This window comes from Sus scrofa, chromosome 3, assembly GCF_000003025.6.
Source record: "Sus scrofa isolate TJ Tabasco breed Duroc chromosome 3, Sscrofa11.1, whole genome shotgun sequence".
NCBI classification, from domain to species: domain Eukaryota; kingdom Metazoa; phylum Chordata; class Mammalia; order Artiodactyla; family Suidae; genus Sus; species Sus scrofa.
Window position 1 is genome coordinate 17604314 of NC_010445.4, and position 121896 is coordinate 17726209.

Consider the following 121896-nt stretch of genomic DNA (forward strand, 5'->3'; position numbering starts at 1 on the left):
CCCAGCTTTGGCTTATTTGCAGCCACAACGACTTTCGGTTCAAAGGCTGGTTATAAGGATTTAATGAATGAATACCCGTAAGCACGAAAGAGTGTTTGACACAATACGTGCGCAATAAATGCGCATTAACATCGTTATTACGTTTACTGCTACCAGTTAAAGGCCTGTTGGAAGGACCTGTGATGGTTCAGTGTGCCATGAACCCAACTAGAATCTGTGAGGTTGCGAGTTTGGTCCCAGACTTCACTCAGTAGGTTAAGGATCTGGCTTGTTGGTGTGAGCTGTGGTGTAGAGTATGGTAGTGGCTGTGGTGTAAAACAGCAGCTACAGTTCAGATTAGACCCGTAGCTTGGGTACTTCCATACACCACAGGTGTGGCCCTAAAAAGATGAAATAAATAAGGGCTGTTGATAGCATGTTGGTGTTGTGACATAAACATATGGTAGAGATGATGGAGAGGATTCTTGCTCTGGTCCTTACAGACCTTATCTCTGTCTGCGAAGGGAGATTTATTCCTATCCTATAGATAACTGAGCATATGTCAGCCTCTAATTTGAATGCAAGGCTCTGTGATTCCACAGTATAAGCCTCTTCTCTGCGTTGCCTTTCTTTTAAAAAGTTTTCTGGGTCTTCCAAACTTTTAAAGCATTAAACCGCACAGTGATGGGTGTGCTTGCTGTGGCTCAGTGGTTAATGAATCTGGCTAAGAACCATGAGGTTGTGGGTTTGATCCCTGGCCTTGCTCAGTGGGTTAAGGATCTAGTGTTATGATGAGCTGTGGTGTAGGTTGCAGCTGTGGCTTGGATCTGCTGTGGCATAGGCTGGTGGCTACAGCTCTGATTTGACCTCTAGCCTGGGAACCTCCATATGCCCCAGGTGTGGCTCTAAAAAAGGGAGAAAAAGGGTGTTAGTCAAATGATGTATGTTTGGTAACTTCTTGGGCTAAAGTTTGCCATGCTTGTTTTTGTTTGCCTTCTGAGGTTTGTTTTCTAACCAACACATGGGCAAGAGAGAAAGAAACCTGACTTTGCAGGTGCGAAATTTTGAAACACTGTAATGCTTTGACCTAAGTTCACATCATGTGATCTGACTTGGAAAAGGACAAAATTTGCCAGTGAGGTCCAAACCTCCTGACTCCATGGAAGGGAAGGACAAAAACTGGGGGACAGGAAGTTACAATTAAAAAAAGGGGGGATATTAAGAACACAAACCAGGAGTTCCTGTTGTGTGGTTAATGAGTTGGACTAGGAACTATGTGGTTGTGGGTTTGATCCCTGGCCTTTGTTTAGTGGTTTAAGGCTCTGGTGTTGCTGTGAGCTGTGGTGGTAGGTTGTTGCTGTGGCTCTGGTGTAGGCTGGTGGCTTACAGCTATGTGCCATGGGAGTGGCCCTAGGAAAGGCAAAGATGACCAAAAAAACAACAAAGGCCTGGAATCCTCAGGTTTTGACTCAGCTGAATTTTAAATCAGGCTATCAAATTGGTGACTTGTGAGTATGATGACATGGTGTAAGAAATACTGAGGATGGTGGGATCTACCAGACTGCATTAAATCGCAGCTCTTACCTAACAGGGTGACCTTGAGTAAGGTACTTCATGTATTTGAGTTTATGCTTCAGTGTAAAGAAGGCAGTGTGATAGCTATATGTGCCAGGGTTATAGGAAAAACTGAAGGAACTCATGGAAGATGCTTGGCACAAAAGATGTTAAAAATGAAGCGTTCTCACTGTGGTTACAGGGGTTAAGGATCTGGTGTTGCTGAGGCACTGGCTTGGATTTGCTCTCTTGCCTGGGAGTGTCCACATGCCTCTGTAGGGCTGTAGGCCCCAGACTTATGAGAAAGGAGGAGATGCTGTGTACCTACCCATCTCATCAAAATGTCATGAGGAGATTGGACAGGACTTTCTCCCAAGCCTCACATGAACGATGTAGTCAATGTTTGCTTGGACCTCTAGAAAGCTCAGCAAATGTATAACCTGTGTTTAGCGGCTATGAGTCTCTTACTAGATGCCAAGCACCTGTTGGGTATGGCTCAAGTCCTGTTTGAAACCAAGAAAGACATCTAATCATAGGAGTTCCTGCTGTGGCCAGGGGGTTAAGGATCTGGTGTTGCTGTTTTGGCAGCTCTGATTGGGGCACATCCATGTTCTATGGCTGCAGGAGAGAGAAAGGAATGAAGAAAAGTGTTAATACCTGTAGCCATGAATTTTAGGAAAAGGCTGTATAGTTTTGCTTTTTCTTATGAACTATTTCTTGTATGAGGAAATAAGCAAATCCTCAAAACAAGAGGCTTTTTAGCAGTTAGAAGTCATTACTAGTCAAGTGATTAATAACCCTTATAAAGGTCAAGTTCTAAGCCCTCCTAGAGAGAAAGTTGTAATTACTAGGAGATCAGAAGGAACTTTGTAGTACCTGACAACTCTGGTGTCGTTTAAACAGTAAAAATGGAGTTCCCATCATGGCTCAGGGGAAAGGAATATGACTAGGAATCATGAGGTTTTGGGTTGAATCCCTGGCCTTGCTCAGTGGATTAGGGATCTTGCATTGCCATGAGCTGTGGTGTAGGTTGCAGATGCCGCTTGGATCTGGTGTGGCTGGGGAATAGGCGGGGCAGCTGTGTAACTTTCAATAGAAGACCCCTACCCTGGGAACCTCCGTAGGCTGTGGGTGTAGCCCTAAAAAGCTTAAATGAAAAGTAGTGGTATTATAAAGCTTTTAAAAGTAAAATCAAGTGTATTTTTCACCTAGCCCTTTGTTCAGCTTTTTTTGTTTGTTTTTAGGCTGTCTCTATGGCATATGGAGGTTCCTGAGGGTTGAAGTGGAGCTGGATGCAGGCTTCCATATACCACAGCTGCTTGGGATCCAAGCTGCATCTTCAACCTGCACAACAGCTCCTGGCAATGCTGGATCCTCTACCCCCCACTGAGTGAGGCCAGGGATCATACATAACCTGTATCCTCCAGGGATCTTAGATTTGCTTTCTCTGTGGCCCAGTGGGAAATCCTTAGTTCAGCCGTGTTTGCATTTTATTGTATTTCCTTTCTGTATTTTTCCCAAGCTTAAACAGAAAAATTGTTTTTTTATTGTTGTTGCTTCATTGTCTTCCCAGTGCTCCAAACAGTTACCATTTTAAAAGTTTCTCCTTTGTAAATTAGAAATCATGTAGCAGGACAAGTGGTTACCAAAGTCAAGTCTCCAGATTCTCAGTTCTGCTCCTCAGAAGTAACTACTGTTTCCAGACACCTATGTGAGTGCCCCACAATAGTTGAGATGTACACAGAAGTTATGCATGGAGTCTACCTCTTGTGGGTGGAGAACACTGGGTTGACCCTGTCATTTTGCAGATGAAGGAACTGAGGCCCTGAAAGGTTAGTGGCTAGAGTTATTTCACACTATACCTTAATACAGATTTTGTTTTATTTTTGTATGTATTTATATGTGTGTATATATATACATTCACTTAAGTATGTTAATTTTATGCACTCCTAAATGTCATGTGGTCTTCAGTAACTTTGTTTTTACACAAGGAAAATAAGTTCCAAATGAGATGGGGGGGGAGGCACAGATGGTTCAGGCAGGAAATGCTATAAAATTTGGTTGTGATGACTGTTGTACACCTATGAAAATGTAATAGCATTGAGCTGCTCTTTAGGAATGAGGTCCTCAAATGTGAGATGAGAGCTGGCTCGGGGGACCTGGGAGGTCCTTTCCATCTTCGGAAGTCTGAGCTTTCAGACACAGGAACTCCTAGGTTGACTGGTTCCCTGAGGATTCCATCAAGTTCTTCCTTTATAGTCTCTTCCTCAAAAAATAACCCACACCCTGTGGTCAGGGGGGTCAGTTCCAAATCCTCAGCTGTCCTTGTGACAAGGAGTGAGGAGAGTGCCTTCTTCTGGCTTCACCTCCTCTGTCCTTGCATCCTGCCCTCAGTGCACTCCCCTCCATAGAACAGGGGAGTAGAAGGTCTCCCAGGTACTCAGGACAAGGTTTCCTGGCTCTCTTGCCCATTGGGTCTTTGCCACAACTTTGGATTTTCCACGATTTGTATTTTTATTAGGAAATGTACTGTTTTTTGTTTTTTTTTTTTTGGTCTTTTCTACAGCCATATGGGTAGCATATGGAGGTTCCCACGCCAAAGGTTGAATTGGAGCCATGGCTGCCAGGCCACAGCAGCACCAGATCTGAGCTGTGTCTGTGACCCACACCACAGCTCATGGCAATGCTGGATCCTCAACCCACTTAGCAAGGCCAGAGATTGAACCTGTGTTCTCATGGACACTTGTCGGGTTTGTTAGCCACTGAGCCACGACTGGGACTCCTTGTACTGATTTTTAAATGTGGCAAATTAACTCAGTTTAAAGAAGCCCCCCAAGCCTTGTAGGCCAAATTCACCTTTCACTGTTCCTTGACCCAGGTCCAGATCAGCTTTCTGTAGCCCTGGGAGAGCAAGAGAGGGTTTCAGGATGTGCCCATAAGCCTCTCTGATCCCCAGTTGGCCTCGTCCTCACCTGTGTCTTGGGTGGGGTGGGGTCTGTGGGCAAATGTGATTGTGTAGTTGGAGCCCAGCAGTGGTGCCTTTGCCCAACTTTGTCCCATCTCCTGGGGCCTCAGGGCTTAATCTAGAAACACCTGAGGCAGGACAGCTTTGTTCCACACACTGAGCACCTGCTCCCTTCCAGTCCCTGTTCTAGGCACGGCCAAGCCCCTGCCCTGGTGGAGCTGACCTGCATGCCTGTGTGTGCAGGAGAGTCAAATTGTGTCCAGGTAATGCAGGTGGCTGCTTCTAGAACAAGGGGGGGAGGAGAACAAGGGGAAGCCAGAGGCCCTAAGGTGAGAGGGAGTTGTCAACAGTGATGGGAGCCAGGGATTAGATGGTGATAGGCCTCAAGAAGGAGACAGTGCTGATAAGGGAGCAGAGGCCAAGCCCACAGCTCCAAAGCCCAGATGCAGGCCCAGAGGAGCTGTGTCCCCTTTACCTTTCCCTCAGGGTTTGTTCCTTCTCTTGCTCCCTCATATCTCTGGACATTTAGCCCTTTTGACGCTTTCCTATAATTCCTTTGTGTTTCTCTCACACACACACCAAACCTCTTGAGTTCTTGAGGGCAGAAAGTCTGATGTTTCACTTTGAGGTGTCCCCACATTGCCGTATAATAAAAGGCTTTCCATACACCAATGTGTTACATTTAAGTAAGGATGGCAGGGCCTGAAGCCACTGCCTCACTTCTCACACCTTTTTTTCCCTCTTCTGTGAAATGGGGACAATCACGGCTTGTGTAGAGGAAGGAAAGACATAACGGCTGTAAAAATCCGAAGCCCAGATAACCTGGACCTTGGGAGGTTCCTACATTTCCCCCAGGTTTTCAAGAGGTTTCTTCTGCTCTGAGCAGGGTGCCTTCAGAGCTACGGGGAGAAGGTCTGGCTCTCCTCCCTCCTGCCACCCCTAGGGCCTTGGTTTCCCCCTCTCAGGGGACCTGTTTGAGGATGAGGGGCCGCCAACACCCTCCGTGAGGCTGGGGCCAGAGGCACAGGCTGCCACAAATGTCTCATTGGTTGTGCTGGTCCCTTCAGCCCAAATTCTTGTTGCTGTCACTTCTCACTTCATCGAAGCCATTTTTCAGTCTGTAGGATGCTCCTGCTCTGGGTGTGTCGTGCCAGCCCCTGCTCCCACCCCACAACCCCGGGGGCTTCCAAGCCCCAACCCTGGGTCTGAGTCCCAACAAAGGCAGGCCCCGGGGGAACAGCAGCCACCAAATCAGAGATAGGGCTTTCCGGGAGCGGCAGGCGGAGCCCCTGTGAGATGGTAGTAGGTGGCCAGAAATCTGGAGCCCCTCACTGGCGTCTGGGTTTCCCCCAGAACCAGCTCCCACTGGAGACGGAGAGAGGGGCGTCGTCTCGGCTACCTCCCCGCTTCCCCGTACTCTTTTTTTTCCCAAGCTGTGGGAGCCAAAGGGTTAAATCCCATAGAGCTGATGCTCTGACTCCAGGCTAGAGGGGCCCGGGAAGCTGGGGTCACTTCCTGCTCCGTCCCAGTCACCCTGAACTGGTCCCCGGGTCCTCAGCCTGGGATCACCCCTTGAGAAGGACCCCAGAGTCCTCGGCATCTAGCCCGCCCCCCAAGGCAGGGCATTCAAGGGGTTAAGTCCCCTGGGGCTGGATTTTGCCTTGCGGCCTCTCCCAGACCCCAGAGCCGTGAGTTGGGGACGCCAGGGTTCCCGGGGGGTGGCCCGCAGGGCCCGGGACGGCCGCCGGGGAACAATGGGGCGCGGGAGGCGGGGCGGGCCCGGGCCTGAGCCCCCTCCCCCGCCCCCGGGCCGCCCGAGGCAGGGGTGGGGGCCGGGCAGGGGCCGCGAGGGCCGAGGATTCTGGGAAGAGCGCGAGGGTCTGGCTGTGGGGGAGGGGAGGGCGTGAGGATTCTGGGAAGAGGGAATTCGGCCGCCCGGGCCGGGGGCTGGGGCGCCGCGGGCGAGCCGGGAATCCTGGGTGCCCTGGGCGGGGGAGGGGAGGGGAGGATGCCGGGCGGGGGCTGGGGCTTGGGCGCCGGAAGGAGGGTCGCGGGCACCGGCTGGAGCAGAAGTCCAGGGTCCCGGCCGGTGCGGGCGCGGGGGGGCCGAGGCCAGGGCGGCTGCATTCCCGCAGCTGCCTCCATGTCAGGGTCACCCTGGGCCGCTCTCCACACCTCTCTGGAAAGCAGCCTTCCTCCTCTCCTTTTTTCTCGCTCGCCCTCCCTCCGCCGTGGGACTGGCCTGAGGTCCGAGGAGAGGCCGGTGCAGGCCCCAGCACTTCTTGCCTCGCTCCTTCTCCCCACTTTCATACTCCATGTCGGCCCTGTCATTAACCCGTTCCCTTCTACACTGGACCGCTGAGTTTGAATTTTCCAGACGATCAAGGTACACAAGCTCTTACCTGTCCTCAGCAAACATAGCGGGGGCAGCCGCCCAGCTTGGCAGAGGTCCCTGCTTCCATGTCCCCAAAGACGTTTAGGGCTGGGAGTGGGGGTTCTCACAACGTAAGGAGCTGCAGAGATGAAGCAATTCATTTACTTCCTAAAATCTTAACTCCCATCTCCTCCTGTTATGTGGCAGGGTTCTGCTGGCTCCTGCCTCACTCTGGTTACCACCCAGCTGCCTCCTCCTGAGTCCTTGCACCACTGCCCCCAGACACACAGTGCCTACCCCACATGGCCATGTGGAGCCCAGGGACTCTCTTAAGGGTTTAGACGTTGTGGGAGGGTCCCCTCCTAGTGCTTAGCTCCTTTGGCCCCTTCCCGTATTCTGGTATCAGATCATCCTTTTTTGGAGTGACAGCTGGCTGTGTTTTCCCTCTAAACTCCTGCTCCCTTGCTGCCATCCCCTCTAAAGGGATTGGACCAAACAGGTTTTGTGGGAGCAAGAGGCATCTCATTCATCTTTTGTTCATTCTACATTTATTGAGCAGCTGTTCTGTGTTAGTAATAAAATAGGGCAGCGAGAAGAGGAGAAAATGTGTCAGAAGATGGGGTGCAGGATGGGAGTGAGAGCGGAAGGCTTCAGTGGGGAGTGCTGTTTTGAGTTCATAGATGCAGATCGTCAGGATCCAACCCTTCCTTTTGCCACTGCCGCCCGGGAAAGCCTCCTGGTCCCAGGAATTTCTCCTTTTGTGTTCCCGTGGCTAGCAGGCTCTGTGTTCTCCCCAGCTGCCCACTTTCTGGAGTCTCACATGACTCTCAAGGTCATCTCCCTCTCTTGGAGGCTGGGACCAGCTAGACACAGAATCTTGCGTTTCTGGTCTTAGCTCTGCAACTTTGTAGCCCTGTGACCTTGGAGAAATCTCCCTGGGTGTCAGTTTCTTAATCTGTAAAATGGACAGTCTGATACCTGGGGTGTATCACAGGCTGGGGGAGGGTTGGGGGAGAATATGAGCCCAGGCAGGCTTGGGTCAGGTGGTCTCCAGGAGTTATCTTTTCCTTTGCATTTCCCTTTCAGTTAGTTCTATAGAAGCAGCCCCCACCCGGGGCTTTAAACTGCCTCCTCCCCCTACTTCTGGCCTAACCTTCAACCTTTCTGTGGTTGGATAACGGAAAAGTGCCCCAGTCTTTTGAAGGGCCCTGTCCCCTCAGGGAAATTGGTGTGGTTTTTTTTTTTTTTTTTTTTTAAACTAAGTGTTCCAGGCAGTCTTGGTGCTCTGTGAGGCTCGCAAAGAAAGTTTATTGGTCCCAATTAGCAGCCGCATTAAGGAGGGAAATTAGAGTCTTAATGAGCATCCTCTGATTAGCAAAATAAGTTTTCCAGCCTCTGGGCATCGGAGGGGTGGGGTGGAGAGCCTTCTTTCACTGTCGTGTCAGATACCTCTCAGCCCCCAGACTGGGTTCAAAGGGTTATTATGACTGATGAGCTTTTAATTACACTCTTAAATTCAACCTCCTTGCTTAGTCGTGATCTTAAGATCTGAAGCAGGAAATCAGGTCTGTGGGGGGGAGGCCGCGGTGAGAGCCAGTGCCCACGAAAATGGAGAGGTAGGAGCCTGAAGTTGACATCTCGAGGAATAAGGGCTGGGGGGGGTGGGCAGATGGGGAGGGGGGGTGGGGGAGTGAAGGAAGGCGGGGTCGCCTCCCATGGTGTCCTCTCTCTCCTCCGCCAGGGTCCCGGGAGCCCTGGGCAGTCCTGAGCTCTGGGATGGAGCCTGAGACAGTGCTGTGGGGCCCAGATCTACAGGGCCCTGAACAGAGCCCCAGCGATGCTCAGCGAGGTGAGGCGTGCAGATGGGACTGTGGGCCTGACAAGACTGTGGCTCCAGTTCAAAGAGGGGCCCGGACTCTGGGGGGAGGGCTGGGGGAAGGAATGGAGGAGGCCCAATCCTGTGTCTGAAAAGGACATGGGGGCTGGAGACTCCCATTCTCTCTGTAGGTGCCGAGAGTGGGAACGAAGAGGAGAGCCCTCAGCAGGAAAGTTCTGGGGAGGAGATCATCTTGGGAGATCCAGCTCAGAGTCCAGAATTCAAGGACCCACCAGAGATGCCCCTGGAGACACCCTCCCAGGATCCCTCAGCTCCCCGGGACTCTCCATCCCCACTGAGTCACTCCAGCCCTTTGGACCGACAGACCCCTGTGGACCCTCCAGCCCCCGAGGTAGTGCCGGCCCCATCGGACTGGACCAAGGCCTGTGAGGCCAGTTGGCAGTGGGGGACACTGACCCCCTGGAACAGCCCCCCGGTGGTCCCAGCCAGTGAGCCGAGCCTGCGGGAGTTGGTGCAGGGCCGCCCATCTGGGGCGGAGAAGCCCTACATCTGCAACGAGTGTGGCAAGAGCTTCAGCCAGTGGTCCAAGCTGCTGCGGCACCAGCGCATCCACACGGGCGAGCGGCCCAACACCTGCTCCGAGTGCGGCAAGAGCTTCACGCAGAGCTCGCACCTGGTGCAGCACCAGCGCACGCACACGGGCGAGAAGCCCTACAAGTGCCCCGACTGCGGCAAGTGCTTTAGCTGGAGCTCCAACCTGGTGCAGCACCAGCGCACGCACACGGGTGAGAAGCCCTACAAGTGCACCGAGTGCGAGAAGGCCTTCACCCAGAGCACCAACCTCATCAAGCACCAGCGCTCGCACACGGGCGAGAAGCCGTACAAGTGCGGCGAGTGCCGGCGGGCGTTCTACCGCAGCTCGGACCTCATCCAGCACCAGGCCACCCACACGGGCGAGAAACCCTACAAGTGCCCCGAGTGCGGCAAGCGCTTCGGCCAGAACCACAACCTCCTCAAGCACCAGAAGATCCACGCCGGCGAGAAGCCGTACCGCTGCACCGAGTGCGGCAAGAGCTTCATCCAGAGCTCCGAGCTGACCCAGCACCAGCGCACGCACACCGGCGAGAAGCCCTACGAGTGCCTCGAGTGCGGCAAGAGCTTCGGCCACAGCTCCACCCTCATCAAGCACCAGCGGACTCACCTACGCGAGGACCCCTTCAAGTGCCCGGTGTGCGGCAAGACCTTCACGCTGAGCGCCACGCTGCTGCGGCACCAGCGCACGCACACGGGCGAGCGGCCCTACAAGTGCCCCGAGTGCGGCAAGAGCTTCAGCGTCAGCTCCAACCTCATCAACCACCAGCGCATCCACCGCGGCGAGCGGCCCTACATCTGCGCCGACTGCGGCAAGAGCTTCATCATGAGCTCCACCCTCATCCGCCACCAGCGCATCCACACGGGTGAGAAGCCCTACAAGTGCTCCGACTGCGGCAAGAGCTTCATCCGCAGCTCCCACCTCATCCAGCACCGCCGCACGCACACGGGCGAGAAGCCCTACAAGTGCCCCGAGTGCGGCAAGAGCTTCAGCCAGAGCTCCAACCTCATCACGCACGTGCGCACCCACATGGACGAGAACCTCTTCGTGTGCTCCGACTGCGGCAAGGCCTTCTTGGAGGCGCACGAGCTGGAGCAGCATCGGGTGATCCACGAAAGGGGCAAGACCCCGGCCCGAAGAGCTCAGGGTGACAGTCTGCTGGGGCTCGGGGACCCTGCCCTGCTGACCCCACCCCCCGGAGCCAAGCCACACAAGTGTCTCGTCTGTGGAAAGGGGTTCAACGACGAGGGCATCTTCATGCAGCATCAGAGGATCCATATTGGAGAAAACCCCTATAAAAATTCCGACGGCCTCCCCGCCCACCCAGCCCCTAAGCCGCCTCAGTTCCGGTCTCCCAGGCTCCCTTTTGGAGGGAATTCCTATCCAGGTGCTGCAGAGGGCAGAGCTGAGCCCCCTGGACAGGCCTTCAAAATGCCTGAAGGGCAGGAGAGCTTCAGCCAAAGGCTGGGGCTCCTCTCCTCCAAGTCCTACATCTGTTCCCACTGCGGAGAGAGCTTTCTGGATCGGGCGGTGCTGCTCCAACATCAGCTCACCCACGGCAGCGAAAAGCCCTTTCTCTTTCCTGATTATAGGATTGGTGTAGGGGAAGGGGCAGGGCCCAGCCCCTTCCTAAGTGGAAAGCCCTTTAAATGCCCTGAATGCAAAAAAAGCTTTGCCCTCAGCTCCGAGCTGCTGCTACACCAGAAAGTCCACGCAGGCGGGAAACCCCAGAAGAATCCGGAGCTGGGGAAGAGCTCGTCTGTCCTCCTGGAGCACCTCAGGAGCCCACTGGGGGCCAGACCCTACAGCTGCTCAGATTGTGGGGCCTCCTTCCAGGATCGCCTTGCCCTCATCCGGCACCAGGAGACCCACACCCAAGAAAAGTCCCCCGGACCCGAGGACCCCCTCCCAGCGCCAGCCCCCTTGTCCACAAGCCAGGAAGGGGAGGGAGAGGCCCCTGCCCCTGCCCCCACAGGGAGCAGCAGCAGCCAGGAGGATGGGGAAGGCCCCAAAACGCTCTTGGGAGAAAAGCCCTATTTGTGCCCCGAGTGTGGAGACGGCTTCACAGAAGTCGCAGCCCTCCTTCTGCATAGGAGCTGCCACCCAGGGGTTACCCTGTGAAATGGGTCTGGAGACCAGGGGGCCTCTCTCTCCTGAGAGGAACTCTGGATCGCCCCAAAAATTATGTGGGGAAAGGAGGAAAACCCTATCAGATTGTAGAGAAGCAGAGGAGGGAGAACCATGGGTAAAAAATAGTGCTTTTACATCAGTGATGAGAAACCCTTTTAAATTGTTGGTGGGAACCACTTATAAGGCAGTAGAGAAAAACTGTTGGGTTAGAAACCCTATAAATATGTAGGAAAAAAAAAAAAGCCCTTTTAAGTCTGTAGCAGAAAAACCCTATAAACCATAGTGGATAAAAGCCCTATTAATTGTAGGAAGAGGCCCCAATATGTCTCTAGACAACCTTCTAAAACTGTATCGAAACCCTTGTGAAACTCTAGGGTCGCCGAAGTGCAGGGGAATCCCACAGTGGCCTTGACCTGGGAGGAGTGACCCTTAGAAGGTAGAGAAGAATCTCCCATGAACTTGCTCCGCACGTTCCCTCCCCCTGGAGGGTGGGTGGGTGCCTCTCTCCCAGAGCCTGGGATATTATTGCCTGGGGTAATTACACTGCTCAGCCGGGGAGGAAGGAGTGTGGGCATCGCGTGGAACCAGAAAAGGAAAGGCAGAGGGAGGAGAAATGATCCGGGAACTAGGAAGAGGAAAGTCAAGCTCGTGGCCCCGGGTTACCAGGGCACTCTCAGATGCCATTGTGTGTGAGGGGAGAGGCCCTCCGTGTGAGTTCCTGATGAGAAAGAACCCGAACACGGGGGCGGAAGAAAATGTCAGGTCTTTTTGAAGGCTGGAGTTCATAAAGGAGCATAAAGGCATGGCGTGTGTGAGAACACGAGGGAACCGCCACCAAAATCAGGACGAGTAGTGCGCTGAGGAAGGTGGAGGTGGGGAGACGTTGCAACGGAACCCAGCAAACCCAGGCTGCCTGGTCCTCCAGGAGCTTGTTAAACTGCAAATACAAGCAGATCCCAGCTCAGGCCACCAGGGTTCCCCCCTGCCCGGCCTCCCAGCCAGGCAGGACCCCCCTTCCCCCAGCCAAGCTGGGGACATCTCCTCTGACAAGCCCCCAGGGATGGAGGGCCCCTCCTGCCTCGTTCTCAGGTCTCACTGTCAGGAGGCGTCTCCTGCCACCTGCCACCAGTCCTGCTGCAGTGGCAGCCCGTTTCTTCGATTTCTGTCCACAGTCGGAGAGGGAGAAGCGCTGCTGGTCGACCTCCAAAGAATAAAGCCTTGCAGAGACTCAGCCTGTGTGTGGTGTAATCCTCCCCAGACATCTCACGTCAAGACAGCCCAGTGTGGCTTCTCTGTGGCAATGAGGGCCAGCGAGTCGACAGGACAGAGCTTTGGTTGGCCAGCAGCAAGCCGATTTGAAACCTTTCACCTCAGCTGTTAGCAAGGCTGCCAGCAGGCCAGGCCAGCCTGCATGTTGTGTGGGGTGTCGGGAACACCCCACAGACTGGACTGTGGTTCCCCAAAGAGTACACGGAGGCCTCTGCGGTTGTAACAAGCCAGCCCACTGGCCGATTGGGAAAGGAACATACCCCACCCACTTGGCTCCTCCTTGGCCAGAAACCTCCCGAGGGAAACAGAAGGATGAGAAATACCCTCGTTGGCCAGGCTGCTCTCCTGGCCTCACACAGCACACACGGTGACATACTTTCATTATCCCAGCCAGACCCACTCACGTGGCTGGGAGTGTGTGGCAGGGAGAGACTGCTGTCCTCTAAAATGGCTGAAGAGAGGGAACTCTTGAAATGTTCATAACAGGAACCCCACCCCCTAACCCTGGAGAAGGCGAAGGCTCTGTCCAGCGCTGGGTCCAGTGGAAGCGCCCACAGCCTGCCCAGCAATGCACTGTGGTCCTGGAGTAAGAATTGGACACCAGATGAGGTGGCCTTTCAGGTGTCACGTCCCTGGAGAGGGTGACCCAGCTTCTGACAAACCTGTGGAAGAGACCTGATTCCACTACCTGAGTGTTCAAAAGGTGAAATGCCTTCACCCTTCATCTGTCCTGTCCCCAGAGGGATGACTCTCACATATCAGAGCTGGAAATCCAGAACACGGTGGGAGGAAGAAGGTCGGCCTGCTGGGGAGAAGGCAACGGCAGGCCTGGGATGACTGTGGGGAGACCCTTCTTGACATCTGCATAAAGTCCCCACCCCACCCAAGTGCCAGGTCGGAAAGCACTGCTGAGAGGGGCGAAGCAGGCCTGCCCGCCTCTGCTGACAGAGTCACCCAATGGGGTGTTCTGCTGAGCCTGAGGAAGAGGAGATGAGTCCCCAGGCAGGTTTCTTCCTTCTACGATGGTAGCAGAAACTTCAGTTGCGGAGACACCACCTTGTGATGAAGCCAGAAGCAGATCCCCTTGGAAACAGGTCTGGGAATCTGTCTCTAGGAAAGTCCTGGGGAGCAGCCTTTGGGGCTCTGGAGCCAGTGCTGGGGGGAGATGGGTCTGTAAGTTCAAAGGCTCATGGGAGGCCTATTGAGGACTAGGGTGTAGCATACATAGTAGGATGCTCGCATGTTGTAGGGATGGGCGAGGGCCAGGGGTCTTGGCTCCGGTACAGAGTGGATGATGTGGACACAATTAGTTGGGGTCTGGGGTTTCATAGCATGAAAGGGGGCAGGGTCGGAGACTCCTGGGTGTGACCTGTTCGCTGTTGGCCAACTCCGCAAACTCCTTTAGCCTGGTGCTTCCCTCCCAGAGCAACCTCTCTGCTGGGAGGATCTAAGCAGGGAGCAGGCTGGGGAGGTGGCGGTGTCCAGAGTCCCCAGCTCAGGCCAAGGCCCAGGGGTTGTGGCACTTTCCCACCAGAACTGAATCTGGAAAGCAGAGTGTAGGCAAGCCCTCTTGTCCGACTCCACGCAGGCCTGACTCTTCACAAGTGCCTGGTGGGGGAACCCAAGGCAGGGTCACAGTGTCATTGGTGAAAGCTGAGGGGAGAATAGAAACTGATCTGAGCTTTAGGGTGAAACTTGAAACTGCTATGGATATGGAGGTCAGATGGGAGCTTGAGAGAATGGGGCCTGAATCCTGAAGGGTGGGGAAACTTGAAACCATCACAACCAAAAGATGGGGTTCCATGGCACCCCGCCCCTGAGGGGAGCGGCCCCAGACTCCTTTGTCTCCATTAGGGAAGCCCCACTCCCCTGACTTGTCCCCCTGGAGTGAAGAGAGACCCCCACTTTGAGTGTTGTGTGTCAATAACAGTGTTGTGTCACCGGTGGTCATGTTGATTAGTTGAAGAGAATAAAGGGAATCAGACGTCTCAGGTGGTTTCTGTCTTCTCGTGAGCCTGGAGCAAGCCCAGAGAGCCCTTTCTTTCCTGGGCAGGGTCCACGTGCAACCTCGAGAGCTCAGCCCAGCTGCAGGCCGCTCTTGCACCCGTTTTCCTGGAGGCCCTAAAATTCCCATCCAGGGCTTGCTGGTGGGAGCCTGGAGGTTTATGGAGTTTTAAAGTCTGTCCTCTTGGGGGACAGGGGGAGACATGTGCTGAGAAGGTGGCAGAGCCAAGCAGCACAACATGCTGGCCTCTCGGTGCCTGGTGGGTGACTCTGGCACTGGCTGGCTCAGGTCCAGCCCCATGAGGCCTCTCTGGCCAACAGCGCCCACAGTGCCACAAGGGAACACGCCTAAGATCTAGTTGCAAAAACTGGTGCCCACCTCCTCTGGTTTGCCTGGGTCCTAGACCTTGGGGAGAGGTGGAGGGAAGACCTGGTTTGTCATCTTGCTCTCCTGATATGACCCCTGAACCCCCACCATGGGCAGAGGCAGGGGCTAAGAGAAGGGGAGCCATGTGCCTGAGGGAAACCACAAGAGCCAGGAGCAAACTCTGCACCCGACCAAGCCTCTCCTCCCCCGTTGCCGGGCCTGCCTGGGCCTGGCCTGGGCTCCGTGCTGTCTGGGCCATGCAGAAGTTGCTCTGCTGAATCCTCATTGTGGGCTTCCCCCAGTGCCATCTCCCATGCCCAGGCCTGGCCATGGCCTCTGAGTGGCTGCTTGAGGTCAACACATGCACTAACCCATTGCCTGCCTCCCTTGTGTCACTCTGACCCAGACTCCCAGGAGGGGCCGAAGTGTCTCTCCTCCTCCATCTGGAAAGAAGGGGGTGGGGAGAGGAGGGGAAGTGCCTTTCCTGTAGAGGTGAGCAGAGAGGGCTAGCTGAAATTCCCTGTGTTCCCAGCCCTGGGACACTGAGCTGCCTCAGCACAGGAGTCCTCAGCAAAGTGAGGAGGCTACAGAGGAAGAAGAGGCACTGGAGCATGTTGGCTCATACTTGGCAGAAGGGGCGGTGGACCTGGACATGGTACCTTCCAAAGCAGAGGGTCAGGAAATTGGCTGGAGGAAGTGACCTTAGGGGTGAGGGCTGCAGGGACAGGCAACCGGATGTGTAGGGGCCAGAGGTGGCGTGGGGGCATAGAGGGTGCATGACAGTTAGGCAGGGACTTATAGAGGGGTAGGAAGTGAGAAAAGGTAGTGAGCAGAGACCAGAGTGTGGAAATATCTTGAGTAACTTGGGGATAAGAGCACCTTTTTTTTTGGCGTTTTTAGGCCACACATGTGACATACAGAAGTTCCCAGGCTAGGAGTCCAATCTGAGCTGCAGCTGCCAGCAATGCAGGATCCGAGCTGCATCTGACTCTACACCACAGCTCACCAGAAGATCCCTAACCTCCTCAGCAAGGCGACAAATCGAACCGGTATCCTAGGTACTAGTTGGATTCCTTACAGCTGAGCCACAATGGGAACTCCCCCACTGGGCTTTTTTAAGGAGAGTGATGTGATCTTACCCCCTACTCCCACCCAACCCCGGCCATGAATGATGATTTACCAGGTTTGGAGCCCAGGAAAGAGAAAGGGGCTGGAGGTGTGGGGCCTTAGCAGCTAGGCTGTAGCTAAACACACCCAGGGAGGGTGGCAGAGAAGAAAGAGCAGTTAGCTTGGGGGCGGGTAGAGGAAGAGGATCAGCAGAAGATGGAAAACCAGGAGCGTGTAGCATCACAGGGCCCAAGGCAAGTTTTCAGAGGGTGGTCAATGTCAAATGCTCCACTGGGCCCTGTGACCAATCAGACAGCCTTAACTTTGCCACTGAGGCCAACATGTGCTTGGTCCCAGAGGAGATTTGGCCTGCCCATCTCAAGGCTCCAGGAAGCTACAGCCACAGAAGCTACTAGGGGTTGTAACCTCCTGGGTAGAAGGCCCCTACGACCAACCGATCCTCCCAGCACTGGGCAGGCGCATTGCAATTTGCGGAGTGTTTTACCCTAAGGCGCCAGTGCTCCTCCCCCTGAAATTCTGGGATCTCTATTACACTCTCTTGGGCTCCAGCTTGAGGAAGCGGTTTGACGCCTACTTTATTAATCATGAGGGTTCAGACTTTTTAGGCTCTCTGGACTAGCCTAGGAAAGATATTTACGGGGGTGTGCAGTTATTTGCATCTGCTAAGGCGTCTTTGCGGCGGTGACAACAGAGAGAGAGGGTAGTGCTCACAGAGGATGGCTGACCCAGAGCCGGTCCGCATCTCTATGATGCAATATGCTGCGTTTTCCCCACCCTGGCAACCATAACCGGGCCATTACAACCGGGGGCCGCGGACACTTCCTCTGCGGCCCCATGCCATCCCCCGCAGCGGCCCGTGCCTCAGCGAGCGTGCCCGCCGCCGCCAGCCTTGCGCCGGAAGTCACAGTGGCCCGCGTCTCCGTCTCCAGTCCGACCTGGTCCAGCCGCTGCAGCCCCGCGGAAACCTTGGACACCAGGTGGGGCCCGAAAGTAGATAAGGCTGCGAGTGCTGGCGAAGAAGCGACCGCTAAGACTGCGGGGTCACACAAGGCCGTGACTGTTAACAAGCCGGTGGCCGCTCCTGTGGCCATGGCTCCGATTCCTGCTCCGGCACCAAGCCCGGCCATCACCTGCCAGAGCGCGAGCCCCAGTTCAGTCTCGGTGAAGGCTCCGTCTGCTGACCCGACAGCGCGCTGAAGTTGCAAGCGCCACTCCACACACATGTACCGCAGGACATAGCCAGCGGCTAGCGCAAATGGCAATGAAAGATGTCACCCATTAAGGTGTCCTGTCTGTCCATCCGAGGGGGAGGGAGCGGGCGAAGCTGCTCGGGGGAGACAGCCTAAAGACTGGGGTCCAGCTCTCTCCTCCCAGGATCTTGTCGTCAGGTGTCAATAGCGGACTACATTTCCCAGGATGCAACTCGAGTTTCCCAGCAGCCCCGCCACCAATGACTGAGGGGGGGGGCGTGGCGAGCGCCCCCTACGGCCCCCCGACCCCCAGGACAGGGCCTCCCGAGCTGCAGGAGATCCAGGGACTGTCCGCTTTTAGCCTGAGGAAAACGAAGGGCCAGCTGGCAAAGGATTGACGACAATGCTTTCTCCCCCAAAACACGCCCCTCTCATGGGCCCGGTCTGGGATATGAGACAGCCCTTAGGTCTAAGCAGAGCTAGGTGTTGGGTTTCATCTGTGCAGGCCCTCCAGGTTCAAAGGCCAGACAGGGTAGCGCTGGGAACAAGTTTTAACAGCCAAAATCCGGGACCACATGTAGGGCAGGTTAGCCTGGCTACTCCGACTATAGGCTGAGGTTTGGACGTTTATTCATAACAATTAACAGCCTATACAAGTCACCTCCAGAACAAGGGCTGTGGGTCTGAGTGGACCCTCGCACCTGTCAGCAGCTCCACCTTCCAGGCGCCTGTAAAATGCCTTCAGAGCCCATGGAGTTTGCTGGGGCCGGCAGCACAGGAAGCATTGTGGGTACAGGCTCAGTCACAGGGTGTTAGATGAAGCTCTTCTATCTGGAATGATTGGAAGTTGGCCCAGCAGCTAGTGTGTCCCTCCTCCCTCCTGGAAAGTTCTGCCTCCACTGCAGTTAAGGCCACCAGAATGAAAGCAGAGACAAGGGTAAGGACCAGAGGAGCCTAAGGAAGCATGAGGTGGGTTTTAAGTGGGCTGGGGAGTGAGGGGACCAGGAGGGGTCTGATTAGAATAGAAACTGATGATCTTGGTTCAGCACTCCTGAGAGGAGAGCAAGGTGACTGCAGCAGCCTTAGAGCTTCCCAGAGGAAAATGATGGTGCCCCGTCGCCTACCCAGGGGGTGCTCTGTGCACAAGACCAGGACCAAAGAGCACAAGGAACTCCACAGGAGGAAAGCTCTGCCCAGGAGCAGCATGTGAAGAGTTACCCGACCAGTCAGAGCAAGGAGCTAGGGGTCCAGCCCACCCCTGATCCTCATTTGTGGGTGTATAAGCAGGTAGTGAGCCTCTCTTGTGTGAGAGGTCACAGCCCGGGGAATTCACCCTTTAGGGCAGGGATGGGCAGTGGAGATGGTGGAAGAAGGGTTAGGACCAGCTTCCAGGAAGTTCCATTGAGTGCTCCGGGCCCCTCACAGCAGGCCCTTCCTGCAGGGAGAGTGCCCCCTAAGCTGTGGCTCTGACCTTGGGGAAAAGGTGGAACTGAGCTTGGCTGATCCCACACCCACTAGCATGCACCGGGGCCCCCGAACCAACTACGTGGGGAGGGGCTGGGCCCATAGGGTCCAGAATGGAGGGTGGGGGCCACTGGATGTGGGGTGAGGAGGGACTGGAGGCACAGCCCCCATAGTCCGTGGGTGTTCCAAAGTCCCCTGAGTTACGAGTTCAGCTGATGTAGACACGGTGGAAGTCGTGGGCACCAAAGGCCGCGTTGCACTTGGGGCACTTCCTCTGTCGGGCCTCATAGCGGCCCCGCACGCACTCGAAGCAGAAAACGTGGAAGCACTTGGTAAGGACTGCATCCTTCTTGCGGGTGTTACAGCAGGGGCAGGTCAACCGCGCCTGGGCCAGGCAAAGGCATCAGCTCGGGAACAATCCTGACAGTGCCCAGACCCCAAGCTGACAGCAAGAGGTGCTCCAGACTAAGCCCACCACACAGCAGCTGTATCTAACTCCCCTGCTAGCTCTGGGAGGGGGGATGAGTACTCTCTGCATGAGGAAACAGGTTCAGACGCAGAGGTCTCAAAACTGGAAAGCAGCATAGTGTGGACTCTAACCTGGTAAGTCATGGCCACAGGCCCCCTCCTAAGGTCAATGACCCCTAAGCTCCAGCCTGAGCTCCTGTGCCCCATCTCTTCTCCCCTGGCCTTTGCTGGCCAAAGCCCAATCCTGGCTTAAGCTACCTACTTTCTTTCCACCTGGACCTGCTAAGTGATAGCTGGGCATGGCACTGTCTCTAGAAACTCTGTTCTCAACCCTCAACTGGCTCAGTCCCTGGTGTTGTTCAGAGATCCTACTGTGCGTCCCTGGATTCATTTCTCTTTATGGAGAATTTACAAATCTCTTCTAGCCTGAAATTTCCCACCTCCCACCAGGTCTCACCACCTCCACTCCAGACAGGAAATTCCCTCAACTCAGCACTCTCCCCAGCATTCCTCCTCTGCCCTTGAAATCCCAGCCCAGCCGGCCACCTGATTATCTCACTGGACACATCACCTCTTCCCCAGCTCTCAGACCCTGCCCATCAGATGGTGACAGGTGTCGCCAGACCCCTCCCTTCTCCCCACTGACTGCCTCTGCCCCTTCAAGGCCAAACCTGTTGAAGCAGGTTGTCTATTTACTGACTCACCCTCCACCCTCTCACTCCAGGAGGTGAGAGTACAGGTGGTCTGACCTCCACCTCCACCCAGGAACCATCCCCACCAAGACTGCCAAGTCCTAAAGGCATCTCTCATCACTTGCTTCATTCGCCCTCTTGGCAGCTCTGACTCAGCTCCCCCTGCCTCCTTGAAACCCTTCCCCAGTCAACTCCCTCTAGATTGCTCTCCTTCTCCCAAACCACAGGCTTCTCTTCCTCTGCCCATCCTTGAAGCTTTGAGGGAAAATGCGGGAGAACGACCCCTGTTCTGTCTCATGGCACAGACCCTCCCGGGGTGACCACGGTTCTATGTGGCACTGCCACCTCTGCTGCCCACTCTGCAAACCCCTGTCCTCTGGACCAGCCCTTTTGCTGTGTGTGCCTTCCCAGACAGCTTCCCAAGAAGGCCCACAGCCGCCTCATTCTGAACATCCTTAAGACACTGCTCTCTGGTTTAAAACCCTTTGATGTCGCTTTCAGCAACTGTGAAGCTGGGGAGATCCTGGTGGGAGAAGGACATCGGATCTTGTTGATGTCCCAGCCCTTCGAACACCTCCCCCAAAGCCTCTCAATAAAAAGGGCTTGATTCCACCCACCCCACCCAGTGAATACATGAATACGTAAATAAGACCATCTGATGCCTCCACACTGCACAGAGGTTAAGCCCAGCGTCTCTACCTAGTTAACCAAACCCTTCAGGATCTAATGCTGCCCAGCTGCCTTCAGGCTTGTCGCTCACCACAAGGCCCACATTCTGTCTTCCAACTACAGCCGTCCAGCCTCTCTGGAGCACACCTCTCTCAACCAGGGCCTCCACTGCTCTTCCCTTTGCTGGAATTCTGCTATTGCCATTTCCATGGCCTCATGGCCAACCCTGCCTCATCCTTGTTTTCCTTTGTAGGATATTCCTTCCAGGAAGCCTGCTGAGCCTCAGGGCTGCTAAGGGTTCCCACAGCTCCTCCAGCCTCTGCTATCACCCTGCTTATCCTCCAACAGACTGTCAGCTTTAAGAGCTCTGAGACCAAATCTAGTGCCTGGCCCTCCCACACCTAACCAGGCATTCTGCCTGGCATGTAACATATTACCTGACGCTCCTGACGCTCCACGATGGGTTCGGCCACATCTTGCTATCCTGCCTAATTCTGGGGTCCCCATGAGAGCTCTCACCAACCCTCACCTGAGCTCCTAGGTCAGCAGAGCACAACCCAGCCCCACAACCCCACCTTGTACTCCTTGATCTCCTCCTGGAGGATTTCATCAGCATCTGCGTAAACCTCCACCTTCCTCTGCTTCTCCAGCTTGCGCCGCAGCCGGGAGATGTCCTCCTGGGGCAGGAGAGGGGCTGGGCTGAGCACAAGGGTCCTCGACCCAAACCGCCTGCCCCCACTGCCAGCCCTCACCCCCCACACACCTGAGCCCTCTTGAGGTTGAAGCTTTCCTTCTCACGAGCAGCCCGGCTCTCCGCCAGGCAAGGCTGGATCTCGCGCAGCCGTGTCTGCACATGTTCCAGCTGCACCTTCAGGTCTTCGGCCAGCTGGGCTGCTTCCACAGCCTACGGGGGTAGGGGGGGACCAGGCGCCTGAGCCTGGGGAGTCCGGCCCCATGGAGCCAGGGCCCCCAGATGAGGGGGTTGAACATCCAGGGATTCCTGCTCTTGGGATCAAGTCCAGTATATCCACTGGAGCTGGTGCTGCCTCCGGACCTCTCCACCCTCACCTCCTCCTGTTCTCCCTCATCCCCAACACTGTCAGTTTCTCAGCTGCATGATGCTCTCCTGAAGAGCACAGGGCTCCTCTCTGTTCCCCTCAACTCCCCCTGCACACACACTTCTTTCCTGCCACTCCTCCTAAGCCTCAGCTCAGTGTCCCTTCCCAAGAAAGGCTATATACTATTTTTTTTTTTTTATGCACTTCAGTTTCCTTCATAAAACTTACTGCCATCTGTAATAATGCTATTTCATCTGTAGGATTCCTATCCATCCCTCACAACTGGAATTCCCGGGAGTTCCTGTGGTGGCTCAGGGGTTAAGGAATCCAACTAGGAACTATGAGATTGCGTGTTCGATCCCTGGCCTCACTCAGTGAGTTAAGGATCTGGTGTTGCCGTGAGCTGTGGTGTAGGGCTGGAGGGCACAGACGAGGCTCGGTTCCCACGTTGCTGTGGCTCTGACGTAGGCCGGCGGCTACAGCTCTGATTAGACCCCTAGCCTGGGAACATCCATATACTGCAGGGGTAGCCCAAGAAATGGGAAAAAGACAACCCCCCCCCCCAAAATCTGGAAGTCCCCACTTCCAGCAGGGCTGTCCTGCTCCCATGAGCCCCCAGCACTGAGTGTAGGTCCTGATATCTCCCGAGGGCATGACTAATACTGTGTAAATGAATGAGCTCAGTGGAGGAGAAAAAGTCCAGCTGGGAAAAGAAGATGAAAATCAACATTCATCTTTTTTTTTTTTTTTTTTTTTTTTCTTTTTGGCCACACCTGTGGCACACAGAAGTTCCCAGGCTAGGGATCGAACCTGCGCCACAGCAGTAACAATGCTGGATCCTTAACCCACTGAGCCACAAAGGAACACCTCAGTGTTAACTGTAAGCCTTTACTATGAACTAGAAGAGTGAAACCAAGATGGTGACACAGGCCCTTCCTAAGTCTGCTCCCCTCAGAAACACCCACCGTGAGTTTGACATTCTAGGTTTCATCCATCCACATGACAGGGCCACCAGCCCCATCGCATGGCTGGCCAACGCCGCCGTCAGGGAGACCCAGGCCCACATTCCGGTTCTTCTCTTTCTTAAGCAAGTCAACTACCTGCCTGAGCCGTATCCTCACTTATGAAAGGAGGATGACAACAAACACCACTGTGGGGTTATGGTGACACCTAAACGTGACCACTCATGGGATGTTCTGGGCGCAGGGCCTGGAATTCAATGAGTGTTTTGACACATGAGCCAGGCTGAGAGAGGAAGCAGAGCGGGGCTTCAGCCCAGGTGGTCTGCTTGGAGTTCTCTAGACAGAATCACAAAGTGAGAGTGTGAGCCAGCATCCCAGGTCGCTGTACCTTCACGTACAGCCTCACCTTCCTCTTGTTGAGCTCCAGGGCCTGGCTGCGCAGCGTCAGCTCCTTCTCTACACCCCCAAGGCTGCCCTGCAAGGCCCGCTCTTTCTCCTCCAGCTTCTGCACGGTCAGCAGCTGGGCATCCACCTGAGGGCAGGGGTGGGGACTCAGTGCTGGGACATCCCTGCCTCTCCAGCTCCACTCTCCCAGCCCATGGCAAGCTTACCTGAGACTTGAGGCCAAGAACCTGCTCGCCCAGCTCATCTTTCTCCTCCCGCAGCAGCTTATGAATCTGGTTGGCCTTGATCCGCTCAGACATCAGCTTGAAGTTGGCATCGTCCTTTTCCCGCAGCTGCTGCAACAGCCGCCCATTCTGCTCCTGCATGTCCTCAAAAGCCTGGCCTGTCACATCCATCTCGGACAGCAGAGCCTCCTCCTCCTGCAGCAAGTGGGCAGGGGCAAGAGGGAATGTGGCAGAGGGACAGGACAGCGGGGAAACCAGAGGAACACACGGCTGACCGAGGAACCACTGAGCAAATGCAGGCTGTGTACTACTACAAGAAGTTTGGAGAATTCCAACATTCAGAGGCAAGGGGACCAGAAGGGGGTCACACCTGCTTGGTGGCACCCAACTTGCGCTGCAGATGTTCTATCTGCTCCTCTGCCTGACGAATGCGCCGCAAGGCATCCTCATCGGCGATCTTCTTGCTCTCTCTCCGATCCCTCTCCTCCAGTTCCCGGATCCGGCTCCGCAATTCGTCGACCTATCAGCACCAGAGGAGGGAGCTCTTCTATCCCAGTACTGCACCCCTAGGGCTCCACTCTGGTCTGAACCCCCTGAGGCAGCTTCTCTGCGCGTCCCACAGGCCCTACCTGCCCTCACCTCAGCCTTGGCCTTGCGTTCGGCTGCCATGAGCTGCACCTTATCCCGCTGCTCCTTGGGCGCGGACTTATACATGTCCAGCAGCAGCTTCATCTCCTTCTGACTTTCCTGGGCCTTCCTGGGGGGGTACAGGAGGAAGCCTTGGTGACTAGGGTTGGAGGCCACTGGGCAGCGGTTGGAAGGAGAAAGGAGGAGGGCCTCACTTGAGCTCTGCGCGGAGACCTTTGAGGAGTTCTGATTCCTTCCTCTTGGCCTCCTCCACCTTGGCCTTCTCCCGATCAGCCCGGGAGAGTGCCGAGGCCACAGATGGGGGTCCCAGGCCCGGCCCTTCGCGTTCCCGAAGCTCCCGCTTGGGCCTGGCCTCGGGTTCTCGGCCCCGGGAGGAGGGGCCCTGGGCCCCGGGGTTCAGGGCCTGGGCTTCTTCCTCTGGGGGGCCCAAGTCTTCCTTTTTTGCCGAGGAGGTAGTAATAGTGGTGCCAGGCATTGAAGCCACCTCCTTTCTGGTGTCAGGGGCAACAACAGGGCTTGGGCCACCTTCTTCTTTCCCTGGGGCTGGGGTGCTGAGGCCGGAGTCCTCTGGGTGGCCCAGGGTGGGGATGGAGTGGGTAGAGCCACTGGCCTGGGCCCGGAGCTGCAAAGCAGAGAGAGAACAGGGATGGGGGGGTGACATGCTTACTGGCATGTAGCCACAGCTTTTCCCAGGCAGCCCTCTCCTCACCTTGGCGATCTCAGCCTGCACTTCCCGCAGCTTCCGCTTGTATCGCTGGGCGTCCCCCTTTAACTGGTGGTTGTGGTTTTGGAGGCTGCTGATCAGGTGGCGCATCTCCCTGTTGATGGGCCCTGGAAGAGAACAGGCACCAAGGGACTGGCTAGGGGCCCAACCAGTGGCAGAGGTGGCAGGGCCAGAGCCATCATGCCCATTACAAAGGAGAGGAAAACCAAAGCCTTAGGAAGAATGTGATCTCGAAGTTGCTGTTGTGACTCAGTGGTAATGAACCCAACTAGGATCCATGAGGACATGGGTTCAGTCCCTGGCCTTGCTCAGTGGGTTAAGGATCCAGCGTTGCCGTGAGCTGTGGTGTAGGTCGCAGACACAGCTTGGATCTGGCGTGGCTGTGGCTGTGGTGTATGCTGGAGGCTACAGCTCCAATTGGACTCCTAGCCTGGGAAGCTCCATATGCCGCGGGTATGGCCCTAAAAGCCAAAAAAATAAAAAAAAAGACGACAAAGAATGGGATCTCATCAAATAACTGAAGGAAATTCACTGAAAGGTAACCCAACGCTGCCTATGTGTTATTTCTGCTACTGCAGGCTTTCAAAATATTTCCAAATTTCCTTTAAAGGAACACATAACTAACTGTAAATTCACAAAAGTAAATTAATCCACTTCTTTTAGCTTTTCTAACAAATGTCATCTTCTTAGTTACATTTCCCTGACCTTTCTCCCAACACTTCCTATCTTCCCACCCTGTTTTATTCTTCTTGGCGTATCTGTCGTCACCTCACACACACGTGCAAGTACTCGCCTCTGCTGTCTCTTCCCCACTACGACATGCTCCACAACAGTGGGGATTCCTTGTGTTTTGTGCCCTGGCATAACCCCAAATCCTCGAACTGGGCCTGGCTCCTAGGTGGTCTTCGTTAATCTCTAAGTTTCTAGAGCGGTGCCAGAGGACCATGGAAGGGGCTGAGCACGCCTGTTCTGGCTGCGTCTGCTCCACCAGCCATCTCAGCTGGCTGTAAGCCGGGGGGGGGGTGTGGTCCCTGTTTTCCACAGGAAGGTGAGGCTCTGTCAAATGATGGGGCTTAACCTCTTGCATCTGGATGAGCATCTGGCCACACACCAGGGCCCAGCAATCCCAGATAAGGCCCCACCTCGACCCGCCCCCACCACATCCCCGCCTGCTCGTTGGCCGCCAGGTTCTGTTCAAACTCGATGCGCAGCATCTCGTACTCCTTGCGTACCTGGGCCAGCGTGTCCTCCAGCTGGATGACCTCTGTGCGTAGCTTCTTCTGTAGCCCCAGCTCATCGCTCTGTGGGTGGAGGCATCAAGGACCCCCACAGTCCCTTAGCTCCTGGCAAGCCTGCCCCATCCCAGCTCAGGCCTCAGTGGCAAGGAAGGATGGATTCCCAAGGGACCCCTAACAGGCACACAGGGCTCCTGACAACCTTGACCCAGGAACAACTTGACCCTAAGAGTCCGGCCCTTACCCTCGTCCCCTGGCCCCGTTCCAAGGGCATACCTCCATGTGCTCAATGTGCCTCAGGTGGGAATTCTTGGTGGCCAGCAGCAGCCCCCGGGCCTCATCAAGCTGGGTCTTCACTTGCAGAGACTCGTTGTAGAGCAGTGAGAACTGGGCCTGCAGCATTCGGTACTCTCCTGTCTCCCGCACCACCTCCTCAGGAAGGCTCCGCAGGGCCACCTACAGGCAGGGATGGCCAAAGGCCATCAGTGAGGGGACTCAGAGCTCAGCCCCCAACACAGCTCAGAGGGCTCAGGCCCTCCCAGCCCCCAACACAGCTCACCTTGAGACGCTCATTGGTCCGCACAGCCCCTTGAAGTTCGGCCTGCAGCTTCTCTAGCTCTGCCATGCGGCTATTGGCCAATTCCTGGTTTTCCTCCAACTCCGCATTCAGCATCTCAAACTGTGGAGTGGGAAGGACCGTAAGAGGCAGGCCAGGCCAGGTTGATGCTTTGCTCATATCCCCCACCACGTCCCCCACCCAGGCTCCCCTCTGTAGCGCGGTGATGTATTCTGAAGCGCCAGGAACAAGCCAGATCAGGAGCTTTCCCAAGGGCTCCCAGGCAAATGGGAGAAAATGTAATAGTGCGTGGTCAGTGCTGGGCTCACGGAACTTGCAGGGCTCACGGAAGCCGTCCTTGAAGACCCAAAGAGGAAGCCGGGTCGAGGGAAACAGGACACAGTGACCCCCCGAAGCAACAAGAGAAGGTGGCAATGACCAAGAGGTAAGAGCAAAAGCAAGACAAGGAATGAGACAGTGACAGCAAGGCCCTTTCTGGGCCACACAGCTGAGAATACCAGGTGACTCCAACATTCCCCACGTCTCTTTGCTAAGAGGTACTTTTTCTCTGCAGTACTTTAAACCAACTGATGTACTAGTTTACCTACTTCTTATCAGTACCCCCAATTAGGACCCTAGTTCCACAAAAGACTTTTGTCTATTTTGTTCTCCAGTGTGCCTGCTTTGAAGCACAGTACCCAGTGCTTCACTGGGTTCGGCAATTATTTACTGAATACACATGTGAGAGCAGGAAACGAAGCAGCGTGAGTGACAGGAAAAGTCCTCAGGGACCACAGCTGGACGTCTGTCCTTAACCTTGAGGAGAATCTCAATGATGCAGTAGAGAGGGGGTGGGGGGGTGGGGGGGTAGGGGGGTGGGGGGTGGGGGGAGGGAGAAAGCTGCTGCTCACCTTCTGCATGCTGAGTGTGATCTGGCCCCCCTGGAAGCCCGAGGAGCTCCCAGACACGTAGTAGCCAGAGTTGAGCTGTGGAGAGAAGAGAGACAGATGGGGGTGGAAGAGAGGAGCCCAGGCCCCAAGTACCTTGCACTGGCTCCAAATGACCCTGTGCCCGAGCCTCACCTGCTCCAAGGCCTCCGCCAGGTGCTTATTAAGCTTTTGCTCACGCTTCCGCAACTTCTCAATGTCCCACTGCAGGTCTTCTACCGTCGTCTCCATCTCCAGCACTTTGGTCTCTGCAGATGTCACTTTATCCTGGAGCTCAGAGTACTAGGGACAATGACGGGGACAGATGCTCAGATGAGAGACTTGGCTGAGATCCTTGGGTGGCTATCTAATCCAAACCCTGTCCTGGTTCTAATCCCACCCCCAAAGGCCCAACTCCTACCTCCAACGAGATGCGGTGGTGCTTCTCCTGCAGCTGGGTGGCCAAGTCCTGCAGCCGCCGGTTCTCACGGCCCAGCTCCCGGGTGCGCGCCCGAGCCGCCTCACCGGGGGGCTCACTGTCCCCTGAGAAGGCAGAGCTCAGGTAAGAGCCAAGTCCAGTGCAATGGGGCAAAGTACTAACTCATTCTGGAGTCTGCTATGTGCCCAGTGTCATCCACCAGCTGTCTTGCCTTTTCTCATAACAAAGCCAGGGGTCTTTATCCCCATTGTACAAAGGAGGAAACCGGCTCAGAGAGGAGCGCCATCTGCCCAGAACACCCCAGAACACCCAGGCTGGACTGACAGGACTGAGGCTGGGAGAAGTCAGTCTGCCTGAAAAGCCTGGGCACTTGCTGCCACGTCTTGCGGATCAGCACTGGACACTAAGGCTTGTGCGAAGCGCTCCCATGAGGTCTCTAGCCACGAGGTGGGAAGCCCCTCCAGCCATCAACAACTCCTCCCACCATCTCTCCAGAGCTCACCTCCAGGAAGCCAAGCCAGAGGCCCCATCTACCTACCACCTGAGCCTTCCTCTGAGAACATGGCTCATTTACTTCTTGGGGAACTGTGGCTGCCTCGGGGCCAGGGGTATTGAGGGGATACCATGAAGGTGCAAATGGGGATGGACATCTCTGGGATGGGGTCACCAAGAACTAACCTCGGCTGTAAACTCGCTGACAGAGTTCCTCCACCCGGCGCTGCAGGCGGTCTGAGGCCTCCACAACGCGGGACACAGCTGCCTTGGAGAACTCCATGCGACCCTGAAGCTGCAGCTCCACCTCCTCACTACTGCTGGCACCCAGGGCCACCACGAAAGCCAGGGCTGGCTCACTGAGCGGGGGCCGCAGCTGCACTGGCAGGGGCTCTACAAGGGATGGACAGACCCCCATCAGGATAACAGCAATAGTTACCATCACTCTGTACCAAGCTCCAGATGGAGCCCTTCGGCTCTCTATGGCTCACTGAATCAGCACAACCAATGCCTGCAGCACTACATTATCCCATCTTAAAAAGGCAACAACTGGAGTTCCCATCATGGCGCAGCGGAAATGAATCCAACTAGGAACCATATAGGAACCATAAGGTTGAGGGTTTGATACCTGGCCTCGCTCAGTGGGCTAAGGATCCGGCATTGCCGTGAGCTGTGGTGTAGGTCGCAGATGCCGCGTGGATCTGGCGTTGCTATAGCTCCAATTGGACCCCTAGCCTGGAAACCTCCATGTGCCGTGGGTGTGGCCCTAAAAATAAAAAAATAAAAAAAAAAAAAAAAAAAAAAGGCAACGACTGAGGTTCCAGGAGGTAATTTCCTCAAGGACGGAGAGCTTCCAAACATTTCCTCAGAAATGCCTTCTCTGCCTTCCCAAACTAAATTAGTGCACACATACACACACACAAAAAAAGGAGTTCCCGTCGTGGCACAGTGGTTAACGAATCCGACTAGGAACCATGAGGTTGCGGGTTCGGTCCCTGCCCTTGCTCAGTGGGTTAATGATCCGGCATTGCCGTGAGCTGTGGTGTAGGTTGCAGACACGGCTCGGATCCCGCGTTGCTGTGGCTCTGGCATAGGCTGGTGGCTACAGCTCCGATTCAACCCCTAGCCTGGGAACCTCCATATGCCGTGGGAGCGGCCCAAGAAATAGCAACAATAACAACAACAACAAAAAAGACAAAAGACAAAAATAAATAAATAAATAAATAAATTAGTGCACACATACCAATTCCCATTCAGGAGCCCTTCTGCTTTTATGTGTGTGTGTGGTTTACAGTCACTTTCACCCTAATAGCTAAGACAGTGTTTCTTTTCCTTTTTTTTTTTTTCCCAGCCACACCCACGGCATGCAAAAGTTCCCAGGCCAGGATTCGAACTCATCCACACAGTGACAGTGCCAATCCTTAACCCACTGAGCCACCAGGGAACTCCCAGTAATTTTTTTTTTTTTAACTATCTTTGTCTCCTCCAAATCTACACCAGTGCCAAGTACACAGTCATAATACAAATACATGTAATACTTTTAAAACCTGAATTGGGAGTTCCCGTCGTGGCGCAGTGGTTAACGAATCCGACTAGGAACCATGAGGTTGCGGGTTCGGTCCCTGCCCTTGCTCAGTGGGTTAACGATCCGGCGTTGCCGTGAGCTGTGGTGGAGGTTGCAGATGCGGCTCGGATCCCGCGTTGCTGTGGCTCTGGCGTAGGCCGGTGGCTACAGCTCCGATTCAACCCCTAGCCTGGGAACCTCCATATGCCGCGGGAGTGGCCCAAGAAATAGCAACAACAACAACAAAAAGACAAAAAGACAAAAAAAATAAATAAATAAAACCTGAATTGTACTCTTAACCAAGTCATTCAGATTCCAAAGTCTCTGTTCTTATCCACTGTGATTTGCTGCCCAAATATAAAATCAATTGTGTGTGTGTGTGTTTGTATAGGCAGGGAATTCAGCAGCCTGATTATCAAGATCCTTTCCTCTCCAGGACCTTTCCCAGAACTTAATTAAGCTTCCTAGATCCTAGGGTTCTGGCCCTACCCCTCAGCTCCGATGTTCCTGGCTCTGTGAGAGGGGTCTCATCACGCGTTGGCCCTTCCTGGGTCCCAGGCGCCTCTGGCCCTGAAGACAGCTCCCCCTGGCTCTCATGGTGTCGGAGAAGGGCTTCCACAGTTTCATCCAGCTGAAAGGAGAAAGCACCAAAAATGTTAGGAATCCCTCAGGTGCTTCCTAGCATGATACTCCCTTTCTAACAGAGAAGTCTGAGAACTGGCAGCTGGATCAAAGCCCAGTCTTGTAAAGGAGAGGGGCATTCACCTGGGCCCAGTAGCGATTGACAATGAGGAGTGTGGCATCATCTGTAGCCTGCCTCTTCTCCAGTTTCTCAATTCGTTCTCGGAGTTCATCTTCACAAGCCTGTCTCTGTTCCAATCGCTCTGCTAGTTTCTTGTTCTTGAACTGCAGAACCTTCAGGTCCATCTCCTCCTACCAAGGAAACAGAGGGGCCGAGGAGAGAGAGGGTCAAGAAGGGCCCAAGAAACCAATCAGAGAAAGAGACAAAGGAAAGCAGATAGAACGGATGTGAGAGGGGAGCAGACTGCTAACAGGACATACAAAGCTCAGACACCCACGGAGGAAGCGTCTTGTTTGTAAGGAGCGTCACGTTCTGCTCCTGCCTCTTTCTACCTGAAGTCTGACATGTCTGTCACACGCTCTCTGGGAACCTGTTTGCCTATCTGCGAGGGGAAGGCAGACGTCATGTCCTAGGTTTCCTTCAACAGAATGCTCTGTAAAGTGGATCTGGTTAAACTTGGGGAACTGGGAAAACGGTTCTGGGAAGTTGGGCGGGCTGGGGCAGGAGCCCACGAACCGTGGAAGAGATGCCCCCAAGACGAATGGGCTCTATAAGCGTTGTTGTTGTCTTCTCCTCGCGGTTCAGCTTCTTCTCTGGGGGCCCCGAGCCCCCATCGCCGGCGGCGCGTTTGTTGCCGGGCCCAGACATGGCCGCGGCGGCGAGGAGCGGCCCCCGGTCTCTCGAGGACGTCAGGCAGGCGGACTCGGCACTTCCGTCACCTGCAGAAGACAGAGAGTAGAGCTGGGGAAGGGGACGGAGGTCCGCAGCCACGAGCCTACCCCCGCACACAGCTGCCGGACCCCGCCCCGCCGGCCCCGGGCCCCTCACCAGCAGCAGGATCAGCCTAGCGCCGCCATCTTGGACTTCACCGGACGTCACTGGGCACCCCCGCCCCCCAGCACAGAGCGCAGGCGCCAGAGGCAGCGCCGGATGTGGCGAAATCTTCTCCAGTTCCTGTTTCTATTGGTTGTGCTTTGTTCCTCCTCTTGCGTCCGTTTGGTTTCTTTCTGAACACCTCCTCTTTCTCTCAGTGATTGGCCGGTAGGCAGTTGCCATGGTAACTGACAACACACTTCCACTCCGCAGTCCTAATAACGCCGCCTGCCTCAGATTAACAACTTCGAAGAGAGGGCACCGGGGCGGGGTTTGCATCTTATTATGCATGCGCATTCTCTTCTCACAGTTTGGCGAGCACGGTACACTTTCTCCCTTCCTACTGGATCCTCCTTAGCAACCGTCACCGTTGAGACGGAGGGACGCCCCCAGCCGATTGGCTGTACCCGGCCTCTCTGCAGCGTAGATTGGCTGAAGCGTCGATAAGGGCCAGGCCTTGGCAGTCGCCGCCCGAGATCGGCTGTCCCAGAACCGAGGCAGGATAAAGACGGTGGGGACCCGCGACACAGAGGAGCGACCAGATGATCCGCCGGAAATCCAGCCAATTCCGGCGACTGAAAAGGCGGTCGGAGCTGGACCAGCACTCCGAACTGCGGCGAGAACATGAGAAAGACCATGAGAAGGACCTCAGCTCGTTGGATGAATCGGCCAAGAGGATGGGAACAGGAGTGCGGACCGAGTCAGGGACCGTGGCCTCAGTGGATGCGAATGAAGATCCTGCAGCCAACTTGTTCCCGGTGAGGACAGGTCAGAGTGGTCTGCTCATGAATGTTTATAAAAGGGCTCCCAGGCAGGGGGCCGTTTGTTTCCCGGGCTGCCTTGGTGAAGAGGCAGGCTTGAACTGCTTGTCAATACGCTCATGAATAGTACTTAGGGATCGCCGAAGCCCAGCCCGCCGGTATTGCTAGTACACAGTTTTTAAGATGAGAAGGCAAGGTATCGCGTTGTTAGACCACCAGAGATTCACCAAGGGCAAAGAACCACGGGCCAGGACTAACAACGCAGCTCTGCCTTTCCCAATCCGCTTTCTCTCCCGCAGCCGCCGCTACCCCAGCCCCGGATCTGCATATGGTGAGTGTGAAGAGCTTTGAGGGAAAGTTACCCTTCACACTTGTATTATTCCTTTAGCGCTTCCTTACGAGCCTGTCAAACAGGACGGAATTCCCATTTTACAGACAAGGAGACTGAGGCCCAGAGATACAATTACCCAAGATGACTATAAGCCAGGTCTCCCGCTGCCTCAGTGACTTTGTTATAAAGTTACACAGCGAGTTAGTGGAAGAGCCAAACCTCTTAACTCAGGTCTCTTGCTTCCCAGTCCTACGCTCTAGCCATCATAGCCTTGTCCTAAGACTAATGCATAATGGCCAACACCTTTTCCCCTCTTTTCCTATGATAGGAAGTACCTCGACATCCATTCCATGCAGAGGCTGGAGAAGACAACCAACGTGGAGGAGATGAGGGAGTATGGCGGGGAGTAGGGACAGGAAGAACTGGCTCTTGGAGAAGGCTGAGGCAGTGGGCTGGGAAGGCATGAGGAATGCCTGGCTCCAAAGCACCTTGTGACTTAGTGTAGGGTGGTGAAGGGAGATGAAGGGAGACTCTAGTTGCCACTCATTCCTTCCTCTCTCCTTCCCAAGGGTGCTGGCTGAGTTGTTGGGGCTCAGCTGTCCTGAGCAGAACCTGCGAGATGCCATCACCCTGGACCTCTTCTCCCACATACTCATCTTCTGCCGCCATCAGGGCTTCTCACTGGAGCAGACATCAACAGCTTGTGCCCTGCTCCAAGATCTTCACAAGGCCTGTATCGGTAAGAGGAGAGGCTACCCGAGAGTTGAGTCCAGGGCAGAGGAGGAGGATGGCACAAGTGACCAGGGGAGTCAAAGCAGGATTACCACCTGAAACCATGGTTCTGACATTACTAGGAGTATCATCACACACAACTTATCTCACCTCACCTTTCAAATCCTCCATTTCCTATTTTTTTTTTTCTTTTAAGCGCTACTCCCATGGCATTCGGAAGTTCCCAGGTTAGGGGTCAAATCGGAGCTACAGCTGCCAGCCTACATACACCTCAGCCACAGCAATGCCAGATCCTTAACCCAGAGTGGGGCCAGGGATCGAATGTGCATCCTCCTGGATACTAGTCGAGTTCATTACTGCTGAGCCACACGGTAACTCTCTATTTCCTTCTTTCTTTCTTTTCTTATTTTTTGTGCTTCTTAGGGCCGCACCCGCGGCATATGGAGGTTCCCAGGCTAGGGGATCTAATTAAAGCTACAGCTGCCAGCCTACACCACAGCCACAGCAATGCCAGATCCGAGCCGTGTCTGCAACCTACACTGCAGCTCATGGCAGTGCTACATCCTTAACCCACTGAGCAAGGCCAGGGATTGAACCCACAACCTCATGGTTCCTAGTCAGATTCATTTCTGCTGTGCCACGACAGGAACTCCTATTTCCTTATTTATTTATTTATTTTTCATTTGTTTTTGTCTTTGTGCCTTTTCTAGGGCCACTCCCATGGCATATGGAGGTTCCCAGGCTTGGGGTCAAATCGGAGCTGTTGCCACCGGCCTACGCCAGAGCCACAGCAACATGGGATTCAAGTTGTATCTGTGAGCTACACCACAGCTCACCGCAACGCCGGGTCCTTAACCCACTGAGCGAGGCCAGGGATCGAACCCTCAACCTTGTGGTTCCTAGTTGGATTCGTTAACCACTGCGCCACGACAGGAATTCCTATTTCCTTATTTCTAATAAGGATATAGCAATAACATTATGAAACTGTTCTGAGAAATAGTATATGTGATATATGTAAATATATGTGCATGGTGTTCCGTGAAATAACTCCTGCTTTATTCCTGGAACTGATTTCCTACAGAATGTTTAACAAGACTTAAAATTATGTATTTCTTGGCTTGTTGTAGGTCACTCTGACCAGAATATAAGTGTATTAAGGGCAGGACCTCCTCTGTCTTGATCGGGGCCTAGAGCAGTACACAGTGGGTACTCAATATTTGCTGCCTAGATCTGGCTACTTCTAAAGCTTCTGCTCAGGAGTTCCCTGGTGGCTCAGCAGGCTCAGGATCCGGTGTCACCACTGTGGCTCAGGTCGCAGCTATGGTGCGGGTTCACTCCCTGGCCCTGGAACTTCTGCATGCCGCAGGCACAGCCAACAATGTAAACACTAGAAAAAAATTAAGCTCATGCTCGATAGGTGGCTTTCGGGTGAGTAAAATGAACGAATGGTTATCAGGGAGGGAGCCTCACTGTCACCTCTTGCTTTCCCTCCCAGCAACTCCGTTGGGCAATGTGGAGGAATGTTACCGCTACTTCACCAGCGTTCTATTTTGCCACGGAGTCAGGGTCAGTTGCCCTGGAACAGGAGGGTCACTTTCCCCCAGACAAGGGCTAGCCTAGTCCCCCACCCTCTCTCACACCCGGCTCTTTCCTGCCCCAGATGGCTGGGCACTTGCAGAAAAGGTGAGGGCTTCCGGGGGTGGTCAGTCCCCTAACCTCCCGGGCATCCCCACAGCGGCCCCCCTTCAGTATCAACCTCTTTAAGGAGGAACAGCTGTTGGCCCTGGCCGATTATGTGGTCAACACCTACTTCCGCCACTTCAAGCTCTACAAGTATGTCTTCACACCCCAGGTACGGGGCCGTGGGCTCCAAGAGGCTCCTCCTTGCCCCCTTTCCCGCACTGCGGTATCCTACCCTCAGACACCGTCTTCCTCCCTCTTCCCAGGTGCGGCTGGATCTCTCTTTGACTTACATGGGGCTACAGCCACCCAGGCTCTGGCCAGAGGATGAGACGGGTAAGAGAGGAGGCCGAGGGCCAGGGCCGGACTGCGCTGCGGCTGTCGCCACAGCCGCAGCCGCAGCCTCTTCCTGCTTCCGACTTACAGAGAAAGAGGAGGGCGAAGAGGTGGAGGAGCCAGCAGCCAGCCCACAGGAGGAGGAACCGGAAGCGGGAGTCCAGCCAGAGCAAGAGCCAAGTGAGGACCCAGAGGGCTTAGGGTCCCGTGTGACTTTGGGCAGGTGTAAAAGGAAGGGTTTAGACCACATCAGGACTTCAGACTTTTTTACTCGTGGTGCCCTTTTCTCCGCGTTTCCCCAGGCAGTAAGTCCAAGGTGGCTGCTGGGGGTGAGGCAGGAGCTCCAGAAAAGGATTCTAAAACCAATGATAGTAATGGGGCCAGCTCACATTTGGCAATGCTATATGCAGGCAGGTCCTTTTTAAGCATTTTACATATATTAGCCCATTTAATCCTCTCAAGAGCTGCTGTCACAATCCACATTTGACACAGGAGGAAACCCAGGCAAGCAAAGGCTAAATCACCTGCCTGAGGCCACACGGCTACTAAGAAGCAATCAGAAAGCGCAGCAGAGCCGCTCTGCCCGTCTTTCCCTCACAGAAGGCCTAGCTGACATTTCCTGAGCTGAAGCCACACTGCCACCTGTGTAGCCCCCAGGGGCACCCTGGAAGTTGTGTTTGCCTGGCTGGGAGCAATCCCACAGCCCCAGGCAGCATCTCTCCTGACCTGCCCCTTTTGCCCTGCCCCTGCAGGCCAGCTTTCCATCCTCCGAACCTACATCAAGACCCAGGTGAACAAGGAGCTGGAGCAGCTCCAAAAACTCGTGGAGGAGCGGCTCAAGGCCAGTGAGGAAAGGCTCAGCAGCAAGCTGACCGCACTCGAGCGCCCCCTCCAGCCCCCTCCAGGGAAAGGCAAGAACAAGACCAAGTGACCCTCAGTGTTTTCCCCAATAAAGGCCTGGGCCAGAGTGGGCCCCCACCCCCACCCATCCCCTCCTGAGCACCTGCTGGGCTTCCGCGCCGAAGCCAGACACCAGACACGGGGCGCTGGCTCTCCCTGGCGTATAGCGAGTTTTATTGCATATGTGGCACAGGCAGCACTGTCAAGGCCAGGCGTGGCGCACTGGGTGGCTCTCTTCCACCTCAGCTCTGTTCTCAAAGCCCTGGCCAGCGGGGGTGGGTGTACAGGGCTGGTCCCTATGACAGTATGATCAGTGGTGGGCCTGGCCGGGCACGGGGGCCTGAGGCCAGAGCCCAGAGGGGCTGGAATGATAAAGCTCGTCCTGGAGAGTCCTGCTTCCCGGGATTCCTCAGGGCTGAAGTGCTAGCCCAGCACCAGCATGGCCTCGTCCTCTGGGATAGTCACTGAGTCCCCCTCCTCTTCAGGGGCCATCATGGGGAAAGGCCCAGGGGGCCGGTGCTGGAAGAGGGCTGCCCGGTTCTGCTGCTCACCCTTCTTCACCCAGTGTCCATAGAGCCGGAAGGCACAGCTGTCGATGAGGCGCCGCACCGGTCGCAGCGCGTAGGGGTCCCTCAACAGAGCACTCTTGGTCAGTGGCCGGACACGGTGGGCACTCAAGGCCACCCGCCCAGCGGCCAGCACTGTCCACACTGCCACCTGGGAAGGGTAAGGGGGACATGAGCTCCACTGGCCCCCTCCTCATCCAAGAAAAATCATGGGACAGACGAGCAGGCCCAGACCCAGAGGCTGATACTCTCAGGCTTACCCGGAACCGCTGGCGGGGGGTGAGGTTCCAGGGCTGGCTGCCCTGGCAGCGCTCAAAGAACGGGTGCTGGAGGGCTTGCTCAGCTGTCAGGCGCTCCTCCGGATCCACCTGCAGCAGCTTCGAGATCTAGGGGGGAGCCGGGGGCGTGAGGGCCAGCTCCGGGGCCGCCCTCCCTGCCCGCTCACAGCCCCAGCTCACCAGGTCTTTGACGGTGTCGGAACGGTCGTCCCATTCGGGTGAACTAAACTGGTACTGGCCCTCCATGATCATGCGCAACATCAGGATCTGGCGCCGGTGCCAGAATGGTGGCGAGCCAGCCAGGAGCGTGAACAAGATCACCCCACAGGCCCAGCTGGGAAAGAGATCCGAGTCAGCAGGGAGGGACCAGGGGGTGAGCAACTGCGCCGAAGGAGGGTACACAGAGGAGGAGGGGAGGCGGAGACCAGACACTCACAGGTCGACCTCCCTGCCGTAGCCTGGGTGGGTTTCATCCATGGAGCACTTGAGGATCTCCGGTGCTAGATAGCCTGGAGTCCCGCACAGCTCTGGGGAGAGAGGCCTGAGACTGATGGGATGTCACCAGCCCCCTCATGGATCCTCAACACCGCCAGGGCCACAGGTGTTCCCCTTCCACCCCTGCCTGTCTCCTGCCAAGACTCAGCATGAGACCCTAGCTCTGCTGAATAATTCAAGTACCCGCCAGGGCTCCTGGTGGCCGCCTTGGGAAAACCTGATTTTTAGAGTGACCTCAAGGTCCCATCCCAACTGTATCCTTTGCCTCCTCCAGCCCTCCAGCCAGGCCAACCCACTCCTCACACAACTTACTGCCATGTTTTACATGCAAACACACACGGAAAACAAAACTTCAATCTTTGCTGCATTCCTTTCCACTCAGATCTATTCCTTCTCTTATAATCTCTACTGCAATTAGTGGAACCACCATTCAACCCAGGGGAATGAGTATGAATATGGGATTTTTTTTTTTTTTTGTCTTTTTGCCATTTCTTTGGGCCGCTCCCGCGGCATATGAAGGTTCCCAGGCTAGGGGTCGAATCAGAGCTGTAGCCACCCGCCTACGCCAGAGCCACAGCAACGAGGGATCCGAGCCGCGTCTGCGACCTACACCACAGCTCACGGCAACGCCGGATCATTAACCCACTGAGCAAGGGCAGGGACCGAACCCGCAACCTCATGGTTCCTAGTCGGATTCGTTAACCACTGCGCCACGACGGGAACTCCGGATTTTTTTTTTTTTAAATGCTTTTTAGGCCCGCACCTGCAGCAGGCAGAGGTTCCCAGGCTAGGGGTCCAATCAGAGCTACAGCTGCTGGCCTACGCCACAGCCACAGCAACACCAGATCCAAGCCACATCTGTGTCCTACACCACAGCTCATGGCAACGCCGGATCCTTAATGCACTGAGTGAGGCCAGGGATTGAACCCGCAACCTCAGGGCTCCTAGTCGGGTTTGTTTCCGCTGCGCCACAACGGGACTCCTGAATATGGGATTTTTTAAGGCATAATGCAGGTAAGCCCTTTGTTTAAAACCTTTCCCTAGCTTCCCATCATGACCTCAGGATCAAGTTTTGACTCCTACAGCACACAGCCTGCCATGACTCCACCTATGCCTATATTTTTAGTTTCTTCTACCACTGCAGGCACCAATTCTTCCATCCTGGCAATTTCCAAACTATGACCCAGTGGGTCCAAACTCTGACCCACTTCCAGATCTTAATAGGCCTGAATTGAAAAATAACTCCTTTGGGAAATTCATTCCTATACTAAGTATTTACTGAACACCTACCATATATGCCAAACACCATATCAGACACAGTGGTGAATTCCATGTGTCCTAACCAAGCTCACTGCCTACAAGAAAGCAAACAAATGATAGAGCAGGATACGTACCGTGAAGAAGAGAGAGAGAAGAGCAAAAAGCAGGAGATCTAACCTGACCTGCAGCTTTAAACGCTGAATTACCCAAGCCCATGGAGAGAGAGCATGGAGTGGGCAGGGGAAAAGATGGGGAGTGTTATGTGGAAGCCCAAAGGGAAACGAGGCACAGCATCTGCACGACGGGTTAAGTTCAGAGACTAAGAGCATGAACTCTGGAGTCCACATTCCAGCTTCGCGACCTTGGGCAAGTCACCTCACCTCATCAAGCCCATTTATAAAACAGACCCACATACTATCTATTTCAAAGACTGTCGAGAGGATCCAGAGAAGTCAACCATGTAAAGACTCAGGGTGGGGCCTCGCTCACACCAAGTGCCCAGTCAATGGCAGCTACTGGCAAGTCCAATGCAGAGCCACCGAAGAAGGGGAGGAAGTAGTGCAGCAAAGGCTCTGAGGAGTCCCACAGCTGAACTTTGTTTCCCACTTGCGCTAGAACTGTGTGTCACAACAAATGCGTTGACATTAAGTGAACCTGAGTAAGAAGTGCTGTCTGGCCGCAGCAGGCTCCTCATAGCACCTACGCAGCAGTGTGGTCCTGTCTCCACCAGGCCCCAAAGGGGCAGCTGAGCCCTGCTCTCCCCCTCGCGCCTTCTTTTTCCTCCTGCAACAAGCCCAGCCCGGGAGCCCCCATCCTCCGTGGGTCCCCACAGCTCAATCAGGTGCTCCTTCCTCCTTGCTTCCCCGGCCTGGCCCCTTGCCTGTTGTGTGCCACCATCTGTTCCCTTGTGTGTCCCCATCCCCCCCGGGTCAGGAAGGCCACTGTGATGTGCACACCAGGCCTTGCAACCAGAGGGCAAGCGCTCGCTGACTTTCCGCCTTTCCTCGGGACTCAGTTCTCAGACGCGGCCCACCAGCCCCAGGCCTGGGTCTCCTGAGCCTCTGAGGGAGGGAGGTCCCCTTACCTCGCAGCTTCTCGCCAGGTTCCAAGTGGCAGGAGAACCCAAAATCTGAAAGTCGGATCTGCATGTTGTCATCTAGGAGAATATTCTCGGGCTTCAGGTCTCGGTGCACAATGTTGTTGGCATGGAGAAAGCTCACTGCCTCCAGCAGAGACCGCATGATGGACCTGGGGGAGGTGCAGTCTCCTCTGCTTCTCCCCTCTCCAGCCCCCGCTCCCTGCTCACCCCTGGGGGCTGCAGGCTCAGCCGTTACCTGGTTTCCTTTTCTGACAGGGCCACCTTCTCTGTGAGATAGTCAAACAGCTCCCCCTTCCGCATCCTAAGGGACAGATAGGATGGTGGGGAGATAGGCACACCTCACAGTGGCAGCTGAGCAAATAAGCCAGTGCTTACAGAATATACCGTGGAAGAGAGATCCCACTGCAGACAAATGGAAGGGTCTCGAGACAGACCACTCCAGGGGGGAACTGGATGGCAGGGGCTGTTTGGCCCAAAGGGTCGGCGGTTGAAATACCAGCATTGTGCCACAAGGGGGGGCAGTTTTAGCAAGAATAAGGGCCTTGTGATGATCACTTCCAGGAGGTCCTTGTCACCTGAGAATAGCTATACTCAAAAAAGGCCTTGTGAAGTGAATCTACTTAGACCACAGACCAAACTTTCAGTGAGGAGTAGCAAGAATGTTAAATAGGATTTTATTCTGAATTTGGCTTATTTTCTCCTGTCTTTAAAACTTCGTGATAACTGCAACTCTGCCTCAATCCTTGCAATAAAGAACACATCAGGTTCTGCAAAGTTGCATGGGGGTGTGACAGACACTTCCCACCTCCCCTCTGGTTTTCACAAAGAGACATTTCAATATGAAGACTTTGTAAATTTCCCCCAAAGGTCCCCCTCTCTCTTTTTATGGGGGGGGTGTGTGCTCTTTTTAGGGCCACACCTACAGCATATGGAAGTTCCCGGGTTAGGGGTCGAAATGGAGCTGCAGCTGCCAGCCCACACCACAGCCACAGGAACTCCAGAGCTGAGCCACATCTGCAACCTACACCACAGCTCAAGGCAACACTGGATCCTTAACCCACTGGGCAGGGCCAGGGATCGAACCTGCATCCTCATAGACACTAGTAAGGTTCATTTCCATTGAGCCACAACGGTAACCCTCCAAGGAGTTCTTAAATATTTGCTACACAATCCGCTCTCTTTTGAAGTATTTTTGCAACTGGTCTGCATTAGAGCATCGTATAACATTGGACTGGCAGATTCGGACTGATCGGAAAGAGACCTGATGGGCAGAGACAGACTCCAGCGGAGGGTGTTAAACCACAGGAGACTGGTGAACCAGAGCCTGTTTGTACGTGGCCAGCTCAGGGATGAACACCCTCCCCTTCAAACGGAGTTTCACGAAGACCTATTGTATTTAGCTGGTCACCGTGACTCCAGAAGAACCTGCCTCCATCAGGACGCCTGCAGAGCAGGGCCAGGGCCATGGCAGGCGGGCCTGAGCTGGAGCGGAGGAAGGTGTGAGCCGGGTGGTCCTGGGCCCACTGCGTCATGAGGCTGGGGCTGTGCATGGAGGGGAGGAGGAGGCTTCTCCACGGGGGCCGGGAGATACTCACAGGTCAAACACCAGGAACATGAAGCTAGAAGACTCGTAGGAATCGATGAGAGTGACTGGGGAAAGAGGCAGAGAGGCAGAGAGACAGAGATGGGAAAAGGAGCAAGGGCACTTTAAAGGGCCTTTTCCACCCTGAGGCAGCAGCGGGCTGTTACTGGGAAGGAAGGAGAACCGGAGGAGGCAGCGGGGACCCAAAGGCCGGCCGCGCTCTGACGTCTGGCGGAGCCGGGAGGAAGGGAGCAGAAGCGAGGCGTGGAGGCGGCGCTGGGGGAAAGGGGCTGGGGAGGCGCAGGGCCCGCAGGAGGTGGCTGTGGGCTGGCAGGAGCAGGGAATGCGGCCTCACTGATGTGGGGGTGGCCGGCGACCTGGCGAAGGATGTGCGTCTCTCGCCGCGTGGCTTCTCGCACCTCCTCCAGCTGCTCGGGACTCAGGCGCTCGGCTGTCACCTCCATGATCTTCACCGCAAACTCACAGCCAGTAGCTCGATGCACGCAACGGCGGACCACAGAGCTCACTCCTCTGCCAAAGTCAGACAAGGCGAGGCTCAGGGCCTCCCACTCGCTCGGCTGTCTCCACTCGGGCCTCGCGCCCACGGCGCCAGACTCTGCAGACCCAGCCAGACCGCAAGGCCACCTCCTCAGGCGCTCACCCTGGCCTGCGGGAGCTCCTGGGAGCCTCAGCCAGCCACGTGGGCACCCGGCAAGGGGCAGCTCACAGGGCAGGCGGGCAGGCCGGGGTCGGGGGTTCACATCCAGTCTCTGCCACCCTCTCTGTGGCTAAGCGTAGGCACTGAGCCCAAGAACCTGCCCCTGGCCCTGGAACCCCACAAGGCGAAAGCAGGAAGAAATGACCCACTTCCATGGTTACCCCCAATAAAACCTTGCATGCAGGAAGCACCAAATAAATCCTGGGCCACCGACCGGAAGACCCAAGTCGGGAAGGAGGAGATCTTGGGCCAAGCCCCAAATCTGTCACTAATTAACCTCTAAGTGACCCGCTGACATAAGGTCTCTGGGCTTCCACTTCACCAGCTCTGAAATGTGGCCATCATCATCTTGAAGGGATGCTGAAAGGCATAAATGAGGTGGAGCCAGGAAAGCCCACTGGTGTCATAAAGACAAGGTCCTAGGCAGGGACTTCCTTGCTTGGGCTCCATTGCCGACTCCATACGATACTGTAAGTACCTCAGGCTAAGATGCAAATCTCGGAGTTCCTATTGCGGCGCAGCGGAAATGAATCTGACCAGGAACCATGAGGTTGAGGGTTGGATCCCTGGCCTTGCTCAGTGGGTTAAGGATCCGGCATTGCCGTGAGCTGTGGTGTAGGTCGCAGACGTGGCTCGGATCCTGTGTTGCTGTGGCTGTGATGTAGGCTGGTGGCTATAGCTTCGATTCAACCCCTAGCCTGGGAACCTCCATATGTGGCGAGTGCGGCCCCAAAAAAGCAAAAAATAAATAAATAAGATGCAAATCTCTCCAGGATTTGACCTCACATCACATTTCACGTGCTGGTTCCCTGGCCCCACGTCACCTTACTGCTGCTGTGCTCCTGTGCCTCCTTGCCTTTGTGTAACTCCTTTTGCTCACAACGCCTGTCACCCACATCTCTGGTTCAATGAGTGGATGTGAACTATTGACCCTCTAGCCAAATGCAGCCCAAGAATATGTGCACTGTTCTTAACAAATCTGAATTCACATTATCTTAGGTGAATCAAGCACCCTCCAGCTGCCACAAAGCTCACCACTTCCTATTGTTTTACTCTTGGCCACGTCACAGTTTTAATTTCCTGCCCAACCACCAAGGGCACCTGAGTTTGAGGTCCCTAGTCTCATTATTACTCATCTTTTAATGCAGCTCTCAGAATTTGTGGAAAGCTGGAAACCTCTGCCACATGTATCCAATGTTTTTTATCATTTCAGGGGGCTCAAAGATACTCTGAAGTCAGCCAGCTAAGAATCTCTGCTTTAAGAGCCAAAGTGAATGCTACTTCTAGCAATTCTTTGTTTATTCTCCAAGAGGAAGGGGCCACTCCTTTCTCAGATGTCCCATCCGTAGCATTTTACCTGTAAGAGCATTCCTTGTTTTTCTTTTTGCTTTTTAGGGCCACACCCGGTTCCCAGGCTGGGGGTCAAATCAATCAGAGCTACAGTGGCCAGCCTACCCCACAGCCACAGCCGCGCCAGATCCAAGCCGTATCTACAGCCTACACCACAGCTCATGGCAACGCCATATCCTTAGTTGAGCAAAACCAGGGACTGAACCCACAACCTCATGGTTCCTAGTCAGATTCGTTTCCACTGCACCACGACGGGAACTCCAGAGAGCATTCCTTCTTAATTAAGCCTTCCTACTATGTAATATGACCAAACTTTTTTTTTTTTTTTGTCTTTTTAGGGCTGCACACACAGCATATGGAAGTTCCAGGTTAGGGCTCAAGTCGGAGCTGCAGCCACTGGCCTATGCCACAGCCACAGCAATGCGGGATCCGAGTCGTGTCTGTGACCTACACCCACAGCTCCCGGCAACAACAGGAACTTCCTGTAACATGACTATCTACCAGGGTCTTTGGACTCCAATTCTCCCTGTTGATACACCCCACTACCTTGTTCTCTGCCCACCCCTTAAATGTTAAGACTTCCCCAGGACCCCATCCTTGGCTCTGTTCTCAGGCTATACACATTCTCCCTCTTATCCGCCTCCCTGACGTCAGCATTCATGTCTGCCCTAAGCATCAGGCCAACACGTCGGACTGAATGAATGGCTACGACGAGGGCCCTAGAGACATCTCACTTTTACAGTGTCCGCTGAACCCTTCCCCTTCCCCTGAAACTAGCTCCTCAATTGCTGATCTCAATTAACAGCAATGCCATTCATTCAGACTCCCAAACTAGAAACCCAGGTACCATTCTTGGCTTGTCCCTCTTCCTCACAATCTACCACATCCAACCCGTCCAGTCCGTCCTGTGTTTTGCTCAGGTCTGTTTCCTAGCACTCCACCCCCACAGCCACGACAACCTCCTAACTGATCTTCCTGCTGCTAATCTCAACCACTGCAGCCCATCTGTCACATGGCTTTGACAATCAGTTTCTTCTTCTTTTTGCTGTGCTCATGGCATGTGAAGGTTCCCTGGCCAGGGATCAAACCCACCCTACAGCAGCCACCTGAGCCTCTGCAGTGACAATGCCAGATCCTAAACCCACGGAGCCACAAGGGAACTCTAGAGAAGTAGCTTCTTAAAACAGTCCCCATCAGGTCTTTTGGTGCTTAAAAACGTCCTAGTTAAAATTTTCCACATACAGGAGCTCCCATTGTGGCTCAGTGGTTAACAAACCCAAATAGCATCCATGAGGACGCAGGTTTGATCCCTGGCCTCGCTCAGTGGGTTAAGGATCCGGCATATCCATGAGCTGTGGTATAGGTCGCAGACACGGCTCAGATGCCATGTTGCTGTGGCTCTGATGTAAGCCAGAGGGATCCCTAGCCTGGGAACCTCCATATGCCGCAGGTGTGGCTCTAAAAAGCACCAATTTTTTTTTCCATACAGATGGCCAAAAAACACATGAAAACATGTTCAATATCACTCATTATTAGAGAAATGCAAATCAAAACCACTATGAGGTACCACCTTACACCCACCAGAATGGCTGTCATCAAGAAGTCTACAAACAATAAATAGCCAAAACATGGAAACGACCTAAATGCCCATCCACAGAGGAGTGGATCAAGAAGCTGTGGTACATACCCACAATGGAATATTACTCAGCCGTTAAAAGGAAAGAAATAACGGCATTTGCAGCAACATGGATGGACCTAAATTATCATGCTAAGTGAAGTTAGTCAGACAGGGAGACACCAACATCAAATGCTATCACTTACATGTGGAATCTAATAAAAGGACACAATGAACCTCTTTGCAGAACAGATACTGACTCACAGACTTCGAAAAACTTATGGTTTCCACAGGAGACAGGTCTGGGGGGGGGAATGCGCTGGGGTTGGGGATGGAAATGGTATAAAATTGGGTTGTGATGATCGTTGTACAACTACAAGTGTAATACAATTCACTGAGTTAAAAAATTTTTTCCTACAGAAATACAAAGGATCATAAGAGACTACTATATGCAACTATATGCCAATAAAATGGAAAACCTAGAAGAAATGGACAAAGTCTTAGAAAAGTACAATCTTCCAAGACTAAACCAAAATGAAATAGAAAAGATGAATGGACCAATCACAAGAACTGAAATTGAAACTGTGATTAAAAAACTTCCAACAAACAAACATCCAGGACCAGATGGCTTCACAGGCGAATTCTATCAAACATTTAGAGAAGAGCTAACACCTCTCCTTCTGAAACTATTTCAAAAAATTGCAGAGGAAGGGATACTCCCAAACTCATTCTATGAGGACACCATCACCCTCATACCAAAACCAGACAAAGATACCACAAAACAAGAAAACTACAGGCCAATTTCACTGATGAACATCGATGCAAAAATCCTCAACAAAATACTAGCAAACCGCACCCAACAATACATTAAAAGGATTATACGTCATGATCAAGTGGGATTTATCCCAGGGATCCAAGGGTTCTTTGATATCTGCAAATCCATCAGTGTGATACACCACATTAACAAACTGAAGAATAAAAACCATATGATCCTCTCAATAGAAGCGGAAAGTCTTTGACAAAATCCAACACCCATTTCTGATAAAAACCCTTCAGAAAGTGGGCATAGCGGGAACCTACCTCAACATAATAAAGCCCATATATGACAAAGCCACAGCAAACATTCTCAATGGTAAAAAGCTGAAAGAATTCCTGCTGAGATCAGGAACAAGACAAGGATGTCCGCTCTCACCACTACTCTTCAACATAGGTTTGGAAGTCCTAGCCATGGCAATCAGAGAAGTAAAGGAAATAAAAGGAATCCAAATTGAAAAGGAAGCAGTAAAACTATCACTATTTGCAGATGACATGATACTATACCGAGAGAATCCTAAAGACTCTACCAGAAAACTGTTAGAGCTCATCCACGAATTTGGCAAAGTCGCAGGATACAAAATTAATACACAGAAATTGACGGCATTTCTATACACTAACAATGAAAGAGCAGAAAGAGAAATTAGGGAAGCAATCCCATTTACCACCGCATCCAAAAAAATAAAATACCTAGGAGTAAACCTACCTAAAGAGACGAAAGACTTGTACTCTGAAAACTATGAGACACTGATGAAAGAAATCAAAGAGGACACAAATAGATGGAAAAATATACCATGCTCGTGGATTGGAAGAGTTAATATTATCAAAATGACTATACTACCTAAGGCAATCTACAGATTCAATGTAATCCCTATCAAATTACCAAGGACATTTTTCACAGAACTTGAACAAAATATTTTAAAGTTTGTTTGGAAGCACAAAAGACCCAGAATAGCCAAAGACATCCTGAAAAAGAAAAATGGAGCTGGAAGAATCAGGCTCCTGGACTTCAGACTATACTACAAAGCAACAATCATTAAAACGTATGGTACTGGCACAAAGACAGAAATGCAGATCAGTGGAACAGGATAGAAAGCCTAGAATTCAACCCATGCACCTACAGCCAACTAATCTATGACAAAGGAGGCAAGGATATACAATGGAGAAAGGACAGCTTGTTCAATAAGTGGTGCTGGGAAAACTGGACAGCCACATGGAAAAGAATGAAATTAGAACACTCCCTGACACCATACACAAAAATAAACTCCAAATGGATTAAAGACCTAGATATAAGACCAGACACTATAAAACTCTTAGAGGAAAACACAGGCCAAACACACTCTGACATAAAAGACAGCAACATCTTCTCAGATCCACCTCTTAGAGCACTGACAATAAAAACAAAAATAAACAAATGGGACCTAATCAAACTTAAAAGTTTCTGCACAGCAAAGGAAACCCTAAACAAAACAAAAAGACAACCCACAGAATGGGAGAAAATCTTTGCAAGTGAATCAACTGACAAGGGATCAATCTCTAAAACTTATAAACACCTTCTGCAGCTCCATACCAAAAAAACAAACAACCCCATCCAAAAATGGGCAGAAGATCTAAACAGACAGTTCTCCAGAGAACACATACAGATGGCCAAAAAACACATGCAAAGATGTTCAACATCACTCATTATTAGAGAAATGCAAATCAAAACCACGATAAGGTACCACCTTACACCAGCCAGAACGGCCATCATCCAAAAGTCTACAAACAATAAGTGCTGGAGAGGGTGTGGAGAAAAAGGAACCCTAGTACACTGTTGGTGGGATTGTAAATTGGTGCAACCACGGTGGAAAGCAGTATGGAGATTCCTCAGAAAACTAAACATAGAACTACCATTTGATCCAGCAATCCCATTCCTGGGCATCTATCCAGAGAAAACCACGATTCACAAAGACACATGTACTCCAATGTTCACTACAGCACCATTACAATAGCCAAGACATGGAAACAACCTAAATGTCCATCGACAGAGGAGTGGATCAAGAAGCTGTGGTACATATACACAATGGAGTATTACTCAGCCATTAAAAGGAACAAAATTTTGGCATTTTTAGCAACATGGATGGACCTAGCAATTATCACGCCAAGTGAAGTCAGCCATACAATGAGACACCAACATCAAATGCTTTCACTGACATGTGGAATCTGAAAAAAGGACAGACGGAACTTCTTTGCAGAACAGATGCTGACGCACAGACTTATGGTCTCCAGAGGAGACAGTTTGGGGGTGGGGGGATGTGCTTGGGCTGTGGGATGGAAATCCTGTGAAATTGGATTGTTATGATCATTATACAACTACAGATGTGATAAATTCATTCGAGTAATGGAAAAAAAAAAACAAAAAAGCCTTATGGAGCTTCCGTGTCCCTAAGTACCAGCTTTCAAAAAAAAAAAAAAAAAAATTTTTTTTCCAGTAAGTTCTAAGTGTTCTCTCATTTCTCAGAGGTACCCCTAGAGCAACTGTTCTCTTTTTAAATGATACCTAATACTGTCAACCTTATAGTGACCTGTGGAATGCACTCAGAATTTCTTGGGGTTTTTTTCCCATACTGCCTCCCTTTAAATACCAACTATGTGCAAATAACTCCTGCTGTACCATCTCAAGCCTTGCCCTACCTCCACAACTCCTGATTCCAATAGCCTTTTTTGAAATCTCCATGTGATATATAGGAGTCTGAACATGGAGCTCCCACTGTGATGCAGTGGGTTACTGATCCAGCTTCTGTCTGCAGTGTTGCCAATTTGATCCCCCACCCAGCACAGTGGGTTAAGGATCTGGCATTGCCACAGCTGTGGCATAGGTCACAAATGCTCAGATTCAATCCCCAGCCTGAGAACATCCATATACCAAGGGTGGAACTGGAGCTGCAGCTGTGGCCTACACCACAGCCACAGCAACACCAGATTCGGGCCTCATCTGCAATTTACACTGCAACTTTCAGTAACGCCAGATTCTTAATCCATTGAGCCAAGCCAGTGATCAAACCCGTATCCTCACGGAGACAAAGTCATGTCCTTAACTGGGGAGCCACAACAGAAACTCCTGGGCAAATCCTTTTCTTTTTCTTTTGGCTGCCCTGCAGCATATGAAGTTGCTCTGCTTGCGTAACACCTGATCCTCTACCCCAATGGGGGACTGAACCTGCATTCTGCTTCTGCAAAGAAACCGCCGATCCCATTGCGCCACAGCAGGAACACCCTGAACGAGTCTTATTGGTCACACTCCCATCAGGTTTCCTGGCCTCTGCAGCATGCGTCACAGCAGACCATGCCAACCTTCCAGAAGCACATCAGTCTTGTGTCTTTCTTTCTAACTCACAGATGGTGTCTCCCACTTCTCTAATCCCTTAACGGTGACATACCCCAGGGTCTGAGCCTGGGCCTCTCTCACTTTCCTACATTTCTCTTGCCAAATCCAACGATGCCTCCCAAATTTACAGCTCTAGCCCAGCTCTCTCTTTTGTGTTCCAGACTCAAAAGGCCTCCTTGACAATTCCGACCGGATTTAACCTTTTCAAAACGGAACTCTTCCCGCCCCTGCCTTCGGCAGGTCAAAATGGAACTCTTGATTTGCTCACCCCTCCCCAATCTTCTTCATTTCTTCAGCCACACAAATCCAAACCTTGGACGTGATACTTGTTTCCTTCCATTTCCCTCTTGGTCCATATCCAAGCCCTCAGGAAACTATATCCCTTCAAACCATCACCTGCATCTATCCACTTCTCTCCAGCTTTACCCCTGCCACTCTGGTCTAAACCATCACCATCGCTAACTTCAAAGAATCGGTATCTTTCTAGTCAGGTGGTCTCTATGCTTCCATTCTTGCCTCTCTCCTAACCACTTTCCACATAAGAGCCAGAAGGATTTTTTTTTTTTTTTTTTATCTTTTTAGGGCTGCACCCATGGCATATGGAGGTTCCCAGGTTAGGGGTCTAATACAGCTGCCAGCCTACTCCACAGCCACAGAAACGTGGGATCTGAGCTATGTCTGCAACCTATGCCACAGCTCACAGCAACACTGGATCCGTAACCCACTGAGCAAGGCCAGGGATTGAACCCACAACCTCATGGTTCCTAGTCAGATTCGTTTTCGCTGCACAACGACAGGAACTCCAGTTTTTTTATTTTTTTAACAAAGGATTTTGGGGGGGCCTCATCCGCAACATGTGGAAGTTTCTGGGCTAGGGATTGAACCCATACCACCAGAGACAACGCAGGATCCTTAACTGGCTGTGCCACAGCAGGAACTCCCAGAATGATCTTTTAAAATGTAACCACACACCTGTATTGAGCACTTACCATGTTCCAACAGTATCATATTAACCCTTTCCATCCTCACAGCAACCTACAAGGCAGGATCTATTTTTATCCCCCATTTACAGTGGAGAAACTGAGGCACAGAAAGGATGTTACTAGGTCCCAAATCACAGAAATGTAAGTCAGATCATGCTAGTACCCTGCTTGAAGATACCAGTGTCACTAGAATAAAATTTAAATTCTTTTTTTTTTTTTATTTTTAATTGGTCTTTTTTTTAGGGCCACATCCACAGTGCATGGAGGCTCCTAGGCTAGGGGTCGAATCAGAGCTCTAACCACCAGCCTACATCACAGTCACAGCAATGCCAGAGCTGAGCCGCGTCTGCGACCTACACCACAGCTCATGGCAATTCCGGATCCTTAACCCACTGAGCGAGGCCAGGGATCGAACCATCGTCCTCATGGATACTAGTCAGATTTGTTTCTGCTGAGCCAGGATGGGAACTCCAAAATTTAAATTTTTTATCTTGGCCCAAGGCTCTACACAATCCAACCTCTATTTACCTCTCCAACTTAATTTCCTCCCCCTTTTTCCACTCACACCATATTCTAGCCACTATGATCTTCTATCTGTGTTGTGAATAGGCCCTTTTCTTGCCATTCCCTCTGTCTGGAATATATCCTGCCTCAGTTCATGATTTGTTCATTCTCATGCTCTAAGTCTCAGCTCCATTAATTACTCTTGTTCCATCACCCTCTTCATTTTCTCCCTAGCACTGACACTGAACTTTAACTTGTTTTCCTGTTTACTGTCTTTCTCTACCGCTAGAATAGAAACTCCAGGAGAACAGAAACCTTGTAAGATAGATCTTACATCTCCAGTGCCTAGCACAGTGCACCCAGCACATTGTATGTGCCTAGAAAACCCTCATGTATAAATGTATCTGCCACTGCCTCTACAAGTGGGGCTTTCCTTCTATTTGTTGTGTGCTGAACTCCTGTTCATCCTTCAAGACCCAAATATCACCCCTTCTGGGAAGCTGTGGTTTTCTGAGACCCCGCAGCACTTTCTACATAGCCTGATACTTTTTCATATATCTTTTAGTCACTTCACTTGGAGTACCTCCAGAGCATAAACATCTGTTCCATGCTCCCTGTGTTCACCTTTGTGCCTGGCACAGGAGGTGCCTGAATTGTTCGTCGAATACATAAATGAATGAATTTGTGGAAAAATGGGGATTAACCCAGAACAAATGAGTCTAGTCACTAAACGTTCCTCTGCTCCCCACTAACCCTTCCCATTTAGAACTCTCAGCCCTCAGAGGGAACTGTGTATCCTGGCTAGGACCTGACCTCTCAAGACCTCCATTTCACTGGGCGCGGCCTCACCTGCCAATGACGTCCTTAGGGTCGTACTTCTGGTAAAACTCCTTGGCCGCAGCCCAGTCGGGCAGCTCATCCTCTGGTCCCACGTCCAGCGTCATTCTGAAGGAGGGGGGCGCCTGTGTGGAGGAAACGGAGGGCAGTGAGGCCCACAGGCTCTGAGAGGACGCACATCGCGGCTCACGGGGGCGCAGCCCTTGCGGCTGGGGAGCCAGGATCCTGAGGGATGGGGGACGGGGTGGGGGAAGGATCGGGACTGGGGAGACCCCACGAAAGGGCCTTTAGGGGTCGGGACAGGGTGGCAAGGCAAGGAGGGGGCAGGGGGGGAAGGGAAAAGGTGCGGTGGAAGGGGGGAAGGGGCACTCGGGCCGGTGGCTGTTGCTGCGCAGGCGCACTTGGGCAGGCGCCGGGACGGGGCGCGGGGTCTCGCGGGGACATACCCGCCGGGCGGGGAGAAGAGCAAGAGTAGAGTCAAAGCAGCTCAGTCGCGGGGTTCTGCTCTAGTCCCTTACCCGAGACGGTACCGGCAAAAACCTCAGGCCCCGCCCCCATCCTGTCCACCAATGGCCAGCGCCACCTGAAAACTGAAGTTCAAAGACCCCTCCGATTGAAAGCTGATAGTCCAATAAGAAGCCGAGAATCTCTGGGCTGGCGCGGGAGTGGAAGCTTGGAGTTACCAATGGTTGCGACGCTAGGGCGGGGCTTCAGATACGACCCATCAGCATACGGCATCCGCGAGGTCAGCAGGGGAGGAGCTTGTTGACCTGCGGAGCTGGGGCCTTGGAGCGGGACCCGGAAGTTAGGTTTACCGGGAAGTGTAACCTCCGCGTACCCGGGACGCGGGGCTTAATGCGCCTCTGACTCTCGTTTTTGGGCATGGCACTTTCAGTCTCCCAGAATCTCTATGTGAATTCGACTTTTAAAAACATTAGCAGCTGATCCAAAGCTCTTACCTTGAGAGGCAGCCTCCAGCCTTTAAAACGCTCGGGGCTCGCAGCTTGCAGCTCAACTTGGCCACTTTGGTTCGAACTTGAATGAGCTGTGGCCAGTCAGCCACTAGAGACTCTCTCGTCTTGTGGCTGCTCCAAACCTTGGATACCTCCAAAGCCATAGTGCCCACACCTGGGGTTATACATCTTCCCAGTCTTCCGCCACCCGCTCCCAAAAGCCTTGGATGGTGTCACACTCTGCTCTAAGCCTACCAAGTTGTGAGATTCTTGCAGGAGCGACTGACTTCATAGATATTAGTGCATAGCTCAACCCTGACATTCATTTACTCATTCAACAAATATTTGTTGAGCGTCTCAGCGTTAGATTAACAGCAATGAAAGAAAGAAAGAAAGAAAGAAAAAAAAAAAGTCCTTACCCTTGTGGAAGTTATGTTCCTGAGAAAGAGGCAGAGAATGAATTCTTTTAACCTAACAACTATCTTAGAAATGTCACTTTGGGATCACAAACGTGGAAGAAGTTAAAAAATGAATACAAGTAACTTTTTAAGAGTATTTTGACCTTACACCATATTTGGTAGACCGGCTTGGTAGTATAATGGAATAATTATTTTGAAACTGAACAAATGAATAAACATATTGATGTATTTGGCAGTCAGGGTTCTTACTGTAGGAATATAGAATTTGGAATGGGGAACAGAAAGGACCTTATGACTGATTGAAATTGGAGGCATAATTTTAGGAATAATTTTTAAAATAGATAAAATTAGGTATTTTCTAGCTCTCACCTCTAAAAGGGCCTAGCAGCAAAAACATCCCCATTAGAGTGAGCACAGCTAGTGTCTAGATGCTGATTTCAAAGTAACCTTCCTCAAAAGAAACCAGAGCTCCTTGGGAGACTCAGCCTAATTCCCAGGCTGGAGACTTTCTCTGTACTTTCTTGTACAAGATGAACCTGGAATAATTTGTGCCAGAAAGTGAAGAAAGATGGGGACTTAGACACAAGAACCAGGTTGAAATCAGGGACAAAAAGAATGATGAGACTGAGAGGGTCATGAGTGAACCTTCTGATGTGCTAGAAATGTTCCATTCACCTAGGAGGTGATTACACAGGTGTGTTCATGTAACATTCACCAGTCAGCACACCTAAGATCTGTGTACTTTACTGTAGATAAATTATACTTCAACAAAACAGTTTAAGAAAGCTAATGGCAGCAATGAATATAACAAAATGAATTTTAAAACTCTGAGACCAAAGACAAACAAAAACTCTGAGACCACGCTGACACTAAAATTGTAAATAAATAAATGGAGAAAAAGACGTTCTTTATAGTGGAATGCCAGATAATAAATGCAGAAATAAAGTTAAAACATCAACATTTTGTAAGCCTCATAATAACTGACTTGGGCAAAATAGGCTTAAAATTACTGGTGAAAATTTGCTGGGGAACAGGATATTTATATAGACTTTTTTTTTTTTTTTTTTTTTGCTTTTTAGGCCCGCACCTGAGGCATATGGATGGAAGTTCGAAGGCTAAGGGTCAAATCAGAGCTGTAACTGCTGGTCTACACCACAGGCACAGCAACTCGGGATCCGAGCCACGTCTTCTATCTACACCACAGCTCACAGCAACACTGGATCCTTAACCCACTGAATGAAGCCAGGGATGGAACCCAAGTCCTCATGGATACTAATTGGGTTTGTTATCACTAAACCACAATGGAAAATCCTATACTATTCTTTTATTGTTTTATAGATCTGAATTTGTTCTGTTTGTTTGTTTTGTTGTCTTTTTGCCATTTTTCTTGGGCCGCTCCAGTGGCATATGGAGGTTCCCAGGTTAGGGGTCCAATAGGAGCTGTAGCCACCGGCCTACACCAGAGCTACAGCAACGCAGGATCTGAGCCACGTCTGCAATCTACACCACAGCTCACGGCAACGCCGGATCCTTAACCCACTGAGCAAGGCCAGGGATCGAACCCACAACCTCACGGTTCCTAGTCGGATTTGTCAACCACTGAGCCACCATGGGAACTCCTGAAATTTGTTCTTAGTAAAGAGTTAAAAAATAGCAAGACCTCATGAAATGTGTTTGGGGGAATGGGATATTCTCTTCTAGTAAACTGAAACTTCTAATTAATCCATTAGCGCTTTAAAAGTTTTTGTTGGAATTTCTGTTGTGGCTCTGGGGTAACAAACTGGACTAGTATCCATGATGACATGGGTTTAATCCCTGGCCCCACTCAGTGGGTTGGTTAAGGATCCAGCTTTGCTGTGAGCTGTGGTGTAGGTTGCAGACGCGGCTCGGATCTGGAGTTGCTGTGGCTGTGGTACAGGCCGGTGGCTACAGCTCTAATTTGACCCCTAGTCTGGGAATTTCAATATGCCATGGGTGCAGCCCTAAAAAGACAAAAAAAATCCCACCTCATTGTAAACATCCAAATCTCCACATTCAGGGTGGCAGTTGCTGTTATCCAATCCTTTCACACCCTGCTACTTACTAGCTGTGTGACCTTAGGTAATCTGTGCCTGCTTCAGTAACAATAGTACCTACATCAAAAATTTTCTTTTTTTTTTTTTTCTTTTTAGGGCCGCACTCACGGCACATGGAGGTTCCCAGGCTAAGGGTCAGATCAGAGCTATAGCTGCCAGCCTACGCCACAGCCACAGAAAGGCAGGATCCAAGCCATGTCTTCGACCTACACCACAGCCAACAGCAACACCAGATCTTTAACCCACTGAGCGAGGCCAAGGATCAAACCTGCAACCTCACGGTTCCTAGTCGGATTCGTTTCTGCTGCGCCACGACAGGGACTCCTAAAGGTGTGTTTTAATATCTGTGGCCAATGGGAACTCCTACGTTGAGTAAATTTGAAGACTGAACAAGAAATATAAAATGCTTAGGATACACCCTGGAATATAGTAAGCATTCAGTAAATAGTAGTTGCTGCTATGACTCTTCCTCTCTGGCCTCAGGGTCTCAGTATTACATAACAGAGAAGCTTGGTTCTTTCTAAGAACCGAAATTTCCAGAGGAAGAAGGAAAAATGGGGAAAAATCCTTTCTTCTTCTTGAAGCTCCTAGGTAAGGGGAAATGCAGGCTTCTGCTATCAGTCGGATGGCCAATCTGGCTCTCACCCAAGGGCCCAGGGAAAAGCAGAGGAAGAACAATTAGACAGGAGCATTTTGCCACTAAAAAAGATTTTTATTATAAAACAAATACTAATAAAATCAGGCCTGGTCTTCAACCACACCACCTAGAGGCCTCTAGGAAAGGAGTAGGTTGGGGGGAATAGGGGACGGTGGGCACTGAAAGAACAGAGCAGGTTGACCTCCCCTCATCGGTCTCAGCTGCTGCCATTTGTAAAGGACTTAAGAGCTCTTCCAAAGACCTTTGAGAGAAGCACCATCCTTCCAGTCAGGAAGTACCACTGCTGGCACCAGACCCTAGCACTGCAGGAACCAGGAGGTCTCAGCTGACTCTCAGCAGAGGCCACCCAGGGTCACTCAGCCTGGGCGATGACGTAGGAGAGCAGCCATAGAAGCAGGGGGCCCAGAACGAGGACTGCAAGCCAGACAGCAAAGCTGGCCAGGATGTACCTCCGGGCCCGGGCCCCCCAGTGCACTGCCTCCTCCAACCGGCCTGTCTTATGCCGCTCTTCTGCCTGTGGGGGCAGGTTTTTGGTTAGATTCTCCTCCGGCTTCTGCCCCCAAATGCCCCACTGCCCCACTCCAATCCTACAACCTTGTCATGATTGAAAGTCTCACACCCAAACCCTCCACCTCCCTTTCCAGTTTCTCTCTCATGTCTCATCTGCAAAGTAAGCTACACACTCCGCTCTGCCTTCTCTTTAGGATGGCTGTTGCTAGCTCACAAGATTATATATGGGAAAGTACTTTTCAATCATTTTATTCCCCATCCTCTTCTAGTCGCCCTAGATTCATTCAGAATTTGGAATTCTTGGCAAAAAAACAATGAGCAATCTTGGAGGATTTCACTTGTTTCCAATTAAATACCACCCAATTCTCTTTAGTCCAATGGGCCTCATCTTTTTCAATACTAAGGATTCTTTCCATAATTTTGCCCTAATGGAACCCAGAAATTCTGAAGACAGGAATGTAGTTTCTGATCAAAATACAAGTAGAGCTGAAGAAATGCCAGTATATTTAAGTTAGCCTCGTGGCCTTTCAAAAGGTTCAGGTGCAGTTTCTGTTAGAGGTATTGAAATGGTGAAGCACTCTTAAAGACCCCAAAGATTCTTCTGGACTCCTACGGATTGTTCTATTTACTGCTCAGACACCTTGAATTTTGGCCCTTTCCAATTTACCCTCTATGTAGGTACTGAAAGTAGATGGTACCGAAACACAAATCTGACCGTTTCATTCTCCTTTGCAAAATTCTTGAAAGGCTCCCCAGCACTTTCCAAACAAAGCTGAAACTCCTAAGCACAGGAGAGGAAGCTCTTGGGAATCTGGCCTTCTGGCTTCATCTCTCCCTGTTCCTTATTGGTTTAATCAGAATGAACTAAGAGTCCAGGCTGTCTTTGTACAGGTTCCCTGTGCTTCCCTTGACCATGAATGCTCTTCTACCCTAGTCACTCATCCTTTAGGGTCACTTTCCTGTCATTCAGCCTACTCTACATGTACGTGTAATCACAACGCATATCCTCCCTAGACACCCCATGCTTCCTCTCTTAGTACTTATGAGTTGCAATCCGTTAATCATTACCCATTTTTACAGCCATCTCTTTCATTAGACTGTGGGCCCTTGGACGACAGGAACCATGGCTTATTCTTATATGTGGTAATAGGCCCACGGCCAAGCTCTGACAGGCATTTAATATAGACCAATCCGACATACAGAACCACCGCCTTACTACACCCACACCCCTGCTCCCATACGAACTGCATTCCTCACCTTGATGGCAAACACAAGGGCCACAACTCCCAGGCAAGAGCAGCCACATATAACGCTAGTAGCTGCCAAGCAGCGGAGACGGAACCAACAGCAGCGAATGGGGAATGGAGAATGAGCAGCTTCCGTGTTGGTCACCAAGATCTCCACTGCTTTCTCCTCGTCCTCCATCACCTGTGGGCGATAGTCGAGACACGTGTAAGTCCAGCAACTGAACCCTTGGCCTGTCTTGCTCAGACTCTATCCCTCTCTCTGATCATGTCCCCGTGGTCTAGCCCAACTCTCAGGAATGCCGCCTTACTGGGGAATTCCCTAGTGACTCAGACCAAGAGAGGAAATGTGTGGCTGGAATTCTTTCTCCTCAGCCTAAGGTTCTGAGTCTTTCTTTTCTTTCTTTTTTTTGGCAGTGCTCCCTGCACGTGGAAGTTCCCAGTTTGGCTAGATGGAGCGACTCGAGCTGCTGCAGTGACAATGCCGATCCTTAACCCACAGAGCCACAGGAGAACTCCCAGTTCCAAGTCTCTGAAGGCAGGTTGGTATGGACATAGCATCGTCTACATGTACTACTTACTGTTTTGACAAGAGGGGAAAAGCAAAATGACGAGTGCACACTGAGAAGCAGTAGAGTGTTTCTCAAAACCTGATAGGAATCTGTGACTACTCAAGTGAGTGACTTTAATCTGTACTTCAAAAGGCCCTAAAATTCCTTAAAGTTCCTTAGAGGCTGCCCTCGAGTATGGAGCGATCAGAGAAAGGCACCCTAGGCCCTACACCCCACTTCAAACAAGGCAGCCATTGCATATGAAAACAGTTCTGGGGATGGGGGAAAGGAAGGGGAAAACTACCCATCTAAGCTCTATATAGCTGGGGAAACTGAACATCAGAAAGACCTCACCTCCCTAAATCAGGGCCTCTCTTGCTGTACTCTCTTCCACCTCCTATTTTAACCCAGATCATACAACACAATCAGATTAGCACCTTGAGTCCCAATGACTTCATAACCCACAGAAACCTGCATAATGATGCCTGACCTTGTAATTTCTCAGCTCCCTATTTCTCAAGCCCTTGGAGCTTTGGCATCAAACCGTCTTTCTAACCTTCACCTCCAACCATTTCCCTATGCCTTAGACAAAATGAAACCATTTGCAGTTCTCTGACCACAAATAACAAAGGATAGGAGAGGGGAAAGAAAAGAGGCAAGATAAGCAAATTAACAAAAAACCATATATGCCACAAATCTGCAGGAAAATGGACATGAGGAAAGAACTCAGATGAGGTAAACAGATAGCGCCATCATGGGGAAAACTCAAGGAGAGGGTCCAGGGAATTGAGAGGAGAGAAAATACAAAAACATACAGGGACTCTTACCTGGCAATAAGGCCTCGAGGGACTGAGAGTTTCGGCTCCTGCCTCAGGTTTGATTTGGCTTGGGTGGAGAGGGAGCTGACTCAGGGCTCCAAGCCAAGCCCAGGGGTGGGGTTGGGTGGCCAGCCACCATCTGAGGAGCCCCAGAAACTCGGAAGGGGGTGTGGCTGATTCAAACCAGTTTGGCTAGATGGAGGAAAGCAAGGGAAAGCAAAGGATGGAGCAACTGGAGGTAGGATGCCTGCCTTCTGAAAAGGGAGTGAAAGCACCTGCGCAAGAGGGATAAAAGCAGGGAACAGTCTGAGGCACCAGATAGCTCTGAGGCTCAGGAACCAAGGGAACAGAAGAGAGAGGAGGAAAATTATGAGTCTGTATGACTTAAAATGGAAACTTTAGAGAAAGGTACCCCTACCAGATCAGATCTGCCATTCCCCCTCTTCTTGGGTGCAGATTTCTGCCTCAAAGACACATAATTTTGGGTTAGAGATGAGGTACTAGGGTCTCAGCAAGAGCAAGAGCAAGGAGAAAAATAATGCCCAAGTTCCCACCCAACCCTCCACCAGACCAGAAAATCAGAAGCCTCCTTACGCGGATGCTCATACAGAAACTAAGTTTATTATTTTTTCTTCTTAAAAAAAAGAAAAAGAAAAAAGAAAAAAAAAAAAAAACTCATTGTAGAGAGAAGCCCCTCCCCCTTCCCCTAAGGGTGGGGGGCTGTGAAAGATAGCTGGGGAATCAAGTACAAGGGGGTGGGGACAGAAACTATCTTGCCACCCTTAACACTGCCCAGCCATGTGGGGTGGAAGGGAAGGGAATATGTGAAGAGCCCCGTTTCCATGACAACCAGTTGCCTACCCCCTACTTTGGTGGAAAGGAGGGAGAGGCCCCTATGTCTCCCTGGAGGTTCCCCCCTCAAAAAACTTCAAGTAGTGGTTAACAAAATCAGGCCTGGTCATGGAGGGAGAGGGGCCATGGCAGAAAGCCGAGGTGGAGGGGCAGCCCCCTCACGTCTTGGCCTTGCGGCCTCTGTGACTAACGGTAGGGCCAGCCAAGTGCGGAGGGGCGCTGCTACGCAAGATACGCTGGTCCCCTTGGTTGGTGGCCCCACCGAGCCGACGGGGGCCAGGCCGACGGCGTGGGATCCCAACCCCTTCCTCCTCCTCACCTGAGGCCTCAGCCTCAGACTCCTCTACTGAACCTTCAGGCCCCAGGGGACTTGGGGGCTGTAGGCGGCTTCGCTTTGCCAGCCCAGGACCACCACCAGCTGGGGCCCCTGCCCGTTTGCGAGGCACCTTCTCAGTCTCTAGTGGGGGAACTAGAGACCCTGGACGCAGCCGGGTTGAGCGCAGTTTTGGAGCTAATGAGACCACAGGAGGTGTCAATTCTAACCCGCCTGGCCCACTCTCCGCTAAATCCAGGTCATCCTGAATTACAGCCACCACCATGGACCCTTCACTCTTTCGTCCCCGAATTCCCTCTGCTTCAAGCCGTAGGCGGGCCAGGCGAGTGAGGGGGCGGCTTCCATCCTCATCAGAAGAACTACCCTCACTCTCCCCCTGGCCCTGGGGTTGCCGCTGCTTCCCCAATCCACAGCTCTCAAGGACAGAACTGTCACGGTCCAAGACAGGGAGCTGGCTGGGCCGAGGTGATGGTGGGTTCTTGGGAGGTCGGCCCCGCTTCCGCTTGGGTGGGGATGTTGAAATGGTGAGAGTGGTGACAGTGCTGGCGACAGTAGCAGTGGGACAGGCTAGGAGTGGTGGGAGTGGTGGCAAGGGTGGTGGTAGCGGGAGTGGCTGCGTCCGGCTCTCTATGTTGCCATCCCCTGAGGAAATGGTCCCAGGAATGGGCAAATCTCGGGCCTTAGGGGGCCGCCCACGCCTTCTTTTCTCCACAGGTGATAGGATGATGGGCTCGGGTCTATGAATTGGCTGGGGTCCAAGAGGCTGGGGCCCAGGAATAAGCTGGGGTGCCAGGACAGGCTCCGCAACAATAAGGGTCTCAGCCCCAGGGCCTGAGTCAGCCCCATTCGTTTTTCCCTTAGAGGTGGATGAAGGTGCCTCATCCACCCCTCGCCCAGCATCTGCTGGAGACCTGTTCTTCTTGGGGGGCCTCCCCCTCCGACGTTTCACAGCAGGAGGAGTGATGGCGAGTAGTGCCCCTTCTCCATTTTCTGGGCTGCCCCCACCAGTCACCCCCAGCTCAATGCGACGGCGAGCTATGAAAGGCTGCTGGGTTGGGGTGGGCAGTGTGGATGGGGGAGCAGCTTCACAGGGACCACTGGTGGGAGGTGAGGATTCTGGCCCTGACACGCTGCGGGTAGATGGGCTTCCAGGGCTGGCACCAGTCTCAGAGACCCCAGGCACTAGGGTACTGGCAGTTCCCCGCTGCTGTCGTCGCCGCCTCACTAGTTCCTTTTCCTCTACCACAGTCACTAGCCGTCCTGGCAGCTTGCGAAGCACTTTGGGACCTGGAGGCTGCCCTGGCCGACCAGCCCCCTGACCCCTAATTTCTACATCAGCACTGGTGCGACGCCGAGGGGGCCGGGCAGGTGAAGGACCCTCAGGGGTGGAGGTGGCCGAGGATGAGGTTGATGGGGCTGCAACTTCAGCTGAAACAAGTTCCTGTGGTTTCTCTGGGGTAGAGGTTGGGGTCTGGGCCTCCACGAGCTCTTCTGAGTTCTTGTCAGCCTCCAATGACTCCTGAAGTAGCTCGTCAGATGCTGCTGAGGGCGGGAGCTCCAGCTTACTGCTCTCACTCAGACACGCGGGCACCTCCTCACCATCAGGCAGCACTGAGAGGATGGTCGCCTCGGCAGGCTCGGGCACCTCCTGCTCTTGACCGTTGGGGACGCTGCCAGCCGCCAGGGTTGGGCTAGGTGCAGAAGAGGCGAGAGAAAGGTTCTTCTCTGACATAGGCAGGATCTCAACAGCAACTGGCAACAGATCCTTAGGGGGCACAAAAGTAACTGGGGAAGTCTCGGAACTGGCCATGTCAGCCAGCTCCAGGGACTCAGTAGACGCCACTGCTTGTGCGCACAGCTCTGCCTCAGGCCCCAAGCCCAAAGGGAGGTTGGTGACTGGCGGGGAAACGGGCACAGAAGGCAGACGAAGCAGGAGAGGGCAGGAAGGAGTTAAAAGAGAAGTTTGGGCTGGAGGTGGAGTATGAGCTGGTGGAGGAGTACAGGCAGGAGGAGGGGTACAGGCAGAAGAACAAGAGGGCGGTATCTGTGCAGAAGGAAGCGGGGGGGAAGGCAAGATATGGACAGGAAGCATAGTTATTGGATTTGGGGTTGAAATGGGGATGGGGGCAGAGACTGGAACAGGGATTGGGGCAGGAATTGCAGCAGGAGCTGAAGCTGGAGTGGGTCGAGGCCTAGGTGCTGGCCGGGGAACTCGGTCCCTGGCAGGGCTGCAGCGGGGGGGTGTGGAGGTGCTGCGGGTATGATGGGTGGATGTGACAGGAGTGTGGTTTGCCCCTTGAGTCTCAGCCCGGGCTCCACGAAGACGCTCACTGACGCGAGTCCCTGGCCTTTCAGGGGCTTTGGCCTTCTTACTGCGCCGGTGGCCGCCTCCACCAGTCCCACAGGAAACCTCATCCCCAGCCCCTGGCCCCTCCTCCTCCTCTTGGGGTAGGCGGAACACCTCCTCCTTGGCTTGGTCCAGATCCTTTCGAGCAGCTTCCACTTGCTCCTACCAACAACAGAGCCCAAGGAGTGATCAGAGGGAGGCAAGCAGCACAGGGAGTGGGCTGAAAGCACCCACTTTCCACTTCTATCCCCACTCCCCAGAAATACTCACTTCTGCCTGCTTGAGCTCCTCTCGGCTCACCTCCTCCAACGAGGCTTCCAGGAATTTCATGGCATAGCGTTCAATGGGAGTCAGCTGTGGGGAAGAGCAGTGGTGATGAACATAGGGACCTGGTACTCAGGGCGCATCACCCTTGTTTATCTTCACCAGGGAAGACAGAAGGGGCACAGAGCCCAAAGGAAGGAACTATGGTAGGTGAGGTTGAGAACTGATGGATCCAACACTGACCTGTTCCACAAGGGCAGCAATTTCCTGCTCAGCCCGGGACATCTCCTCATCCTCAGCCCCAGGCCGACCAGCCTCCTCTCCCTCACCAGCAGGAAACCCATCATTCTCATTGAATTCTGCAAGCTCAGCCACCTGTTCAGCCTTGGCCTGGGTGGCTGCACGGATATCCTCTTCATCCTCTGCCCGACACAATGCCTATGAGAGTGTGGAGAAGAAAAACCATGAGAATTAAAGAACTTTACATCCTGTAATTTGATTCTGGCAAATGTTTGAGGCCAATTTTATACCAAGTCAGGTTAACATCAGAACTCAACACTTGGGAGTTTCTGTCATGGCTCAGAGGTAACGAACCCGACTTGTATCCATGAGGATGCAAGTCCAATCCCTGGTCTCATTCAGTAGGTTAAGGATCTGGTGTTGCCCTGAGCTGTGGTGTAGGTCGCAGACACGGCTTGGGTCTGGCGTTGCTGTGGCTGTGGTGTAGGCTAGCAGCTACAGCTCTGATTTGACCCCTAGCTTGGGGACCTCCATATGACACCAAAAAACAAAAAGCAGTCCCAAGGAGTTAATGGTGTGGTACAACAGGATCGGCAGCCTCTCTGGAGCACTGAGTCACAGGTTCCATCCCCAGCCTGGCACAGCAGGTTAAGGATCCAGTTGCTGCAGCAGAGGTCGCCAACTGTGGCTCAGATCTGATCCCTGGCCTGGAAACATCACATGTGTAGGGTGGCCAAAAAAAAAAAAAAAAAAAAAAGGAAAAAAAATCAACAACAGTCCCCAAAATTTTGAATACAAAAAATCCACAATTCTTTTTTGCACTGAGATGCTTCATGGTATCAGACTAACTACATCTGATCATTCCCCTGAGATGACTATCCAGGCAGATCACACCAAAGTCACTGAAGGAAACAGCCTAGAGCATGAAAGGAAGACACCTGGAAAGGAAAAACTTCTCCATGATAATCTACACCTGCATTTCCTCAACCATTTGTATACTTCTAAAAAAAAAAAACACATACGCCCAGACCCCACCCCTTAAAACCATAATTTACTAAATTGTGAGATAGGGCCCAAGAACCAATCTTTTGGAAAGCTTTCCAAGTGATCTTAATATATAATCAGTGTTTGAGAAATGAGAGTTTTATATCATATACAAAGTATTTCCTTATATCCACTATGTCATTTAACCTTTAGTTATTTCCTCCTCATTTAAGATTTCAGAAAAGTGGAATATGATGCTCAGAAGATTAACTGGGGGTTGGCTTAACAAACATAATCATTAAGAAGCACTACTGGGAGTTCCCGTCATGGCGCAGCGGAAATGAATCCGACTAGGAACCATGAGGTTGCGGGTTCGATCCCTGGCCTCACTCAGTGGGGTCAAGGATCTGGCATTGCTGTGAGCTGTGGTGTAGGCTGTAGACGCGGCTTGGATCCTGCGTAGCTGTGGCTCTGGCACAGGCCGGCAGCTGTAGCTCCGACTGGACCCCTAGCCTGAGAACCTCCACATGCCACAGGTGCAGCTCTAAAAAGCAAAAAAAAAAAAAAAAAAGAAGCACTACTGGGAAGTTCCCACTGTGGCTCAGTGGGTTAAGGTCCCAAGGTTGTCTCTGTGATAATGCAGGTTCGATCCCTGGCCTTCCTCACTTAAGGATCTGGTGTTGCCACAAGCTGTGGCATAGGTCACAGATGTAGCTTGGATCCAGTGTTGCCATGGTTGTGGTGTAGGCTTCAGCTATAGCTCCAATTTGACCCCTAGCCTGGGAACTTTCACACACTGCAGGTGTGGAAAAAGAAAAAAAAAAAGCACTATTGAGAGTTCCCTTGGGATGCAGCAGGTTAAGGATCTGGTGCTGTCACTGCAGTGGCATGGGTTTGATCCCTGGCCTGGGAACTTCTGTGAGCTGTGGGTGTGGCCAAAAAAAAAAAAAAAAGTAGAAACACTACTGGAATGCAAACCTGGATCTGAGAACTCCAAATCCTGTTCTCTGTGAAATCAAGTGAGCCAATCAATAAGCAATTTACTCACAACTATCAAAGGACAACTGTAATCTGAGAAGCAGCAGGAACAGTTCTCTCTCCTTTGACAAGCTCACCAGACTGAGAAACAACACAAAATGTAACCATTTGCTCTAAAAACTGCTCCCTCTTTTGTCACCTGCTCGAGGATATGGGTCTGCTTGCTGGCCACAGTCTCTTCCTCATCTTCTGGGGCAGAGGGTACAGATGAGCCAGACGGCTCCTCCAGAGGCATATCAAACAGCTCTCGGATGGTCTGCTTTGGAAAAAACATACAAAAGGTGTCAGAGCCAATGGAATGCTGGTTCCAGGTCTACACCTATGAGACTGATAGCTCTTAGTAGTATCAGAAGCACCACTGGTTGAAGAGGTAGACCTGTGGAGGCCAAAGCAGCTGTTTTTTTTTTTTTTTCTCCAAACCATCCTTTTTAATAAACAGTAGTAACACCTACAGCCATTTCAGTTTTCTCCTGCACAGACTTGAAAATCTTAGTACCTGTTTAAAATAGGCTGTAGTGAAGTTGCCTCCCTCAATAGCCATGTCTCCCAACATTCTCTTCTGATTTGCCTTTTTTAGGATGTTCTCCTCCACTGTCCGTTCACTGATAAGCCTAGGGGATGATGAAGGACATGTGTCAACAGCTAAATATATCAATAAAACCCTATCAACAAGGGAAAGTAAGGTGAAGAGAGACGAGGCAATACCTATATATATGGACATCTCGAGTCTGGCCAATTCGGTGACAGCGATCCTGGGCCTGAGCATCCATGGTAGGATTCCAGTCACTATCGTAAAAAACGACAGTATCTGCCCCTGTCAGGTTCACGCCCACACCCCCACTTCGAGTTGAAAGGATGAAGCAGAATATGCGTTTGTCTGCATTGAATCGTTCCATCAATGCCTAGAGGACAAGGAAAAAAAAGACAGTATTGGGAGTTAAATGCCCAAAACAGACCAAGGCTTATTAGTTCACTCCTTAGAGCCTTCCTAGGACTCCAAGGCCTGGAAAAAGGAGACAGACGCTCAAGCGAGACTCTAAAGGCTATAGATGCCTGGGTTACCTGTCTCTGTTCAACTCTAGTAGACCCATCCAGACGCAAGTAGAGGTGGCCATGGTAGGTGAGAAACTGCTCCAATACATCCAGCATTCGGGTCATCTGGGTGAATATGAGCACCCGGTGGCCCTCCGCCTTGAGCTGTCGCAATAGCACTGCCAATGTCTGCAACTTTCCTGAAGAGATATGAAGGGGTACAGAGCCAGCTATAAGCTCAAATGGGATGAGCACTTAGCACTAGAAGGCTATAGAGTTGAAAGGTAAAGTTTTAGGCCAGGGTTTCAATTAACTTAGATCAAAAATATTTAACTTTAGGAGTTCCTCTCTGGCTCGGAGGAAATGAATCTGACTAGCATCCATGAGGACGCAGGTTCGATACCTTGCCTTGCTCAGTGGGTTAAGGATCCGGCGCTGTCGTGAGCTGTGGTGTAGGTTGCAGGTGTGGCTCAGATTCCATGTTGCTGTGGCTGTGGTGTAGGCCAGCAGCTACAGCTCCGGTTTGACCCCTAGCCTGGGAACCTCCATATGCCACTGGTGCAGCCATGAAAAGACAAAAAAAAAATTTCAACTTTATATATCTTCTTCTCTTAAGGGTTCTCCCTCTTCAGTCTGCTCCTGTTGTTGCTCTGACTTCCTTAAATCTAACTAGGAGCAGGGTAATATAGGCTCTCAAGAAGAAGAAAAGAAATCCTGAATGGTGTATGAGCAAGAGATCTTTTTCTTTCTTTCTTTTTTTTTTTTTTTGCTTTTTAGGGCTTCACCCATGGTAATTTGGAGGCTGGGGTTCAATTGGAGCTACAGCTGCCAGCCTACACACAGCCACAGCAATGCAGGATTCGAGCCAAGTCTGCAACCTACACCACAGCTCATGGTGACACCAGATCCTTAACCCAATGAGCGAAGCCAGGGATCGAACTAGAAACCTCATGGCTCCTAGTTGGGTCCATTTCCACTGAGCCACAACAGGAACTCCTGAACAACAGATCTTTAACTACTACACTGAAAGTGAAACAAGAACAGATTCACAGGACAAACATCAACATATCTGCTGATGTCATAGCTTACAGATGAAGATGGAAGGTCACTAAGGAGAGAATCTCAGAAGAAGGATCTTATGAGGTCATCTAGCTCAAGCTTCCATCAAACACAAAAATAACTTCTGTAACGTTTTTCTTTCTTTTTGTAGAACCATACCTGCGGCATAGTTCCCAGGCTAGGTGTCAAACTGGAACTGCAGCTACTAGCCTACACCACAGCCACAGCCACATGGGATCCAAGCCACATCTGCGACCTACACCACGGCTCACAGCAATGTCAGACACCCAACCTACTGAGTGAGACCAGGGATTGGACCCACATCCTCATGTATACTAGGTGGATTCGCTACTGGTGAGCCACAATGGGAACTCCATCCATAACATTTCTAATTAAATCACTTCAAACACTTAACGAGTCATCTATTCTAAAGGGTTCCAAATGTTACAACATTATTGTTTTGTTTTGTTTTTTTTACTGAACACATACTAATAACAATTCTTTCTTATATTCTAAGACATTTAAGAAATCATCAAACATGTTACTATAGAAACACCTGTGCGGAGTTGTGGCAGAAACTATTCATTACTGTCCAACAGCCATTCTTGGTTAACAGAACCCGATTAACGCTGTGGACACCTGGCAGAGATCCTTGATCCCAGGGAAGGCCCACCCCAAACCAAAACCGCAAGATGAATCATTATTGGTCTAAGCCACAGTTCCTCTTTGCCATTTCCCTTTGTCAGTGATTGCTCTAGGGACGGGCATATGGCCCGATGTGAGCCAATGAGTTTTTGACTCAATGTCAAATGAAAGGGCTTTCTTTCCCAGAGAAAAAAAAATGAAAAGTTTGCTAGAAATGTTTGTCTCAACCCTTTGTTTCCTGCTTGGAGAATTGCTGTGCTCCCTGGAGTTATAGCAGCCATCTTAACACCATGAAGAAATAACCACGCAAAGAGTTCCCATTGTCGCTCAGTGGTTAACGAATCCGACTAAGAACCATGAGGATGTAAGTTTGAAACCCTGGCCTTGCTCAGTGGGTTAAGGATCTGGCGTTGCTGCGAACTGTAGTGTAGGTTGCAGACGAGGCTCAGATCCCTTGTTGCTGTGGCTCTGGCACAGGCCAGTGGCTACAGCTCCAATTAGACCCCTAGCCTGGGAAACTCCATATGCCTCGGGAGCGGCCCTAGAAAAGGCAAAAAGACAAAAAAAAAAAAAGAAAGAAAGAAAAAAACACCCATGCGAATGAAAAGATAAAAGCTGGAATTCCTACTCCGCTGCAGTGGGTTAAGGATCTGATGTTGTCTCTGCAGCAGCTTGAGACTCTGCTGAGGCGCAGGTTCAATCCCCAGCCCTGCACAGTAGGTTTAGGATTCAGCATGGCCCCAGCTGAGGCAAAGATCATAACTGAGGCCCGGATTTGATCCCTGGGCCAGGAACTTCCACATGCCATGGGTAAGACCAAAAAAAAGAGAAAGAGGAGTTCCCGTCATTGTGGCACAGAAACAATCCGACTAAGAACCATGAGGTTGCGGGTTCAATCCTTGGCCTCGCTCATTGGGTTAAGGATCCGGCGTTGCCGTGAGCTGTGGTGTAGGGCACAGACTCAGCTAGGACCTGGCGTTGCTGTAGCTGTGGCATAGACAGGCAGCAACAGCTCCAATTATACCCCTAACCTGGGAACCTCCATATGCCACTGGTGTCGCCCTGAAAAGACAAAAAAAAAAGACAATAAATAAATAAGCAAACAAACAAACAAAAGAGAGAGAGATAAAAGCTCAGGATGGCCTGTGGAAATCCTGGATCCATGAAGACACCACTAAGCTGTTAAACCAGCCCTTTATACTCCATTCTCAGCATTTCTCATTAAGTAAACAATAAATGATCTTGTGGTTTAAGCCACTTTTGGTTGGTATTCTGTGACTTGTAGGCAAATTGATTCTAACCAATGGGATTCTAACCAAAAGTCTTTTCCCAAAGCAAAAGGTACTAAATATTTACTGTGTACCACCTCATGGCTTTCCCCATAACTCTGAAAACTCCATGCTGTGGTATCTCATTTGCCATTATATCTCCAACTATTAGTATGTGATGGTCACAACATAATCACTGAATATACTGAGTTCAGCACACATTTTCAACTTTCATCAAATTCATGAATGCAAAGAATCTATCATAAGGCCTACATTTCTCCATCCTATCTGTAGGCATAACCTAAAAGAATTACCTGGAGTTCACGTCGTGGCTCAGCGGTTAACGAACCCAACTATCATCCATGAGGATGCCGGTTCGATCCCTGGCCTTGGTGAGTGGGTTAAGGATCTGGTGTTGCCATGAGCTATGGTATAGGTCGCAGATGTGGCTCAGATCTGGCGTTGCTGTGACTGTGGCATAGGCCGGCAGGTGGAGCTCCAATTCGACCCCTAGCCTGGGAACCTCCAAATGCTGCAGGTGTGGCCCTAAAAAGATAAAAGACAAAAAATCAAAAGGAAAAAAAAAAAATTACCTAAGGAGCTCCTGCTGTGGCATCGTGGATTAAGCATCTGTGACTGCAGTGCCTCAGGTCCCTGGGATCTAGCACTGCTGCTGCTGAGAGGCACAGATTTGATACCTGACCCAGGAACTTCCATGAGCCATGGGTACAGCCAGTGTAAATAAATAAATAAATAAATAAATGTGTGCACATGTATGTGTACTAAAAAAGTTATCTAATGTTTAATGAAATCCAGAGACCTTATGTACAGCATCCCTTTGATATAAGTCATGCTACTAAGATAAGAAAAAAGGTCAAGGGACCTCCACTGGCTAATGAACTCACCGCAATCATACTGGATGAGCCTCAAGTCAGGGAACTGGGTGCGCATGTTACACACAATACGGTGCAAAGGACGAGCCCGTGGCCAGAGCTCACAGGCCAATTGCTCCTGGAAGGCTGCCTGACGTGGGGCCAGCCAAGGAGGTGGGTGGCAGGCATGCAGGGAAGGGGGAGGTGCCTCCACAGGAGGCATGACAAAGATGAACCTATAAAAGAAGAAGGCAAGTAGTATATATGGAATTCTAAAAGGCCCCCAGAAATTAGCACCTTTACCAGCCCTAACCACTATATCCACTCAGAGGCCCCAAGACCCACTTCCCATTAGCACTTAGCCCTGCCAACCTCTCAATGATTTCTGACAGCTGGTCTAGTCGTTGCTGGGGAAACAGTACAGCCTGGCGGGCAGCCTCGGTATAAGTCCAAAAGGTGGGGTGGCTGGGGCCAGGAGAACGAGGGCCGATGGGGCTGGCAACAGGTTGGGGCAGGGTACAGAAATCCAGGACTTCAGTCCCATACACGGGTGCCAGGGCCCCATGAGCCTCACTAAGTTGGAAAATCCGTTCCAGGCGCTCAGACCGCTGCTGTTTCCGCTTTTCCTCCAGAGAGTCCTGAGGATGAGAGGAGAAACACAGAAAAAGTAATCAGCGTCCTTATAAAAAACTGGCATTTCCTCCCAGAATTAAACATTATCTATGGAAACCAATAAACTTAAAAAAAAAAAAACCCACTATTTTAGTTTTTCAAACTGTCATTAATAAGAGTGATTCCTTTCACAATGTTATATGAAATAACCTCTCTGTAAGAGAAACCTGAACTTCCCTGTATGCTACCAAAGTAGATCCCTCTATATTCAAAATTAAGATCCAGTTCTTGTCGTGGCTCAGCAATAACAAATCCGACTAGGATCCATGAGGATCCAGGTTCGATCCCTGACCTTGCTCAGTGGGTTAAGGATCCAGCGTTGCTGTGGCTGTGGTATAGGCCCACAGCTGCAGCTCAGGTTCAACCCCTAGCCTGGGACCTTCCACATGCTGTAGGTGCAGCCCTAAAAAGCAAAAAACATCCATATATTCGACAAGCTCATAGAATGGATGATTTGTGAGAATTTTCCCATATAACACTTAACTGCAGAATATCCAAACTAATTTATCTTCCTGCAGTAGATTCAAAACAATTATTAAAATCCCTCCAGGATACAGAGGGGCTAATCAAACCCACAGCAGGTTTCTGCCAAAGGCCAGACTGGGATGGGTAGGATGGGAATAGCTAACCAGACACTTGGGTACCATCACCCTGAGAGAGAAAATGGGAGTGCCCTGGCTGACAGAAATCTGTGTCACCTTGACCCAATCTTTTCTCATCTTTGTGATTCCAGTTTCACAGGAACCTCCTCTTTTTTGCAGCACTTATCACACTTGTTAAGTTTTACAGCTGCATGATTCTGTCTTCTACCCACTAAGCTGTAAGCCCCATATAACATGAACTTATCTAATTTTTTAATGTAATCACCTAGCTCAGTACCTGGTACAAGGTAGGCTCTCAATAAATATGCTATTTAAATGAACAAATAATGAGGGAGACTGGACCAAGAAATGGTCCTGAAAAGAAGCAGTGACCCAAATCTCCCTTCCTGACTACTACCTTAAGCTTGACTTCTTGGCTCCTGGTGATTAGTGAGGAAGGAAAGCATTCTAGCAGAAGAAAAAAATCACTAAGGCCAGCTCTCCAAAGTAGTGGCAAAGGAGAAAACATTTGCAAATCCATGTATCTGAGAAAGAACCTGTATTCAGAATAAAGAACTCCTACAGGAGTTCCCATTGTGCCCGAGCAGAAATGAACCTGACTAGGATCCATGAGGATGTGAGTTCAATCCCTGGCCTCACTCAGTGGGTCGGGAATCTGGAGTTGCCGCGAGCTGTGGTGTAGGTTGCAAGCACGGCTCGCATCCAGCGTTGCTATGGGTGTGGCTTAGGCCAGCAGCTGCAGCTCCAATCTGACCCCTGGCCTAGGAACTTCCATATACTACAGGGATGGCCATAAAAAGGAAAAACAAACAAACAAACAAAAAAAACAAACAACAACTCCTACAACTCAATAATCAGAAGGAATAAAATAAAACAACTCAATTAAAAAAGGTAAAGGGGAGTTCCCTTTGTGGCTCAGCAGTTAACAAACCCAACTAGGATGCGTGAGGATGCAGGTTCTATCCCTGGCCTCGCTCAGTGGGTTAAGGATCTGGTGTTGCCATGAGCTGTGGTGTAGGTTGCAGATGCAGCTTGGATCCTGCACTGGTGGCTATGGTGTAGGCCAGCGGCAATAGCTCTGATTTGACCCCTAGCCTGGGAACCTCCATATGCTACCAGCGCGGCCCTAAAATAGCTAAAAAAACAAAAACAAAAAAAACAAAACAAAAAACCCAAAAAGGCAAAGGATCTAAACAGACATTTCTTCAAAGAAGATAAACAAAAGGCCAATAACTACTGAACAGATGCTCAACATCATTAGTCATCAGGAAAATTCAAATCAAAACCACAGGATACCACTTCATACCCACTAGAATGAATATTATAATAAAAAAGACAGTAAGTTTTTGGCAAAGATGTATAAAACCTAGAACCCTTAACAAGCTGCTAGTGGAAATGTAAAATGGTACAGTCACTTTGGAAAACAGTTTGGCAGTTCATCAGAAAGTCAAACACAGTTAGCATAACCCAGCAATTCCAATCCTAAATTTACATCTGATATAATGGCAAATATGAGAAGATACAAAGTCTTACACACAAATGTTCACAGCAGCATTATTTATAACAGACAAAAAAGTAGTAACAATCCAAATGTTCCCCCATCAACTGATGAATAGATATATGTGGTATATTTGTACAATGGAATATTATTCAACAATAAAATTAACGAAGTACCAATATACATTATATATTTGTCTCACTATCAGATAAATATCACTCAAAAATATTAAGTTGAAAGAAACCAGACACAAAAGACTATATGTTATATGATTCCACAGATTAATCTATAGAGACAAAAAAGCAGATTAGTGATTACATAGAGCTGGAAGGCATGGAAAGGTTTGGGGATGATGGCTAAGGAGGTGGGGTTTCTTTGTAGGGCCATAAAAATATTCTAAAGTTAATTATGGTCATGGTTGCACAACCCCAAATATACTAAAAGCCAATTAATTGTACAGTTTAAATGAGTGAATTATATGTGTGTGATTTATATGTCAAATGGTATAAATAAAAAAACAGTGTCAAGAGGCTGATACCTACTTGTAGAGCAATGAAAATTTAGCAATGACCATGAGGTTGCACTCTTGGGCTAGGATCTAGGCTCATTACCTCTCTACTTTAAAAAGCCAGACCACTCTGGTAACATTAAAGACCAAAGGTGGAGCCAGGGGCACTGATGGAGGGTGGAGTACTAGGGCTGAGGCAAAAAATAAGCAGCAACTCTATTACCAGACTTACAAAAAAGACCACAGGGCCTGAAAGGACTCATCAGATCTTTCTTCTTCTTAAGTCTGGGTTTATTCTGAGTTGTAACTTCAAATTTTCTTTGTCTTTTTAGGGCGGCACCCACAGCACATGGAGGTTCCCAGGCTAGGGGTCAAATGAGAGCTAGAAGTGCCCACCTACACCACAGCCACAGCAGTGCCAAATCTGAGCTGCATCTGCAACCTAAACTATAGCTCATAGCAACTCGGATCCTTAAGCAACTGAGCGAGGCCAAGGATCGAACCCACATCCTCATAGATACCAGCTGGGCTCTTTAGTGCTGAGCCACAACAAAAACTCCTGTAACTTTAACCAAAATATACGGAATTACATACATGGTTTAAAAAAAAAAAGGCTACCAGAGGAGTTCCTGATATGGGGCAATGGGCTAAGAATCTGACTGCAGCAGCTAAGTTTGCTACAGAGGTGTGGATTCTGGAGTAGGGGCTTAAAGGATCAAGCATTGCTACAGCTGCAGGGTAGGTTGCAGCTGCAGTTTGGACTCAATCCCTAGGCCAGGAACTTCCACATGCTTCGGTGTGGCCATTTAAAAAAGGAAAAGAGTTCCTGCAAGGGTATAATGGGATCAGCAGCATGCTGGGAGCGCTGGGAAAGGGGTTCAATCCCCAGCCCAGCACAGTGTGTTAGTGAACCAGTGTTGCCACAGCTGCAGCTTAGGTCTTGACTTCAGCTAGGATCTGATCCTTGGCCTGGGAACTCCACATGCCACAGGGCAGCCAAAGAAGAAAAAATAAAAAATAAAAAAACCTACCAGAAAGCCCATGAAGTGACAGGGAATAGAGTTCTTTTTATTGCCCACTTAACCACCACTGCAGTAAAAAATAACAGGAAATGACCATTAAAGTTAAAAGACTATGATCTTTCTGGAACTGTACTTTGTGGTATTGTTTCTCACTTCATTCAAGTACTTGATGATGGTGATATAGAGTTTTAGCACAAGAAAAATCTTCCCGGAGTTCCCGTCGTGGCTCGGTGGTTAGCGAATCTGACTAGGAACCATGAGGTTTCGGGTTCGATCCCTGGCCTTGCTCAGTGGGTTAAGGATTGCAGACGCGGCTCAGATCCTGCGTTGCTGTGGCTCTGGCGTAGGCTGGTGGCTACAGCTCCGATTCGACCCCTAGCCTGGGAACCTCCACATGCCGCAGGAACAGCCCAAGAAATGGCAAAAAGACAAAAAGAAAAAGAAAAGTCTTCCCTGTCCCTGAGAACTGCCTCTTGTGGAGAAGAGGAAAAAACAATGGAATCAGCACATCTGTATTCTCACAAGGTGTGTAACTTTCACCACATCATGTAATAGGCTAGTTTCATCTATAAAATGAAGGTACTAGATGCCAATACTAACTCTGAAGAGTAAGCAAGAACCAAAGAAACAAACTTCAACAACAAAGTCTTGAACACATCAGTATACATCATGTAGGCATTCCTTTGGGGCGCAGCAGAATAAGGATCCAGCATTGCCACACAGCGGCTCAGGTTGATGCCAGGTTGATGCCGTGCAGGGTTTGACCCCTGGCCTGGGAACTTCCACACGCTGCTGGTATAGCCAAAAAACAAACACCAACACCTTCCCCAAAGTACATTATTTGTCAATTACTCCTGTAAGAAAGGCAGAACAAGGAAGTTCCCACTGTGGCTCAGCAGAAACGAACACAACTAGCATCCATGAAGATTCGGGTTTGTTCCCTGGCCTTACTCAGTGGGTTAGGGTTCCAGCATTGCCATGAGCTGCTGTGCAGGTTGCAGGTGAGGCTCAGATCTAGTGTTGCGGTGGCTATGATGTATGCTGGAAGCTGCAGCTCCAATTCAACCCCTAGCCCGGAAATTTCCACATGCCACAGGTGTGGCCCTAAAAAGCCAAAAAAAAAAAAAAAAAAAGGCTCAGGCAAGAGATGGGCCTTGTTTAATGGCATTTCAAGTTCAAATATTAGGTCCACAAAACCAGGAGCTAATTTACCAAGATAAAAGTGACTTTTTTTTCCCTTCTAATGGCCACATCTGCTGCATATGAAGTTACCAGGAAAGGGACTGAATCCGAGCTGCAGCTGCGTCCTTTAACCCATTGCGCCAGCCCGTGGATTGAACCCTCACTCTGGCAGTGACCTGAGCCCGTGCAGTTGAATTCTTAACCCACTGCGCCAGCGAGCACTGGTGACATTTTTTGTTCTAATCACTCTACCAACACTCCAGTGAAATTCAATTTTCTTTTCCCTCTCCTTTAAGGCAGTAAAACTTACCAGATAGAAAGGGGAACGAGGTGGTGGTGGGGGCTGGCGTCGAGGCCGGGGACCACTGAACGAGGTAGCAGTGGAAGGAGGGCTGGGGGGACCAGAGCGTAATGTCAGTGTCTCAGGCTCATCCTTGGAAACAGGCAGCCGGGATACCATGGTGACGGGCAAGGGAGCGGCACCAGATGCAGAAACCCCAAGGGAGGATGCCTGGGAAGCTGGGGCCTGTGTTGAGGCTGGGGCCAGCGCCAGAGTCTGAGTTGCCACTGGGCCTATGGCGGGCACCGAAACTGGGGCAGGGCTCAAGGTCAGTGTTTGCACTGAAGGTGGGGCCAGGAGTGAAGCAGCAGATGACGATACTGGAGCCAAAGTCAGTGTGTGAGCTGGGGCCGGGCCCATCGGAGAAACTGGAGCCAGAGGGGGTGCTGGTGCCAGAGAGAGCGTCTGAGATGGACCCAATGGTGGTCCTGGTGCCAAAGACAGTGTCTGGGCTGGAGCTGGTACTAGGGATGATGCTGGAGTCAACGACAACGTCTGAGCTGGAAAGGGACCTTGAGGGCTCCCAGTTCCCAAAGAGAGTGTCTGAGATGGAGATGAGCCGCCAAGAGTGGATGCTAAAGCTGAGGGTAAAGCCAGTGTCTGCGTAGAAGCCGGACTTGGGAGAGGTGATGGAATCGGGGCCGGTACCATGGTTTGAGCTGACGATGGAGCCAATGCAGGAGCCGGGGCTGGCACCAGTGAAGAAGCTGAGGCTAAAGGAGTTCCTGGAGTAGATGACGAAGCCAGAACTGGAATCGAAGTCTGTGACGGAGCCAGGACTGGAAGAGGAGCCAGAGAAGAAGGAGGAGCCAGGATTGCTGTTGGTGATGCCACCATGGGAGCCAGAGAGGTGGCTAGAGCCTGAGATGCAGTAGGTGCTGGAGCCAGAAGGGAAGCCTGAGCTGGAGCTGGATTTGGTGCTGCCGGAAAAGGATTGGCCAGAGCAGAAGCTGGCACCAGAACAGGTGAACATGCTGGGGCCACAGTTGAGTTCAACCCTGGGACATGTGAAGAGGCTGGAGCCAACAACAGAGGATGACCAGGTGCCTGAGATGGGGACAGGGATGGAGTTGTGGCCAAACCTAGGGTCAAGGCTGACGCTGATGGGGAAGCCCCAACTGGTGCCAAAGAGGGAGGTCCAGTAGCTGCTGAGACAACAGGTGCCAGTGTCGGAGTCACACTGGTCAAAAGAGCTGGGCCTGAAGCTGAAACAGGCAAGGGGGCTGAGATGGGGATGGTGAGTGGAACTGAGGCTGGGGCAGGAAGCGTTGTGGAGATAGAAATGGGGAGTGAAGATGACACTGGAACTGAGACTGCAGAAGACACAGGACTAGCAAGTGGAGAGGAGTTGGGAACCGGCATCGGAGAAGAGACTGGCCCAGGGAGTGAGGACGGCACAGGAAGAGGAGAAGAGATGGCCAATGGAGCAGCTCCGGGTGCTGAAGCTGTGGAGACAGAAGATAAATCAGCCCAACATTCTTTCACTGATCTATGACCCTGTACCAACCTTTCCCTTACCCTCAAGCTGCACCTGTTTCCCAGAAAACCTTCACTCCCATACCATAAGACAGACTCAAGGAAGCTGACAATTTAACATTTCCTTTCCCTCCAAGGTCCCAACTAATGTATCTTGGAATAAGGCAAGGGTCCAAGAGTCTGTTCTGAGGGCCAATGCAAATCAATATGCTGATAATGAAAGGATGTGAGTGACTTAAGAAATCCTCTGGGCCACCTCTCCATTTCTGGCAGAAATTATTGGCCTCAGCCACCTGGACTCACCATTGACTTCAGGCGAAGGACTGTGGACCAGCTTGAGAAGGGGCCTCACCAGAGTGGACGTGGGTATGGGGGCCCGGGCACTACCCAGAGTAGGCGTGGATAGACGGCCAGGGGTTAAGGTGGGGCGTGGAGTCAACACAGCTGGAAGCCCAGAGCTTGGAGGCCGGGGTGCTGGGGCCAACGGAGGAACAGGAGTCAGTCCATCCCGAGGGGCCTGTCTCACTACAATCTTCACCACGCCTGTATTATTCACCATGGTTGGTGGCACTGCAAGAGGAAGCTACATTGAGGGGAAGGTAGAAAAGAAACAAAAGACCCAAAGGATGGAAGAAGTCCAAGGGCAGGAGAGGGTAGCAGACAGCTAATAGAGATACTGGCAGGGGCAAACAACACTGAGGGAAGGCTGGACAGATAGTAGCCGCCCAGGGTATGCCTAGAAGGATCAAGGCCAGCAAAGGCTAAGTAAGTAGGAAGGCCAGAAGCCTCACCCTGGTTAGCAGCAAGCGGAAGGCTGAGGCCAGTGGGGGCAGGGGTGGTGCTGGGGGTCGAAGAAGGCAGCACAGAGACAGGGGTGGGGCCAGGGGTCGGGGCCACGGCCTGGATGAGGGCCACATGGGCAGGCTGGCTGATGAGGTGGTGCTGCCCCCCTGCTGACACCAGGTGCACCACATTCCCTGGGTTAAGGGAAGAGAGAAAGAGAGAGAGAAGCAGCTATCAGCCGGAGGAGGGCAGAGGCAAGGGCAAGAGAAGAGAGAAAGAACAGAGAAGGAAGAATAACTTCTCTAGAAAGACTTCATCCCTACCTTGATCAAAAGACCCCCTCCAACCATTCCCCTTGGCCCCCCCCCCCACCAAAAGCTAGGGAGCGAAACATAAAGGCTGACGTCTGAAAAGAGCCACAAAAACAAAAGGACAAGGAAGAGGAGGAAAAAGGCAGGACAGGGGGTGGGTTTTACCTACTTTGCAGCGGGCGGGGCTGCCCCACAGCAAGCTGGCGCACCTGGGCACCAGTCAAAGTCAGCTTGTTGCCCTGGATTTGGAAGGTGAGAGGTTTGCTTCCCCCTGCACTAGCCACTGGACGTTGTGCCAGGGAGGCCAACTGCCCGATGCTGACCACTTCACCTGCTATAAATAAAGAAGGGGCTTAATGTACACCAGGCTCACTCTGCTCAATGTCACTTCACAGACCTTCATGAAGCACGAGTCTCCAGTTTCTCCAAACTTTAAGGCCCCTAAATTTACCATGTTCCAACAAGTTCTGCCTCCATGTACAGCTTTGGAACTTTTGACATACTACTCCTTCCAATCCCACCTGTTCACCTGCTATCTCCTTGACATCCTCTAACAGCCTGCCACCATACTGAGCTAATCATATCACCAGCCCCCTCCTTATACTGCTGTGTTATCCCAAATAATTTTCTACTGCTAAGCTTACCACTCTTTATTCACCTATGTGCCATTTCCCCCACCACACTGTGAACTACCTGAGGGCTTGAGTTTATTAGGGCCACACCCAAGGCATATGGACATTCCTGGGCCAGGGTCACATCAGAGCTGCAGCCACTGGCCTACGCCACAGCCAGAGTAACATGGGAGGCAAGCTGCGTCTGCGACCTACACCACAGCTCACAGCAATGCTGGATCCCACTGAGCGGGGCCAAGGATCAAATCCACATCCTCACAGATACCAGTCGGGTTCATAACCCGCTGAGCCATACTGGGAACTTCTTGAGGACTCTTGCTTATGATTTATTGCTATCTACCCAAATACCTAATATATCTTAGCTACCAAAAATTTGACACACTCATGGCCCCAAACTTTTCTTCTCCAGCTCCATGGCAAATAAGCCTTTTTCCCACCTCAAGTTCTACTCCCGCACAAAGCCCCAGGAACTTACACGGCAGGCGAGCTTGCATATCGGGAGACAGGATGAGGCGCTGTGGTGCAGGAGTAGGAGCTGGTACTGCCGTGGTGGGAGCAGTGGCTGTGGTGGTAGAGGTGGTGGTGACAGCAGCAGAAGGGAAGGTATACCCTGGTGGGACTGTAAGGGGCTTCAATAAGCTGGAGGAACCTGGGGGTGGGGCAGGGCTCAGGCGAACAGGGGCAGGCGGGGCTGGCTTCAGGGACAGGGTTGGTGCAGGAGGCCGTGAGGTCCCACTCAGGACCCCCAGAGGTGATGGCAACACTGTAAACAAAAAGCAAACACTTGTCAGATATACCTTGACTAAAGCCTTAACCTACTAGAAACCTCCACACATAATTCCTTCTAGCCCATCAAATATCAAACCCCTTCTCCAACCCAGTTCCTCAAACACTAATTTCATCACATCTCCCGAAATCTGAACAATTTGCCTAAAGTAACCCCCAGCATCCTAGCTCCTTTGCAACTCACCCTGGGGGAGAGGCCCACTGTTTGGTTGCAGTGGGGGCAAAAGTACAGGGCCAGGAGGCCGGGATGCTGGAATAAGTGGGGGCCCAGCAGGCGAGGGCGATACCATCAGTGGTGCTGGCAGCACTGGGGGGGTTGGGCCAGGGGTGGGCTGGGCTGACAGCTCAGAGCCTGGAGGGGGTCGGACTGGGACAGGGCCCAGGGGGGTCCGTGGACTGTTCACCACCACCACTGTACGGCCTTCTTGCTTGGGCACTGGCTGCAGCATCCTATGAGGAAAAAACAAGGGGATGGGTGGGAAAAGAGGGAGAGTAAAAAGAAATGAATAAACAAGTAAGGAAAAACAAGGAAGGTAAGGTAGAAGAACAGAGATTATAAAAACAAAGGAGGGAAAGGTTAAGACCCAAAGGAGAAAGAGGGAAAGATATCCGATAACCAAAAAGCACCAAGGTGGAGGGGGTGGGGGAAATCAGTGAAAGACACAAGGGCCTCTCCCAGGACCATCTTTTAGTTTCTTCCCCAGTCCAAATATTTTGAATCCATCTCGCACAAACATTGTAGTCTAGCCTCCAATTCTATCCTTCCCACAATTCCCCAGAGCCAGCTGCAGCCACTTTTTTCTAGGAACCCATCCCCTAGTTCCTCAACCCTGGTACCTGTTGACCTTCATCTTGACTGGCTTGGGCCGGGGTGGGGGGTCAGGAGCAGTAGCCACCTCTAGCAGAAGCCGACGGGAAAGGCGGTGCTGGGGCAGAAATGTGTCAGCCTCATATCTAGAGACACGACCCTCCAGGCCAATGAGATCAAACCGACCCATGTCTATCCGCTGACATAAAAAATAATACAAAAGCAAGGGGTCAAAGAGGACAATGTGGCAATGACTTCTTGGATATCACACCAAAAGCACAGACAAGAATAGAAAAAAAATGATAAGCAGGAATGCATCAAAGGACACTATTAATAGAGTGAAAAGGCGACCCAAAGAATGGGACCAAGCTATTAACAAATCATGTATCAGCTAAGAAGCCAATATCTGGCAAACATAAAGTAGTTCCACAACCCAACAAAAAAAAACCCCTAACAATTCAATTGAAAAAGTGGCAGAGTTCCCGACGTGGCTCAGTGGTTAACGAATGCGACTAGGAACCATGACATTTCAGGTTCAATCCCTGGCCTTGCTCAGTGGGTTAAGGACCTGACGTTGCCTGTGAGCTGTGGTGTACATCGCAGACATGGCTCAGATCTGGCGTTGCCTTGGCTGTGGTGAGGCTGGCGGCTACGGTTCCGATCAGAGCCCTAGCCTAGGAACCTTCATATGCTGCAGCTGAGGCCCTAGAAAAGACAAAAATACACCAAAAAAAAAAAAAAAAAAAAGAAAAGAAAAGAAAAATTGGCAAAGGGAGTTCCCATCACGGCTCAGTAGATTACGAACTCAACTAGCATCCATAAGGATGTAAGTTCAATCCTTGGCCTCACTCAGTAGGATCCAGCATTGTCATGAGCTGTGGTGTAAGTTGCAGATGTGGCTCAGATTCCATGTTGCTGTAGATGTGGCATAGGCTGGCAGCAGCAGCTCCAATTTGACCCCTAGCCTGGGAACTTCCATATTCCACGGGAGCAGCCCTAAAAAGGGGGAAAAAAAAAAAAAAAAAAGGCAAGGTCTTTAACAGCCATTTTTGCAGAGTAAAACAACACGCATATGAAAAGATGCTCAACATCACTAATCGTGAGTTAAATGAAAATCAAAAACACAATGAGATATCCATTAAGATAGCCATTATCAGAAAACCCCAGAAAACAGATGCTTGGCACAGATGTGGAAAAATCAGAACCTTTGCAAACTGTTGGCAGGAATGTAAAATAGTGCAGCTGCTATGGAAAACAGTACGGTGGTTCCTCAAAAAGTTAAAAACAGACTGGTGGGTTAAGAACCTGACTAGTATCCATGAGGATGTGGGTTCGGTCCCTGGCCTCACTCAGTGGGTTAAGGATCTGGTGTTACCATGAGCTGTAGTGTAGGTCAAAAATGCAGCTCGGATCTGGCATCGCAGTAGCTGTGGTGTAGGCTGGCAGCTGTTGCTCCAATTTGACCCCTGGTCTGGGAACCTCCATATACACAACTGAGATCCTAAGAAAAAGGCAAAAAGGAGTTCCCATTGTGGTTCAGTGGGTTAAGAAGCCAACCAAGGAGTTCCCGTCCTGGTGCAGTGGTTAACAAATCTGACTAGGAACCATGAGGTTGCGGGTTCAATCCCCGGCCTTGCTCAGTGGGTTAAGGATCCGGCATTGCTGTGAGCTGTGGTGTAGGTTGCAGACGCGGCTCAGATCCAGCGTTGCTGTGGCTCTGGCGTAGGCCGGCAGCTGCAGCTCCAATTAGACCCCTAGCCTGGGAACCTTCACATGCCGCAGGAAGCAGCCTTAGGAAAGGAAAAAAAAAAAAAAAGAGAGAGAGAGAGAGAGAGCAAAGAAGCCAACCAGTATCCATAAGGATGTGGGTTCAATCCCTGGCCTCACTCAGTGGGTTAAGGATGCAGTGTTGTTGTGAGCTGTGCTGTAGGTTGCAGACATGGCTCAGATCTGGCATCGCTGTGGCTGTGGTGTAGGCGGCAGCTGTAGCTGACTTGACCCCTAGCCTGGGCACTTCCACATGCTGAAGGTGTGGCTCTAAAAAACAATAAATAAATAAATAATTTTAAAAGGGAGAAAAGAAGTTCCCGTTGTGGCACAGCAGAAATTAATCCAATTAGGAACCAGGAGGTTGCAGGCTCGATTCCTGGCCTCGCTCAGTGGGTCGAGGATCTGGTGTTGCCGTGAGTTGTGGTGTATGTAGGTCGCAGACTTGGCTTAGATCTGGCATTGCTGTGGCTATGGCGGAGGACAGCAGCTGTAGCTCTGATTGGACCCCCTAGCCTGGGAACCTCCATATGCCATGGGTGCAGCCCTAAAAAGCAAAAAAAAAAAGGGGGGGGGAATCCGATGAAAACAAAAAGTAAAAAACATGTACAACAAAATTTTACCCAACTTTAAAAAGAAGAAAATTCTGACACATGTCATAACATGGATGAAACCTTTATCTGTTTGGTCTTTGTAGAGCCACACCCGAGGCATATGGAAGTTCCCAGGCCAGGGGTGGAACTGGAGCTATAGCAGGCCTACACCACATCCACACCAACACCAGCTCCATTGCGCCTGGGCAACCAACACCACATCTCATGGCAACAGCATATCCTTAACTCACCAAGCAAGGTCAGGGATCGAATCCACATCCTCATCGATACTAATCAGATTTACCACTGCTGAGCCACGATGGAAATGCCCAATGAACCTTAGAAGATATTCTATTAAGTGAAATACACCAGTCACAAAAGGATAAATGCTACAGAATTCCATATATATTAAATACCTAGAATAATTTATAGAGACAAAGTAGAAAGGTGGCTGCCAAGTGCTGGGGATGGAGGAAGAATGGAGAGTTATCATTTACCGAGTGTGAAGCTTCAGTTTAGTAAGATGAAAATATTTCTGAAAACAGATGTGGTGATGGCTGCACAACCACATGAAGGTACCCAACGCCACTATACCATATGCTGAAAAATGGTTAAAATGCTAAAATCTGAGAGTTCTACGATGGCGCAGCAGGCTAAGGATCTGGCATTGTCACTATAGTGGTTTGGGTCACTGCGGTGACATGGGTTCAATCCCTGGCCCAGAAACTTCCTTATGCCACATGCGCAGCCAAAAAAAAAAAAGGGTAAAATTTATTATGTGAATTTTACCATAATAAAAACAAAAACTAGGGGTAGAGGGAGTAAGAAAAAAAAATTGATATCATTAACGTGCCAGGCTCTTCTAAAAATATTAACAATTCTCACAAGCATACTACAAAATAGGCCTTATAATCCCATTTGTTCTTTGGGGTGTGTGGGGGGGTTCCCATGCTTGTGGCATGTGGAAGCTTCCTGGCTAAAGCAGTGATAACGCCGTATCGTTAACCTGTCGCTCCATAAGGCAACTCCTGTAATCCCTATTTTAAAGGGCAAGCAAATTTAGGATTAGAGATTGGTAATTAGCATACTAAAACTGACACAGAAATCGGTGAAACTGGAAACGTGCTGAGGTGACAGGAGAAGGCTGCAAAAGAACAGACTCTGGCCTAAAGAAAAGAGGTACAGTGTTGGGGTAGAGCCAACAACCTTGGGGGCAACTGCTTACCTGGAGAGGGTGGACATCAGTGGCCCTTAGCACCAGAGAAGCGGTGCTGAAACAGATGCCTGGAGTGATGAAGGGGGAGGTAACAGGTCGAGGGTCAAACAGGTTTGGATGATTGCAGACTTTTCGAAGCTGCATCAAAATGTTGATGACGCTCATGAAATGGCCCGTGGCTAGTGTCTCCTTAGTTCTGAGAAAAAGAAGAAATAAATGGGGCATCTTGATAGTCGCCTCTGCTCCACTTTAGGGTCCCAGGCCCACCCTCGGTCCTCCCTTACGTGGTCTGTGCCATGAAGTCATCATAGAGACAGCGCTGGCGCTTGGAGAGCCGGCAGCGGATAACATGCTCATACTTTTTAGGCATCTGCTTCTCAACATCCACTTTAACTCGGCGCAGCAAAAAAGGCCGCAAAACCTAAAAGCAAATAAGCAGGAGGCTGACAGGAGAACAGCTGGCAACTGAGCCCCAGCCTAGACCTTCTACCTGGGTCTTGGCCTGATGACCAGCGGAGCGCTGGCTTAGCCCATCAGTAAACATTCATGGAGCCATGCAGCAATGCCAGGAACCAATCACATAAAGATGAGTCAGATGCAAGCCCGCCTCTCAAGGAATTTACTATAATGAAAGAGACAGACACACAAATGATACCACCACATAAGAAACAGTAAAACGAAGGACTGAGAGCAGAGCAACTATGTAGAAGGGATAAGTCAAAACTACAAGATTATGAAAGTAAATCCTGGTGAGAAGTTGAGAACAAATTTGTGGCACTGACAGCACAGAAAAGAGAGGGCAAATCTAAGATCTCAGGAGGTAAAATATGAAAAAACACAGTGTACAAATATACATGGAAAAAGTGAAAAAAGAGTGATGAAGGAAGAGGTATAGTTTCACTAAAGCTATAGCAGTAATCACCTCATGATTTAAGTCAAATCATTACATTGTTCATGCAAAACAGTGCTGTATGTCAATTCTATGTCAATAAGACGGGAAAATAAATAAGATACATTTTTTGAAATTTTAAAGGAGAAGCCATAGTTAAGGAAGACTTCTTGGTTTCTGGCCTGATTTACCAAAACAATGATGTGGTTGACCAAAACGGAGTGGAAATAAAAGGCAGCAAGGCTTGAGATGTTCAGCTTAGAACAGAGTGACCTCAACTGGAACTTTCGCGCAGGGTGGCAAGAGCTGCATATGGAGGACTGAGCCTGGGGGGCTAAGGAGAGAGGGAAGTGCTTTTTGCACTCCAATGTCAGGCTGAAGGCACCAGACTGAGACGAAGTTTATTGTTTTCTCTACAAAAATGCCCATCAGATAAGGGTCAAAAGGTTGGGGGCAGATAATAAATAAATTTTTTTAAAGAAAAAAAGAGTATTTCCAATTAAAGACATCATCAGATATTTAAATACAGGTTGAGTGGTCTAGAAAGTCAAGGAATTATGAATGAGTACATCTGCGAAATAAGTAAATTGGGAGACAAAAAAAAAGTGAAGATCAGAATGCTGAGAGACATTACTTAAAAGCTGAATGCTGAACAAAGGAAGAGGAGCCAAAGAAGGCCAAGGAAAAAAGAAAGAAAGAATACGGCAAAAATATGAAGTTGTGTAAAGTCAGGTAAAGAGAAATTAAAGCCAGGAACTGATCAGCATTATCATTCTACTCAGAGGATAAAAACAGAAATGTCGCCATTAAATAAAACAAGCAGAATGAGGACAAAGATGAGGTCACTCAATGGATTAGTCACTGGAAAAATGCAGCTTAACAAATGGGTGAATTCAGCCTAGCACCGACTTCCCTCTCCCTAAGGATTTTCTGGGTATTGCCCTTAGTTCCTTGCCTTTCCCAATGCCCTTGACAAACTGGTACGGGCCCTACCTTGTGAAGGCGTTTGACTAGACCTTCATTATACTCTTGGCTGCCCTCAATCATGCCAGTTAGGGGGTTAGAGAACCATTCTTTGAACTCGCGATGAGACTGGAAGACATGGGGCATCAAAAAGTGCATCAAGGACCACAGTTCCATGAGGCTGTTCTGCAACGGTGTTCCTGTCAGAAGCAGGCGTCTCTGACTGCAAAGAGACAGGGAATTAGAGGAAGGATGGTCAGCAAAGTCCCAAGGTTCCAAGCATCCCACCCTTCAGGCAGGCTAAGTCAACTGTGCCACAAATCCCCATCTCCATCTCTACCTGTTGAAATTGAGCAATGACTGCCAGCGCTGTGACTTGAAGTTCTTGATGTTCTGAGCCTCATCCAGAATGAGATAGCGCCAGTTTTTGCGGCGGAAGGCCTGGTGGTCCTGCAGCACCAGCTTGTAAGATGTTATACATACATGGAAGGCATTGGGCTTGGTCCAGCCCTGCAGTATCAGGACAAAATAGCAGACAGTAAGGTAAAAAGAAAGGACGACAGTTCCCTTGTGGTAGAGCGGGTTAAGGATCAGGTGTTGTCGCTGCATTGGCCTGGGTGGCTGCTGTGGCATGAGTTTGATCCCTGGCCTGGAACTTCCACATGCCACAGGCCTGGCCAAAAAAAAAGAAAAAAAAAAAAAAAGATATCTTAAGGTCTTCAAGGGACAGAAATCAGGTTAGAAGAAAAGAGAAAAGTCCCAGGAGCAGAATGTTGGCAACAAAAAAGGGAAGGAAAGGAACTCATCTGAGGAAAGGGCCTAAAAGTATAGGAGGCACCAATGAGGGAGGAGAGTAATCACATGGGAGGGAGGAGAGTAATCAATCACCTGCCGCTTGAGCTTCCTCTCTTTCTGGGCTCCATAGTAAGTGAGGATTTTAAAGCTGGGGCACCAACGTTTCAGCTCCATCTCCCAGTTTAACATCACACTGGTGGGGACAATGATCAAATGGGGACCCCAGTTACCTGTTTAGCAAAAGAATGAGAGATGTACAACATGGTGATTACAGTTAACGATACAGGAATGCGTATTTGAAAGTTGCTAAGACAGCAGACCTTGAAAGTTATCATCACAAGGAAACGGAAAATGTTTTATAACTATACATGTTGATGGATGTCAACTTCTTTTACTCTGGTGATTATTTCACCACGTATACAAATAACGAATCATTACGTTGTACACCTGAAACTAATATAATGGAATATGTTAATCATATCTTCTTTTGGGGGGGCGCACCCACGGCATATGGAGTTCCCAGGCTAGGGGGTCTAATCAGAGCTGTTGCTGCAGGCCTATGCCACAACGACAGCATTGCCAGATCTGAGCCTCATCGGTGAGCTACACCACAGCTCAAAGCAACGCCGGATCCTTAACACACTGAGCAAGGCCAGGGATCGAACCCACAACCTCATGGCTCCTAGTTGGATTTGTTTCTGCTGTGCCACAACGGGAACTCCCAATTATACCTTAATTTAAAAAAAATAAAATAAGACCCAGATTTTGGGCAGTGGAATTTTTAAAAAGATAAAGAGATGATAAGGAAATACAAATTTTGTGGTCTTGGTTCCTCATATAAATCCCTGACCATTCTGCCCTAATGGCCCTTCCTAAGCACCATAAGGCAAACAAACTTACTTATCAAACCAAACAAACTCATAGACATAGAGAACAAAATTATAATTACCAAAAAGGAAAGGGGGGAGAGATAAAGTAGGAGTATGGGATTAACAGATACACATACATACATAAAATAGATTAGCAAAAAGGGTTTACTGCAAAGCACAGGGAACTATACTCAACATCTTATATTGCAAAATAATGCAAAATAATTTGAAAAACATACACTCACACACATATAGGTATACATGTAAGTATAACCAAATCATTTTGCTGTACACCTGAAATTAATCTAAGATTCTGAGTCAACCATGTCATTTTTTTGTTTGTTTTGTTTTTTAGGGCTGCACCTATGGCATATGGAAGCTCCTGGACTGGGGTGGAACCACAGCCACAGCAACTCAGGATCCAAGCCACATCTGTGACCTACACCACAGCTCATGGCAATGCTGGATCCTTAACCCACTAAGCAAGGCCAGGGATCAAACCTGCATTCTCACGGATACTAGTTGGGGAGGTTCATAACCTGCTGTGCTACAATGGAACTCCAAAAAAAAAAATTTTTTTTTTTTGTCTTTTTTGCTATTTCTTTGGGCCGCTCCCGTGGCACATGGAGGTTCCCAGGCTAGGGGTCGAATCGGAGCTGCAGCCCCCGGCCTACACCAGAGCCACAGCAACACGGGATCCAAGCCACGTCTGCAACCTACACCACAGCTCACGGCAACGCCGGATCCTTAACCCACTGAGCAAGGGCAGGGACCGAACCCTCAACCTCATGGTTCCTAGTCGGATTCGTTAACCACTGTGCCACGACGGGAACTCCCAAAAAAAATTTTTTTAAAAAAGAATCCCAGCACCTACACTGGCCTCTATCTATACAGTTACTGCCCAAAGTCACTGAAGCTACTTAGCAGCAACACAGTGTTTCACCATGCCGAAACTTAGGTGATTAAACAAGCTTCCCAGGAAAGAGGGCAAGGAGATCCAAGAGAAAGTCCCTGCCTAGTTACCTTTCTCACAGGCCAAGTGGGCAAGCAGGGAAATGGTCTGGATAGTCTTGCCTAGACCCATCTCGTCAGCAAGAATGCCATTAAGCTTCTTCTCATACATGGTAACCAGCCAGTCCAGTCCAATGTGTTGGTACTCCCGGAGCTGTCCCCGCAGGAGTAAGGGGATGGGTGTCTTCACCTGGTAGGAAAGATGAGACATGATACAATGGAACTCAGGCATGCGTCACTAAGAAAGAAACAGGAAAAGTCAAAATATGAGAAAGCAGAAGCTTGGGCCTAGAAATACCTGGGTAGTGGCCAAAGTATAACCCTTGGGCTGGAGACTTTCAGCTGCTGCAGCAATGTCAGTAATTTCTTTCTTAGGACCTAGAGTGGTGGTGGGTCCTGGGGTGGGAGGTCCACTGCCTCCATCTGCCTCACTACGCTCTTCATCCCGGGCAAGCAAGTACTCCACCCCGAAGTCATCATCTTCTTCCTCCTCATCTGCTTGGCTCTGTGACTGGGACTCCTCAGATTCCTCAGACTCAGACTCCTCTGATTCTGAACTCCTGCTTGTTTCTTCCTCTTCTGAATGCTCATCTTCCTCATCTTCACTCTGTTCCTCAGCAGAGTCTAAAGCACAAAAATTAAGATTTAGTGCTCACCATACCTGTTCCTCTAGTGCCTGCCCTCCCCAACTCCTGTCTCATGACCACACATTCACCTGATTGACTGCTACTATCCTCGTGAGGAGCCTCTTCAGCTTCTGCGGCCCCCTCTGGTTCAGATTCAGAGCTGTCAGCCTCAACCTCATCTTCCTCTTCCTCTTCACTACTCCCAGAACCTGGGGCAGAGGCATCAGAAGCATAGGCTCCTGCATACTGCTGCAGTAGCTCCTCCACAGATAGCTCACCTGGAAGACAAATGAAGGGTAAGTCTTTAGGTGCTTCACAGGGAAAAAGGGAAGGCCTGGAATTCCCGTCGTGGTCCAGTGGTTAACGAATCTGACTAGGAACCATGAGGTTGCGGGTGTGATCCCTGGCCTTCCTCAGTGGGTTAAGGATCCGGCGCTGCCGTGAGCTATGGTGTGGGTCGCAGATGTGGCTTGGATCCCAAGTTGCTGTGGCTCTGGTGTGGGCCAGGGCCACAGCTCCGATTAGACCCCTAGCCTGGGAACCTCCATGTGCCGTGCGAAGCGGCCCTAGAAAAGGCAAAAAGCCAAAAAAAAAAAAAAAAAAAAAAAAGGGAGCCTGAAGGGTGCAAACTCATTTCACCTCAGACTCTGCAGACACTGCCAGACTCAGTTTGAGGAGAGGCAAGGCCAGAGTCTACTTTCAGCACCCGCTACTAAAGCCAAGCCCTGTAACATGGGCTAGAACCTTGGATGGTGCTGCCATCCATTGGAAAGAACCATTGGTATCAACCTGACAAACCTCCCCTTTAGGGTTCAGGTCACACATGGCCACTATCCTCTTCCAATAGCCCTTCCCTCCACTTAGTTCTCACATCACTTTCTTGAAACTTCCATTATAACCAGTCATGATTTTCTATTTGTAACTGTTAATTCACAGATCTGTCTTTGTCATCAGACCTGAAGTTCCTCCAGGAGGGATAAAAGTGTCTTGTTCATCTCTTTACCCCTAGCATTCCTCACAGAGACAAGTGGATGCTCGGTAAAATGTCTGGTGAGTGGTCACCTTCTCGAGCCAACTCGTTCAGCTCCACAGCAGGATCCACCTCCCCTTCCAATTGCTCCTCAGCTGCTATGGTATCCTCTTCATCCTCCGCTAGGAAAGAGAATGAAGCAAGATCAATGGAGACAAAGGCTCAAGATACAAGTCTAAGTGTAAGAAGTGAGAACACCTGAAACGCAGGGTCTAGATAATCCAGGGGGTAGGAGACATCAGAACTGAGAACAGGCCTGACCTTCATCCTCATTGGCAGTAAATTCTTCATCATCCTCATCTGGATGCCAAGGCTGTTTGTTGCACTGTGTGACAGAGGAAGGTGGGGGCTTTACCTGTGTGGTGGAGGATGGAAGAGGAAAAGGCTTTAGGTTAGAAGGGCAAAAGAAAAACAATGCGGAGTAAGATGTCCAAGAATAATCTCTCTGTCCCATTGAGTGACAGCTGCCACTGACACAGTCGCAGGGCAAGGATGTAATCAAGGGTTTTCAATTTCAGCACCAGCTACCAAATCCTATCCCCACTGCCTGGGGAAGGACCTGTGAAAGTGCTAAAAGAGAGACATACGGGCACCCAACACACATGGAGAAATAAAGAGCTTAGATCCAAAAGAAATTTCAAGGTTACCATTTCAGCTACAAACCTATAAACCTGCAAAAGAGTGTTAGGGCCATTTCACAGAAGTGACAAGGGCCAAAGTATTTTTTCAAGGTGGAGTGGAGTACAAGTACACTCTTCCATGCATCAGAAACTCTGCCCATCTCAGACTCTTACTTGCCCCAAACCGATTCTTTCCTCAAATGAGAGCCCAACTGCTCCGCAGCCCAGACGGAACTCCTGAAAACCACAACCAGCCCTACAGACGAGAGTAACTCAGTCCGTGAGGCTCTCCCTCTGCTCCCACTGTGAACCCGCCCTCTAACCCTTCTGCCCATACCTTCATCGCCTGAGAGGGCTCTTCTTCACCTTCTTCAGGTCCATCCTGGGTGTCACTATCATGAGATGAGGGGGTTCTCGAGGGGCTGGAAGGCCCTCCTAGCAGCTGAGGGGGGAGGGAACGGAGTAGCTCTTCCAGGGGCAGTTCTCCCTCACGTCGAAGCAGCTCAATCTCAAGCCTTTGGGTCTCTGCATCATTGCCTTCCTGTTGTTCTTCAACCTCAATCGTCTCCTCATCATCCTCTTCCTCCTCTTGGGGTTGGAAGTCCCCATCTATAGCAGGAGAACAAGGTCACAAAGTCCACGGGGCCCTGCAAGCCACAGGGTGGGTTTTCAGCTCTGGAAAGGGTACATGAGGAAGAGTAACAGACCCAAAGAGGACACACACCTTCATCGTCCATCCGGGACACCGGGGGTGGAGGACTAGAAGCAGCTGAGGAAGAGCCAAGGCAAGGGGAGGAACCAGCTTTGCTGGAAGCTAGTGGCTGGTTGAGGCTCTGAGACAGAAGATCTGAGTACTTTTCAGTTTGTCCCACGATAAAGTCCAGGTGTAGGTCCAGAGCTTTCTTCCGTTTTTCCTCTAGTCGGGACTGTTGCTTGAATTGCACCACCTGCCACAAACATGAAAAGGACAAGTCATCAAGATAATCTTATTCCTGTACTTAAGAAACAATTGGGGAGTTTCCCCTTGTGGCTCAGCAATAACGAACCCAACTAGTATCCCTGAGGATTCGAGTTCTATCTCTGGCTTTGCTCAGTAAGTTAAGGATTATTGTTGCTGCAAGTTGTGGCGAAGGTTACAGATGCAGTTTAGATCCTGTGTTCCTGTGGCAGAGGCCAGCACCTGCAGCTCTGATTCGACCCTTAGCCTGGGAACCTCCATATATCATGGATGCGGCCCTAGAAAAGCCAAAAGAAAAAAAAAAAAAAAAAAAGGACAAAGAAAGAAAAGAAATAACTATAACTTAATACTTATGAACAATTCAACTAATGAAAACTTTTTTTTTTTTTTTGGTCTTTTTGCTATTTCTTTGGGCCGCTCCCACGGCATATGGAGGTTCCCAGGCTAGGGGTCGAATCAGAGCTGTAGCTGCCGGCCTACACCAGAGCCACAGCAACACGGGATCCAAGCCACGTCTGCAACCTACACCACAGCTCACGGCAACGCCGGATCCTTAACCCACTGAGCAAGGCCAGAGACCGAACCCGCGACCTCATGGTTCCTAGTCAGATTCGTTAACCACTGCGCCACGACGGGAACTCCATGAAAACTTTTAATGGTATTTAAGCATGCATACAGCACAGACAAGTTTTACAAGAGGCATGCTGAATACCCTGCAGAAGACAAATAGCTTAGAGGAGTCAATAATTCCTGCTAACAATCCCCAAGAGCAGGGCCTCTATTTTCCCACTGTACTTCTCTCTTCCTCATAGCACTCAGTGCTTGAAAGGTCCAACACACATTACAGCAGTGTCATTAGGGTTCCCTGAAATCAAGATGTTCACTCAAGGAAGCTGTGATCATTCCTGCTACCATGCTATCCACCAACCAAACCCAAGACATATCCCTTTCCCAATCTCTGCTGCTTACCTTCTCCACATTGCTCCAGAACTGCCTAACATCCTTGGCCATGGTGGAGGCGATTCGGCGCAGCTTGGCCTGCTCCTCTCTCCGTGCCCGTTCCTCTTTCTGCCTCTGCTCCTCGTGGTGCCGGATCACCATCCGCACCACCTATGGGAATGATGAACCAGCATGAAAACACTCTCAGGCCAGACCCCTGGCTCCTCCCCAAGTCAAGAGCAAAGAGAATAATCAAAGCCAAGAAACTTGGGAAGTCAGAGCTCGCCTCTTGAGACCACAGATGTTTATAAGCATTCTACACCATTATGTTTGGTTACCTTCCAACCAAACCACCCACCAAGGAAAAGCAAACCTGAAAAAGAAATGGAGAATTACAGGAGGCCCAGCTGAGGACATACCTTACGAGCCACACCCCGTTTCCAACGGCGCTCCTGAGCAAAGTCGGCAGAGAGCCACTGCATCTCCTCACACAGATAGTCCCAGTGGCCCTTGGGGCGGGGAGGCTCAGGCACTTTAGGCAATCTCTTCAGTGACCAGAAACCCTCCTTCCGCAGCTCAGCAATCCGAGTCTCAATCTCAGCCTCCTAATGAGGGAGAGCTAGGTCAATCAAGTTACTGGGTGTAGCCTGATTGAATGACCCTCACTGAATCCCTGAGCTCTAAATACATATAAGCACTGACAGGTCTCAGTGTTTTATGCTCGATTTGAGTCCACATACCAATCTTACAAATTGATATCATACCAGTATGATAAACTCAGGTGAGTAAAAAAAAAAAAAAAACAAAAAAAAGTCAGGTAGACTTTTAAGTGATTTACCTGAGATTACAATGATAGGAAATAGTAAGGACTGGGAATTTTAAAAAGTCTAATGGGATTTCCCATTGTGGCTTAGGAGTAACAAATACAACTAGTTTCCATGAGGATTCAGGTTCAATTCCTGGCCTCACTCAGAGAGAGGGATCCGGCCTTACCACGAAGTGTGGTGTGGGTCACAAATGTGGCTCAGATCCCGGGTTGCTGTGGCTGTGGCACAGGCCAGCAGCTGTAGCTCTGATTTGACCCCTAGCCTGGGAACTTCCATATGCCATGGGTATAGCCCGGAAAAAAACAAACAAAAAGGTCTAATGACTCCAGACACCAGATTTCATGCTCTTTTCATTACTGCACACTCCATACCCTATAAATATAGGCAAGACTTAGGAAAACATATGCCATGGGGAGCTTCCCAGAGAAGCAGGGATAACACGCTTACTGACGCTAGATAAAAAGAATTTTATTTCTGTAGCATTCTATTTACGCAAAATATGCTAGATACATGCTATAAACTCCAATTTATGTAATCCTGTTTTTTAAAAACACTATTTTCATAAAAACATATTTTTGTGGGGAGTCCCCATCATGGCTCAGTGGAAACGAACCTGATTACCATCCATGAGGATGGCAGTTCGATCCCTGACCCTACTCAGTGGGTTAATGATGCAGCATTGCCCTGAGGTGTGGAATAAGCCAGCAGCTGCAGCTCTGATTCGACCCCTAGCCTGGAAACTTCCACAAGCTGTGAGTGTGGCCATAGGGGAAAAAAAAAAAAAAAAAAAAAAACAGAGCCTATATCTTAAATCAATGATAAGGAAAGAAATGTAAAATACTCTCAGGACAAAGGAGTTCAGGAAAGAAGACACTTAAGGAAGCCTCATGGCCTTCCCAATACGTACATGCTTGGCCTGCTCTGCAATCTCAGCATGGCTCTTCTCCCACTTTGGGCCCTTGTTAGCCAGGTCAGCAGCCTGGGGTAAGCTGAGCCCCTCCAGGGGCACTGTGGCACCATCTGGGGGCCCTGGAGGTCCATCCAAAGAGGAATCTTGAGCTATATGCTGGGGGGAGATGCCACCTGCCCCACTAGAGGCTGGGGAACTGGATGAGGCAGGGGATACAGGATTGCTGCCTGTCATGCCGTCCGACACCATCTAGAAAAGGGGGAAATGAAAGACAAAACGAATACTTGGCAGAACTCTAGCAGGGCTCTTAAGTCCATTATATCACTCTATCTTAACAATAAAAAACTCTGAAGTAAGGTATAAACCCTTATTCTATAAACACAGCTTTGGGATAAAGTTTTAATAACGTGCTCGAGATGGCAAATTCACAACTCCAATAAATCCTTGGCGTGCAAGAGGAATCACACCCTGATATTTAGAGAGTTTCCAAATTCAAGAATACTACTATAGCGCATGACTCCTAACTGTAACGATTCTTTCAGAACGTCAATGATTTCATTCACGTTCATGAACAACGCCCTATCTTTCCCTCCTTTTCACACCAAGTATGGCAGATTCACCTATGCAGATAAATTAGAGCTAGTATCAAATTCCAGTGACACCTAAAAAAAAAAGCCCAAGATCACCAGTCTTGATACTTTCATTAGAGAGTTGGGAGAAGGGGAATGGGAGGGTGGGTCACTGTTCTCACACATCTACCCATTATAAGGCACTGTACAAGCAATACCAAGTAGAGAAAAAAGTCCTACTTAAGTGCAGACAGTGAAGGAACTGATGAAATTCACTCCGGCACACAGGCTTCACAGTGTGCGACTCAAGTTCCTATCTCAACAAAATGGCAAAAGACTCTATGTCACAGAATTTCCCAGTTGCTCAGCACACAACCACTGAACGCATACTGTATAGAAACCTAGATCTATCCAGTTTCAAAAGTCATGATCTTTTTCCCTACCTCCAGATGCAGAGAAGAAACCCTCCCCAATTTCGAACCTGTGTTTGCAGGATTGGGAGCTGAGGGTGAGCAGGGGAGGGGCTGCTCTGCATGGTCCCACTCCCAGGCTCCTCTCTGGATGCCTGAAGAACGACTGGGTCGTTGTCACCGCTGCTGCTGGCCGAGGGGCTGGCGTCCGGCTGCAGGGCATGCTGGGAGCTGGCCTCATTCTGGGCCACCGGCCACCGGGACCCGCCTTCCAGGGCCCGGGGCCCACTAGGGCGTCCCAGCCTCCGCTCAGGTCCACCGGCCTCTGGAGCACCTAAAGCAAAGTAAAAAGAATAGAAATAGAACTTAGAAAAATTAAATAATTTTTTATTTTATTTTCAGGGCATATGGAAGTTCCCAAGCTAGGGGTCGAACTGGAGCTGGAGCTGCCAACCTACGCCACCGCAACGCAGGATCCCAGCCACATCTGCGACCTACACCACAGCTCACAGCAACACCAGACTGCTGACCCACTGAGCAAGGCCAGGGATCAAACCCACATCCTCATGGATACTAGTCCGATTCATTTCTGCTGCACCACAATGGGAACCCCCTAAATAAATTTTTTTAAAAACAAGCACAACACTAGAAAGTAACGCTAAAGAATAAAGGTAAATGAACCTGATGATTACACCTTCATTCCTTGAGCATCTACTATGTGTCAAATACTCTACTGAGTACTTACTTGATGGATTCTATAATCCTCACATCTGCCTTATAAACCAGATACATTCCATGCCATAATAATGCTTATTTATATCTTCTACATACTAAAGACAGACCTATGCAAAAAAAACCACTGGAGCTTACATTCCAATTTTTTTCTCTATTTTATAAGTTAGAAAATTAGAACACAGAGACAAAATGACTTGCATAAGGTCACACAGTGAGGAAGAGAAGGATTTAAACCTAGACAGTCTGATACCAGAACCATGGAAAACATGCTACTTTCCTTGGTAGAGCCAGGATGCAGACATCTTTCTCTATTCAGAGTCCCAGTTCTGCTGTTGCACCACAATTATCTCAAATATCTCTCTCATTAGCATCAGTACACGAAATGGTATTTGAACTCTCACCTGTGTGAGCTGAGACCACACTCCCTGTGAAAGTCTGCACTTCCACGGTGCCGCCGTACTGAGGAGAATCACGCCTGAAACAAATGGAAAGGAAAAGAGCATGAGGGACCAATCTACATTTACCAACACCCATCGAAGCCTTCTTTACACTAACTTTTTTGAGACTCGTAGATATACCCAAGTCAATTCAAAGACTGAAAAGGATTACAGTAGTAGAAATAGATCATATTCAAAAAATAAAAGCAAATAATGTTTTGTGAAAAGAATTCCCTAGGACATGAGATTCTGGCTGAAGTAAGGAAATGAAGCCTCCCAAAAAGTTTAAAAAGTTTAAAGGTAAAAGGCTCCAACCACTGAATGAAGAGCAAATTAACAAAGCCAAACAAGTTATCACATCCAGAAGCTCAAAAGGTACTGGCAGCCTGGCAGCCTGCTCTCCTTTCCAGTAAGGGCTGAACATAGGAGAATCCAACCTTTCTCAAGGCAGGGCCCTGGGCCTCCTATGCTGCGCCAGGAGACACTTCCCCAAACACAAGAACTACAACAGGAGACCTTAGAGGAGCAGTCAGGAGGGGAGAAAGGCCGAACAGCAAAGACCCATGCCCCGGAAATAGGCAGGGTAAACCCACACAAGGCCCGGAAGTGTTTCCCCAGTGTTTAAGGAAGCTCCTTAACCACACTGCAGCCTTTGATTCACTCCCTCTTCCACAACTGATTCACTGGACTCAAGCTAACCAGGATCCAAGAAGCCCGAACTCTTGACCCCAGGCTTCATCACCATCTCCTAAGCCGTCCCAACAGCCTGACCCGGCGTGACCCCTGACCTCTGCCCCAAGTTGCCACTAGCCCTAAGATGGCCCCGCCCCCTCCAGACTCCCACCGCACCCAACGTGCGCGACAGACTGGGGGAGGGGCCCGCGCGTGCGCGCCTGGAGGCGGAGAGAGCCGGCTGTGCTCACCGCCCCGGGGCTCCCGCCAGAACCCAAACCCACGCACACAAGGGTCGCAGGGCTGGGAAGCCTCTCGTCCCTGCCCGTCAGGGAGCCCCCCACCACCAGACCGAGAGAGCTTAAGATAAGGAAGGGTTCGTGCCGCCAGATCTTGGCTCCGGACTGGATATGGTGGGCGCGCGCCCCAACTACTCGTCCCACGCCCCCCTTCCTCTTCTCGCGCGCCCCTGAGGTGGGGGGCTGGGGTTGGTGGGCGGGCAGGAGCGCACCTGGGTCCGTCCTCTCAGGGCTCGCTCGCTCGCTCAGGCACGCGTGCGCAGACGGGCGGAAGGGGAGAGAAGACGCGCCCCAGCCCAGTGCCGGCCGGTCTGGCCCCCCTCAGCCTGTCTCTATGGGCGCGCGCCGACAGCCTCGCGCACCGGCCCCGGGGCCCCGGCCGAAGGTGCGCGCGCAGCACCCCGGGAAGGTGGGAGGGGAGGCGGTGGCGGAAAGATGCGCGCGCAGTCAGCCGTCAGGGGAGGGGGAACTGTGGAGCGTCCGCCATCTTGTCTCCCTCTCCTTACCTGCGTCCTCGGGGGCGTGCGCACCACCCCCCCCTCCCGCCGAGGAGGGGGAGGGCCCCCTCTTTGCCGCCTCCTTCGCGGCCTTTAAATCCCCCTGAGGCCCGCGGCTACTGCCACCGCCTTGCTTCCACTGCTTCCTCTCACGGCACAGAGATGCGGGAGGTGGGTGGGGAAAATGGGAGACGCTACTCGCAGCGAACCGCCGCCGCCGCTTCCGAGGCCTCACCAAAATGGCCGCCGCCGTCTCGGCCGCCACCACCAACACCACCGCCACCACCACAGCTCACTATCGCTACCGCCGGCGCGGCCCGTCCTCTCGCGAGACAGTAACTGGAGGTTGGGAGAGCAGGGAGCCTCGCGTGCTAACGTAGGGCGCTACCCGAAGCGCAAGGCAGGCTGGGAAATGTAGTCCGCCCGGAGGCTCCGCGCCTTTCCCGCAGCAGAGCTCTTTACCCTCCACCGGCTAACCTGCCACTGGGGCTGCATTGCAGCTGCCCACTGGGACGTGGCCACCGTACCTTCTTTTATAGATCACCCAGAGAGCTGAAGGAATTTCTCAGGTACTTTCAGCAAGTTAGCAGTGGAGCCTGGATCTCTGGATTCCCGTTGCAGTCCACTCGTATAGAGCCAATGCATTTGACACATGGGTGGTATTGTTGATAGCTCCTAAGCATTTATGCATCAGGTCGCCAACTTTCTGAGTTAAGAACCCCTTAAATTTGTTGTGTTTTGGGGGTTTTTTTGGTAATGGTTGGGTTGGCTGCACGCCGGGCATGCGGAAGTTCCCTGGCCAGGGATCAAATCCGTGCCAAAGTGGGGACCAGAGCCCCATCAGTGACCACCGGAGATCCTCAACCCGCTGCGCCACCAGGGAACTCATTTGAGAATCTGATACCCTCACCCTGGAATAGAATAATAATAATAACGTACCTTTTACTGAGGGCACCTTGTGCACGATCTCAATCCCAACAATGCTCCATTTATAAATGATTTGAGGCTCATAGAGTAATAGAGCTCAAAGCCAAGATTCATAGCCAAGCAGTCTAAGTCACAAGGTTACAAGCACTGTCACAAAATCTACCTCATGAGGGCCGACCACCCAGGAGCCAGGTTAGGAGGCCATAATAAAGCTTTCATTCAGCTCTTCACCTGCTCAGTTTAGATCTCCATTCTACTCTAAGAGTTGATGATTCTCTCTGACCTTGACTTGAAGTTCTGTTTTTCTTTTTCTTTTTTTTTTAAACTTTCTCTTTTTTTAATATTTTTTTTATTTTATTTTTTTAATTTTTTTTGTCTTTTTGGCATTTCTTGGGCCGCTCCCATGGCATATGGAGGTTCCCGGGCAAGGGGTCGAATCAGAGCTGTAGCCGCCAGACTACGCCAGAGCCATAGCAACGCAGGATCCGATTCGCGTCTGCGACCTACACCACAGCTCACCGCAACGCCGGAACCTTGACCCCACTGAGCAAGGGCAGGGATCAAACCCGCAACCTCATAGTTCCTAGTCGGATTTGTTAACCACTGCGCCACGACGGGAACTCCGAAGTTCTGTTTTTCTTACAGCAAATACCAGTGGTTGAAAACTCAAACCTAGAAGGACCAAGAAGATGATGTAAATAAAGCAAAGAGGGGCAGATGAGGAATGTTAGGAACAGGAGGCCGTATACTCTGACCAAAAGGAATAGTCAGCTCAAACCAATGTTCACCCTACAGGAATGTGGGCCAAAATACATCAGATTCAGCCACAGGCTGCCAGTTTGCTACCGCTGACCTGTGCTAGAGCCTCAAGGCATACAGAAGCATGCAAGGTAGATTTGTTGATTGAAAAAAGTGGATAAATGCCCAATCGTTTAGGCCCAGTTCAAAGTCTTTTTTTCCAGACCAAGCTTACATATTTCTGAGACTATCTCATAGAACAACACCAAGCTCCCGAAAGATCTCGTATTTCTTAGCCTTCTCATGTACTTTTTCATCCTTTTTCAATATTTTTCCTTCAGAAGTTTCCTTCACAACCCCCAGGTGACCACTCTTGACCACTCACAGGCTGGCTTAATACCCCTTCTGGCTCCCATAGCCTCCTGGACTTCATGAAGTACCGATTGCATCGTATCTGGATTCATGGATTGTCCACCCCACCCCCCCAAAATGTTACTAAACTCCTGGGAGTAGGGACATGATTTATACATGACCATTCACTATGCCAGTCTCAGAAAGATTATTCAGGAAGTTCATGAGTGTGAGCTACTTGTATTAAACACCTTATTAAAAACAAAAATAGACGTTCCCATTGTAGCTCAGCAGTAATGAATCCAACTGGTAAACATGAGGACACTGGTTCGATCCCTGGCCTTGCTCAGTGGGTTGAGGATCCCGTGTTGCCATAAACTGCGGTGTAGGTTGCAGACGCACTTCAGATCTGGCATTGCTGTGGCTGTGGTGTAGGATGGCAGCTACAGCTCCAATTCCACCCCTAGCCTGGAAACTTCCACATGCTGTGCCTGCGGCCCTAAAAAGACTAAATAAATAAATAAAAATAAGTGTAACTGATATCAGATATGTGTACTCAAACCCAAGATAAATTCAAAGTCTCTCTTCCACTTCCAAGACAATAACGCTGGTTTAGCTACCATCGTCTCTTACCTTGGATTACTCCTGACTGGGCCTCCCACTTGCACTCCTGTTTCCTTTATTCCATTCTCCGCATAGCAACCAGAGTGACCTTTGCCTGTAAATCAGATCATTGTGCTCTCACACTTAAGGTCCCTAAATGGCACCTTAGTCCTCTTAAGTAAAAATTATGGGAGTTCCTACTGTGGTGCAGTGGGTTGATGGTTGGCGTTGTCTCTGTGACAGTGAGGGTTCAATCCATAGCCCAGTGCAGTGGGATAAGGATCTTGTGTACGTTGCAGCAGTGGCTTGGATTTGATCCCTGGCCTGGAGATTTCCATATGCCAAGGGTATGGCCAACAAAAAAAAATGGTTGAGGAAAAATGAAAGAAAAATATTTGTGGTACATTAAAATTACACTTGATTTGGAGTTCCCATGGTGGCACAGAGGAAACAAATCCAACTAGGAACCATGAGGTTGTGGGTTCGGTCCCTGGCCTTGCTCAGTGGGTTAAGGATCGGTCGTTGCCATGAGCTGTGGTGTAGGTCACAGATGCGGCTTGGATCCTGCATTGCTGTGGCTGTGGCAGTGGCGTAGGCTGGTGGCTACAGCTCTGATTAGACCCCTAGCCTGAGAACCTCCATATGTTGTGGGTGGGGCCATAAAAGACAAAAAGACGAAAAAAGAAAATTACCCTTGATTCAAATTTTAGGGTCCACAACTAAAGGTTTATGGTAATCCAACCATGTCTGTTCATTAAATAGCAACTATGGCTGCTTTCTTGCTAAAGTAGCAGAAATGAATTATAGCAGAGACTATAGCCCACAAAGCCTAAGCTAGTTTCTCTTTGGCACTTTACAAAAAAGGTTTGCTAACTCTTGTTCTATGTCTTGATCTGAATGAGGTCACATCCATGGGTGTATACAGATATAAACACTCACTGAACTGTGCACTTAAAATTTGTACACTTCCGGGGAGTTCCAATTGTGGTGCAGCAGAAATGAATCTGACTAGTAACCAGGAGGATGCAGGTTCGATCCCTGGCCTTGTTCAGTGGGTTGGCGATCCGGCGTTGCCTAGAGCTGTGGTGGAGGTTGTAGAGGCAGGTTGGCTCCTGCTGTGGCGTAGGTCGGCAGCTATGGCTAGCATTCAGTCCCTGGTCCAGGAACTTCCATGTGCCACGAGTGCAGCCCTAAAAAGACAAAAGAAAAAATAATTGTACACTTTATGTACCCCAGAGCACGGTTTTTGTTTTGTTTTTTTTGTCTTTTTAGGGCCGCACCCATGGCATATGGAAGTTCCCAGGCTAAAGGTGGAATCGGAGCCACAGCTGCCAGCCTACACCACAGCAATTTGGGATCCAAGCTGCATCTGTGGCCTACGCCGCAGCTTACAGCAGTGTGGGATCCTTAACCCACTGAATGAGGCCAGGGATCAAACGGCATCCTCATGGATATTAGTCAGATTCATTATTGTTGAGCTACATGGAAACTCCCCAGCTCTCCCTTTTCATAAAATTTTAGCTCTAAGATGTTGCCTCCCTAGAGAAGTTCCCTGACATTAACTATTCCTTTCACTGCCTATCACTCTATCATATGGCTTTTTTGCCCTCCTTATCTGATATTATTAATATATTTGTATGCTTGTTTACTGTATGCCTCCTTCCCACTAAAAGATAAGCTCCCTGAGAACAGGGATATTGTCACAGGATTGACAGTACTCTCTAGATAATTAATGAAGAACATTTCAGAGGACTCTGTGAAAAAGAGATTGTTCCATTTAACAAGTGGAATTTTGGTTGAATGAAAAGTGAATGGCAGGAGTTCCTGTTGTGGCACAGTGGAAACAAATCTGATGCTAGTCAGACGTGGGTTCAATCCCTGGCCTCATGCAGTGGGTTAAGGATCCAGCGTTGTTGTGAGCTGTGGTGTAGGTTGCTGACACGGCTCGGATCCCTTTGCTGTGGCTCTGGCCAGCAGCTACAGGTCCAATTGGACCCCTGGCCTGGGAACCTCCATATGCTGCAGGTGCGGACCTCAAAAGACAAAATACAAAAAAAAAAAAAAAAAAAAAAAAAGAGACAGAGAGAGAGGAAAAGGAACGCAGAACTAAATGTAAAGCTCAAAACTATGAAATTTCTAGAAGATAAAATAGAAGACCTAGATCACCGCCTGTGTGGCAATGATGACTTTTTAGATGCCATAGCAAAAGCATGATCCAGGAAAGAAATAATTGATAAACTAGCTAGACTTCATTGAAATGAAAAACGGCTCTGTGAAAGACAATGCCAGGGGAATGAGAAGACAAGCCATAGAATGAGGGAAAATATTTGCTAAAGGCACATCTGATAAAAGACTGTTAGCCAAAATATACAAAGAACTCAAAACTCAAAAATAAGAAAACAGGAGTTTCCATCCTGGCTCAGCAGAAAGGAATCTGACTAGTACCCATGGGGATGCAGGTTCGATCCCTAGGCTTGCTCAGTGGGTTAAGGATTCAGTGTTGCCATGAGCTGTGGTGTAGGTCACAGATGTGGCTGGGATCCTGCGTTGCTATAGCTATGATGTAGGCCCGTAGCTGCAGCTCCAATTCAACCCCTAGCCTGGGAACCTCTATATGCCACAGGTGCCATATGCCCTCGGGGAGAAAAAAAAAAAAGACAAAATAAATAAATAAGAAAATAACCTGATTAAGAAATGTGTCAGGAGTTCCCTGCTGGTTCAGCAGGTTAAGGATTCAGCGTCATCACTGCTGTGGCAAAGGAAGTTCCCGGCTCAGGAACATCCATGTGCCTCAGACATGGCCAATAACAAAACAAAAAAGGGAGTACCCATTGTGGTATAGTGGAAATGAATCCGACTAGGAACCATGGGGTTGTGGGTTCAATCCCTAGCCTCCCTCCGGGGGTTAGGGATTCCGTGTTGCTGTGGCTATGGTGTAGGCCAGTTGCTACAGCTACCCTAGCCTGGGAACGTCCATATGCCTCGGGTGTGGCCCTAAAAACACAAAAGCAAACAAAAACAATGAAAGGGAGTTCCCTGGTGGTCTAGTGGTTAGGATTTGGAGCTTTTACCACTGGAGCCCAGATCCAGTCCCTGGTTTTGGAACTGAGATCCCACATCAAGCTGCTACATGCCACGGCCAAAAACAAAAACAAAAGCCCTTACACAAAACAGCAATGCGATACCACTACACATCTATTAGAATGCCCAGAATCCAGAACGCCGACAACACCAAATGCTGATGAGCACGTAGAGCAATGGGAACTCTCATGCGTTGCTGGTAGGGATGTGAAATAGTACAGCTACTTGGGAAGACAATTGGTGGCGTCTTACGAATGTCCACATATTCTTATCATATGAACCAGTAATCAATCACGCCCTTGAAACTCGCAAGGGAGCTGAAAATTTATGTCCACAGAAAACTTGCACGTGGATGTGTATAGTAGTTTTATTCATAATTGCCAGAAATTAGAAGCAAACAAAATGCCCAAATGTGACTGGATAAATAATCTGTGGTACATTCAGACAATGGGCTATTATTCAGCACTAAAAAGAAATGAGTTACTAAGTTATGAAAGACATGCAGGAATCTTAAATACCTATTACTAAGTTAAGAAAAAGTCCAGTCTAGGGAGTTCCCGTCGTGGCTCAGTGGTTAATGAATCCGACTAGGAACCATGAGGTTGTGGGTTCAATCCCTGGCCTCGCTCAGTGGGTTAAAGATCCAGTGTTATGAGCTGTGGTATAGGTCACAGACATGGCTCAGATCCCATGTGCTGTGGCTCTGGCGTAGGCCAGCGGCTACAGCTCTGATTAGACCCCTAGCCTGGGAACCTTGATATGCCGTGGGTGCAGCCCTCAAAAGAAAAAAGAAGGAGTTCCCGTTGTGGCACAGTGGTTAACAAATACGACTAGGAACCATGAGGTTGTGGGTTCGGTCCCTGGCCTTGCTCAGTGGGTTAAGGATCTGGCATTGCCGTGAGCTGTGGTGTAGGTTGCCGACTTGGCTTGGATCCCACGTTGCTGTGGCTCTGGCATAGGCCGGTGGCTACAGCTCCGATTAGACCCCTACGCTGGGAACCTCCATATGCAGCAGGAGTGGCCCTAGAAAAGGCAAAAAGACAAAAAAAAAAAAAAAAAAGAAAGAAAGAAAAGAAAAAAGAAAAGAGTGAACCATAATGGGAACTGTGGACTTGAATGGCAATCATCTGTCAGTGTAGGTACATCAGTTATAACAGCTGTACCACTCTCGTGCGAGATGTTGAAAATGGGGGGATACTACACATGTGTGGATGCAGGGGCTCTATAGGAAATCCCTGTACCTTCCCATGGATGCTGTGAACCGTTTTAAAAATAAAGTCTGTTTTAAAAATAAAGTCTTGGGAGTTCCCGTTGTGGCTCGGCAGGTTAAGAATCTGACAAGCGGAGTTCCCATCGTGGCGCAGTGGAAATGAATCCAACTAGGAACCATGAGGTTGCGGGTTTGATCGCTGGCCTCACTCAGTGGGTTAAGGATCCAGTGTTGCTGTGGCTGTGGCGTAGGCCGGCAGCTTTAGCTCTGATTAGATCCCTATCCTGGGAACCTCCATATGCCATGAGTGTGGCCCTAAAAAGCAAAAAAAAAAAAAAAAAAAAAAAAAAGAATCTGACAAGTATCCATGAGGATGCGGGTTCTATCCCCAGCCTCAATCAGTGGGTTAAGGATCCAGCTTTGCCATGAGCTGTGGTATTGTTCATAGATGCAGCTCTGGCATTGCTGTGGCTGTGGTGAAGGCTGGCAGCTGCACGTCTGAATCGACCCCTAGCCTGAGAACTTCCATACGCCACAGGCGCAGCCCTAAACAATAATAATAATAATAAATAATAAAGTCTTAATTTTAAAAAATGGATAGGAGTTCCTGCTGCAGTGCAATAGGATCAGTGGCCTCTTGGGCATGATAGGACCTCTTGAGAGCGCTGGGACACAGTGGGTTAAGGATCCCATGTTTCCACAGCTGCAGCTTAGGTTCCCTGGCCCGGGAACTTCCATATACAGTGGGTGCAGCCAAAAAAACAAAAAGAAGTCTTACTGGGGAATGAGCAGTGAGCTTGGTAAAAAATTAGGGCAGAGTGGTTTTGGTTTTTCGGGTTTTGTTTTTTTGTTTGTTTTTTGGCTTTCTAGGGCCACACCTGTGGCATATGTAAGTTTCCAGGCTAGGCATTGAATGGGAGCTACAGCTTCCAACCACAGCCGCAGCCACAGCAACATGGGATCCGAGCCACATCTGTGACCTACACCACAGCATGGCAACACTGGATCCCCAGCCCACTCAGCGAAGCCAGGGATCAAACCCGAGTCCTCGTGGATACTAGTGGAATTTGTTTCTGCTGCACCACAATGAGAACTCCGGGCAGAGTGTTCTGATGCCATGGTGGTCAAGGGTCTGGTCAAATCCAGTGGGAAGGACTTCCCAGAGAAGATGTCATTTGCGCCTGACCTTGAAAAATTTAGGCATGAAGGTTAGGCACTTCAGGAAGATGACCTGGCGTCGATGAGGTTGAGGGATGCAGGATATGGTGAAGAAGTCAGTTTATCTTCTTCATGAGGAAGCAGATTGAGACAGACCATCTGGAGCTGGTCTGCCCAGCATACCACACTAGGTAGTAGGGGGTTAGTTCAGAGGTTACAGGGAGCTACTGAAAGTCGTTCAGCAGAAATTGGCGTGGTCCAGCCTCCACTTTCCAAAGGATGATCTAACAGGATGAATGGGATGGCTGTAAAGATAGTGCAAGGCTGGAGGCAGGCCAGAGCAGTTACCCACTTGTAATAAAGGCTTATGGCCAGCAGGTGGCAGTGGAGATGGAGGGAGGGACGCTGCACAGGAAGAATTAGCAGAACTTGGCAGACAGTTGATTGCTAGTGATAATGATCCTCTGAACAGCCGTTCCTCTTGCCTTCTGTGAAGCTAGCCTTTCCCAGTCTCCTCCTACCTCCTACCTCCCCGGAGGTTCCTTCTCAGTCTCTCTTACAGGCCACTTCTCCTGGACACCTCCATCAAATGTCAGGGTTCCTCAGCCGTCTTCCCTCAATTGCGTTCTCTCATCCCGCACTTCTCAAGGGCAGAGGCAGATACCCTGAAGCTTCAGGACCCCTCCCTCACAGGGGCCCTTCTTTGCTCAAAGTATCTGGGAGCTATAGGTGAGGTGGGAAAGCCAGGTTGCAACCTGAAAGCATTTGCATATAAGCATTTCTGGTAATTTGCCTAAAGAGATCTCAGAAGAAAAAGACTTGATTCCCTAAGCCTCCAGTCATTTGTCATGATTTCATTGTGCATTCCAATGGCCATCTTTTTTTTTTTCTTTTTAGGGCTGCACCTGCGGCATAGGAAGGTTCCCAGGCTAGGGGTCGAATCGGAGCCGTAGCCACTGGCCTACACCACACCCCTGCAACGCGATGGCCATCTCTTAAGCCAAAGACTCACAAGGACTATCCCCATCTTGGAACCTGGGTACCCGTCTAACTCCTAGATTCCTCCTGCAGGTATCCCAGGCACCCTGGATGCAAGCATTTAAAACTGAACTCATGGGAGTTCCCATTGTGGCTTAGTGGTAATAGGATTCATGAGGATTCGGGTTTGATCCCTGGCCTTGCTCGGTAGGTTAAAGGATCTGGCGTTGCCATGAGCTGTGGTGTAGGTGGCAGACATGGTTTAGATCCTGCGGTGCCATGCTGTAGGTCGGCAGCAACAGCTCAGGTTTAACCCCTAGCCTGGGAACTTCCATGTGCCTCGGGCGTGGCCCTAAAAAGACAAAAAACAAAAAAAAACTGAACTCATGATCTGAACCACAAAATGTGCTCTGAGGTGGACCACTGGCCACCCAGTTGCTCCAACCAGGAAGGAAGACACCACCTTCCTTTCCCTCAAACCCCACATCCTGTCACCAAGTCTTTCCCATCCATCTTTTTTTTTTTTTTTTTGTCTTTTTAGGGCTATACCTGCGGCATATGGAGGTTCCCAAGCCAGGGGTCTAATCGGAGCTGTAGCCACCGACCTACACCACAGCCAGAGCAACGCAGGATCCAAGTCACTTCTGCGACCTACACCACAGCTCATGGCAATGCTGGATCCTTAACCCACTGATCGAGGCCAGGGATCGAACCCGAACCCTCATGGTTTCTAGTCAGATTCGTTAACCACTGAGCCATGACGGGAACTCCCATCCATCTTAAATATTTCTCCATTCTACCCATTTCCCTCCAGTCTCACACCTGAATCTTAGCCCTTGATGTCTTGTAATCAGTAGCAGAACCAAGAAGTGGCTTGCTGGAACTGCTGGGACTTTAGTCATTTCCCCAGCCACACACACACACACACACACACACACACACACCCCACTTTAGTCATTTCCCCAGCCTCACACACACACACACACACACACACACACACCCGCGCCACTACCATTATCTCTCACCGTTGGCTCACCCCATTCTCTGATAGGGACAATGGCAGTTTTCTCAGTCTTATGTAAAGTGATATGCAAATGAAGCTTCCAGGCGAGTCCAGTCCTCCAGCCTCCCGCTCCTACCAGCCCGACAGCTGCTCCCAACCCTCCTGGCAAGGAAACATCCTAGGGCTCAGGCCATGTGCACCAGCCCATCCCTTCTCCCGCTGAAGTTGTACGCAGGTTTCCCTTCAAGTGGGTACGCAGAGAACAAGCAAGGAAGAGAGCCGCTCAACGTCAGGGCCTCATAATGTGGTAGAGCAGGTGGAGGGGGCACAGAGACGGAGGACGGGGAGATGCCATTTTAGACCAGGTCACCTCTGCTGAGGTGGCAGCTGAACAGAGACTTCAGGGTTTCTCCACACAGCAGCCAGGGGGGAGCTTCTCAAACTGCCACGCTGACGGGGTCATTCAACTCCAAGTCATGGCTCCCACGAAACTCCTTTCCGAGACCCCAGAAGCCCTGCATGGTGGCCCCTGCCGCATATGACAGCCTCAACTCTCAGCCCGCCACACTCCAGCCACACTGGTCACTTGTGTCTCTCTACAAATTTTTTTTTTTTTAATCTTTTTAGGGCTGCACCCTGCACCTGCCTCGTATGCAAATTCCCAGGCTAGGCGTCGAATCAGAGCTGCAGCTGCCGGCCTACACCACAGCCACAGCAACATGGGATCCAAACCGTGTCTGGGACCTACACCCCAGCTCCTGGCAATGCTGGATCCTTAACCCACTGAGCCAGGCCCGGGATTAAAGCCGCATCCTCGTGGATGCTAGTGGGGTTCATTAACTGCTGAGCCACGGCGGGAACTCCCCTTCACAAGCTCTTTCTCCACTCTGGGCTTTCTCACACATGGTTCTCTTTCTTTTTTACCCAGTCAAAACCTACGGGGTAACATTACCGCCTACAGAATCCTTCCCTGGTTCTCAGACTATATATCTCCTGTAACATTCTGGTTTTTGTTTTTTTTTTTTTTTTCTTGCGTCTTAACACTGGAAATAATTACTCCACGTCCTGCGGGCTCATGGCAAGAGAGGGGTCATATCTGTCTTGTTCACTTAGGTGCACATGTTTACACCCCTTGTCTGGGGGAGTGATAGGCACATAGTGAAATATCAATAGCTACGAGTTGGCTGGTATCTACATGGATGCCTGATGGCAATGACCCATATGAGTGAGAGTCACTCAAAACATTTTTTTCTTTAAGGAGCTCCCATCACGGCTCAGCAGAAACGAATCTGACTAGTATCCATGACGATGCAGGTTCAATCCCGGGCCTCACTCAGTGGGTTCAGGATCGGGTGTTGCCATAAGCTGTGCTGTAGGGTCGAAGATGCGGCTTGGATCGGGCACTGCTATGGCTGTGACGTAGGTTGCAGCTGTGGCTGGGCTTCAGGCCCTGGTCCAGGAACTTCCTGTGCATCAAAAAAAGGGCAAAAAATGTTAACAAGTGATAAACACTAAGCACCAATCTGTGGTTTTCTACAAATTAATTCACTCAATTCTCACAATAACCCTCTCAAGGAGATTATCCTCCCTGGTTTACAGATGGTAAAAAAAAGAAAGAAAGGAAGGAAGGAAGGAGGGAGGGAGGGAGGGAGGAAGGAAAGAAAGAAACGAAAAGAAAGAAAAGAAAAGAAAGATAGATGGCTAAGTGACTTGACCCACGTGACACAGTTGGAAAGAAACAGAGCAGGGACTTGAACCAGAGAGACTGACTCACATGTGTGCCCATCAAATGCAGGTCTGTGAAGTACTGGGCATCCTTCTAGGTAACAGGGAAAAACAGTTAAAAAAAACTCTCAATGTTCCGGCATTTATTGAGCTGGTGCTTCTGATGGAGGAAGACAAAGCACAAATATATAAGCAAGTGAAGGTATAAAAAACGAGGGTAATATATGTTATGAAAAAATAGGAGTTCCCTTCTAGGCTCAGTGGCTAATGAACCGATTAGGATCCATGAGGACAGGTTCGATCCCTGGCCTCCCTCGGTGGGTTAAGGATCTGGTGTTGCTGTGAGCTGTGGTGTAGGTCACAGATGAGGCTTGGATCCCATGTTGCTGTGGCTGTGGTGTAAGCAAGCAGCTGTAGCTCTGATTGGACCCCTAGCCTGGGAACATGCATATGCCACAGGTGCAGCTCTAAAAAGCAAAAAAAAAAAAAAAAAAGAAGAAGAAGAAGAAGAAGAAGAAAACAAAGAAAAAGAAAAAATAGGGAGTTCCTGTCACGGCTCAGTGGTTAACGAATCCAACTAGGAACCATGAGGTTGCGGGTTCGATCCCTGGCCTCTCTCAGTGGGTTAAGGATCTTGCGTTGCCATGGCTCTGGTGTAGGCCAGTGGCTACAGCTCCGATTAGACCCCTAGCCTGGGATCCTCCTATGCCGAGGGTGCAGCCCTAGAAAAGACAAAAAGACAAAAAAGAAAGAAAGAGAAAGAGAGAGAAAGAGAGAGAAAGAAAGAAAGAAAGAAAGAAAGAAAGAAAGAAAGAAAGAAAGAAAGAGATAGAAAGAAAGAAAGAAAGAGAAAGAAAGAAAGAAAGAAAGAAAGAAAGAAAGAAAGAAAGAAAGAAAGAAAGAAAGAAAGAAAGAAAGAAAGAGAGAAAGAAAGAAAGAGAGAAAGAAAGAAAGAAAGAAAGAAAGTGGGGTTGGGGAGAGGGAGTGAGAGGCATGGGAGGTGCTATTCTGGACACAGTGGTCTGGCCAGGCCTCTTGGGTGTTGTGACATTGGACAGAGACTGCTTAGGGGGAAGAACATTCTAAGCAAAGGGAAAGAAGTACAAAGCGGCTGCCCAGCTTATCCTGACAGCAGACAACCAAGAGACCCAGGAGGCCGCTGGGACAGGGAAACAGTAGGAGCTAAGAGTCAGGCTTGAATCCAGCAGGGGTTTGAAGGCCAAGCTAGGAGGTTTCATTGGAATCTCAAGTGGAGGAGGCAGGCTTGAGCAGAAACTAGTGTTGGAAAAGGATTGGAGGAGTGAGAGTAGAAGGCAATTTCAATAGGAGTTCCTGTTGTGGCTCAGCGGTAATGAAGCCAACTAGTATCCATGAGGTCTCAGGTTTGATCCCTGGCCTCGATCAGTGAGTTAAGGATCTGGCATTGCCAGTGAGCTGTGGTGTAGGTCGTAGATGCGGCCTGGATCCAGCGTTGCCATGGCTGCGGTGTAGGCCTGCAGCTGGGGCTCCGATTCGACCCCTAGCCTGGAAACCTCCATGTGCCACAAGTGTGCCTTAAAAAGACTCAAAAAAAGAAAAAAGAAGGTGATTTTGCGGTAGCCTAGATGAAAGGTGATGGAGACCAAAATTTTTAAGGAGAATGGGGTTGTCAGATTCAGCAAATAACTCTTCCTGGGGGGACCTCCCAGAGGAGGCTTTGGAAGTCAACTGTAGAATAGCTGGGGTCCCAGGAGGCCAGGAGAGGGTGGCTGAGCTGCTAGAACACCTCTCTCCTTTCTGGGAGGACTGGAAACTTCTGAGAGCACCGCCAAGCACAGAGACAAAACCTGACGCTTAACCTGCTTCGCCACTAAGCGAATTCTCTACATCTTGGCTTTTTTTTTTTTTTAGGGCTGCACTGGAGGCATATGGAGGTTCTCAGGCTAGGGGTCCAATCAGAGCTGTAGCCACCGGCCTACACCACAGCCACAGCAATGCAGGATCCAAGCCGCGTCTGCAACCTACACCACAGCTCATGGCAACGCCAGGTCCTTAATCCACTGATCTAGGCCAGGGTTTGAACCTGTGTCCTCATGGATAGCAGTCAGATTTGTTCCTGCTGAGCTAAGACAGGAACTCCTTTTGCCTTTTTCCACTTAATGTATGTGTAGCCTCTTTCCAGGTCATTGCATACAGATTTATCTCTTATGTTTAAAATCTGCCAAGTAGTCAATTGTGTGTATATAACGTGATGTCTAGCTAACTGTGTACCATGTTATGATGAACAACCATTTATATTCATATCTTGAGTTTTACAGGTAAATCTATAAAGTAAAAATTGTGGGGTTTTTTGCCTTTCTTTTAGGGCCCCACCCACAGCAGATGGGGAGGTTCCCAGGCTAGGGGTCCAATCGGAGTGGTAGCTGCCCGCCTACATCACAGCCACAGCAGCACAGGATCTGAGCCGTGTCTTTAACCTACAGCACAGCTCACGGCAACACCAGATCATTCACCCACTGAGCAAGGCCAGGGATTGAACCTGCATCCTCATAGATGCTAGTCAGATTCGTTAACCATCGAGCCATGATGGGAACTCCCATAAAGTAAATTCTTGAAATGGAAGAGAACTGCTGGATCAAAGAGTATGTAATTTTAAGATTTCCATAGACACTACTAAATATTGCCCTCCAGAGGGGTTACACCAATTTGTAGTGCCACCAAAAGGGTACAAAGAGTACCTACTTGGAGTTCCTGTCATGGCTCAGTGGTTAACTAACTCAGGTAATATCCATGAGGACACGGGCTTGATCTCTGGCTTCCATCAGTGGGTTAAGGATCCGATGTTGCCATGAGCTGTGGTGTAGATGGCAGACGAGGCTCAGATCTGGCACTGCTGTGGCTGTGGTGTAGGCCGGCAACTGTAGCTCCGATTCAACCCCTAGCCTGGGAGCCTCCATATGCTGCAGGTGTGGCCCTAAAATGACAAAAAAAAAAAAAAAAAAAAAGGGTACCTACTTGTTTGCCCCTCCCTCATCAACCTCACTAATTAGCAAGCTTTGAAAACATCTGCTATGAGGAGTTCCTGCTGTGGCACAGCAGGTTAAGACTCTGACTGCAGCACCTTGAGTCACTGCAGAGGTGAAGATTCAATCCCTGGGCCTGGAACAGTGTAATAAAGGATCTGGTTTTACTACAGTTGCTCAGATTCACTCCCTTGCCCAGGGAACTTCCATATGCCAGGGATGAGGCCACTAGAAAAAAAAAGTAATGGAGTTCCCATCGTGGCACAGCAGAAATGAATCCGACTAGGAACCATGAGGTTTTGGATACGATCCCTGACCTCTCTCAGTGGGTTAAGGATCCGGTGTTGCTGTGGCTGTGGCTGTGGTGTAGGCTGGCAGCTGTAGCTCAGACTAGACCCCTAGCCTGGGAACCTCCATATGCCGCAGTGGCCCTAAAAAGAAAAAAAAAAATCTTCTGGGAACATCAACTGTACTGACAAAAAAGCTTTATTAAAATTTTTTTTTCTTTTAGGGCAGCATGTGTGGCATATAGAAGTTCCCAGGCTAGGGGTCGAATTGGAGTTGCAGCTGCTGGCCTACACCACAGCCACAGCAATGCCAGATACGAGCCACATCTGCGATCTACACCACAGCTCACAGCAATGCCAGATCCTTAACCTACTGAGCGAGGCCAGGGATTGAACCTGCGTCCTCATGGATACTAGTCAGGTCTGTTTCTGCTGAGTCACGATGGGAACTCCTTGTGCAATATTTCATTTTGTCAAGGTGTCCCAATGTATTTATCCATTCTCCTGTTGAAGGGCATTTCGGTTCTTTCTGGGTTTTGGCTGGTTTGTTCCCTGTGGTTATGAATATTCATGTCCATGTGTCCTGGAGCACTTGTGCAAGACTTGTTCCTGGACATTAGCCTAAAAGTGAAACTGCTAGGTTTTAAGGTATGTAAATGTGTGACTTTACAAGAAAATGATACTTTTTTTCCCCAAAATTGTTGTATGGATATGTAATCCCACCAGCGATGTATAGAAGTACTATTGTTCCTCTTCAATACTTGTTTTTCTTGTCATAGAGTGGATATAAACTGGTATCTCATTAAGGGCTTCATTTGTATTTCCTGAATGATGATAAGCACCTATTTATGAGCTTGTTGGCCATATTTCCTCTTTTAAATGCATGTTCAAGTCTTTTGCCCATTTTTCTATTGGTTTATTCTCCTTTATTGGTTTATAGACAGTCTTAGGTGATCTCAATACATATCCTTGATTGGAGTTCCCATCGTGGCTCATCAGAAACAAATCCAACTAGTATCCCTGAGGTCACAGGTTCGGTCCCTGGCCTTGCTCAGTGTGTTAAGGATCCAGCATTGCCCTGAGCTGTGGTGTAGGTCACAGATGTGGCTCAGATCCCGAGTTGCTGTGGCTGTGGTGTAGGCCAGCAGCTACAGCTCCGATTAGACCCCTGGCCTGGGAACCTCCATATACTGCAAGTGGGGCCCTAGAAAAGACCCCCCTCCCAAAAAAAAGAAAAAAAGGAAGAACAGAGAAGAGTCTAGGTGTTGCTGTGGCTCTGCTAGAGGCTGGAGGTTACAGCTCCAATTCAACCCTTAGCCTGGGAACCTCCATATGCTGTGGTGTGGCTCTAAAAAGACAAAAAACAAAAAACAAAAAAACTTATCCTTGAGTGGTTATATATGTTGACACATATCTTCTTCAAATTTGTAGTTTATAATTTTGTGTTCTTTCATTTTAATATAATTTTATTTATTAATATTGTCTTTTATAATGATCCTTTTGTGTTTTTTTGAGATTCATTATTATTCAAGGTCAGAAAGAAATTCCCTTTTTTTTTTTTTTTGTCTTTTTGCTATCTCTTGGGCCGCTCCCACGGCATATGGAGGTTCCCAGGCTAGGGGTCGAAACGGAGCTGTAGCCACCAGCCTACGCCAGAGCCACAGCAACGCGGGATCCAAGCCACATCTGCAACCTACACCACAGCTCACGGCAACGCTGGATCGTTAACCCACTGAGCAAGGGCAGGGACCGAACCTGCAACCTCATGGTTCCTAGTCGGATTCGTTAACCACTGCGCCACGACGGGGACTCCTCCCTTATATTTTTTGCTAAATTTTATTAAAGCTTTGCCTTTGATAGTTGTGTACAGTGTGACACAATGATCTAATTTCACTTTTTTCCATAAGGATGACTTTTTTCCACCTCCGTTTATTAGATAGTCTCTGCTCAGATCTGCCATGCCAGCCCTGTCATTTATCAAATTTTCTTATATTCACGAGTTGATTTTGGTGAATTTCTGTTGCTACCAACACAACATTTTCTTCATTATTGTAGCTTTTTAAACTATTCTAGTAGAACAAGTCTTTATTCCTCTTTATTTTAATTTTTTTTAATTTTAATTTTAATTTTTGGCTGTACCCATAGCATGCGGGAGTTCCCAGGCCAGGGATCAAAACCCTGGCCACAGCAACAACTCAAGCCATGACAGTGACAATGCCAGATCCTTAACCTGCTGCACCACCGGAAATCCTATTCTTCTTTAGAAGCAACTACCTATTCTTAGCCCTTTTATTCCTCCCTACATAATTTTTAATTGCCTTGTTGAGGTTCACAAAAAACCCTGTTGTAAGTTTTATTAATATTGCCTCTTACAGATCAATTTGGAGAGAAATGTGCCTTTATCATATTGTCTTTCGGAGTTTCTGTCGTGGCACGGAAAGGAATCCAACTAGGAACCATGAGGTTGCGGGTTGGATCCCTGGCCTCGCTCAGTGGGTTAAGGATGTGGCGTTGCCATGAGCTGTGGTGTAGGTCGCAGATGCCGCGTGGATCTGGTGTTGCTGTGCGCTGTGGTGTAGGCCACACCTGCAGCATATGGAAGTTCCCGGGCTAGGGGTCGAGTCAGAGCTACAGCCACATCTGTGACCTATGCCACCACTTGCTGCAAGGCCAGATCCCTTAACTCACGGAGCAAGGCCAGGGACTGAATCAGCATCCTCATGGACACTATGTCGGGTTCTTAACCTGCTAGGCCACAAGAACTCCTGTATTTTTTTCTTTTTGGCCACACTCGAGGCACGTGGAAGCTATTTTCATGGAATCCAAGCCCTAAACACCAGATCCCTAACCCACTGCAGGGCCAGGGATTGAACCCAGGCCTCAGCAGTGATCTGAGCTACTGCAGAGACACTGGATCCTTAACATGCGGTGCCACAGTGAGAACTCCTAGCTTATATTTTAAAAGGCCATATTGGAGCATTTTGTGAATGTTGAATGATTTATTTAATCAGTGCTATTTCAGAGACTTGAATTATTTTCATTCTCTAGCTCTAGAAACAGTGTTTTTGTGGAGTAGTAAACAACTTTGAGTACATGAAAAACAAGTGTTAGTTTTTGTTTTTTGTTTTTGCTTTTTAGGGATGCCCCCGAAGCATATGGAGGTTCCCAGGCGAGGGGTTGAATTGGAGCTACAGCTGCCAGCCTACACCACAGCCACAGCAATTCAGGATCCAGCCATATCTGTGACCTACGCCACGGCACATGGCAACACCGGATCCTTAACCCACTGAGCGAGGCCAGAGATCGAACCAGCATCCTCATGGTTCCTAGTCGGATTCGTTTCTGCTGCACCACAACAGGAACTCCTGAAGTGATTTTGTTAGATGAGAAAAATTTGGAGGTCCCTCCTTGCCTAGTGGTTAAGGTTCTGATGTTGTCACCGCCATGGCTCGGGTTACTGCTGTGGGGCTGGTTCGATCCCTGGCCCCAGGAACTTCCACATGCCCCAGGCATGGGCAAAAAAATGAAAAATTGCTTCATTTCCCAAGGGGCAAGCTTTTCACACAGTTGTTTTTGTTTGTTTGTTTGGGTTTTTTTGGCCGCACCTGCAGCATATGGAAGTTCCCAGGCTAGGGGTCTAATTGGAGCTGTAGCCATGGGCCTACGCCACAGCCACAGCAACTCGGGATCCAAGCCGTGTCTGCGACCTACACCACAGCAAACGGCAAAACCGGATCCTTAACCCACCGAGCAAGGCCAGTGATTGAACCCGCAACCTCATGGTTCCTAGTCGGATTCATTTCCTGGAACTCCTTCACACACATTTCCTCAAAGCCACCTGCCAGCCCTAGAGGTGAACATTGCCTGGCTGTTATTCCTACATTAGCCTGAGACACCAACGCCCCTGTTCACCCAACATTTTAGAGACCTCGACTTCCAACCTGGGGTTGTCCAGGCCGGCCCGGGAAATGTTTATTGACTAGTAAAGCAGGGCGTGAGTCCATCAACAAACACTTCTTAACCAATCTTTCTCCTTTTCCAAAGTTCTAAACATTTCCATCAAGGGCTCATTGTCGTGTTAATGAAAAGAGTCAACACTCATTTGCATCATTGAGGGCCTCTCCTTCTTCACAGCGGGGACTAGGAGGGCAGGAGTGGGTATTAGGGAGAGACTTAGAGACTACAGACCCAGTCTCTAGTTCGTCTGATCTCAGCACCTAACTTAGGGTCTGACACCCGGTTCCATCAACGGTATTATCATTCAGAACATTTACAGAATAATTACCTCAATAGCTGTTATTTCCTGATCTTTACCAGGTGCCCCGCACTTGGAAGCCTTTCTCTTTTGCATAAGCCTTTAGTCCTCCAGTCCTTTGAGTCCAAGGCCATTTCCCCTTTTGATAGGTTTGGCTAACACTCAGCTTCAGAGGGATACCTCGCCTAAAATCACAAAGCAAACAGCTAGCAAAGCAGGGGTTCGAACCCATATTTTGTCTGACCCTAAAGTCTGCCATCTTGAATTTCTCACTAACTCTGGATGATCCCTTTTCATCTTTGGGCCTCAGGAGAAAACGGGGGAGTTCCCGTTGTGGCTCAGAGGGTTAAGAACCCGACTAGTATCTGTGAGGATGTAGGTTCGATCCCTGGCCTCGCTCAGCGGGTTAAGAAGCCTGTGTTGCCGTGAGCTGTGGTGTAACCGTGAGCTGACACGGCTGTGGCGTAGGCTATAGTTCTAGCCTGGGAACTTCCATAGGTCGTGGGTGCGGCCCTAAAAAGAAAAAAAGAAAATAAAGGTGCGGGCGGATGAGCTTTAGGGAGATGATTTACTTCTAATGGGGAAAAAAAGGTGGAGCGTGTCTATCACTCAAAAGCAAAAGCCCCGGGCCTAGAGGCTTGGGATCACCACCTCGCCCTAATCTCACTGAGCACGTGCCTTTGGCAATGACCACCCAGTCCCTCAGAGAACATTAGGTCCATCTGTATTTTATTTATTTCACTTTACATGACATTTTATTTTATTTTTGGCTGTACCCACAGCATGTGGAAGTTCTCAGGTCAGGGACTGAACCCAGGTCCCAGCAGTGGCCAGGTCCTTAACCCGGTGAGCCACCAGGGAGCTCCCTGTCTGTATTTTCACATATTGGATTTGCTTTAAAGAGGGCCAGGCTCCTAAACATTCCAGTTGGGGCAGGCTAATTAACGATGGGAAATGCCCCAATAACTTGTGTACTGGAATGACTCCCTTCGCAGACCATGCCGTTGTGTGGTCCTTGAAAAAGCTCCATCGGGTAATGTCATCCCTCTGCTCTGAAAGTTTCAAGAACAACAACAAAAGTACAGCCCAAGTAAACAAACGCTGTAAGGGCTAGCATCTCAGAGTGGAAGCCAAAATCCTTAGGTCCTCACAAAGGCCTGCAAAGTCCTACATGAGCTGGTGGGTCCCCGCTCACCTCTCAGACCTCATCTGCCATCCCTCTCCCACTCGCTTACGCTGCCCCAGCCACACTGGTCTCCTGGTTGATTCCGCATCTCACCCAGCATATTTCCAGCACAGGAAATATTTCACCCTGCTGCTCCTGTCTAAAGCTTTCCTCTCCCAGATAACTGCATGATATCTTTCCTTGCTTCATTCCCATCTCTGCTCCCTTGGCATCCCTAAGAGAAAACTTCTTTGGTCCCCCTATATAAAATAGCACCCCAGGGAGTTCCTGTTGTGGCTCAGCGGAACCAAATCTGCGAGTATCCATGAGGATGCAGGTTCAATCCCTGGCCATGCTCAGTGGGATCTGGCGTTGCCGTGAGCTGTGGTGTAGGTCGCAGACTCGGCTCAGATCCCACGTTGCTGTGGCTGTGGTGTAGGCCGGCAGCTATAGCTCCAGTTCTATCCCTAGGCTGGGAACTTCCATATGCTGCAGGTGCAGCCTTAAAAGGCACCCCCCCCAAAAAAAAAGCACCACAGGACGTTCTAGCCTATAGCGTACTCTTTTTCCACAACAGTTACTGCTAATCGACATCATCCTCTGTCCGCCCCCCTCTAGAATTTTCATCTCCCTGAGAAAAATACCTTTGTCCTTCTGTTCACTGCCATGTTGCAATAACACAGTAGGTAATCAATCAATATTTGTGGATGGATTAAGTGAGCGAGGTGCTTTCACTGAGGCACAAAACAAAGGTTGTAAAAAGTCTAAAGGGCAGGGGAGGGGGAATGGGCAGAGAATCTGAAGAGACAATGCACCGAAAAGAAGAAGACAAGTGATTGGTAAACCCTGGCAGGATGTTCAACTTCACTCATCATAAAAGAAATGCAAATTAAAACTTCCATGAGTCACCCATCTTTCACCTATCAGATTCACAGAGATCAAAAAGCTTGTGATTTCTTCCAGGCTAGCAAGGGTGGGGGGAATCAGGTCTGCTCATACATCGTTGCTAAGAGTGAAAATTGCTGGAGGACAATTTGGTAGCATCTACATTTTGAAAGCATACACTCTTTTTAAAAAATATCATCTTTTAGGGCTGCACTCGAGGCACATGGTGGTTCCTAGGCTAGGGGTCGAATCAGAGCTACAGCTGCTGGCCTACACCACAGCCACAGCAACTCGAGATCTGAGCCGCGTCTGCAACCTATACCACAGCTCACAGCAACGCCGGATCCTTAACCCACTGAGCGAGGCCAGGTTTCAGACCTGAATCCTCAGGGATATTGGTCAGATTCGTTTCCACTGAGCCACAACTGGAACTCCGAAAGCATATGCTCATTGGCTTAGCAAAGTCCTTGTCTAGAAATGTATCCTGCAGGTTCATTTGCTCAATTATGCAGAGATGTAGGCGTTCGCTGCAGCACTCCTTGTTCTAGTAAAAAGACTGGAAAGAACCTAAATGTCCATTGATGGAATGGTTAGATATATTGTGGTATATAGCCTTACCATGGAGTACTATGTAGAGGCTAAAACAGAGGTAGGTCTCTATGTACTAAAATGGAACAACCCACAAGAGAACCCAAGAGAGACTGTTACTTGAAAAAAGCAGTGTGCTGAACAGCCTGTACTCTATGTAAACATTTGTTTAAAAGAAGGGGGGAAAAAAGGAATTTTTCTGCAGAAACAAACAAGAAATCAACATGATGTTTCTGGAACAGGGGAGGAGTGATCAGGGGAAGAAAGGAGACTTTTTTTAATGAGCTACAGGCCTCCCCCCACTCCCCCCCCGCCCCTGGCATATGGAGGTTCCCAGGCTAGGGGTCAAGTCAGAGCTGTAGCCTCTGACCTACGCCACAGCCACAGCAATGCCAGGTCCAAGCCGCATCTATGACCTACACCACAGCTCACGGGAGCGCTGGATCCTTAACCCACTGAACAGGGCCAGGGATCAAACCTGCGTCCTCATGGATCGGAGTCAGATTTGTTTCTGCTGTGCCAAGAAGGGAACTCCCTTAATAAGGTACAAGCTTTTTGTGTTAATTACACTAGGCCTGTTTGTTTTTAACTTTTTTTTTTTTTTTCCATTTTTTGTCCCCTGGCGGCATATGGAATTCCCGGGCCAGGGAGCAACACCAGGTCTTTAACCCACTGTGCTCAGCCAGGGATCGAATGCTCGTCCCAGTGCTCCCAAGATGCCACAGATCCTGTTGTGCCACATCAGGAAGTTCTGTTTTTAACTTTTAAAAGCAGATGATACATGCCCATGAGACAAACCCCCAAAGATCCTTTTTACAAAAGGATAAACTGTAAAAAGTAGGTCTCTACTAAAAAATAAAACCACCACAATGATGAGTGTATGTCAGAGGGACACAGGAGGCAACTGAAAACAGGAGAGTCGGAATTCCTGGTGGCCTAGTGGGTTAAGGACCAGGTGCTGTCAGAGTTCCTGTTGTGGCTCTGTGGCTGACAAATCTGACTAGGAACCGAGAGGTTTCGGGTTCGATACCTGGCCTTGCTCAGTGGATTGAAGATCCAGCGTTGCCATGAGCTGTGGCGTAGGTCGCAGACATAGCTCAGATCTGGTGTTACTGTGGCTGCGGCACAGGCTGGCAGCTACAGCTCCCATTAGACCCCTCGCCTGGGAACATCCATACGCCTCAGGGGCGGCCTTAGAAAAGGCAAAAAGACAAAAAAAAAAAAAAAAAAAAAAAAAAAAGAAAAAGACCAGGTGTTGTCAATGCTGCGGCCTGGTTCACTGTTACTGCACAGGTTTGATCCCTGGCTCAAGAACTTGTGCATGTCATGGGCATGGCCAAAAATAAGTCAACAAGTGAATAAAAAAAAAAAAAACCTGGGGAGTAATAATTAAAATAGTACTGGAGTAAAACCTAAAGTATAGAATAAATATTCATGAATCCATCATAATATAAATAAACAACTGCATAAACAAATTCTTACCAGAGTTCCCGTTGTGGCTCAGCGGAAATGAATCTGACTAGCATCCATGAGGATGCAGGTTCGATCCTTGGCCTCTGCTCAATGGATTACAAATCCGGCATTGCCATGAGCTGTGGTGAAGGATCTGGCTTTGCTGTGGCTGTGGTGTAGGCCAGCCACTATAGCTCCAATTTGACCCCTAGCCTGGGAACCTCCATATGCCGCAGGAGAGGCCCAAAAAGACAAAAAACAAACAAACAAAAAAAA

The 121896-nt window shown here is 50.1% G+C and overlaps 6 protein-coding genes across 16 annotated transcripts; 2 read left to right on the top strand and 4 right to left on the bottom strand.

Moving 5' to 3' along the window:
- ZNF629 (zinc finger protein 629) lies at positions 5787-18264 on the top strand. 3 transcript variants are annotated; one of them, XM_005653002.3, is made up of 3 exons: positions 5787-6186; positions 8614-8721; positions 8880-18264. In XM_005653002.3, the coding sequence occupies exons 2-3, from the start codon at positions 8649-8651 to the stop codon at positions 11420-11422; spliced, it is 2616 nt and encodes an 871-aa protein (XP_005653059.1). In that variant the 5' UTR covers positions 5787-6186; positions 8614-8648; the 3' UTR covers positions 11423-18264. The 3 variants fall into 3 exon arrangements, with proteins under 3 accessions (XP_005653059.1, XP_005653060.1, XP_005653058.1); XM_005653003.3 differs by lacking the exon at positions 5787-6186 and adding an exon at positions 6504-8488; XM_005653001.3 differs by lacking the exon at positions 5787-6186 and adding an exon at positions 6504-6884.
- On the bottom strand, positions 17996-31677 carry RNF40 (ring finger protein 40). 2 transcript variants are annotated; one of them, XM_021086412.1, is made up of 20 exons: positions 31546-31677; positions 31234-31436; positions 30681-30848; positions 30405-30546; positions 28538-28744; positions 27842-27963; positions 27577-27723; positions 27406-27480; positions 26498-26617; positions 26215-26394; positions 25869-26004; positions 24689-24810; positions 24174-24601; positions 23971-24088; positions 23702-23851; positions 23314-23526; positions 23109-23234; positions 21446-21586; positions 21258-21359; positions 17996-19238 (listed from the first exon to the last, which is right to left on the bottom strand). In XM_021086412.1, the coding sequence occupies exons 2-20, from the start codon at positions 31363-31365 to the stop codon at positions 19062-19064; spliced, it is 3006 nt and encodes a 1001-aa protein (XP_020942071.1). In that variant the 5' UTR covers positions 31366-31436; positions 31546-31677; the 3' UTR covers positions 17996-19061. The 2 variants fall into 2 exon arrangements, with proteins under 2 accessions (XP_020942071.1, XP_020942072.1); XM_021086413.1 differs by having other exon boundaries at positions 18003-19238; positions 24689-24813; positions 25872-26004.
- CCDC189 (coiled-coil domain containing 189) lies at positions 31841-36414 on the top strand. 4 transcript variants are annotated; one of them, XM_013992399.2, is made up of 9 exons: positions 31841-32348; positions 32651-32682; positions 33011-33076; positions 33252-33421; positions 34910-34980; positions 35150-35266; positions 35361-35430; positions 35521-35610; positions 36183-36414. In XM_013992399.2, the coding sequence occupies exons 1-9, from the start codon at positions 32133-32135 to the stop codon at positions 36359-36361; spliced, it is 1011 nt and encodes a 336-aa protein (XP_013847853.2). In that variant the 5' UTR covers positions 31841-32132; the 3' UTR covers positions 36362-36414. The 4 variants fall into 4 exon arrangements, with proteins under 4 accessions (XP_013847853.2, XP_013847865.2, XP_013847868.2 ...); XM_013992411.2 differs by lacking the exon at positions 35150-35266 and having other exon boundaries at positions 35497-35610; XM_013992414.2 differs by lacking the exon at positions 35150-35266.
- PHKG2 (phosphorylase kinase catalytic subunit gamma 2) lies at positions 36477-52452 on the bottom strand. 4 transcript variants are annotated; one of them, XM_005652997.3, is made up of 10 exons: positions 52316-52451; positions 51810-51922; positions 41966-42141; positions 41624-41678; positions 40264-40329; positions 40014-40177; positions 37611-37701; positions 37355-37508; positions 37157-37282; positions 36477-37047 (listed from the first exon to the last, which is right to left on the bottom strand). In XM_005652997.3, the coding sequence occupies exons 2-10, from the start codon at positions 51902-51904 to the stop codon at positions 36754-36756; spliced, it is 1221 nt and encodes a 406-aa protein (XP_005653054.1). In that variant the 5' UTR covers positions 51905-51922; positions 52316-52451; the 3' UTR covers positions 36477-36753.
- TMEM265 (transmembrane protein 265) lies at positions 55936-59566 on the bottom strand. 2 transcript variants are annotated; one of them, NM_001304279.1, is made up of 3 exons: positions 59035-59394; positions 57670-57840; positions 55936-56416 (listed from the first exon to the last, which is right to left on the bottom strand). In NM_001304279.1, exons 2-3 carry the CDS (start codon positions 57835-57837, stop codon positions 56255-56257), a joined length of 330 nt encoding a protein of 109 aa, NP_001291208.1. In that variant the 5' UTR covers positions 57838-57840; positions 59035-59394; the 3' UTR covers positions 55936-56254. The 2 variants fall into 2 exon arrangements, with proteins under 2 accessions (NP_001291208.1, XP_013847802.1); XM_013992348.2 differs by having other exon boundaries at positions 57670-59566.
- SRCAP (Snf2 related CREBBP activator protein) lies at positions 58061-98549 on the bottom strand. Its single transcript, XM_005653006.3, has 34 exons — positions 98222-98549; positions 96709-96782; positions 95644-95906; positions 94591-94842; positions 93276-93461; positions 92887-93027; positions 91684-91906; positions 91297-91568; positions 90601-90694; positions 90372-90461; positions 89399-89587; positions 88982-89307; positions 88696-88873; positions 86897-87033; positions 86349-86518; positions 86039-86231; positions 84441-84577; positions 84166-84352; positions 80610-80779; positions 79957-80222; positions 79462-79749; positions 78524-78688; positions 78052-78237; positions 77564-77830; positions 75755-77229; positions 70333-70598; positions 69994-70196; positions 66147-66316; positions 65790-65986; positions 65581-65695; positions 65224-65343; positions 63066-63260; positions 62829-62912; positions 58061-62720 (listed from the first exon to the last, which is right to left on the bottom strand). The coding sequence occupies exons 3-34, from the start codon at positions 95695-95697 to the stop codon at positions 60036-60038; spliced, it is 9681 nt and encodes a 3226-aa protein (XP_005653063.1). The 5' UTR covers positions 95698-95906; positions 96709-96782; positions 98222-98549; the 3' UTR covers positions 58061-60035.

What these genes read in the sequence shown, in the direction of transcription:
- ZNF629 (XM_005653002.3), top strand. Translation starts at nt 8,649, where the DNA reads ATGGAGCCTGAGACAGTGCTGTGGGGCCCAGATCTACAGGGCCCTGAA. An exon ending in CCCCAGCGATGCTCAGCGAG is followed by an intron (nt 8,722 to 8,879) that starts GTGAGGCGTGCA and finishes TTCTCTCTGTAG; the next exon opens with GTGCCGAGAGTGGGAACGAA.
- RNF40 (XM_021086412.1), bottom strand. Translation starts at nt 31,365, where the DNA reads ATGTCTGGGCCCGGCAACAAACGCGCCGCCGGCGATGGGGGCTCGGGG. An exon ending in TGGCGGAGGCCTTGGAGCAG is followed by an intron (nt 27,481 to 27,576) that starts GTGAGGCTCGGG and finishes TTCTCTCCACAG; the next exon opens with CTCAACTCTGGCTACTACGT. An exon ending in GGTCTCCGCGCAGAGCTCAA is followed by an intron (nt 24,089 to 24,173) that starts GTGAGGCCCTCC and finishes GTACCCCCCCAG; the next exon opens with GAAGGCCCAGGAAAGTCAGA.
- CCDC189 (XM_013992399.2), top strand. Translation starts at nt 32,133, where the DNA reads ATGATCCGCCGGAAATCCAGCCAATTCCGGCGACTGAAAAGGCGGTCG. An exon ending in CTGCAGCCAACTTGTTCCCG is followed by an intron (nt 32,349 to 32,650) that starts GTGAGGACAGGT and finishes TCTCTCCCGCAG; the next exon opens with CCGCCGCTACCCCAGCCCCG. An exon ending in AGTATGTCTTCACACCCCAG is followed by an intron (nt 35,267 to 35,360) that starts GTACGGGGCCGT and finishes CCCTCTTCCCAG; the next exon opens with GTGCGGCTGGATCTCTCTTT.
- PHKG2 (XM_005652997.3), bottom strand. Translation starts at nt 51,904, where the DNA reads ATGACGCTGGACGTGGGACCAGAGGATGAGCTGCCCGACTGGGCTGCG. An exon ending in CCGACACCGTCAAAGACCTG is followed by an intron (nt 37,283 to 37,354) that starts GTGAGCTGGGGC and finishes GCTCCCCCCTAG; the next exon opens with ATCTCGAAGCTGCTGCAGGT. An exon ending in CCCCCCGCCAGCGGTTCCGG is followed by an intron (nt 37,048 to 37,156) that starts GTAAGCCTGAGA and finishes TACCCTTCCCAG; the next exon opens with GTGGCAGTGTGGACAGTGCT.
- TMEM265 (XM_013992348.2), bottom strand. Translation starts at nt 57,837, where the DNA reads ATGGAGGACGAGGAGAAAGCAGTGGAGATCTTGGTGACCAACACGGAA. An exon ending in CCCTTGTGTTTGCCATCAAG is followed by an intron (nt 56,417 to 57,669) that starts GTGAGGAATGCA and finishes CTGCCCCCACAG; the next exon opens with GCAGAAGAGCGGCATAAGAC.
- SRCAP (XM_005653006.3), bottom strand. Translation starts at nt 95,697, where the DNA reads ATGCAGAGCAGCCCCTCCCCTGCTCACCCTCAGCTCCCAATCCTGCAA. An exon ending in TAGTCAAACGCCTTCACAAG is followed by an intron (nt 84,578 to 86,038) that starts GTAGGGCCCGTA and finishes ATTTGCTTTTAG; the next exon opens with GTTTTGCGGCCTTTTTTGCT. An exon ending in AGGAGCTCAAGCAGGCAGAA is followed by an intron (nt 62,721 to 62,828) that starts GTGAGTATTTCT and finishes TGTTGTTGGTAG; the next exon opens with GAGCAAGTGGAAGCTGCTCG.